Source organism: Acipenser ruthenus, chromosome 4 (genome assembly GCF_902713425.1).
Source record: "Acipenser ruthenus chromosome 4, fAciRut3.2 maternal haplotype, whole genome shotgun sequence".
Lineage (NCBI taxonomy): Eukaryota > Metazoa > Chordata > Actinopteri > Acipenseriformes > Acipenseridae > Acipenser > Acipenser ruthenus.
Window position 1 is genome coordinate 15,692,055 of NC_081192.1, and position 144,179 is coordinate 15,836,233.

Below are 144,179 nucleotides of genomic sequence, written 5' to 3' on the forward strand. Positions count from 1 at the left end.
AAAAAAAAAATGCCTTACCATATCTATCTGTGCGTTACAATGCTTATCTATTATTTACCATGCTTTCATTGTTCTTTTTAGTTTATTACACTTTGCTATGGGAAACTTTAAGGGTAGTGTGTGTGCGTGCGTATTCGCGCGAGCTTTTAATTGTTTTACATTTTTGTAACAATGCTAATGTTTTGTAAGTTATAACAGTAAACGAGAGCACTGCGAATATTTTGAATTTATCTCGACTATATCCATAGGTCTGTTCTGGGAATTATAATCATTGATATCTGACACCCCTCAGATGACACTTTGACGGGGAACAAAAAAAAAAAACACTCCACACACAAGCTGTTTGAAGATAATGTCCTCTTTTCTAAAACATGTTTTTAAGGCGGCTTTGAACCTGAAAAACAGAATTGGATAACGTTACGCTCCTATGCAGGGGCAGTATTGTAATCAGGAGGGGGTGTGCGTGTCTGCATTCATTTTTATAGTTGGTTCTATTAAGCTCTGTGCTGCCTTCAAAACATTCAAGGATTCAAGAAAATGTCAAACATGGCGAGAAGGAAGAGGGGCACGGATTCTACTGCCTTGCTCTTTTCTTTACTTCTCTCAGTTCTCCGTTCGGGATTTACTCAGATCCTCGTAAATGAAGTGACTGGGTTCAGTCTCCATCCCCCTTATTTCAACATCGCCGAGGGAGCACGGATCTCTGCCACAGCGACCTGCGGAGAAGATGAAGCTGCCAGGCCCAAGTCAGAGCTCTACTGTAAGCTCGTTGGAGGACCCACGGCCGGGCTACCTAGCCAAACGATACAGGTAATTATAAATATAATGCGGAATAATTAAAAACTTTCACAATACTAGCGATGTATGTGGAATCACTTTCTACTCGCAAATGCATATTTGAATTCAGATTTATTTAGCGGCTATAATTTTATTTTATTTGATTTAAAACACGTTTTTTAAGGTATGATAATAGGTGGTAAAATAGTATTAAGCGTGTATCTGCTAAACAAAACGCATGCTTTGTTAATGAGAATACAGCATGCTATAAAAACATATTTCTAATTGTTCTACAAGCTGTTGTGTAGGTTATTGTTTGGAAGCAAGTGAAACCAGGAACCAAAACAATAATAATAAAAAAAAAACACATTTGAAATTTAATTTTAAAATTTGTTAGGAAATGTAGCATTTGCCATTCTGAGTTCTACCTGATAGGAAAGGTAACATACTGTTCGCAGTGTATTTAGCCTTGTGTACTGTCATTTTAGTATTATCACACTGACATCATGCTGGTCCAACAGCACATCCTGCAAGTGGAAATTAGAACGCACTTTTGTGATGATAGTGTAATTATCCAGATGTACTGCAAAGATTGATTTATATGGTTAGAGTTTTGTTTTTTTCAGATTGTATGGTAATCTACAGCATGCCTTCATTTTTAAAACTAAAAAAGATTAAAACGATTACACTGGGCAAGAATTTAAATCCAAACTAATTTCCTTGTTGATTTTTTTTTTTCTTTTTCTGGTGAGCAGATTGAGTGTGTTACAATCTGGCCAATTTGTTGGCATTACTTCTATTCCCACTTTCCTAGAATACTTACTTGTGGTCTTGTGGTGCATTGGGAAACAGTGTTGCATTTGTATTGGGTAATTTTAAACTGCATAGATGCCAGCTACAGTATCGGGCCTCTTGAGACACCTCAGTTAAAGGTCTTCAAATACCTTGTGCAGTTATACTGTATGTTTTATCTTCATTCAGGAACATTAGTGGGCAACCAACACTTAAGACCACATGTGTATAAACTAAGGGACCTTAATCCTGTACTCTGTGAGGACTGCAATGCATTTATTAGCCCATTTCTTATAATCCAGAATGCTCACAGCAAGACTGTATTTTGGAATATACCAGTACTGTAATTACTTACATATGTTGCAGCTTTCTGGCTGCACACCTAATCCACCCCTTACTTAGAGGTGGCTCAAACTTTTGTTTTCTAACTGTTTTATTTTAGGTCTTGAGTCACTGTTATGTAAAACTGTTACTCACTTGCCAAATGGTTTGTTCACAAAAGAACAGCCCCTCGAGAGACTGTATTTTTTGTATCACACACGCCAGAATCGTTCACAAGATTGACATTTTGGGGGGTGGTGTATCTCAGTAATCGTCATAGTGACTATTAACTATTTTATTTGCAATTCAGATGCTTTCCTGACATTGATTATCTTTATACAGAGGAACTGGCTCCAGTTGAAGACTAATTATATCTAAAAGTTGAAAGTATTTTGGAATAAAAAAAGATATTTCCAAAACTGGAATGGTTTTGACTGTGCATTTCAGCGAACATTCTCCAAATAACAATGTAAAAAAGTTATTTCTGATATTATTCTGTTGTTCATTCGGTAATTTGTTTTATTTTTACATGAAATTGAAGCCACACACACATATAAATATCGGGAACTAAAATTACACCAATTTAGCTTGAAAATATGTATTTTTTTCCAAACTGAACAAGCAAATGTTCTTTATGTTGAAGAGGTAACTAAGTAAAGGATACATGAAGTGTACAAGGAGATAACAGATAACACATTATAGACTGCTTAGGAACTTTCAGCCAATCAGTGCACATTTCACCTTCTGTAATCCCCCGAGAAACCCTATTTATGACATTAACCGTGTCACTTTTATTTTTTACCGTGGTGTATTCTCCATACTGTATAAGCACTGTTGAAGTCACCAGCTTTAAAAAATCATACCTGAGGCACCTTTTCAAATTCTATTCAACTGCAAAGTCCATTCAAAATGATGACATCACAATCTGCAGAGTACCTTAGCCAATTAACGATCTCTCTTCATCAACATTTCCCTCTTTTCAATGAAATTAAAATTAAATAAAGGTGGTTTATGATTAGAAAACAAATATACTGTCTGTGACAGAAGTTGCCCAGAGAATGAGATGTTCTGCTTCAACAATCAGCAGACTAGTCCAGAGAAACCAGGAAACCAGCTGTGAGGGACAGGCCACGTCATGGAAGGCAGAGGGTCACCACACTGGCCCAGGACCGTCACATCCGACTGATCCATCTGCGTAATCGTTTTCAGACTGCTGTGGTTACAGCACGAGAAATTCCAGGAAGAATGACTGTAGCTCGCCGTCTGCATGAAAATGATTTACATGCTCGGAGGCCGTTCAGGGGTAACACGTTGACAGCTGAGAGACGTAGTGAAATCACCATCTTCTGAGGGTGAGAGAGAGAGAGTGGTGGAGTGTTTTATTCACCGATGAATGCAGTTTTGCCCTTGACAGACCTGACGGAAGACGATGTGTGTAGAGATGTCATGGTGAGCGTTACGCGTCAAACCGAGGCGTTGACTCGGCAGAATCCAGGCTGTAATAGATTTATAGGACTGCGAGCATCTGTGTGCATTATATCAACACTTGCAGCTCGTAAACAGATCTTGGCTAAGTTTCTGCTCGGCCCATTCATTTCTTCTCATGCCGATATTACCCACATACACAGATGTTCGCTGTCCTATAACTAGGGCTTTTGTTTTTCGGTTTTTATCAATTCCATTTTTTGGTGCTTATTTTTAGCTATTTTCAAGTTTTATGTAAATCGTTTTTTCCCCCATAATGCAATGTGACTCGCAAATGTTGGGTGAACGTTCCAGATATACAGTACGAAGCATGGCAGACAGCACAGAAGAAAATCTTTCTCTGTTAAAATGAAACTTGAAGCAGTGGACTGAGTAAGAAAAGGTAAAACTCAAGCAGCAGTTTCAAAAGATATAAATGTTGCAGAATCTACATTGCGTGGATGGATAAAAGACAAAGAAAAACTAAGAGGTTTTCTTTTTTTTTTTTTTTTTAATTTAGTCGTTGCCAATTATTTTTATTATTTTCTCCCAATTTGGAATCGCCAATTATTTTATTATGCTCAGCTCACGCTACCACCCCTGCGCTGACTCGGGAGGGCGAAGACGAACACATGCTGTCCTCTGAAGCGTGTGCCGTCAGCCGACCGCTTTTTTCCACACTGTGGACTCACCATGCAGCCACCCAAGAGCTACAGCGTCGGAGGACAACGCAGCTCTCGGGCAGCTTACAGGCAAGCCCGCAGGCGCCCGGCCAGACTACAGGGGTCGCTGGTGCGCGGTGAGCTGATGACACCCTGGCCGACCTAGCCCTCCCTCCCCCCGGGCGGCCAATTGAGCGCCGCCCCTTGGAGGCTCCCGTCCTCGGTCGGCAAAGGAATAGCCTGGACTCGAACTCGCGACGTCCAGACTATAGAGCGCATCCTGCACTCCATGTGGAGCGCCTTTACTGGATGCGCCACTTGGGAGCCCTCTAAGAGGTTTTCTTGATAAGATTAACTCCAAAGAGGGCTGCTCTAGGGAAAAAAAATGTGCTGCGCTAAAGACAATTAATTACACTGCTTTATTCACTTGGTTTCTGCAGGAACGTCATCAGGGAGGCAGGGACATAAAAGCACGTAAGGGGGTACCCACATGAGCGCGGACAGAGCCGAGTGAGACAAGCTGCTGTGTGAATGTGCTGCTGTGAGAGTGCAAGACAGTTTGTTGTTTTTGATGTGGTCCTGGCTAACAGGAGCCAGGAATAATCATCCCAATAAACCGTGGGTTAGAGTACCTGCAAATTGTGTGTGTCTCCTTCCTTCATTTTTCACCGTACACTTGGCTGTGGGCATGTAAATCATTTTGGGAAACAAAATGCCAATTTTCGTTATAAGGCAAAACACAAATAACGTGGTCTTCTAATTATGGACTCCGACAACTGCATTATAACGGGGTAGTGCTGTATGTATAGTAACTTGACAGTACTTGCACACTAAAGTTGTACCTTTACCTTTACTTTGCTGTCTTCAATAACCAAACCCTTATGGTCACAGGCACATTCTTCTGGGGTTTTTGGGTGTCTAGACATTTTTAAAATTTCGCCACAATTTGCAATGTTGTTTTAAATCCTCCCTATATAACTATAATATAGTTGTAAATTCCGCCAACAAGCCTCCGTTTCTGATTGTAATCTCGTTTTAAATCTCTTAAGCGGAGTCTCCAATAGAAATGTAGGAATTTGCTGCCACTCAGTAGTTGATGTGGGTTTACAGTATTCAGAACAAATCAAGATAGATACACGTCAGGATTCAATTAACAACGTTGAAGAACGTTTCCGTTTCTTTGAAAGGGAAGACAGCTGTCATCGGGCCGTGTAATGTGAATAAAAAAGTATGTTTTCATTTGGGTGCTTGTGAAGTCATTTGACTCGAGTGCGATGAAACGCTTCGCTGTAACTTGTACATTACATTATACTTCACTATATTTTGTTACTATTTCCTTCTATTTTTTATAACCCGCACATTTTATTTTTTATATCGACCTAATAAAGCTTAAGGATGACAAGTCTGGCAGAATTGTTTGTGTTTTTAAACAATAGACAAGTGTAACGTAATTGTCCTTTCTTGTTTTAAGGTCCTGTTTTTTAATAGAAAATGCTGGTGTGACTGACTTTATACAAATCAGTCATTCGTTTTGGCTACAGGCTGAAGTTGCTATGTTGTCAATTGACTATTTATGACATTTGTAATTAAAACTGGGTTTAGAATGAAAAGTCAATTCCATAGAAATTTAATGTCAATAATGTGAGTCTAATTGGTTAAATGTGGCATTCCTAAGGTGTTCAATGTAAACTTCTTAATGTGAATTACACTCACAGTGCTGTTTTAAGTTCAATACAGTATGTGCACTTTTGTTTATGTAAGGATTTAGCCATCTTCAAAGGAAGGAGAATAAAGGCTTGTATTTGACAAGTGTTTGCTAACCCATACTTCTTTTTATGATGCATTTTGAAAAAGAAACATGATTAATGACCTACATGTATTGTGGACTAGAGTTAGGTGGCGAATATAGAGCTGAGAACTGAACAGTTGGTTGTCAGAACAAAGGTGAAAAAGCCAGGATTCAGAAATATGTTGATGACAGCTCTATAAAAAAGACCTGTCAAAAAACATAGAACAGCCTTTTGAATATAGGCCAGTAAGGCCACTGTCAGGGACAGCTCTGCTGAACCTCAGAACAGTCATCACACGCCAACACAAGGTGCAAGTCAGGAATTGTTAGATTTCAACAGTTTGTAATGAAATGCAAACATTGTACCTGTGACAAGAAAATATGAAAGGCAGGCTATGGACCAAGAAGTGCTTTCTTTCTTTAACCCTGAGACTTCATCCTGTTCATAGTATATGGGGGTTAAAGTCCAGGTGTGCTATTCCATGGAGAGGCAAAGCTGTTTTGCTTCTGTACTCACCCATGTTAGTTTTTGTTAATTTTTTTTGTAGATTATCTTAAACTTTTTCCAAACTTTGTAAGTGGATTTGGAGTTTATTTACTGACTTTTAACAAAATAGCCCACACCCATAATAAAGCCACTGGCAACGAATTCCCAGCTATGCTAATTTAATACTTAGGGGTACACAAACGTGACTTTTTTGTCCTTGGTTGGTACCCATTGTAGATACTACTTAAGGCCAGTGTGCAGTGTATTACATCTTATAGCTAAGAGACAGAAAAGTCTAAGCTTAAAGCAGTCGGCTATCCGAACACCAAACACGAAGATAAGCAAAGTGTGAAAGGATGAACAAATGTATCTGTGCTTCGCAAAGGGCTACGTTATTTATTTATTTATGTATTACAAAGGGCTGCATTTTTGTAGTAGCTTCAGTATTTTTTATAACATTGCTTATAAAATAATCAAACTATAAAGCACTATCATTTTATGAGTCAAATGGCATTAATTTGAAATGTTGAATAAATGGTGTCACATAATAAAAAAAAAAAGATACTAAATGAAGAGGTATCTAAACTACTCCTACTGTATGCTCATGTTTTCCTATTTGGTCAAAGAACCTCTCAGATAATAAAGGATTGCTTGGTGGTACGGTTTTTACGTATAGTAGAAAGTTGCGCGAGGTTATGTCACAAACAGGATTTTGAGTGCTTAAGTCTCGTAAGCATAATATATGACTTTCGGACATGTTTCCATGCAAAACAAGCTGAGTTTTTGGTCAATTGTATAGCTGTTTAGTGCAAGAAGATGATTTACCTACCCCTTAAAGTCATATAGCATTTTAGATGCACACTTCCTATAGTGTGTGAAATGTGCGTGGTATGTGCGGCTACGTCACATAAATCATGACTGTGGAGAGAGTGACGACTTTCTAAGCTGCATGGAAACCTGGCCATTGTTAACAAACTTTTCCTATTTGACTTCAAAATTCAAACAGAGAATAAGAATGCCACTGGACAAAAATAATTGCAAAAACTCCACAATCGTTTGCTGAGAACGCTCCAGGCTATGGGATATGGAAAACTGTTCATTCCTCTTTACACTTACACATGGTGTTACTCTAATTTCTACAAAGCAGTCAGATTAACAATTATCCCAGTCTCAACATGAAAAATTGGTGTGTAATGTGAAAATGAAGCTCTTTCTATGTCTTTGATGGATTAGACAGTGTGTTTACCTCATTCAATTGCAAATTGATAACTGTAAGATTTGTTTGCCTTTCAGGGCCAGTACTGTGATTACTGCAATTCAAACGACCCCAATAAAGCTTACCCGATCACTACTGCGATAGATGGGACAGAGCGCTGGTGGCAAAGCCCACCTCTTTCTCGGGGGCTGGAGTACAATAAAGTCAACGTCACCTTGGACTTGGGTCAGGTTAGTAAACAATGACAATTATTTTACACAATATTATGATCCTGTAAGTTGAATTTATGTGATGGCTGATGGTTATTTTTGTTCTGAAAGGAACACTCAGGAAACAGTAAAGAATGCTAAAATTGCTTTGGTTCTGTAATGTCCAAGAAAGTTGTCACAACAAAACCACGTCGCGTGGTTATCATCGCATACCTTTAATAAGTGTGCAGCAGTGTGGAGTAGTGGTTAGGGCTCTGGACACTTGACCGGAGGGTCCTGGGTTCAATCCCAGGTGGGGGACACTGCTGCTGTACCCTTGAGCAAGGTACTTTACCTAGATTGCTCCAGTAAAAACCCAACTGTATAAATGGGTAATTGTATGTAAAAATAATGTGAAATCTTGTAACAATTGTAAGTCGCCCTGGATAAGGGCATCTGCTAAGAAATAAATAATAGTAATAATAATAATAAGTCACGAAAGGGAGCCGTGAGCCTGGGTGGTAATACAGATGGTAAACATGCTGTTTAGAAGGAATCAGCCAGAAATAAGGAGCATGCCTGGGCATCCAGACGAGCTGTGCGACTCGTGCAAAACCAACTCGAGACATATTATTATTCGATTTATATATATATATATATATGTATGTATATTATATATGTAAGCATAGTGCTGCTTTAAGTACAGTATGTGCACTTTTGTTTATGTAAGGATTTAGCCATCTTCAAAGGAATAAAGGCTTGTACTTGGCAAGTAGAGTGAGGTGGCGAATATAGAACAACTTGAGTAATTATGTTCATCTGGCATGTTAACAGTATCCATTGTACTGGGAGATGTCCTGATTATGTGGGTTGCTTCTAAAAATTCACAAAAGAGCAAAGCTGCACAGTGCTTTGAAATACCCCTCATCTTTAATCTGCCATTGCCTTAGGAGGCACTTTTAACACAGCTTCTACAAAGGTTGGAGCTAAAACATGAATGGTTTATCAGCTTTCCTTTCTTATATAATTTTCTTTTTTTTGTTTGACATTCTTGAAAACAGGGATATCTTGGCCCTTGTACATGTTTGGGAGACGGGGCAACCCTCCGTTTGTTAAATACTGTGTCCTCTTATAATAAAAACATGATGCAGAGACACGAAGGAGAGAATAAAGTATTACATATTTGAAACAAATAAAATGATGAATTTATTAAATGTATTAAAATAAAAAGTTGAGATCTGGGGAAATAGCCCTGAGCTAGTGTTAAACAGGGAGTGGGGAGTTAAAAATAAATACTGTAGCTAGACTGAGAGTTGCACTGATGTTGTTGTGTTTGATTTGGTTAACATCCTGGTAACATATATATACAAGTTTAAATCAGGAGCTGAATTTATGCACGAGCTTCAGGTGTCCAGTATATGATTCACTATACATACACCTCCTTTTTCATTTATCTATTGCCAGTGCACTTTAGCAGCCACAACACATGTGAAGTTCCGATAGTTACACCTATTGAATCTACAGTATTTCTGACAGGCACTATTGGTAAGAACACTCACGTTTGAAACTGGGTTCTCTTGTGTTGTGTGTATATATTATAAAAGTCACTAGACAACAACATCAACTTAAATAGCTTTTTATCATGCCATGGCATCTCGAACTAAAAAAAATATATACAAATCCAGCAGTGGATGCATCTTTAATTTCTACTGGCCGGTTCTTATTGCTGAGAGTATTCTCAGATAATGTGCTGGTATTATCAGAATGACAAAGCACAAATATGAATGGATTAAAAATGATTTTTTTACCCAATTCACCAAATATGTTAACCCTAAATATTTATAGTTACAGTGTGTAGCATCCATATGAAAAGCACAGAATTGAAAAGCAGTCATAGAGAGATGTTTTACATATAGAGATAATACTTTAAAATTCACATTCACTCAGTACCAGTGAAACACTGCAAAATAAATCAAATATATTAAATATTAAATACAAGTTTTTTCTTATAACAAATGCACTGGTTTTTTTTTACGGGTTGTTATGGTTTGAAAACATTAAGTTCAAATAATTAAAATCTTTGCTTTGTCAAAAGTGGGAATCAAACCTACACCTTTTAGGGGTACTGAGACTCAGACCGCTAAACCAGATCTCAGCTGCAAAGAAACAAAATGCAGTACCGCTTTTCTTACCGTTCTGCCTTTATCCACTGGCTTCTATTAATTTATCGGTAACTAAAAATTATCAGGATCAGAACTATGAAAACTGAGAGATATGTCAGCTGACAAAGGCAGAATGAATTGGTGATATTTTAATTGTGTATTTAAAGGGGAACTCATCCAATGCATGTCTGTGTATGTTTGTATTTTTGAACTTGCTGGGTATTGCATTTTTAGCAGAGGTTTGTAATGTAAGGTTTACATTATTTCTAGTTTTGTATCATTAGGAAGTTGATTTGCACCTTGGTTTGCATATTTAGTCTGTATTTAGGCCATATTATTCTGCACTTTATTAAACGTTTGGCCATTGCTCTGTTTGATTATAGCACATTGCATTTGGGTCATTATAACTATATAGCTCTGTATAGCTTGTGAAGGAATATGTTATAGTATGTACCATTAAAACTTTTTAGTGTTTGTTGGCTAAATAAATGGTTGAATTTGATGAGACACTGTAATTTGTCTCTGAATTACCTGACCTACCCTATTTTAAAGAGAATGTGTGCTGTAGACAGCTGGTAATTTCTAAAATAACTAACATCTTTTTGGGTGTACTCAGACAATGGCGTAGTCGGACGATAAAATAATTAAACATTGGGTACCAACCCTGTTTTTCCTCCATAATTTAGTTGGCTCCCTGTACTTGGGAGGCGCTACAGTTACATATTGTTAAATGATATGACAATGTGTTTGTGTGCATCTTCTTATAGTATTTAAGAAATTTATCTTCACACAGTTAAGATTCAAGCCTCATTTACATTTATTTATAGATTTATAGTTAATTACCATTTTCCTCTTGAATTTACATTGTTACAGTTGAAGTTTTTGTTAGTATGTTTTAGTATGTGATTTTTATGTCACAGAAGCATTCACCTAGTATGCTGCTGCAATACAAACGTTTACAAATATAGCCACTTTTACATATATGCTTTATATTACAATATACAGGGTATCTTCCTGAACTATATATTCTCAAAAAGAAAGGAAATTCTTGGCATAAAACGTTGTTAATGCATCAGTTAGGGTTGATATTAAAACGACAAAAGTAGGGAAATGTGATGTTAGTGTTTTTAACCCTATCTCCACTCCACCCCCCATAATGGAGAGGGGGAGGGGAGCACTTCAAAAACAGGACACCCCATGCGACAGATGCTTGACACAATGATATCAGTACCAGCAAAATGAAGGTGTATGTGGTCCACTGTTATGAAACTGTGTTTACATGGGTGAGTTTACATGCTGTGTCGTTGTCAGTTTGAGAGGGCAGCACCAATAATATGGCTCAAACAAGTGTTTTCCAGGGTCATACTGGATGAGCAAGAGAACACAGACAGAGATGTTTAATGGGAGGATAGCCTCATCGTCACTATTGGTGTGTATGCACTGTGCTGTCATACCAGTATGTTCTGTGTTCACCATTTCTCCAGTGTCTATGGACTATGTTAGCGGATAGCACACACATGCTTTCTATAAATAGTTATCCTTACACAGTGTGCCTTCTTCCACGACCCTGGCAGCCGCCCGGTAGGTCTCTAGGAAACACTTTGGGGTGTGCTACATACAGCACCACCCCACCATGGTGCCCAGCATGCAGGTATTTCTCTAACACACTGGCAAGGTAGCTGACCTCATACAAATAGTGGACCATGATGATGGATATCTTTTGTATTATCTGCAGAGTTGTATGTTATTTATTTTACCTGATGACGGCTGTCTGTGGTTACTTGTCTTACCTTGATCCTTCCACTGCTCGTAAGGGGGAGGGGGAGGGGGAGGGGGTGGAGTTAGGGTTGAAAATCCTAACATCACATTTCCCTACTTTTGTCGTTCCTTGTTTTTTTTGGGTTCTATAAAGAACCATAGTAATACAGCAACAGAGGGTTCATTGTGGAACCATTGGGAGCTCCGTAATGCAAAACTTCAAATATGAAGCACTGAATTTGGAACACCCTATTTAGAGTTCTGTTGGGTCAAATGCTTCTAGCAATTGAAGGCTACATCTTGATATCTGCTTGTCTGAATTTGGTCAAATATTGCACTGGGAATTGTGCCACCTGATTGGCTGAGACAGGCATATCTTATTTTTTTATTATTATCATTTTTTCTTTACCAAAATCCATAGGTTGCTTAAATTAAAATGTATTTTGAAAACAGTAAAGTGGTTACTTTAAAGGTTGCAATCTTAGCCCCAATAAAGGAGCATGTTGATTCATGTTAGAAAGGAGTGGTGTAGGGAACATATCCAGTTTTTAACCGTAACAAAAATTATTGGGTGTGATTACTTGTACAGTCATATCAAGAGGAACTCCCTGGCCTGTGGTCCTGGTCAGTTGTTTGGACATATCTTTAAAATTGGTGAACTGGTTGTCATATAACTAGCCCTTATTATATAACATTTTATACCACTGTGACAGAGAGTGAATTAATCTGAGTCAACAATCTCCCTCCTGACCTGTGAGGGCATGGTATAACAGGAACAGTGTGCCCCGGACTGGATGGTTTGACAGTTCATTCCAGGGTCAGTTGGAAGTCGGCCATCAAAAAAGGGGGTGAAGCCACAATACTAGAAGTCAGTGCCTTACTGCGGTAGGCGATGTGTCAGTCATGAATTGGAGGAGACATGACTGTACTCGCTACCAAAGGGGGCGTGACTGAAGGTATATCAGGGGATGTGGCCCGAGGGATCTGTTTCTTTGTTATGGTTGAGAAAAGACCTGTAAAGGATGGAGAAAAAAGTAACCGTGAGTGTTTTGTGCTTGTTTGTTTACTGTATTAACAGTGTTTGTTTTGTAATTATTAGCCGGCTAGCACCTGGGAGCTGTCGCTGTTAAGCCATCTGTTAAGCCAGATTACAAACACCAGCACCAGCCACTATAACTGTGCATTCACCACCAGCACGGGAGTGCCGTGAGAAAGGATGCAGAGCTGTGCCTGTACTTATTATTAATTCGGAACTGAAACCCTGCATTGTTTAGTTGTGCAATTACACATTGCACTGTGTAGTTCACCCATAAACTTATTCCTACATTCCTCCTCAACTCACGGCGGTTCGCCACATAGCTCAGGGACCCAAGGCTCAGTGGGCGTCCTCCGATCCCACAGGCAAATCGGAAATTCGAGAAATTCGAGAGCCAATGTCTGCAGGCTACCGGCCTCTGGAGGACAAAGACCAGCCCAGCAAAACTCCGCCCCCAAGCTCACTTGCCGGCCTGTAGGGGTCACCTCAGAGCGGTGAGGAGAAACAGTCTACGCCGGATCCCACCTCCCCAACCCCGGGAGTGCCAAAGCCAATGCGGTGCCCCCACGGAATCCCCAGCAAAGACCGGCTGCATCGCACAATCAAGATTCGAACTTGCGATCTCTGGTTGTATGACTCACCCTGCTTGCACCGCGGCAGTGCTTTTACGAGGTGAGCCATTCAGGGACCTTTGCTTTGATAACGTTTTGAAAATGAACGAATATCAAAATCTTGAACGAATATCCGACCATGCAAATTCCATGTTCGTCCCAGCACTAAAATAAATAAACACAGAAAAGTCAAAACAAAACACAACTAAAACAAAAAAGTTTGCCATCAAATGGCTCAGCACTACTCCCACTAAAAGGGAAGTCCCGCTCCAGGAACCTTCTCCCGAACACAAACCTAAATATTCTTTGGTGGGATTAAAATCCCCCTAAATGAATCCCTATTTATAACACTGGAACCCCCTTTTGTGTTTTTCTTACCCTGGTTAACACACGCAGTCATGAGGATCCTCCATCCAAACTCCCATCCCAGACAAACTGTATCCCTGTTTGTAGAACAAAGAAACTGGCTTTTCATACCTTTTTTAGGCATGCGGCCAGGGTTCAGTTAGTTAGGGAGGGAATTCTAACCTCCCAGCCCTGACAAGTCTAACACACACTTTTATTTTACAAAAAAGCTTTCAAATTAAACACATTTTATTTATAATCAAACAAAACACATTATTTACAGGTGCAGGGCTTCAGCCCCACCACATATGTTATTTACATTGATGTTACCTATTGGATAAATAAACATAATATCCTGAAATCAACAAATCCTAGAGCTATCAAACTTTCCAAATATGAAAATAGTGGCCAGCGAGGAACCAATCAGACATAGCAATCAGACATAGACAAAGCATAGCAATATTTTGTTTTACAGTTTGTAACTCATAAACTAGGTATGTGTAAGAACAGTATCGAAAAAAAGTTTTAAAAGCTCGCTGATTGGTTGAATACTTCTCCATGCTATATTATACCCAGAAACATCAGCTAATGCAGAGCTGTTGATAACATAGCAAATTTGAAATAAAAAAACAAGAGGTACCGCTGCATGTTAACCCTTTGCAGTCCATTTATTCAGCACCTGTCAGGCGCGTCAGGTCCAATTTATTTTCACATGCGCTGTTTATTACATGCGATTTTATTCATAGTAAAACAGGTTTAAAAGGCACTGCATAGCAACAGGACACTCAGTACTGCATCTCCAGCCCCGCCCCACCCCATGTTCGCTGTATTTATCACATACCTCTTCATAGTAGTGCATACAGATAAATCATCTCCTGATCACTCGTTTTATCGCCAAACTCCTCAATAATGAATGCTATCCAAGTCATTATTTTATTACTATAACATGTCAAGATTCTCTCGGCTTCTATTGGTCTCACTCGGCCATTGAAAGGTTTTCTCAGCTTTTTCCAGAGAAAAAACGACTAGATACCTGTGCTTGACGTCTTTTTAATGATGTCGAACAGGGTCCGACATTGGACCACAAAGGGTTAATGTTGCCAGGACAAGGGATTGTCTAAGGGATTATAAATCCCGTTCCCATTGGAACCTATTAGCAGCAACCACACTTATGATCCGCTGAGAGTGTAGATCCCACACTGAGAATGTCAGTGACAAGGAATTCTAAACATTTACCACTCTACATAAATAGACTAAATACGTTAATATCAGCTTTTCGTCTGTTTTTTAGTTAGTTTACTGTAAAGCTACGTCTTAGTTGGTGCTTATCTTAGCGAGAGCGGAGTTCAAATCAGCATGAAGTTTTAACATCTACTCTCGTGTAATGTAAATCTTTTATTTAGATTCAATAATATGTTTTTAAGTGTTCGGTGGCTACCCCTAATCAATATGAGAGTGTGTTCTCTTGCATTCTTTGTATGTCAGACTTGACACAGCAAAGAGCGAGTGAAAAATACACTCTCAACTTCATTAGAGGTAGCCACCGAACACATAAACATACACTTTAATTTAAAGGCTAGTTCAAGTATAGAAATGAGCTCCTCCTCAGTTAAGTGCTCTATTGCGTGTTGAACCAAATTTCATAATGTCTAACAATAGAAGCTCTCATAAAAGGCCTCTATTCAGTACTGTCAAAGATTGAAGTGAAACCATATGTACAGTGATCAAGGAAGTTTTGTCAGCACTGATTCAGAGATCTGATTAGGGAGTAAACATTCAGTAATTTTGTATAAATTCAAAATAAAACAAACTGACCTGCTCTCCATGTCTTGAGGATCTGATGAACTTTTCATGTCGGATTGTTTTGGAATAAAAGCTCAGTTTGGGATTCTTGCATGTTGGATTAAGTTTGGTGCACTTTGAAATGATTCACGTCAGATTGATTTTGAATAAATGTTCAGCTTCAATTCGTGATTTGTGCTTCTTTTTGTACTACATTTTAATTCTTCAACGAATAGGATAAAGCAAAGGCAGAATACTATGAGAAGAACAGGTACATGTAATTCTACTTTTATTCACAATCTCATTAATTTACTCCAACAGTTTATTGTTCATTTTGATTGTCCTTTTGCTATGACAAACCCCTCGATATAATGAACAAAAAGCTTGGACCCCACAGGTTTGTTATAGCAAGGGTGTACTGTCGTGTGCTACTTAATCAGGACCAACTGTGTATTTTTATTCCAAATCCATTGTGTTGCCATTTATGGCAATGCTGTGGCCTGCTAACTCTATAGGCTGCCTTCAGCAGTTGTGTCAGTTACAAATGCTTCAGGCTAGTTAAAATGGCAGCTACTCTAGAAACCTGGGAGAACAGAAAAGCAAGTGTTCAGAAGGTAGCAGGTAGGCCTTTCTTATGGTCTAAAGGGACCACATTTTACCAAAATATAAGGATTAATATAAAATGAATAGTCAAAGAAAGCTCAGGAACCGAACCACACTTAAACACTCAACTTGAGGCAGAGGTACTCCCCCTCTTAAATACTGCCACCTCGGGCTCTCACGGGACACTCTCACACACCCCTCATTTGCAGATTTTCTTAACCAATCCCATACGGCACACAGATAGCACGCACACGTCACCACTCGCACTGACAGCCGGGGAGGGGGGGAGAGAAGAGAAAGATAGAGAACAGAACACGCACACTCACATACACAAGCATGCTCCCATTCAAGAAATAACTATTTACAGAATTTACATTTTCTGACCCCTTTTTCACTTTGTGACGGGAGTAGAAGGAGTCCCTGTTGTAATTCACCCTCCCGACCACCGGCAGCGCTGTGTAGGGTTGACCGTGATTGGGTCAGGAGGCTGAACTCTGACTAGACTGGTAGTTCCGGGTCAGGCGGCCATCTTGGCCCGATGCGGAACCACGCGGCTGCTGAGTCTCGTCATTTCAGTCAGCTGTGCTGTGCTCGCCGATTGGCTGGCGTGGGGCAGCACACTGGTTGCAGGGGCAGGACGCGGCAGTATTTCGTCAGTGCGGTTTTGCCATTCAGGCTCCCTGTCCTGAACTGAAACACGGAAGAGACACGCTGTGCTTTGTTGTTTTGTTTTTATAACCTGCTATAATCCACAGAATCCTGAAGTTTTGTAAAAAAAACCTTGTGGATTATCGTGGTGAAGGAACATAGGACTATCCTTTATTCCTCATATGGGAGCAGAAGGGCAGCGAGAGGAAACCCACTACAGCAGCACCGAGAAACCCTGTGCTTTCTTTGTTGTTGTTTTTATGTAACCGCAACGTTTTTGTTTACCCTTTTTATTTTATACCCGAGTTTACCATTGCTGGTATTCCAGCTATTTTTTTTTCTGCAATACAGGATTATTTATTTTTGTTGTGTGTTTAAATAAAATCCTGCCCAGATACCATTGCTGGTAGTGGGCTCCAGGACTGAATGTCACTTCCGGCTCCTGTGTGCTGTCATTTCTGGTCCTTCCCTAAGCTCTGCTCACTACCCTCCCACACCCTTCCTCACCCACAGTCCAACTGTCCATGTTTCGCCCTGCCGCTACAATACTATCACAATATGTTATGCCTTCCACCGATTTATCAATCAATCAATTAATCAATCTTTATTTTATATAGTGCCTTTTATAGTGGACCACTATCATAAAGCGCTTTACAGTAAAGAAAAAAAACAAAAACAATATAATATAATATTATTGTTATTATTATTATTTATTTCTTAGCAGACGCCCTTATCCAGGGCGACTTACAGTTGTTACAAGATATCACATTATACATTATTTCACATTATACAGATATCACATTATTTTACATACAATTACCCATATATACAGTTGGGTTTTTACTGGAGCAATCTAGGTAAAGTACCTTGCTCCACTGGGGATTGAACCCACAACCCTCCAGTCCAGAGTCCAGAGCCCTAACCACTACTCCACATTGCTGCCCATAATACATTAAATACAGTGAAAAACAATGCAAAATAATACATTAAATACAAGGCTAGGATGTGAAATTCTAAAACATTGTGGATGTGTATGTCATATAGAATCATAAGAAGATACAGTGAAAGATCTGAAGTAGCAGAGACATAACAGTATGCGTATGTCATATAGAATCATGAGAATAAGATCGTGAAAATCAGAAGTAGCAAAGACAGAACAGCTAATAACAGATATCAGGCTTAAAGAGCATGGAAAGCAAGAGAGAACAAGTGGGTCTTGAGAGTTGATTTAAAGCGAGTGACTGTGGGAGCATCACGCACCAAAGCTGGGAGAAAGTTCCAGAGAGTCAGAGCCATGAAGCTAAATGAGCGTTATCCAAGTGTGGTGCAGTTTTGCTTGGGGTTAACAAGCAGGCCAGAGTCGGAGGACCTCAGCTTGCGGGCAGGGACATAGCGGGTCAGCAGGTTGAAGAGGTACTCAGGACCTGTGTGATGAAGGGCATTGTAGGTGAGCAGGAGAATTTTGAAAGTAATCCTGAACTTTACAGGTAGCCAGTGCAGCTGGGCAAGATGGGGGGTGATGTGTTCACGTTTTTTACATCTGATAAGGATCCTGGTGGCGGCATTCTGAACTAGCTGCAGTGGGTTGATGGTGTGTGCTGGAAGACCACCATAGAGAGAGTTGTTGTAGTTGAGTCGAGAGGAGACAAATGCTGACAGAGTATCTCCGCATCCAGGAGGGAAAGGTAAGGACGGACTTTGGAGGTGTTTCGAAAGTGGTAGAAGGAAGATGAGACCACAGAGGAGTTGTGGGCATCAAAGGAGAGGTTGCTGTCCAGAAGTACACCAAGGCTTCGTACAGTGGGGGAAGGCAGCAGCAGACAGTTTCCGAGGTTCAGGGCAGCTATATTGAGATTCTTAAGTTGAGTTTTAGGTCCTACTAGGAGTTCAGATTTGCTAGTGTTCAGCAGATGCAAATTGGCAGACATCCATGCCTCGATGTCTTGAATGCAAGACGAGAGGTGGACCATGGCAGAGGGGCATCCAGGGTCGAGTTTTAAGTTGAGCTGGGTGTCATAAGCATAGGGGTGAAACATGAGGCTATGTTGGCGGATGAGGTGACCCAAGGGAAGCATGTAGATGTTGAAGAGAAGAGGCACAAGAACAGATCTTTGAGGGACACCACAAGTGACTGGATTTGCGACACCACTGCATCCAGCATAGAAAACAGACAGTATGCGTCCAGATAGGTAAGAGAACATCCAGGAGAGACAGGCTCCAGAGATCCCAGCATACTTCTGAAGGCGGTCAAGAAGAATGCTATGATCTATGGTGTCAAAAGCAGCTGTTAGGTCAAGGAGGACAAGCACAGAGGGAGCAGCAGCATCAGCATTAAGCAGGAGATCATTTACAATCCGGAGCAGAGCAGTTTCAGTATTGTGATGTGGCCGGAAGCCAGACTGCAGAAATTCAAGCAGATTGTTATCCGTGAGATGTTTCATCAGCTGACTGGCTACAGCCCTTTCAAGAGTTTTGAAAAGAAAAGGGAGATTGGAGATAGGACGAAAAGTAGATAAGACAGCCAGGTCAAGGGAGGGTTTTTTGAGTACAGTGTAACTCGGGCAAGCTTGAGGGCAGCAGGAACCAAGCCTGAGAGGTTGAGAGCGTGCACAATGGAAGGAGCAAGATCAGAAGCACAGAGACGGACAAGATTAGTCGGCCAGAATCTGCATGACAGTTTCTAAATTACCAAGTGAAAGTGTAAGATTTATAAATATAAAAAAAACAGAAGATCAACACAGCCACACTTGGTCCCCTATTTACTTCTGATCCAAAAAAACATCAGCATTTTAAAGTCCAGACTAGCACGTGCATAGAACACAAACTGCCAAATAGTGATCTCTACCTAAAGTCAGTGATGCCGCTGCAGATTTAGGAAGCAAGTCAATCAGGGTATTTTCTGTCTGCTGTAGAATACAGAATACAGGTATGTTCTCCAACTTGTAAAGAAAATGTTTCATATAGTGATCAATGTTTAGTTTTTCTTTTAGGTTGTGGTCCTAGCTTTTTGTTATGAGTAAATAGTGTTGCTTTTTCATTGTACAACACCCCCTTTTACACAAAATGTCCATGGCCACTTTGTATATTGCGACAACACGACAATGGCAGGAATTATATAAAAAAGAACACAGTAACTACTGTATGGCATCCTTTGTTTTGTAGTTAATTCACTTGGGTAAAGTAAGGCCTTCACAACCTATTTTTACTTCTGGGATAGTTTTCTATGTTTCTTCTTTAATACAGTGTTACATATAATGGCTCGAACATTAGAATAATTATCTGAATTTTAAACGGATATCCGAACATGAAAATTCTATTTTCGTCCCAGCACTGTTAAACACAAGGTTACCAGTTCTTTCTCTTTCTGTTCACTTCAGAATGCAGAAACTTCTTTTTTTTGTTTTGGTAGAACTGCAGTATGTATATCTTTTGTTAAACAGCCCATTTAAGCATGTAGTGTTCATCGTTTCAAGTTCTTTTAGTAACAGCTTATTCAAATGCAGGGTTTTTTTCTGATGTGAAAATGATTGAGATGATTAAAAGCAACTTTGTTTTTCTGTTGCATTGGCTGTGACACAGGATGGAAATAGGGAAAGGGGCTCCAGTTGCTTGCACTCACAGTAGTAGCACTGTAACTTGATGGTCCAGCAACAAAAGCTTGAGCACCATACAGACACTTTTTGAAGTGCTATTGCTCACGTAAAGCCAAGACACAAGTAGATGCATGTGCCCTAAATGAAGATATGTTCTTTTTAGCTGTGGGTTTGGCAGCAGGCACTAGGAATTCAGTGCTGAGTTTTCTGGCACAGGCAGATGTATCAAAGGCAGGACAGAGAGCTGCTGTAACGTGTCTCACATTTTTTATATTGTACTGGTGTGCCCTCCCTCCAACATAAAAACAAACAACAAAACAGGGTGGAGAAATCCTTTATGAATAGGAGTCATTAATTTAAATTTCCCAGGTGCTTGCCTAAAATCCAGTAGCAACTAAGGGGTAGGTGTACTAAGATGGGCCAGTCGCAGCACAAACAACGCAATTTGCATTTTCGTTGCGACACTTAACAAAGTAAACATTTTGTCGTATGTAGTAAGAAAAAATATGTTAATGAAGAGAGCCGCAGTATACTAATTTAAACATTTATTGTGCCTTTTTAGCGAGACCTCTAGCATTATACATTGCGAGAGTCATGCAACATTGTTAATAATAAATAGCGGGAGTTCCCGAAGCATCCAAAGGGCAAGAATCAAAATAACATTGTTTTTGTTAAATGTAGACATCATATATACAATGCATTCTGTTCCATATTCATTTTACCTATGTTTACTATATATATATATATAGTGCCTTGCATAAGTATTCACCTCCCTTGGACTTTTCCACATTTTGCAATGTTACAACCTGGAATTAAAATGGATTTAATTGGGATTTTTACCATTTGATTTACACAACATACTTAACACTTTGAAGGTGCAAAATATTTTTATTGTGACACAAAAGTTAATTAAACAAAAAAAAAAAGACATTTGTTGGTTGCATAAGTATTCACCCCCCTGAGTCAATACTTGGTAGAAGCACCTTTGGCAGCAATTACAGCTGTGAGTTTTGTTGGGTAAGTCTCTACCAGCTTTGCACATCTGGATCCTGCAATTTTTGCCCATTCTTCTTGGCAAAATTGCTCAAGCTCTGTCAAATTGGATGGGGACCATTGGTGAACAGCAATTTTCAAGTCTTGCCACAGAGTCTCAGTCGGATTGAGGTCTGGGCTTTGACTGGGCCATTCTAAGACATTCAGGTTCTTGTTTTTAAACCACTCCAGTGTAGCTTTGGCTGTGTGTTTAGGGTCATTGCCCTGCTGGAAGGTGAACCTCCGCCCCAGTCCCAGGTCTCTTGCAGACTGAAACAGGTTTTCCTCTAGAATTTCCCTGTATTTGGCTCCATCCATCTTGCCCGTAATCCTGACCAGTTTCCCAGTCCCTGCCGATGAAAAGCATCCCCATAACATGATGCTGCCACCACCATGCTTCACCGTGGGGATGGTGTTCTCAGGGTGATGAGCAGTGTTGGCTTTTCACCACACATAGCGTTTTGCGCTAAGGCCAAAAAGTTCAATTTTGGTCTCATCAGACCAGAGAACCTTTTTCCACATGTTTGCTGTATCTCCCACATGCCTTTTGGCAAAATCCAAATGGGATTTGATATAGGTTTTTTTCAGCAATGGCTTTCTTCTCACCACTCTTCCATAAAGCCCAGCTTCATGGAGCGTTTAGGTTATAGTTGTCCCATGGACGGTTTCTCCCATCTCAGCTGTGGATCTCTCCAGCTCCTTCAGAGTTACCATGTGTGTGTTACATATATATAAAAAATGAAAGGCTGTTTAATCCCATTAGATTATGTAGTGGGGCCCCCACCTTCACCCCCAAAAAGCTTTTCATAATCATAAAGTAGCCCCTCGCTAAACTGGACATGTTTGTCCGACATAAGGAGGTGTCAGGTTTAAAAAAAAAGGGCTGCTCAAGTGTGCTGCGAAATTTCAGAGACGGACGGTATAACGCCACGTCATCCAAGGCGGTAGCGAAACTGTGGTGATACTCATACACCAGTTCCCACAGCTGGCAACGCTCTTCTGTGCAAAGCCCTTCGCAGCTCCTGAGCCAGACTGCGTGCACTGCGCTGAGAGCTGGGTCTTCAGTGGAGACTGGTGGCGGAGGGGAGATTGCTGGGGACGCTGAATTACTCCTGGCAGTAGGGCTTGGCATGGCGGTATCCTCCCGCAGCCCTTGTCTGTCCAGTTGTTTACCTTTGCCATCATTTCGAACTGCTTTACAAAGTCTCGCCAATCGGCCTTACCGTTGTACTGCAGACGGCTGTAATAAACCCCCTTGCTGACATTCTGCTGCAGGGTAGGCGTGTCCGATGGTGACGCTGCCTCCTCCTTGATGCGCACTCGTGCTCCTCCTATCTCTGTGGCCGATGACGTCCTTGCGGCGGCCGAAGAACCTCCTTCTCCCTTGATGACGATGGCGCAGTGCCCCTCAGCCTGCGGGGCAGTCTGTCTGTCACCCAGCTCCGCCATCTTGATCCCTCGTTCCTCTTTCGCCCAAGGGTTCTTGCTCCTCCCTTGCTCCATGTTCTCTCCTCCCCACGCGGCGCCCATTCTCGGGTCGCTCCTGACCCTCAGCTCAGCTACCAGCTCCTCCAGTCTGGCTCGCAGCTCATCTCCTCTCATCTCTCTCCTGAAACACCAATGTAGCGTTCTGTGCTATGGGGGTGAGACAGACTCGGGGTGAGACCAGGTGAAGTTCCACGTACTTTTATTCTTCTTTTTAATAAGCACAACGAAACCCTGTTTGGGCCGGGGTTCACACCAAAATAATAAATATCTGTCTCTCTCTTTTACACCGCAGACTCACTGGGGGTTCACACACTGCTTCACCGACAAGCACTCTCTCAGCCGGTACTCTGTCTCTCGCAGTCTCTCTCCAGTCAGACATCCACACGCGTTCTCCCGCTCGCGGCTCCCCCCCCTCCTACTTATAGCCTCCGGGGGAACCGTCCACTGCACACACACACATACGCACTCACGCAGACACACACTAACGGCGTGCCCCGTACCCTCACAATACACGGAACCTTAAACGGGACGTAACAAACAAGACAAATACAACGTCCAGGATGCTGCCATCGCCAGGGTCGTTACAATATCATTGAACATTATCATATAAACATGATTTTAAAAATGCAACTGCAACGTTTTTTATTCATTTTGTTAAAAATTGAATATTTGTTAAAAATTTGTTAAAATATAACAAATGTACACTTTGTTAGACCAAATAAAACGTTTGCTTGATCTTTTGTTTGTCTGCGGTAATAGTGATTTTATTTATCAGGAAATGCTGTGAGTAGCAGGTGCATATATATACAGTGTATATATATATATATATATATATATATATATATATATATATATAGTCTCATATATGGTGTTATTATATCCAGCAATTGTTAGGCTTTGCCTATAAACCAAAAACATTTTGAAGGATTCTTTTTTAGAAAATAAAAGCTTTTTTTGAAGCATCTTTACGTAAGTACTAACAAGTACACATATATTTTATATTCACTCACCCGATAATCCCATCTGGACACTCACAGCTCTCCATGCAGTGGCTTTTCTGTTAATATCTCTGTATTTATAGTTGTATTATACAACTCTCGGAATTCGGAGACTGTTAAAATAAATTTTTCTTCAATTTTTTCTGTTTAATGTCTTCCTAGCAAAGAAGCCTCCTACTTTACCCTGATTGGTTGCTGGTGTTATACGTCATAAAAGTTGAAAATATTTTATCTCCTGTGTACCGCTCTGAGTGCCGCTTCCGGGCCGCAGTCAGTGTGACCGCCTTCATCGAAAACGATGTCTTCAACATTTTTTAAGCTGCACGGCACCGCCACATCACTTTCGGTGTGAACGCCCCTTAACTCTCTTGCGTTTGCTCTGCCGTCTCTGCTTTTACTAGCGAATCCTCTAAATTAATCTTACTGTTTTCACCGGTTCTAACTTTTTTTTTATGAATATTGAGCTTTTTGGCATTTTTTATATACCGTTCTTTTTTACTTAATTAATAACAAACAGTTGAAACTTTCAATGGTAACCTCTTTTGTTCAATGATACCAACTTTTACACAGAAAAATTAGCTTTTTTTGCGGTCTATAATTTATAATACAAAATCTGAAACGCTGGGCCATTGGATTTCTAAACATTTAAAATTTTACATGCAGGATAAATCTGAAAATTGTATTAGACAGGTATCTAGGCAACATTATTATTATTATTATCATTTGTTTATTTAGCAGACGCCTTTATCCAAAATATTACCTATTGCTCCGACTTGTAGCCTGTGGCATTAAACGACTTTCACTGTAAACAGCTTAAACTGATAACTTATGTGCAGACCTTAATTGTTATTCCAATCAGACACAGCATGCCTACATGTTCAGGTGGTCCTTTGTTATGGAGAGTAATGTTATCAAATTAATTTATTTAAGTCGATGTTAATAACAGACATCTGGGCGCTATTTCTAAAAGCCCATTGACCCATTAAAAGCTATTTTAAATTGCTATTTTAATATTTGTATAAAATTCTCAAAGCGACACATTTTTATGTGAATTATAAACTCAGTTTGCCACTCTCAAACAGTCACAGGTTAGGGGAGAGAACTCTAAGGCAAAAACTGGCACATGCAAAAAAAAAATTAAAAAAAAGATTTTGTCTATGCAATGTTGTTTTGTTCTGTTCTGTATTTGGCTTAAGGTGTTCCTTCGTTATGTTGATTGTACAGTAAATATTCCAGTTCTTCTGACAGTTATAAAACATTTGTTTACCCGATCTGTGCCTGTCATTCAAAAAGCTTACTACCATTACCTTGACATCTCCAAACAATGTGAAGCAAAACACTTCTCAGGGTGAGTGTTCGTCCAAACTGATTGCTGCAGTCTCTATGGCTGAGACCCAGACTTGCACTAAACCCTCTCATCACATAGCACCTGTTCTGTCTAACTTGCACTGGCTGCCTGTGGCTTCAGAATTGTTTTTACATTCTTCTTTTGATGTAGAAGATCAGCTCAGGGAATCATAGTGGCTTATGTGGTTGATCTGCTGAAACATACAGTACACATTCTCACTCATCCAGAGGAGCTGCTTGCTCCTTTCTTATGGTTTCTTCTGATTATTGTGCAGTCAGGCTATGGAGCTGCATGTGTCTGATCCTTTTTATCTACTGTAGGATTAACATTATTTGCACAAGGCTGCTCGCATTGCTTGTCTTATCTTGTGGTTTAGTATTGTAAACACCTAAGGTTGCTTGTTCCTTGATGACATCATAGTAATCCAACTGTACTGTATTATTATTATTATTATTATTTATTTCTTAGCAGACACCCTTATCCAGGGCGACTTACAATCGTAAGCATAGATATAGATATTGTGTTATATCTTTATACGAATCCCAGGACTGCCTGATATCTTTTAATGAGTGCTGTCTCATTCTTTGTACACACACACACACACACACACACACACACACACACACACATATATATATATACGGTATTATATTATAGGAGGCTGTGTGGTCCAGTGGTTAAAGAAAGGGGCTTGTAACTAGGAGGTCCCCAGCTGAAATCCCACTTCAGCCACTGACTCATTGTGTGACCCTGAGCAAGTCACTTAAAGACATAAGCCCTCCCTCCCAATTGTGTGCTGACCCCTGGGAGCTCCCATCCACGGTCGGCAATCGAATAGCCTGGACTCGAACCGGCGCCGTCCAGACTATAGGGCGGGTCCTGCACTCCACGTGGAGCGCCTTCACCGGATGTGCCCCTCGGGACCCCCGATTTGCTACCTCTTTGCACTTCTCGGCAACTGTAGTTCTTGACTGAAGAAGCATGAAGATAATTAACTGTTTTTTTAGTTTTATTTGTGCCTGACATATATATTTCTAAGTTTAGTTATTAGTAGATTGTAATGGAAATGTGACTTATAATAGTGTAGTTTATATTGCAGTTATTCAAATTTTGAGTTCAGGAACTGATCTTCTGTTCTAGTTGTCTTCCACAGACATGTGTAACGTAGGCTAGATCAGCCAAAGGTTCTTTATATTAGTAAGAGCCTGCACCACCTAGACTAGAGCACTGCTGTGTATTGTAAGAAAAACAAAAGGAAACATGTGCTAGAGGGGCAGATCACTAGGTGCCCCTGGTTCTTAAAAAAAATATATGAAAATTACATTTTAAGCTACTTCCTTTTTAAGATCAGAGCTTAAAACACTTCTTCAGAAATATATATATATATATATATATATAAAAAAAAAATACCAGTTCCCATTAAGTCTGGTTCTCAACCCAAATATGGAGACAAAAACAGCAAAAAAAGCCCTGCCTTTCAAGGTAGAATTCACTAAATGACTGTATTAGCTTTTACGACCCATGTCAGTGGACTGATAAGAAGTATTGTACAGGAGAAAAACAGAACTCAGTCACTAGTAACAGTACAGTGTTAATGACACATGGCGTGATCGATGTAGAGAGATTGTGTATCAGAAATTACTATCAAGAGTTACCAGAAACACACAGCATTGTTCTTTTTTTTTTTTTTTTTTTAAATAATGACAGATTAACGAAAGCGTTTACTGGGTGAGTGACTGGAAACAAACTTGAGCTTTCATTACCAGCAACCATTGAGGCTTATTATTATATTAGGTGGGGCACGTGTGTGTGCAAAGTATATAATGGAATCAGAAGCAGCCGTGGGTACACACGCATATGTCTAGAACTTCTCACATCTGCCAGGCAGACTTCCACACAGAACTTCACTTACAGTGTGCATGCCCTAAGGAAAGAATGAGGAAAATTATGTCTCGCAATTTAATACCGTCTCACATGTCTGTTACCTTGAGGGCATACTTGCTTTGTAAAGCTTTTGCTTTTTCATTCCTCAGACACAATTTGAAGTACGCAGCAACAAAGTTATTTTAGACATGTTGTGACATCTTGCAGAAGATGTAACTGAAAACTCTAACCATCAGAACTTACTGCTTTGATGTGTAGTTTAATAACAGCAATAATTAGAATAACATACTGTATGTGTGGATTGAGTTAAAGAGAGCTATCTCAGAACTGGAGGTAATTCAGGGGTTGTGTGTCATAGGGAATGTTATGTTTGCAGTGGAACATTCTTTTTCTAGATTTTGGATGTCATCATAACATAATTACTTTTCTAGATTTAGGAGATGCACATTTCAAGCATGGAGCACCTGGAGGGGTAGGGCAATGCCAGTCTGAAATATGAGTTTGTGGAGTTTACAATGGATATTCTGTTATACATCTTCATTATAGGATGCAAAACAGTAAACAATGTGTTTTTTACATTTTTTTATAATGATAACATTTTACAGGAAACACCTGTTAGAGATGGTATTTCCAACATGTAAAATATGTTTTAAAAAATATATATATATATATAATTTGTTGGTTTCTTCACCAACGGTCCAAAAAAAAACCTTGTTGAATACAACACTTTCTGTTACCATCAGCACAGACAAAGCACATTCTAAATCTTTGTGAATAGCATGTATGTGCTTGCCCAAATGTAAGGATGTAGACGTGCATTCATTTTTCATCTGTTCTTGTCAACATCTCCCCAGAGCCATACTGTATGTAAGATCATAACTGAGAGGTGGACTACGACAAGAGTGAGTGTTGAAATTGGAGACTTAATGGATCTCTTTTTAAGATCCATTATAAATTAACAACATTTTCCTTTGAAATTGAAAATAAAGTATCTGGCAACTCTCACTAGACCCAGGTCCGGAAGTTCAACATGTCTGTATTGAACAGCTTCTACTGTTTCTTGTCTATTAAAGTAAATTAGTTTGTCAGTACTACAAACACAAATAAAATATGATGGCTACAAAGACTTCCAAGTAAGCTTATAAAAAGCCATTTTTATTTTAAACATCACACAAGTGGAAATTCCTCATAATTCATCCACTTCGGTGGTCTAGCATAGTATAACCTATCCTGAAATCAACCACACTGATTCGAAGTGCAGTCGGAATAACAGAATATCAGGCATGGTTAATGACTTTACAATACTGTTTTGGTAAAGTACAAAAATAACAACACACACACTCTAGCAGATGGTTTTAACAGCAGAGTTACAACTTAAAGGCTGAGACACTAGGGATGGCTGTCCAGTTGTATTTAACGGTCGTACTTTAAATGAAGCAGGGTTAGCTTGGGGTCATCCTTCTGTTGTTGATATCTAATCAACAGGCGTCTCTTCCAGGGGATGAATAGGTGTGCAAAACATCTTCCAGGCCTTGGCCTACAACTCTTTAACAGAAACAACACATGCTGTTTAGATGTCTGTTTACGACCCATCATTTACTTCAATGCTTTAGGGTCCTGACAGTCATCTTGTGGCCCACATAGAGGATACTCCAGTACTGTAGTTATTCCATGGGCTCGGAGGGTTGTTCATTATCAAGGTGGTATTGTAGCAGTGGGTAACTTGGATTGGGCAATTAAGGATCTCTCACTATGCCTACTGAAGCTAAGGTGTTAGGTGTAAAACTGAGAGCACTGGGGACTCAAGTCCTCTGTTATCATTATTTATTTATTAGCAGACTCCCTTATCCTGGGTGACTTACAATTGATACAAGATATCGCGTTATTTTTACATACAATTACCCATTTATACAGTTGGGTTTTTACTGGATCAATCTAGGTACCTTGCTCAAGGGTACAGCAGCAGTGTCCCCACCTGGGATTGAACCCACGACCCTCCGGTCAAGAGTCCAGAGCCCTAACCACTACTCCACACTGCTGCCCTATCACTCAGTAGACATAACATTCAGCTACAGCTTCAGGATTTTCCACCTACACTGCATCTCAACACTTCATGAGAGGGATGGGCCACCAACTAATGTGGTACAGAAGTGCTTTAGTCTCATACCAGAGACACTGACAGCAAAGAAGCCAGATTGAAAATATTATCAATCACTAGTGCCATCCTGGATGAGTACAGACTGCCAGTTAATGACCTTCAAAACAGTACTCCATTAAGTTTTTATAGAGACAAAAGTGTCTTCAAATTTGCAGCTGTTTTAAGAGTTTATTTGTCTGTGGCATTTCGTGTAAAATACAGTACAAAACAGATTACCCTTCCTGAGAACTCTTTCCAGCAGCATGAAATGGATCTCCTCCAAGCGGCTGATGAGTTAATAATACGGACATCATAAGACACGGACTTACCTCTGTATTACAAATCTTGCCCTTTAGTTGAATGGTATGACATTTGTCTTTGAACCTGATTGGATGAAGGAAGTGAAAGAGTGAGCCTCCTGGCTTCCCCTAACACATACTCAGTACTTAAGGATTGCACTTCCTAACTGCCTCCTCATCGCTCCCTCACAGGGGCTTTAATGTCTGCCAGACCCAACCCCGTGTCAATCAGTGCCATTGACACAACAAGGCAGATCTGCCACAGACGTAATTACAGCTGGAAGCTCCCTGTTACCTCAGTGGCCCTTAAAATTACCTGTGGAGGAGTGGGCAACTCCTCCCAAATCCTCCAAGACCTGCTTATTTATTAACAAGTCAATATAACAAAATGAGGCCTTCTCCCCAGCCAACCAACACTCTGTGTCTGTGATATAGAGAATTAATTGTAAAAATAGAAAAACTGACTACTGAACCTTTTGTATTTTCCATGATTAATCTGACTAACAAATTTGGCATTTTAATGAACAATCCAGTTGGTCTTAATATGTATATCTATTTAACATGGGAGGTGTTCCTTCCCATTTCTCTTGAATACAGGCTGGACTGCACAAGTAGATTCACGTGCTACTGTTTCATACTCATGTTTATGTGTTCTTACTTCCAGCTCTTCCATGTGGCGTATGTCCTTATCAAGTTTGCTAATTCTCCCCGCCCGGACCTTTGGGTTCTTGAAAGGTCAGTAGATTTTGGGAGGACCTACACCCCTTGGCAGTACTTTGCACGTAAGTATAGTATTATTAATTTGTTTTCATACACACCATAACATCTGTGTGTTTCTAACTTAAATTTTAAACATGTGGTTCTTAGACAGTTTCAAACCCCTGATGGGTCATGGACTCTGTCATGTGAGGTTATGACAAGATAATGTTCACCCATACAGCAGCTTGCAGGTTTCAACAGGCCATTTTTCCCCTTGGAAGACGTACATAACTTAAGTCTCAAGATTTTTTCCAATATTGTTTTTTTTTCCCCTACCCCGTTCAACTCTTCAATTTGTTGTAGTTTAAATCTGTGTTGAAATGATATAGTATAATAAATTTGTATGCAAGCGACAAGACTAAAAACTGCATACATGGTGAGGACATTTCATATAGCTCAGTGAATGCAGGTAAGCTTAACTTTCTGGAAACCTTTTTGAAAGCCATGAAAATAAATCATACAACACAGATTTTGCCAAAAGCTTAAAGAGAATAAACGTTAAAAAAGGTCTGAGGCAGTAACGTGAAATGCAGTCTGTTGTTTTATATTAGAATCTGTTATTTCTTCTTGTAGGTACTGTATGATTCTAATGACCTTATCAGTCACTGTCATTGTGATGTTTAATTAGCTCTGTAAAACTGCTGTTATTGCAAAAAAGTACCTCTGGCAAAACCTCAAACAGTGAGACTACTTTTCTTTTATGATGTGCTGCCTTGGACCAAATTTATATCTGAAATGCACAGGAATGTGGAAGTCTTCTGAATCCTAACCGATGTTTGATGATATATTAGGATTTATGTGCCACCTTATTTATAAAACATACGGTAGCTGCTTGTCAAAACATCTTATTGCTTGAAGGCACAGATTTCAAATTTTCACCACTTGTGGGATAATCCAGCTCAGACTGCTTGCACAGCTTTTGCCCAATCATTGATAATATCAAGACAATCGATTAATGTTCCATCCGTCATTGTTCCAACCCCAAGTACTACCATGGTACCTCATGTCCTGGTTTTCCATGGTTAAAGATTTATATCCTTCAAAACAGACAGGAGAAACATATTCCTGATACGGAAGGAATTTGCTTGCCATCTGTATAGTGCTTTATTTTTGGCATGCAGTGTATGTATATGTGTTTCAATTTATTGAAAACAACTGCTTCAGCAGAATAAGAGGAGTGATGTACCTTTAGTAACAATGCCAAAATGTACAGCTGTTCTCCAGTCCTGACCGAAGTTGCCAGACAGTAGACTGATCTAGGACAGCTCAGTTTTTTGCTGAAGTGTATGACATGGAATATCTATCTCCATGCAACATATTTAGAATGACTGTACATTAATTGGGACTCTTGATACTCGGGGATGTGTGGAACACCATGTCATTTGCTTCAAGTAATGATAAAGCATCCCTGTGAAGGATTGTTTCAGCCTTATTAAAGGAAAACTGTATCTGATGTTTCCTTCATCATTTCTCTAATAGTGCAGTATTAATAATCATGCCTAGACATAAAGTAATTTTATCTAGCAAAGTTAGTCCTTAAACTGCACATCCATTCATTGTATAGATGTCAGATGTGCACTTTTGAAAGAAACACATACGATAGCAAACATGTGTTTTCATTTTAAAACATGATATCTGGTACTACAGTAGGTTAAATAAATCTCTGTTTGCAAGCCATGCTTTTGACTGTCTAGGACTTCCTGTTGTTATTTCCCCTGGTGGGTGAAATTGCCTCCAATCCTTCACTGGCTTCTTTTCTGTTAATAGCCAATAAACTGCTTCCCCTATTGACTGACAGCCTTCCAGCCAGTGACATGCTTTGGCCCTAGAGACATTTTTTGTGTGAGACAACTAAGGAAGTAAACAGTAACCAACTGCAGACAAACTGAGAACTTCCTTTTACTCAGTATAGTACCAGATGTCTGTTTTAAAATGAAAATACATGTTAGCTATAACATGTTTTTTTTTTAAAAAAGACCTATGTAGCTAATGGAAGTGCAAGTATTTTGTCGGCTACAATTACAAGGTAACAAGCAGTCAGTTGAGAATACAGTTTTATTCAAATGGCTACTCTCCAGTTTTGTGCTTCTCCAAAAACTCATTTTAATAGGAAATATTAGTTCAGGTTGGGAAACCTAATACAGGCTGCAGTATAAACTATTATTTTAGACTGAATTGCACTACTGAGTTTGCCACTGAAGACACCTTTGCACAGTTTGCTTTTTGCTTTTGAACTGTTGCTATTTCTATTGTTTGCCTTGATTGTTTACTTTCCTCTTCTCAGCTGTACACGGACAGGAACTGGGCTGACACCACTAGAACTCATTCCGTACACATAGGTCCCCCAACAGCCACCAGATCAAAAAAGACTTTGAATTAGCAACTTAGCAATGAAAGCCTTAATATCCTATTACCATTGCTCGACTGGCCTCTTTCTGATTCTGCGGTGCAATTTTTGGGAAATGAAATAGGCGTGGTTGATCTGAATGAAAAGAAGCTCTGTGCATTTATCACGTCTTTTAAAACTTTATGACGCGGGGCATCTATTCTGAATTTTTTAATGGATGAACAAGTAAATCGAAGGATGATAAAAATGGTTCTTTCATAATTTCTGATGAGAAATGAAGTCATGAACAGAGCATCAAACAGACTGCTACTCTATATATAACTACAGCTGCTCAGACAAATGCAAGTGATGGGCTGCGGAGCTAATACATTCGGCATTACTGATGAAGAATAAGAGATCCTTTGTGGTGAAAAAAAAAATGTCTTCCTATTATTACAGTGTGGCAATCTCATCTTATTTTGGTCAAATGTGACCTTTGTACTGTGAATCATTTTTTATTCTGAAACTGAAATACGTGGGCTGAGTTCAGCAGATGGCACTAAAAACAGTATTCAATATTAGATGAAGTTGTATTTTTACCGCTAAAAGTATTTCTGTTGCTTTAGAATATAACACATGAATGAAAGTTTTTCGTCTGTAGATGGAATTTCATCAAGAAATGGGGGAGTCTGGTGTCTGACTATAGTATGTGCTAAGTGCCGACACTGAGTGACTCCTCCTACGTTGGAAGCTCCATCACTGATCTAAAAATAGAACTATTAGATCAGCGAGGTCCATCTATTAAAATGCGACCCGTGTAGTGTTAGAAAGTAGTACATCATCACAATGTGGTACGCGTACCAAAACTTGATTATTGCTGATTACTGCTGCAAATCATTTTCTGCCTAAGAAACTCATCTTCTCTCTCTGATTTCCACTTTCCATCTTGCTCTCTCTCTTTCTCTGTCTCTAGGCTATCCTCCAGAATCTGCAAACCAGGCCCTTCCTGAATGAAAACATTACATATCTCAATAGTTCTATGTATAAAATGGTTACTTCATATAATCTATTTTTTTTCTCCAAAATATTTAATTTCTTGCCATTTAATGTGACATGGTATTTGTTCTGTATATTTTTTTCTGTTGCAGTTTCTGTTTGGATCATTAGTGTGCCGTGATCAATAGATATTAGGATTTTATTCAGCCACTTTCTACTATTAAACTATTACTATTAAAGGTGATGAAATGTGTTAAATATCCTTCTTTTGACTGTGTGCAATAAATGAAGTCCACTGATCAGCTTTTCTGAGGTTTGTTTAGAAGCTGCCCTGATTGCAGAAACAGGAATTTCCTTCTGAAGTTATTAAGTTTGTAAAACTTAGGCAAACCCTTTAAGTTTCTCAGAAGAGTTGTATATTCAAATTCCCCCTTTAACATGCTGTAAGCTACCAGGCATCAAAGGAACCTGTTAAAAACATGTTAATTGCATGATGACATGTCCTGCCTATTCCATTTTTCGGTACCAGTCAATGATCATGAGGAAGTATCTTCTGACAATCTAAATTAACTATGCATTTTACAAAGACTAATTTCTTTGCTGATCTTGGCTGGAGTTTATTTTTTGAGACATCAGTATAGGCTGAGACATGGATCAAGCTGTAATACGATTCAATCGTATTCCTTTTCTGATCAAATTAAATGTTGTCACTTCTTTACTTATGAGAGGAATACTATTTAATCTTCCTTAATATAAGCATAAGCATTAGTAAAATGTGCAGAGTTTTCAGATTGTCAGGAGACGCTTTCTCATTATCATTGATTGGTACTGAAAAACTGAATAGACAAGGCAGGAAATGTCATCATACAATTAACATGTTTTTAACAAGTTCCTTTCTGTTTTAAGTGATACCTGTCAGCTTAAAACATGTTAAAAAAAGAAATATGGAAATAAAACTATTTGGAGAAACTTAGGCCCTGTCAACACTATGCCTTTAAACCGTATTAGTTGCCTTTAAACCGGGTTAAAAGTGCTAAATACGGTTAGCGTCTACACTACACAGCGTTTAATACCGTACTCGAGACCACCTCGGGGTAGTCTCGAGTCCGGTTCTAAATTAGATCGCATCAGGTAGTGCGGTTTGTCAAAAGTGTGGACGCTGTAATACCGAACTACATTTTTTGTGTATCCTCCAATATCCCAAAATGCTTTCTGATGTTTGGCGAAATACTCAGAGCAAGTGCCTGAAGGACTTGCTATCAGTGTACACTCTACAATGGGTATTCAACTATTCATTTTTTTGCTTAAAACAAAGAATCTGTTAGGACATCTCTGTTAAACTAGTGGGGAAAATAATAAAAGCACAACATTAAATTAGGCGACTGCAAAAATGAAATGCAAGTTAAAAGTAGGATCAGGGATGAACAATTCACATAATTAAGGGGACCAGAATTAGGCTTACGCAAGATATGAAGGTAAAAACAAAGCTTGTTTTGTAATGAACAGCTTCCTTTCTGGGTTTAATTATGAAAACAGAATCAGCTAAATTTGTTTAAAGGGACGTCACCTGATTAAAAATAAAACCCCAAAACTTCAAGCCCTACTTCTTAGAGGGTATTTGTGGTGAACTGAAAGTGAATATAGACATTTCAACAGAAAATATGTTTCCAAATACTTTGGTCATGTTTTACAGCCCCACCTATTGTTGTGATTGTCTATTCCGATGCACAAAGAGTTCAAATGATGACAAGCTTTAGTGCACTGCGTTGTAAACATGGCATGGTGATGTGACATGATTTCCGCAATTGTCGCTTATACACATGAAGCAAAGTCCTTTGCACGTCGATATACAAATATCATGGAAAGAGAATAGTTCCAACACAATACAGTGGTACCTGTATGAGCCGTTATTGTTAGACAAGAGTAGTCTAACCTCTTTAGGAGGCAAGAGTGATGATTCAGACAAGGATAGCCGCCAGTTCATTTTAGCAACATTCAGTGGATAAACCCGTCCTCAATTTTCTTTGATTAATTGGTTGCAGATATGAACGTTGACTGTGCAGTAATTCTCCAGGTTTACAAAGCGCTGTGCAGCTGCTTTTTAATGCTACTGGTCATTCAATCTTCCCTTTAGTCACATCAAGTGTCATTGTACTGTAATAAGTGGTAGTAACACAGCAGCCTGCATGAAAATACAATATTCTGATACTGGCGCGACAATGTTCTGGGGAAATAAACGGGACCAAGAAAGGTTCTGGGGACACTGGGCCCAGTGTTCCAAAAGTGGGACTGTCCCGTCCAAAACGGGACGTCTGGTCACCTTGTAAAAGACTGAAAACATCATAACGTACCAGATTTGAATGGGCGCTTCCCTGCTTTCGTAGCGGAAGTTGTTTAGGCATGCGCGAGCAAGAGCTATGCACTGCGTATCACTTTTTACTGCGTACCTGAAAATGACATTACAGAGGTTTATGACACAGGAGCGCTGCTATTTACATCTCAGCTGCACTCGCACTTCCAATAAATAGTCAAATGGCTTATACTGTGATTCGTGCAAGCACCATTTACAACGCGAATGGTTGCAGAAACACGACTTTTGACGAGGACAGCAACAAAATGTTTTGCCAAGTTTATGTTTCTAAATTAAAATTAAAAAAATAAACATTCACAATTGTGTGTCAAAATGAATCTACCTTGGAACGAAATGCTGTTCTTGAGAATGACATCGATACCACAATAACGAAAATGCTCCACCGGGCAATGAAACACAGTAAGACATTGTAAACATTAGCTACAATTGTTTTTTTCTTTAAAAATGTGTAACTTAGTTGTTCTTTGCTGATGTTAATGTTCAGCTTTCATATTGAAACGTGTGCACTTACTAATAATTTAAACTCACATTTGTTTGATAATAAACATATAGGTATGTTATGTCCCTGAAAGACTAAAAGATGTAGAAATAAATGCTGATTGATAAAAAGGGCGACTCAGTATTTACCAATGTAGCTCATTATCACTAGCACAGCTACACTGTGGCCGACTGGGGCTGTTTCCAGTCAGGATGAGTCATGCAATTTTATTATATATTTTATTGGATAGCAGTGATCCCATTGGCTGGATATCCCTGTCTCAGCCAGGGAAACCGTACACTGTAAAATACAGTTCCTTAAAAATAGTTCTACCCGCTTGCCTATTAAGTGACTGCTAATCTGATTGGCTGGCTATACGTGGAATATAGGTTCACCACCGACTCCACACAGTTTAAACATTTTTTTTTTACACAAAGTACAGTATGGATGAGGTTAAATGTGCATGTTTAGAATTTTTTTTTTATGTGATCCGGTGCTAAAAGATCATCTCATTCGAGAGCCTTATAAACATGCACCCATTCAGACAGGTGACCAGAAAAGCAATATTGGTGAGCGTGGCTTCCAGAGTTCCTATAACTTATTTTAAGATAACTCAGAACTACTGTACATCGCAAGGAAAGACGAACTGGTCCCGTTATCAGTGTTGCTTTGCCAGCAGTGCTGTTTACTGGATGCCTGATACTGTGGTCTTCTTTTTTTTCATGTCTTTAGGGCTACATATTTTTAGATCATTATTGTCAAAAAAAAAAAATTGTAATTACAGACTAAATGCCATGTTAGCTTCTTGTTACCCAATACCTATAGGTTTGCCTGCAGCTGTAATACAACTGAATGTTTTGTTTATTATGTGCTTTCAAAATAGTTAATAGTTAAAGAAAATTGTACATTTTGCAAATAACAGGGTAGGATGGGGCAAGATGTAGTTTTTTTCAGTCACTACTGCCTGTCTATGCACAGATGGCAGTAGTTTAAAAATATATTTAATTCCTTTGGAAATCGCATGCATTATCAATGTTTCAATCTCCAACTCGTGAAACTTTGTTCTTGTAACTTGTAAGGTATGAATAGTTGACAAATAGTGTTATTCAACATTGCCACGCTCTAATAAATAAACCTGTTAAGATTTATTTAAACCAGTGATTATAATTTTCAATCTGGATGTTTTCAGGAAAAATAAATAAAAAATACACCTTGGTTAATGAATATGATCTTGTGGCAGGATGACAGAGGTTTGAGGCTCAGAGACAGTGGAAGGGGCAAAATAATGATCTTTATTAAACAAAAAAATAATCAAATAAATAGGCACAAGGGCCAACAAAAAGGTTCAAACAAAATACAGAAATGTAGGCTGGGCATTAGCCCACTACAGTTTCTTTTTCCAAAATTAAACAGCACAGCACAGCACAGCACAGCACACCAACAAACAAAACCCACCCAAAAACTCCTCTCCCTAACAAAGGGTTTCACCTGCCTTTTATAGTCTGTGGCTGGAGCCCAATTAACTAATAATTAACAATTAAACACTTAAGGCTCCAGCCACATTCTCACATGCATTTTTACAGGGAGGAATTTAACCCCCTCACTGCCAATCCAAAACAAACCAAGAATCACAAAAACATAATGAAAACAGTAAAACTAACAATAACAACAAACACATATTTATAGGGGCGAGCTGGCACCCCATCACAGATCTATATTCATGTAAGATATGAAAACATATTTTAATATTAGCTATTTAATAAGCTGATATGGGGACATGCATTTTGGTTACGTTTTATGAACGTTTAAACCTTAGCCATTGACATACAGCAATGGCCAAAAGTTTTGCATCCCGTTATAGAATTAACACATTTTGCTTCATAAAGTCGAATAAAACCTGCTGAATAATGTTACGTTAACATATTAAATTACATACCGCTTTGTAGTTTTCCATATACAGACAAAAATTAAAAAATGTGACATTTCGAAATCTAACATGAAATACTGTACTACTATTATGGCTTCTGGTAGACTTTTGCGATATCATTTTGTAGTTTCTTTGATTACATCCATCCATCCATTATCTGTAACCGCTTAATCATATATTGGGTCGCGGTGAGCCGGAGCCTAACTCGGCAGACACAGGATACAAGGCGGGACTACACCCTGGATGGGATGCCAGTCCATCGCAGGGCAACTAAGGGGCACTTAGAGTGACCAATTCACCTAGCCAGCATGTCTTTGGACTGTGTGAGGAAACCGGAGTACCCAATTCTAAAATTCTAGGTGCTGCAAAACTTTTGGCCATAGCTGTACTTAAAACTGAATCAGAACACGCTTGGCAAAAATTGAAAGTTTCTAAAGATATTTGTATTTTTGCCCAAGTGGCAAAAATGTTCTGGCTACGCCAGTGCTCGTGATATAGGCCTACCGAAATCTCTTAGATTTCAGTGTATCATCCACTCCATTGGTCTGGGGCAGGTACATTTCACATGCTTGGCGCATCAATTTTTATTTATTTATTTATTTATTTTGGTGCTTAAGGATGCGGGAAGATGGTTGATCTGCACTGCCTGTAATATTGTCATGAATCGGCTGTGTGAGGGCTAGCGTTTAGTGTTTCAACCAATTAGCACTAAGCATTGCAATGTGAGGGCGGGTGCTTTTTGTTTCAACGTATCAGCACCAAGCACTGTCCTGCAATAAAGTGTTTACTTTCCGAAAGTCTCGTAGCAGCTGGTTTCGCTGTGATAACTGAGTTCAGCAGTGTCTGATGACAAAATGTGAAAAACATTCTCTAGCATCCAGCACTACATTTAAAACAAAGCTGAGTAAGGGCTATTTTACTGTTAACATACATATGTCAATATAACTATCAATAAACAAGCCATATTATAACATTTTTATTGTTTGTGTTTGTTTAGCACTTCCCTTTAATAAGCTGCATGTTGGAATTATATGTACTGTACAGCATTGTGCAGATATGCCACTGGAACTGGTTCTGCCATTTGGTGCTACTTGTGTTTGTACTTAATAAATGCTCAGTTAGTAAATATTCAATATTTTATGTTGAAACACCTGCACAATTTTGTGGGTTTACTATTACAAAAACCGTAACTTGAAAAAGATTGAACAGTAAAAATGAGGTTTACAAGAGCTTATTAGCAAAAAAAAAAAAAAAAAATTGCCTCACTGCTCGCCATTTCTTCTTTACCTTTGCCCCCCACTATTAAACAAAGGCACCCGTGATGCACGGCATTTTATTTATTTATTTATTTTAGCTATGCTAATTATTTTTCTAATAGCGTTCACATATTAACAATATAGATTGTGTGGTAATTTAGATTTTTTGCATCCTTTTGGAGCATGTAAAACGATAAAAAAATGTAACTTTAAATATTTGTTTTTATTTATTGCATTTCATTTTTACAATGGGGTTCATAATGTAATTTGGAAATATATATGTGTCTCCAAGCCTTGCTGCAGAGGGGCTCAGGGCTCAAAATATGTTGAAGACAGTCTTCAGGAGTAGACTGGCAAGTGACAGTGAATCCCCTCCTTGTCATAAGAGTGGAGGGACCTCACTGGAAGGAGTTTGATTATGAGAAGGCCCTGGCAAAGTTCAGAAATGAAAAGTAAAGAAGGATCTTCTGCACAGCTGCAAAAAACTGACTTGTGAAATGTTGTAGGGACACCTTGTTTTCTTTTTTTCAATCAAGATAATTTCAAAATACGTAATTAAATACATACTGACTGAATACTAAATATAAACTTAAAAAAAAAAAAAAATCCGTTGGCTTGTATAAAAATACTGTGGTTATAAATCATATAACATATTGACCCCCTCACTAAAGAAAATGGCCCTAAAATGTTGGTAGGGGGCCAAATTGACCCTCAATCAGTAAGTCCTGGAGCAAGCACTGCATTTCAAAAACTATGTTTGTTAACTTGCCTCATGTGTAATTTATCAGGTTGGTCCATGTAGTAAAGTGACAAGTTGTAAGTGAAGTCATTTCTGAATTTCTTTTTCGACAAAGTCAAATTCAAATTTGCTTCTGAAAGTGGTCCAAAATGGCTCAGAATGCATCTGAGAACATGTACAACCCCAGAGCTTCAGTCAAAATGATCACTGGCCACCTTCACCCATGATAACAAAAACAGAGGTAGCACTTCTATTCCTGAAAAAATCCACTTGACCCTGTCCTTTTTTATTATGACCCAGGGGGTGTCATTTGATTGTAATTAATCACTCATCATAAGAACCAAACTATGATTAAATGCATATAACATTAAAAAGGTGTTTACAATGATTTTGTAAGATTTTAAAATTTCATAAACCTAATTTACCTAATAGTGATGTTTCGGGTTTACATTAATTGGAGTGTTCTACCTGTCGTCTTTTTTTTTGTTATCCCCGAGGCTGGTTAAATATAATTATTTGTTAAATGATACAGTGGTACAATGTAAACAGAGTAACCTGTTTTGAGATTATTCAAAGACGTTTGTTGTAAATTTACTAACAGTGTACTTATGACAATCGTGGGGGAAGCTCAATTTGTCCCTTGAATTTGATGCATTTTGACCCATGGAACAATGTTGATTGTGGCACTGGCCAACCCCCTCCAGGAGTTCCATGTTTGAAACGTGCATTTCCAAAATCTAGAAAAATGGAGTGATGACATCAGAATTCTGAAAAAGAACATTGCATTCTGGGTGCCAAAAAGCCTTTATAAACATAACCATAGTGACAGCGAGGCCTACTGTTGATTAGCTATTGCTAATTTTGTCAGCCTACAACTCAGACTACAATTTCATAAGCCCTGGTTTTCATTTGCTGCAACACCCTTTTATGCTCTGATAACAGGGCTAGAAGAATTGACACTTTTAGCAGCAATTTCTATGAGAGATAAAAATGCTGTTTTTTTATCACAGATTCCAAAAGAGATTGCATTGAAACTTTTGGAAAGGATCCCAAACATCGTGTTGTAAAAGATGATGACCAAATCTGTACGACCGAATATTCTCGAATAGTGCCTTTGGAAAACGGGGAGGTAAGACCTCTACTTTATTAGCTGCTAAGACTGAATAAGATGACATTTAATGCCTGCCATGAACATACAAGCTAATTTCCATTGAGACGCTCATGCCCATGTTTAAAGATATAAATATTTTGATAAAAGCAAAAAAAACACAATGTACCGGTTCCTGAAATACTGCAAGTGGTATTATATTGGAGCACACATAGATTGAGAAAATTGTTAGTTAAAAAAATAAGTCTTTTTAATGTTGTCTTAAAACAGTGGGCTAAATAAAGGACCAGGTTTAAGTTAATGTAATATTATCTAACTAAAGTAGTTTACAATCCTGCATGTTGGAGTCCTTAGTTTGAATTGTAAACTTCTGATTCTGAAAATGAATAGATTTTCGACACTGTCAAAAAAGGTGCAGTCATTTAACTGAAACAGAAACGTGTGGTTCCTGACTTTCTTTTCTGGTGTGTGGGGGGAAACGACTCTACAACTGTAGACAAGGCAGCAGTTTAGATGTTTTTTTTTTCCTTTCATCTGCTTTTTTCATTAGATTGTTGTGTCTCTGGTGAACGGTCGCCCGGGAGCCAAGAACTTTTCATATTCTCCTGTCCTGAGGGACTTCACCAAGGCCACAAACATTCGCCTGCGATTCCTCCGAACGAACACCCTCCTGGGACACCTGATATCAAAAGAACAGCGTGACCCCACAGTCACAAGAAGGGTGAGTACAAGATCCTGAAAGATGTTTATTACTTCACACAATATAAGTAGTCCTATATCACTTGAACCTTAGAAGCCATTTATTATAAAGTATATATATATATAAAGTATATGGTTGGCAAAATGCCACAGTACAAACAACAAAAAAGATTGCAGTGATTTAAAACATGCACAGGTACTGAACTTGGCTGACAAATGATGAAGCCTTTTAACTCACAAAAATGGTGACCATTTTCACACCAGTTAGCTTTTTGACGTTGTTTAGCAGTCTGATTTTACAGATTAATTTTACTCTTCTCATGTGACAATGAGGGGTTCTGTATCATAGCTCGATCCATATTCTGTCTGGTGTCCAGAAGTATGCCTGTTAAAGGTGTTTAGACAAATAGCCATCAAACCTCAGTTGGCCTTTCCAGGCTCTCAGGGCCGTTTGTGACAATAGACCTTATGGATATCTGCCATCAAGAGTTTACCAATGCAACATATTTTAAAAGCCAGGCTGCCCTGCATGTGCACAAACAAGTGGGTTCTCCAATGACTTAGTAATGTGAGTAGTTGTTATACCACCATTCAAATATTTCCCAAATACAGAATATCAAAGTCTTTCAAAGCAGAGCAATGGTGTTTACTGTGCTGCCCTGTTTACATTTCAATACCGGTCAAAATTCAGGCCTGGATAAATCTCAACCATCTCAGAACAGGGCTACCCTGGCTATGAGATGTTGCATCTTAGTGTTTCTATACTGTAAAAATGTCAATGGCTTTTTTATCATTAGTTTTTTTTATTTCCTTCATTGTGTGCTGACACCGATATGTTGTCTTGAATTCCTGCTTGTGCATTCCTAGCTGTTTGGTTGGCAGCCTTCCAGAAAGCAGCCTGCATCCACCCATGAATAACAGGGAGGGCCTTCGAACTTTTATCTGTAAATCTAAAACTAAAACCTTCTATTACATCTCTGCCTGTACAAGAAATGCACTTATACTAAAACCACAATTCTCAGTGCTTTCTTCATTCTTCTGTGATTTAATAATGCATATTTTTTTATCCCATTTGTCTTTCTTTATTGCTTGTACCCATGCTTTTCTTTAGTAAAAGCATAAAAGTATTTTCCATAATTAACCGTACATATGACTTAGTACCCTTTTCAACAGTTTCTTTCTCCCTGTTGACATTATTATATTATTTACAACATATATTAACTGTACAATACTTCACTGTTTATGTTTGTTCTTTGCGGCGCATTTGCTTTACTCTTGTTCTTTGTTCTGACAGTATTATTACAGCATAAAGGATATAAGCGTGGGTGGGCGTTGTGTTTGCCATGGACATGCACAGGTGTGTGATGCCAGGAATTCTGAAAATCGGTATCAGTAAGTAATAGTTTGGTCTGTTTTGTAATGCTGCCGCCCGAGGGGTTTCTAAACGTCAGTTTATATTGCATTTATCCGTGAGGATATTTCTATAAAATACAATTCTGTTATGTCATATTTTTAAGACTTGTTGCTTTTAACATTGATAATGTATGGCGCAATGCATCTGAAATGAGACTACTAAAAAAACAAAACAAAGTCAGCCAATTGCTCTCCTTCCATAGACATTATAAGGGATAAGTATAGTCAACACATAGATCAATTGCAAATGTGAAGTGTAATTCTCTTTGGAGATAGTTGACTAATTAACATGTTTAAAATGCAAATCTTTAATCCAGATAGTTTATATACATTTTAAAGATTAAGAAATAGTTCAGTTTTCTGAAATAACGTTTTGGGGGTGCAGTCCTTTGTAAAAAATAAAATATTTTTTCTCTTGAGTCAGAGATTAGTTCAGTTAAGTTTTCTCTAGTACAGTACTATTCAATTTAACAGTGGAAGTACACACGACATGAGATGCATTTCTCATTCTCTCATTAAAGGTTAGTCAAAACAGTCCTTTTGAAATTTGTCTAGGTTTTGAAAAAAGCTACAAGATAATTATTTTCCCAGATTTTTTTTACCTTAATGAGGAAATGTGTGTCCTGGCTTTGCCCAATTAGTCATTATAGAAACAGAACATCTTGATAATCCAGCATATGATTACAGCCTTTGTTTAATAAACTTTAATTTAGGAATTCTAAAATAGAAACTCTTAGTAAATTAAGCATCCACAGTGAGGGGTTGTTTTGCTTAGATGAATTGCTCCATGTCCACTGCCAGCACAACAATAATTACTTATAATGATTGCTTTAACAATGCCGTAGGGGATTTGTTGGGCACCCTTGCTGTATACTTTGCGCTAGGCTTCTTGCAGAATTTACTTGGAGTAAGTAAAAATCCAAAACGGCTGAATAGATTACCTTCATACTCAAGTGTGTGACTGCCATACATATAAAGGTGTGTTGATTAGATTTGGGGTGGGTTAGATAAACAAAAAAAATACCACTGGTTTCCCCATTTGAATTTAATTACGATCCTGCAAAACGAATTGGTACAAAAAAGGCATCACCTTCAAATTGTATTAATATTTCCACTTCATATAAGATAATGCTAATTATCCACCCGCTTGAGTCTACCTGACAGGGATATTTTACCTACATCTTGATATGTTTGGACATTCTTTGGGCACTGCTTGTGTCTCCATGAGTGCCACATCACAGAAGAATTTCTAATCCAAAAATATTCTTAAGTGCATAATGTTGCGTGATAGGGTAGTGTCACGGCCCAGGCTGGCTACCGACAGGAAATAAACCCAGAGACAGAAAGCTGCAGTTTTAAAGTGCTGTTGCACTTTATTTAAAAAAATAACACAAAACACAGGAACAAACAAAACACAGCACGAGGGCCAAAATATAGGTTCAAACAAAAGAATAATACTTGTAGGCTGGGCATTAGCCTTCACTACCAAGTTAAAACAGTGCAAAAATCACAGCACAAACACTCATCCCTTCACTCTGTACAATTTACATTTATAACTACATCATTATCTCAACAAAAATGTCTCATACCATCCTAGTTCATATTAACCCATATGTTCCAAAGATAGTAAAATACTTGGAATAAATCAGTCATTGCTAGAAAATATAATTGCTAGCTACCATTTTTGTCAGTAGAATGTTTTGGTACAGTTAAACTCTTTCTATGAGCTTAGTCCCACCCATACTTGTATACTTTTTAGTATCAGTACAGCAGCTTTTTATCGTTTTAGATTTTGTAGTGACCAAATATTTATGTATACATGTATTTAACAATGTTTGTTTTAATATGCTCTGGATTTGACATTTTCTCTGTTAAAAAAATAAACAGTAAAAAATAAAAAGTGCAGTAGTCGCTAGAATCACTATTGAACCCTGCAGTTCATTTTCAAAAACAGATAATAAGGCGTAGAAATAACTGTTTCTTTTCAATCCAGACTGCAGTGTGACTGCCAGCATAACACCTGTGGGGAATCTTGTGAACGGTGCTGCCCAGGATACAACCAGAAACCATGGCGAGCAGCGACCACTGGAAGTGCCAACCAGTGCGAGCGTAAGTTTTGAAGGGAGCTAGAGTATGTCTTGTAAACTCTGTGATGTAGCACCTTATCACACCACTTCAGCATGTTTCTTGAAATGAATCCATTTGTAAGTTGTGGGGGAGAAAAGGGTATTTTGGGGGGAAAAAAATGACTACTACAATGAGAAAAAAGAAGCAGCCCCACTCGTGGACAGTTTTGCATAGTAAATGAATATTTCAAAAGTTTATTTTTTTCATTCACTTGAAACATGGAGCTCTATTTTCAAAAGGTTGAGTTGCTTTTCGAGTTGCATTGTCAGTGGGGTTTAATTTTGTTAAATTTGCATTTGTGTATAAAAAAAAATTGATTATTAAGTTGATGTTCTGGTCGAGTCCCAGTAGGTAATGATGGCCTACAGGGACACATTTATACAGAAGTCTCAGTAAATATGCAGGATTGGTCTAATCTCAATTTAGTCAAAGGCAAACGTTAGAGTAGTGTATACTATAGCTCCAGAAAACTGGAAAAAACATATACCAGTATATAAACTACAATACCAGGGAGGGCCTCTTTATGTGGGTGGTACAGAGAGCTGTTGTGGAGACAGGCACATAACACAGAATACCTTTCATCAGTATCAGTCTGGTAGCAGGAACCAGCATGGCCTTGACCAGACTGCTCCAATAATTAATTTGTATGTTTTTCTCTGAATCTCCCTTTACCTGGCTTGGAGCATCTAACACCTAACAAGGGCCTGCATCTAACACCTTTCCTCATTGAAAGGTCTATTGTCATATAATTTAAATATAATGAGGAAGGTTGTGCAATGTAGGTATTTAGCATCTCCAGTGAATATTACAGCAAACTCCAAGTCATATAAAGAGACATTTAAAGAAAATTTTAAAAAATTGGAGCAAACCAGAACCACTCAGAACACATTGCAAAAAATATTACAAGAAATGTAAAAAGCATCGATTTAAATTACCCTTGAAGCTTCTTGCTCCTTACAAATTACAATTATGAATACAGTAGAACATACCTGATCCTGTAAGATAAAATACCCTCTATTAACCGATGGTCCTCTGGCATGTGTCAGTTATACATGCTGCTACCAACTGAACGATGCAGATGGAAATTGATCAAGGCACATTTTATTATGGGTCTAAAACAGTAAATTCAGCGCTTAGCAGGACAGAATGGATTCAGTTGCAGATAAAACAAAAAAAAGTTTGGGAATTCAGTTTCACTTTTTACATGCTGTTACTTCACGTAAAACAAACTTCCCAGTTTAACCATGTTCAATAAAAGAAAACGAGAAAGCAAGGGAGGGATTCATGCAATTACTACTGTATTTAAAAAACAAGATTTCTTTCGCCAACCTCCAAAGGCAGTATGTGTTTGTGTCCATGCTTTTTTTTTTGGTGGTGGTGTTTTTTAAATACAGTAGTAATTGCATGAATCCATTTAAGTCTCGGATTAACATGCAGTTATGGTGGCTGTCGGATTACTTTGGCATGGACTGACACAGCACGATAAGAAATGTTTTTGGAAAGCTGTTTTATAAATTGCCAATTACTGTATTACAGTGCTTTGTTTTGCATTCTTTTTCTTTGTATAGTATACATGCAGTATCCTATGTATAGTATAAATACGTACATGCCATTTTAAATTTATAATGCCCCAACATTAATAAAGCAAATACAATGCAGTATAATAACTCCTTCTGAGATATGATATTTTTACATATCCAATGGACCCCTGGAACCAATTAAATCAGATGTGACATGTTCTATTGTAGGGTCTGGATTAGCACTGTTAAAACTATACACAAACCCATAAAATACAGTTTTGTCTTAAATCAACTATAGAAAGAAAAATACTCTGCCAAGGGAAGTAATAATAAGGAATTGTATTGTTATGTTTATGCACAAGGAGACAGGCTTTCAAAATCGTTAAGAAAAACGCCTTTTTCTTGTTTAAGTGATTGGCAAGTCAAAACTCGTCAGATAGTTGCAAAGTACTAACATAGATGGCATGTTCATGGTGGATTATATTGAATCAAGTGCACTGTTCTGCTTTTCCAGCCTGTAACTGCCATTCGCATGCCAGTGAATGCTATTATAACCCTGAAGTTGATCGCAGGGGTGCAAGTTTGAACATAAATGGCAAGTATGAAGGTGGTGGAGTGTGCATCAACTGCCAGGTAAAGAGCTTTTAATTCAAGTCAAGACTAATACTATTCTATCCAACAGGGGTCAGATTTCCTGTAGGAAGTTTAAAGTAGATTTCTATTAGAAAGGGGGTTGTATGAAGGTGGTTATTTTCAGTGCATTATAATCAGAATACAAAACCTTATTTATTATAACTTTTAACAATATATCAAGTTTTCAGCAACAGTAAGGTTACAGTTTGCTATCAGTTTGTTCATTTCAGACCAGGAGATACCAAAGTGTGATTGCTGCCACCAATCTTCTCCGTCAACGTCCTCTAAAATGTTAATAAAGCAGTCAAATCTTCATGAATTCAGCAAGTTCACTTGACTTTTATATTCCAACCACACTTGTAACAGAAAATGGTGTTTTTTTTAATATCAGCTAAATCAGAATCTACCCTGGACTTTTCTACTGAGCAATATACATATAATGTACATAAAATACATTTTTGTCTAAGCTCAAGAAGCATTTACTCCAGTGTAAAGTTTGCATTAGTTTTTGTAATAACAAACTTGTAATGTTACAACTCTATGAAAAGGTCGAATGGTACCATCGTGGTTATATTTTCTATAAGGTAATGTCTAGTTAATGTTCTGTATCACTTTTAAGTCCTTTAAAAAAAATACCCATTTTAAAACTGGAGCTTTAAACTTCTTCAGCACAACACAGCTGGCATTAATTGTGAGCGGTGTTCTCAAGGCTACTATCGTCCCTATGGAGCTCCCAAGGAATCACCTTATAGCTGCACCCGTAAGTACTGTACCGCTGTCATATGTCATATTTATACTCTTTAAAGTTATCTATGATAAGAAACATTTAAATCAGTTGAATACATTTTAATCCACTTATTTTAAATACATTTCAATGCATTGAACTGCAGACAGCAGATGAAATTTCTTAAGGCATGAAGGTGTTTTGTTTTAGCTTGCAGATGTGATCCCCAGTACACTGACAGCTGTGAAGAAGGTTCGGGACGCTGCTACTGCAAACCAAATTTCAGTGGAGAAAACTGTGACCAATGTGCAGAAGGACACTTTGGTTTCCCTCAGTGTGTCCGTAGGTATTTCAGGGGCTTGTTTAATTTATGTACTTCAGAACTATAATATTAGGAGCAATTTCCATGGAAAAAGAAAAAAGAAGTCTCACCTTTTTTTCACTCTATTTTGGTAGCACTTTTGGGTTGTGTGTGTTTCCATGTAGTTTTTTTTCGGGAGGGTATATTTAAATGTTTGTGTATGAGTTTCAGTTTGGCCTTGTGTACAGCTTTCTTAAACTGGGTTTCCACTAAGTTTTTAAGTTGTGTTAAAACACTGATATATATTAATATGAATTCTTACATTAAAGCTCATTCCTAAAAAATATTACTTACAATTTAATGTATTAACATTGTTTCGGGTCCTCGAAAGATTGCTACAAGACCAGTTAACTGCATTTATTAAAATAAGTTCAACAGAATTACATTTTTAGAACGATTAAGACAACACCAGACTGTTCTGGCCTTTAAAACCCGTCTGATAAGATAAGGTTAGCATGCATCATGATTTCACCCTTTTTGTTGTTTTGTTTTTTTTTATCAGGAACTCCTATATATCGACCAACCAAAGACCCTTCTGCAGAACATATAGTAGGTAAGAAAGCATACTGCCATATGACAGTATCACAGAGCTACAAACCTTAAAGCATTCTAGAAAATGGTAATGCTAATCCTCAAAGAAAAGCACGTGGACCCTGACAGGGATGAGGTGGATCCATGTATTGATTGGCTGAGCTATTGATTCTTATATCGTCAGAACTGTTTATCCCAGTTTGATAACATGTTGCATGTACATTTCTTACAAGAAGTAACTCAACATACTGTGAATGTGGGTCATGATGACCTTATTTTTCTTTGAAATGGCATGTGCATGTTTATGTGCTATTTATAACCTTGTTGGAGGATAGGCACTGTAATGTACTTAGCATTAACTGATTGTCTGAGCAATTGAAGGCTCTGTCTTGACTGATTATAATGAAACTTTGAAACGCAAATAATTAGATAATAACTGGATAGTGAATAAACAACTGCTCTAAAGTTGTTTTTACGTCCTCCAGTATAGTACCTAAAGTTTGGCAGCACTAAGCGCATATACGTTTTTTTCTTTTAGAAACTAATGATTGCCCTGCAGGCTACTTTGGACCACCGAACTGTCAACGTAAGTAGAACCTTAATAGTGAATTATATCTCAGTATTTTAGTTCGATGCCCAATCTGTTGAAAGCAAAGGATTTGTATACGGTAATTACTGTACCATTGAAAAGCTGAATTTTTTTTTTTGCCAACCTCCAAAGCCAGTTGGTGTGCATGCTTGTTCTTCAGTGGTGTTGGGTTAACACGCACTTTGATGCCCGTCTATTGCAATTTATTTATTTCAGGGACCTCCCACTAGAACACACCCTTGTCTAAGTGTATGTCCCAGTGGGAAGTCCCTAAAATAAACGGTTTGAATGGGACAGCGTTTCTGTACTTTATATTTCAGCTTGCCAGTGCTCTGGACCCGGGGTATTAGAGCAAACCTGCGGATCCCAGACTGGGGAGTGCAGATGTAGACCAGAATTTCAAGGCCGATTCTGTGACCGCTGTGCAGTGCAGCATTTTAATTACCCCTACTGTCAAGGTAACACATAAGTGCTTGTTTTCTCAATAAATAAGCTTGGAACTAGTCTTAACTTTTTTTAAAGGATTGTTTTTCTCTTTTTTGATTGTTCTTTATCATCATTTACTACTGTTACAGCACTCTTTGGATGTTGTCATGTTTTCCTGGGGCAGTCTCAATTACTGTGCACCAGTAATTTCTTGCCCCCCTGAAACACAGTTTGTTAAATATTTTCCACTGCAAAACTTGAACAAAGGCACAGTTTCAGGGGGGGTAGAAATTACTGGTGCAGAAACAGATAAGAAATACAATATTAAGGGGCTCCTTAGTGGCGCATCCAGTAAAAGCACTCGCTAGAGTGCAGGATGCGCTCTATAGCCTGGACGTCGCAAGTTCAAATCCAGGCTATTTCACAGCCGACCGTGGACAGGAGCTCCCAGGGGGCAGCGCTCAATTGGCCGAGCGTCGCCCGGGGGGGGAGGGAGGTTTAGGTCGGCCAGGGTGTCCTCGGCTCACCGCGCACCAGCGACCCCTGTAGTTTGGCCGGGCGCCTGCGGGCTTGCCTGTAAGCTGCCCAGAGCTGCGTTGTCCTCCGACGCTGTAGCTCTGAGGCGGCTGCACGGTGAGTCTGCAGAGTGTAAAGAAGCGGGCGGCTGACGGCACGTGAGGACAGCGTGTGTTCGTCTTCACCCCTCCCAAGTCAGCGCAGGGGTGGTAGCGAGCTGAGCCTAAAAATAATTGGGCATTTCAAATTGGGGAGAAAATAATAAAAACTAATTGGCAATGACTAAATATATATATAAAAAAGAAATACAATATTATACAAATTCAGAGGGTATAAAGCATTCTTTTAACAACTCAACAACAACTCATTGTGGTTTTTATTCAAATCTACGCAATTAAATAATTCTTTAAACAAATCAATCACTAACATACACCATTTTTATTACTATCAGATTACAACCTAGAAATTTATTTTAATTAGGAATATGACAATATAGTTTTAGCAGTATATGATAAGCCAAAAAAATGCTTGGGAGGAAAAAATATAATTGGCAAGGAATTAAGGAATTCCAACCATTTTCAGGTTCTGCAAAAGGTGACAGGTGGCCTGTTTCCTATGTGGGAAAGATGAGTCAGGGTAAATTATAAGATGCATTCAAGTTTATACCTGAAAATGTATTGCTTACAATGGCCTGTTTGAGGCAACCATATTAGATACACATAAAAAACAAACAAACATACAATAGGACCTCAATAAACAATGGGAAACCACAATTATACTCTGCAAGCATAAGCAACAGATTGGCAACTGTGTGGGGAACTCCTGATGAGATGGCAGATAACATGCTAGGATAACCTTCCATTCCTCTTTTAACACATAAGTAATGAGAATGTGCCTCTGTTTCTTCAGTTCAAAGCAAAGCCAAGAAAAGATGCTATCTAACTTTTTTAGTGTATGTTCCCAGTGAGCTCGAGATGTTCCTTTTACAAATGCATTAGCCTTGCCTTTGTAAAGTGAGCCTTGCCTTTGTAAAGTGAGCCTTGCCTTTGTAAAGTGAGTCTTGTCTTTGTAAAGTGAGTAAAGTGAGTCTTGTCTTCGCGATATGGTGTTGCAGCATGTACTTGTAACACTGCGGGGACCCAGCCACAAGTCTGTGACGCAACTGGTCGCTGTCTCTGCCGGCAGGAGGTTGAAGGCTCTCGGTGTGATCAGTGTCGCCCCGGGTACCACTCCTTTCCTAACTGTGATGGTAATACTTTCCCATAAAGTGTGCTAATATTTGAGATTATTGGCCCTACTCTAACAAAAGTTTCCTATAATAAAAGCATAGGAAAGTATACTAAAGTGTTGTAAAGAACAATGAGATATGGTAAAGCATATTAATAAACATGCAAACCATGGTAAACTATGGTAAATGCATAGTATAACCATGGGAAAAGCATGTTAAAACTGCAAAAAAACAGTGCAAAACTTTGTAAGGGTATTCATAAAGTTTATTATGAGTTATTTAAAGACTGATATGAGGAATAAAGTAACGTTTGAGAGTATGATCCATAACTATTAAACACACAATAGTGATGAATTTAAAAATACTAGAAGTATATATATATTTATCTGAGTCATTCACTTGTCGCACAGTTTTAGTGATGCAGCAGTCACAACTGGAATGGAGCTATTTAATCTTTGTACTCTGTATACAGTTTGTTCCTGTGATGGATTTGGAGCAGTGGACAATATCTGTGGCCCTAGAGGTCAGTGTCGCTGTAAAAGCAACTACGTGGGACTGACATGCAGTCAATGTGCCCCAGGACACTACGAGTACCCCAGTTGTTTCCGTGAGTAATTATATATTGTTGTGACTGGGCCAGACTGATATTTAAGTGACAATGTGGAACGGTAGCGTTGTGGTCGAGGCTAACGACAGGAGTAGCAGAGGCAGGAAATGGAGATTGAAGTTCAAAAATGCTTTTTCTGTGCACTTTTATTTTAAGAAAAATAAATAAAAAAACAATTAAACAAAATACAAAATAAATAAATAAAGCCACCAAGTAAAGGCTATCTGGGTGCAGAGCTAGTGAGCACAACGTGCTGCTCCCAGTCCCTTTGCTAAACTAACTCATATGGGAGCTGTCTCCCAGCACTTTTATAGGATGTGGCCAGGTCTAATTGATCATGAATGATTCAATTAGCATCTGGCCACATTCCACATCTTCTAGCAGGGTATTCTAACCCCAGCCTGCCATATTACACTCATACTTTTTGCAAAAACAAACAAAATACACTATTTCCATGTGTAAATAGTGTCACAGACAATTACATGGTTCATCCAGTGTATGTGGTCATAAGAGTCTTCCAAGTGGATTCAATCTGAGACAAAAGTCAAGGACAATATACTAGTGAGGGAGAGTAATCTCCATATTCACTCAATGTGCTCTTTAGTTATGACTATTATATAGTTTAATCTTTTCTTGTTTTAATTTTAAAAAGTCAGGTAAGTGCTGCTTAGGAGTTTTACTTCAGACAAATCCGTCATTTGTCACAATGACAGGCTGCCATGATTTTGCTGTCAGTCGGCTATTTAAGACATTTGTTTATCCAAACTGTACAGTATTGTTTTGTCACAGGATAACCAGACTGGAAATCCCAAATGAATGGCAGAGAGATTTAATTTGTCCCCCTGGTTAGCACCTCCACTTTCATGTCACAGAATACCCTGTGGCAAAGAGGTTTGTAGTGCACAGGTGTAGAGTTGATGCAGTGCTCAGAAACAACAATCCAACAACAGTTCAATGGTGAAAATGAAGCTTTATTTAACTGATAACACTGACTATACACAACGATGTGTAAAGTCAGTAAAACCACGGGGTTCAGTCCCGAAGTGATAGTACTAATAAACAAACACCTACACGATCACCAGTCCAACAGTGAGTGCTCCAGGTGCAAGTGGTTTTTGTGAATGTGAAACCATTGCTTAACAGCGGTACAGTGCAGTCCGGGTTTAATGCTGGTTTAACAGCGACAGCTCCCGGATCTTTAGCCGTCTACAATGACAAACAAGAACAGTTAATAGACAGTACAACACTAAACACTCTTTTTTACTCCTCACGGTCAGTCCATAACCATAACAGAGGAACAGATCGCTTGGCCACATCCCCTGATATACCTTCAGTCCTGCCCCCTTCGGTAGCGAGTGCAATCACTTCTCCTCCAATCCATGACTGACACATCGCCTACCATATTAGGGCGATGACTTCTGGTATTGTGGCTCTGCCCCCTTTCTTCACAGGTCGGGAGGGAGATTGTTGACTCAGATGCATTCGCTCTCTGTCACATACCCACACTAACTTGAGGATAAATATTCCTGCCGAAGGAAATATAGAAGTGCTAGACGGACGTCCATCTGACTGACCGTAACACCCCCACAAATTAGACAGGCCCTCAGTTTAATGTCTCATTAATGTCTAAAAAGAATGTCAGAAACTAGTTTTTGGATCTTTCAATGAGACACCTTGCTTTTTGGGTTACGGTGTTGGTCTGCTTTTGTATTTACAACTGATGTAGGTTGTGATGACTTCTGTCTTTATGCAGCATGCCAGTGCTCACCCGATGGCTCCTATCAGATCTCCTGTGACCAGGTGTCTGGCCAGTGCTCCTGTAGGCCTGGTGTAACTGGACAGCGCTGTGACAGGTGTGCCGCAGGTGGCTTTGACTTCCCTCGTTGCCAAGGTAGAAGTCAACTATTTCTTCTGTGCCTATCTGATCTGTTTATTTAATAACAAAAACAGACTGCCCTTACTGTAAAAGCTTTGTACAGTTCAGTAAATGTTATGAGTTACAATGAGGTTGTCAGAAGCTAGCATTTACTTTAAGTGTATCAGAGAAACATCATTCTGTATTTAATGCAGAACATCTGCCAGTGTATAGCTGCAACTCTTCTTGTAAACTTCACAAGAATAAATTAATTATTATATAAAAAAGCTTAATTTTATAATAAGTTTAAATGACACTGTCTATGTAAAACATATGCAGATAATTTCTGTTTTTTGATTATTTTTATTGAAATAATTTGATTGACCACAAAAAGTACATGGCAATAATATGTTACTTTCTGTATTGTAAAAAAAGTGTGTCAGAGCATATATTAGGGACTGGTACATTCATTTCCATGTGTAGTTCATAAATTAATGTACCAAGAATATATTTATATGACTGTCCTCTTCCGTGAGACCTATCAGTTTCACTGTGCCTTTTAAGTCCCTAAAATTACAGTTACGTGACTTAGTAGTCAAAAGCTTCAGGTAGTTGATGCATTATATATTTTAGTGAATAAAAAGTGTAACCATGATTTACAGATTGAAATAGGATTACCTCTCAACTTCATGTATTTTTTCAGTCAGTCACTGTGATCCAGCAGGCACAGAAATAAATGTTCTTGAACCACAGTTGGTAAGTGATCATTTTACAGATTGTTATGCTGACCTGAAAAAAGTAGCAAACCAGATAATGCTTTTATTGTACCACAGAATTTATTGTAGGGAATATTTTTCTTTATGCAAGATAATAAATTAAATGAAAAACTAATACAAATAAGATGACCATATTGCAGCCATTACCCGGTGCATTACAGGTAATAATGCAACATCCGGACACTGTTTGCTCTCCCATTGTTTTTAATGGAGGTCAGTAGTTCTGTTATTACTCAGTAATGGAACGGGAAATAAAGAATTGCTGAGATGACCCTAATTAATGCCACCTGTTTCCATTGACGCTCAAGCCCTGCTCTCAAAAACTGAACTTATTTAGTAGACTGCAATAAATAACTTTAATTGTAGTGTAGTGTAGTTCCTAGGAAATAATGAAACTTCCTCATTCAAACAATGCCCTTGACCTCTGGTCTCAGGCATTATTGACTTATGAGTTCCATTATTACTTTTTAACATCTACAGCTATGGCCAAAAGTTTTGTATCACTGTATAGAATGAAGTAATTTAGCTTCATAAAGTCGAATGGAACCTGCTGAATAATTAATGAAAAACGGTACTACTATTATGGCCTCCGGTATCATTTTGTATATTATTGTAAAATGGTTTTAGACATCACATAAAACCATTTTAAAAGCCCCTTAAGTGGTTGTAATAGAGGGATTCCACTGTGCACTGCCTAATTCAATGTAATTCGTGCACCGATAGTTGCATGTACTGTACATTACCCTCCATTAAGTATAAGGACAGAATTGGGACACCAAGGAGAGATAAGATGGTGAGCACGTCAACTGGAAATCCAAGATCACTGTATTGTGTTATTGTGTTGTGCGTGCTTTGTTTTTGTTGTACTTTCTAATCTGTCAGAGTAGAAAAAAGGTTTATCATTTGGTTTTTTGGTATGTTGAGAGCATTCTGTACTTGAAATGGTTTTATTTTAAACTGTGAGACTTCTGGTCAGACTGATAACTTTCCTGCACTAAAGTGTATTATTGTGTTTTTTGGTTTTACTCTGGGCCAACTGCCAGTCGTTGTTCATGAGAAAATAAATAATGTATTTTTGTCTTACTGACTGGAAATGAAATTAAATGTGCAATTTAAAAGGAAAAAAAAACCAATATAATTAAGATGTTTTAACTGTGAACATTATTTACTTTTTTGTTTGTATAAGCCGGATGTCTGCCAGTGTCTGCCAGATGTCGAAGGTCCTACTTGTAACAAGTGTAAACCACTTTACTGGAACTTAGCTCCAGAGAACCCCACCGGGTGCATAGGTAAGGGAAAAGTTACTGCCTGAAATGTTTGAAGAATTTTTGGACTTTTGATAATCTGTCCATTGATAACGTTTACCTGTCTAAACCATTAGCATTAAAGGGATAAAAACCTCACCTTATCAGGTTCATTTCTCTGATGAAGAACAACAAGTACAGTAGACGTCAAAATAGGGAACAAAAAGTGTTTGAATCTAAACTGTGAGCTAGAATTAAGCTGTTTCGTGCGGACCATCAAACAGAAACAATTCTCACTCCAAAGAACACCTGCGGGCAAACACATTTAAGAATGAATAATTATTTGATATACAGTATATATATATATATATATATATATATATATATATATATATATATATATATATATATATATATAAATTTCCTATAATTACGTTATTTCTTTCTAATGTGTAAATGATTGTATTCCTGTCAGAAAATGTCTCTTCGCCATTACACTGGCTTTAAACAGGGGTCTGTGTGTATTCAAAGAGGCAAACAAGCACCCTGCTGCTGCATTCCTGGTAACAGTGTATCTGAATACATTTTGTAAAGCAGGTCTGCTACGCTGTTTGATGTCCATATATACTGAGCATCAAAAGAAACTTATCACTTATATTTGGATAAAATTCACTAGATGTGATCGAAAAATGACAAACTCTTAGAGCAGGTGCAGTGACTTTTTATTGTGCTGATTAACAGTTGACATGCTGCAAAATGATCTGTCGATCTTGGGCAGGTGTTGTGACTCTTGGTCTCCCAGTTCGTGGCCTGTCATTGACAGAGTGTGTCAGAGTGTGTCTGGTTATACCGTCTCGCCAGGTTTGAAATTGCTGGCTGTGAGCACCCAAGACAGCATGCCACAGTACCCTGCCCTAGTCCAGTCTCCAACATGCCGATTGCACGAAGGTGCTGCTCTATTGACAGACGTGGCTTTTTTTTTTTTCTGTGATTTTCGTTATTGCTTTTATTCAAGCTTGCAATTCAACAGCTGAAATCACTCCATATCCAGTGTCTAATCAACTGTCTCACTAATTAGGTGATTAAGTGCATATGCTTCAGTCACAGTCACTCAAGCATGTCATGGTCAAGGATGAATGCTCGAGTGATTAAAAATAAACCAAAAACATTTGGTCAATGTCCATCATTTATATAACTTATTTTTTTCGAAAATAAATGTGTTATAATAGTGATAAGTTTCTTTTGATGAAGTTTCGGTATATGATAGCAACACACTCATTGCAAATCAGTGGATAATTGAGGCCTGTCACATAGCCTATCACATGTTGCATTCATTGTTTGCATCCGTTTTATCCCTTTATGATTTTAGATACAATGAAATGGTTTTGCAGTACTGTGAGTTGATGTGAAGAAGTACATGGGTTACATTACACTTAAGTCTAAAGTTTAAAAAAAAAAAAAAAGATCTCATCCTTACGCCTTATTAGGTGGATTTAAAGCAATAACATTCACGGATTATAAAGATATTTACAAGATATAGCAACATATTTTACTTTACCTTTACTGGAGGTCCTCTCTCTAAGGTGGCTCTCTAACTCTAAACCGAATCCAGTTGAAGTATTGTTCTTTCAGCAGTTGTTTTATTTGGGCTGTGTATTGTCCTAACATGTCGCTGTAACATTACATTATATTTCACTATATTTTGTAAATATATGTTTCGCATTTCTTTGTAATCTGCAAATTGTATTGATTATATCAATCTAATAAAGCTTAAGGATGACAAGTCTGGCAGAATTGTATGTTTTTAAACATTAGACTGAATTGTAACATAATCAATACATGACAGCTGACACACTTTTAATACGTACTTGTATGGGGTAGCCCAGCATTTCAAATGCTGGTAGCATTTGCAAGGAGTGTCAGCTCATCAATTGGAGGGAGTAACATGTTATATTATCACAGTAAAGTACTGTCTTTTATATTATAGTTATTACAGAAAGTACCCATTTCAATTTCATTTTCTAAATAAATGTATGGTTTTCTGTGCAGCCTTAGGGATTGGAAGCTTAATTTTGATAAAATGTAGGTTGTTTTATCTCAACTTCTTTGGAAGTATAGAGTTTGGGGCGCCAGTACCCTTGTTCTTATTGTAAGTCACAAAATTACATTCTTGTGACTTACTTGTGGGCTGTGTCCATCCATGCTGTGTTTTGAATTTACATCCATTCAAACCCATAAGAGCCTCTATGTTATTTAATTTGCAACACTATAGTTATACAGTGCAGAGTGTTAATTTAATTTTTGTGCGTTACATTATTGCTGATATGACAAAAATACAGTAATTGATTGAAAGAATGATCAGTTCATAAGTTGAGAGTGGCATGTGTGTGGTTTTTATTAGATGCATTGAGCAGAAATGTATAGAAGGTTGCCTGTGAAAGTTTAAAGACCAGGAGCCCTAACTTTGATCTCTGCTGCTCAGTGTCAGGTTAAACGGTTGTGTCTCACTCAAGAAGAGATGAGTGCTCCTGTAATCATAGTGCATTCACTGCTGCCTTTGGCCTTGCCTGAGCTGAATGAGGGGTTTTGTCTCCTCTCCTTCCTGTTGTTTGCAGAGTGTCAGTGTGACGTGAAGGGAACAATCAGTGGAGTCGGGCAATGTCAGCAAGTGAGTTGAAAAAGTTTAACCATTTAAACACACACTGTGTAATCTGTAAATACAGTGCTTCCTCCATATTTCACCATTTGATAATTCACTGGCCACGTCCACAATACAAGGGTACTTCACTAATTCAATGTTTTTGATATTTATTTCAGGTTTTTCTTTTTATGGATACCGTATAAAAGTGTTGCAATACTTAACAAGCAATACAAGTTTATTACTGTATACACAGGACACGTTATTATAGGTTGATGTTTAAAAGTCACATTAAAGCTTTGTTTCATTTTATAAAGTAATTCTAAGGTTGTATTATAATGCTTACAAAAAATATTTGCTAAAACCTGTGTATTACCTCTTTATTAATAATAAAAAAGACAGGAATGTAGAACTTTGGCACAAAATATGTCCCTCTTGTATTACCATACATTTTAAGTATTGCATTCTTTCAGCTAACTTGTCAAGCTATATGATCTGCAAATGTTTAAATTAACATGTATTTAGAAATGCATGCCTTTTATTCATTTATTACCTGTAAGACTGGTGTTATTTTTTCCTGTTTATAGAAAAATGGTCAATGCTTCTGCAAACCAAACACCTGCAGTCACACCTGCAATACCTGCAAAGCTGGATACTTCTGGTTAGAGAGAAGAAACTATTTTGGTTGCAGAGGTTAGTACATTTTCATGGGATCGAATTATACTTCATATGTACAGTCTTAATTACTAATCCTTTAAGGAACTAAATAGATTTAACACGCTGTTTTGTACAAAAACAGGATGTAAATATGTATCTTAAGTTATGAAACAGCAACACCGGTTATGCAGATACAGTATAAATACTTGTTTGTTTATCATTCATATTTTTGTACAGTCAATTATGAGTTCAGAGATAAACTATAGGCCATACAATTTTCTTAGCATTTTACCTTAGACTTCAAATTAGGTCTTGGAAGAGACTCCCAAACCATTGCTATGTTGTTATGTGGGTAGACCTATCTTAAAGTACCATATCTCAACAAAACCTAAAATATAGTTCTGTGTTACGATGTGTATCTAAAATAATGTTACTGTGATACAGAAACATGTTCTTATAGTATCTGTCCGACAACCTATTAGTCTAATAAGTGTAGTCTTATGGTTTGGATGCTGTGGAGAAATTGCCTTTTTATATGAAATGCAAGTGGATGCCGAGACTTTCCTCAGCTTTCTTCAGCACACTATCTCAGCCATACACACATACTTGTTCACCTCTAGTGTTGTTAGTAAAGCTGTGTCAGGAAATGTTGTGAACTTGTGTATAAACTGTATGCAAACACAATGTAAACAATCATTTACCACCAAGCCAAACAGGAAGAATAGCATCAGACATATGTGAAGCATGTTCACTATGTTATGGCTATGTTATTAAATCGTCTTATCATTCTTATAATTATGAACATTCGTATTATTATTATTATTATTATTATTATTATTATTATTATTATTATTATTATTATTATTATTATTATTATCATGTTTGTGTCAATTACTTTTATATTTGCAGTTTAAGCAATTAACTAATACATTTTAGAAATAATCAAATAGTCTTACATAAGTATCAGAATAATTTCTGTTGGTCAGAAACACAATAACAATAACAGTGTAAAGTCACCCTGCAGCCATGCGTACAGTACAGTGGAAGGCAGGGTGCTGAGTTTGTTATGCTGGTCTAGCAGAATTCTTCTCAAACATGCCTGACATGAGACCTCTGAATGAACAATGCTCCTACTGTTCTTGTTGACAGGCTGCCAGTGTGACATTGGAGGCTCTGCCAGCCTAACATGCGATGAGAGGTCGGGAACGTGCTCCTGCAGAAAAAATGTGGAGGGGCGCACCTGTAACCAGTAAGGATAAACATCAACTAATTAACCTTATTCTGTATCTCTGCTCGCCTTTGTTCTGCCGTTTTGAGTCACTGTTCATCAGCCCTTGAGGCTTTAAAGCGTTTAAGGTGTAATTGCTGTGATTTTACAATTCACTATAATGTATGATAAGAAAATCAGGCCTAGCATTATCAATAGCAAAGATTTTGTGTCCTGTATGGTTTTAAAGATTTTTTTAATATTATTATTTATCTCTTAGCAGACACCCTTATCCAGGCAATATATCACATTATTGTTTACATACAATTACCCATTTATACAGTTGGGTTTTTACTGGAGCAATCTAGGTAAAGCACCCAGTGTCCCCTACCAGGGATTGAACCCACGACCCTCCGGTCAAGAGTCCAGAGCCCTAACCACTACTCCACACTGCTGCCCTCTTGTTAGCTGATAAGCCAATGTTGAAAATATAAGCTCTAAAACTGATTAAAGCATTGTTGCCATTTTTAGGTTACAGGTGCATAACATTCTTAACTCGGCTATAACAGTTTGATCATTTAATTCATAGTAACAACCCGCTGGTTAGCAGTAACATGCCTTTTTGTCTCACAGACTAAACTACAGAAAATACAATAAGAAGACACAGTAAATGTATATTTCTAATGTAAAATTCAATATGGGTGGTAGATTTAGGAGTCAACATCTATGTAAAACCTGAGAAATAAACAATTGGAATTAGTTTTAGTCCAGCTCAAGCAGTATACAGTAGGTGACTAGAAAAACTGGCTGACTCATTTTTAACACTGGTGCTGCAGAGGTTGATAGTGGTATAGATTTCACATTGATAACGGTATAGCAAATAAAAAAAGACTTGGTTCATTTATTTCTAATTCATGTGCCTATGGTGGTAGTGTTTATGCCTAAAATTGTAACATCTTCATTTGCAGTTTCTTCGAATTAATATGCCACAACAATATGGGTAGCTGTTTAATGAATTTTCTGCCTTTGTGCTTTTGAACTAAACAAAATACTTACACAGGCCAGAAAAGGGCTATTACTTCCCTGATCTGCATCATTTGAAGTATGAAATTGAGGATGGCACCACACCTAATGGGAGGACAGTGCGCTTTGGTTATGACCCCCAGGAGTTTCCAGGGTTCAGCTGGAGGGGCTATGCAACCATGTCTCCAGCTCAGGTATGTAATGTTACTGCAATTCTAAGAACTTACAAGATTCCATTGATATCAATTAAACATACAATACACGTCCTTCGGAGGTCAGAACAGTAAATTAGCCTGAAGCTTCCTGTAAACACAGCACCTGCTGCTGCTGAGTCTTTGAATTACAGTACAATGGTTGATGATGTTACAGAACCCCTTGATTGAACGTTCTACCTGGGGGGCACTTTGTGTACACAAAAGTGTGTGCTACATACAGTGTTGCTTCAAATTCCTGTTAAAGTGCTTCTGTTTCCCCTGTTTCCCCGGTACAGTGGCACCAACATTATTCTCACATTACTGTTAGGTTCAATTGTATAAGAAAGTAGTACTTACAGTAACTTTCACTTTAAAAATATTTGGAGAATATTGAAGCATTATAGAGTGAAAACTTTGTTTTATACACAAAACCTACCTAAAAATATGGATATCAATACTTAGGGTGAATGTCAGTACATTTTGGAAGCTATGTTTTCATACTACAGATAACAGTTGGATAAATGTTGGTTTCTGTGGTGTTATTTCCCTGGGTTCTGGTGGTCTTCTCTGGGTGGTAGTAATACTGTATTGTACTCTCTGTTTCTTCCCTTTGCCTAATGCTGCTTCTTCCTAGCCAGAGGTGGTCCTGCCAGTCACTGTGCCTTCTCCTAGCCCCTACCACATAATAGTCCATTACGCGACCCCGACTTCCAAAAGGGCGTTAAGAGGGATGATCTCTGTGGCTGAGGAAGTACATTTTCACTCTTGTTGTAACTGTAAGTCACTCCAGGGTCTCTACACCTGCTTTTCCAATAGCTTTGCTAATGGTACATGTCTGTCTTTTGCATGGCCTCTCGTGTCCTCTTGCCATCTGTAGATGCTAACTTTGCATTATGTTTGTTTCCTCACTGGACAGTTCTGTAATAACTTGCCTTTTCAGAACGAAGTCAGAATAACACTGCATGTGGATGAATCAAACAACTATTTGTTCCGTGTCATCCTGAGATTTCTTAACCCTGGATATGCAACTGTGTATGGTCATGTAACGGCATCCCATGTCCGTTCTAACAAAGGTAAGGCTTGACTGGAAAGTAGGCCCAAGCACTTTTTCATGGTAAAATCGTGTGTAAGTATGCATCAGCTGTAAATTAGAAGTAACTGCAAATGTCATTTTAAAAGCCTTTTCACATTTCTTGTCTGGAGAAGTGCAAAGACTGAACAGGTTTCTTCATTCCATTCAAATCATGTGACAAAGTGATCTTTCAACTCTGCCACCTACTCTGTCTGTCTTTTTTAATTTGTAGAATAGATGGGGTCTGGTGGAGTTGAAAGGTCATATTGTCTTTCGATTTGAATGGAATAAGAAAGGCTCTTCAGTCCAGACTTAAGCGTCTCAAAATTAGAGAACAATGAGAATAACTCAGTATCAGAGGAGCAGAAGCCATAACAACATAGAGTGATCGCAAACACCATAAAATAGTAATGGAAAAAGCTGATATGGGCGTGGGGTTACACTGAATTTCCTATCTACAGTACATTATCCACACCCAAAGTTGTGAAAGTCGTGTTAGCATGACATTTTATTGTTTTATTTATAACACTGGTTCTGTTCAGATGGCCTGAGATCCCTTTTGTCTGAGATCATCCTTTGGGACTAAAATTCCTCTGAATATATTTCAAGAATTGCAAGAAATACACATTTTGTTGGCCTCAATAAGTTACATAACACAAAACAGCAGTCAAAGGAGTGTTGTGCAAACTGTTAACAAATAATCGCTGTCATTCATTCAATAACACAACAATCAAAGTAAAATGGATTGACTGATCACCTAGACATATTTACTAGTGATTATATAGCAAGCAAATCTACAATTGTATGTTATCTAAGTTCTAATCTTTATATATGTTTTATATATTTGATTTAATCTTTATGCATGTTAACTGGAGATTTTGAGTTACCTTGTTTACTCCTGCTAACTTCTTTACCATTTAGTAATGCTGTCTGCATGAAACATACAGCTTACTGTTTTATGTTCTAGTTGCCATACCACTAACAACTTAACATAACAATTGAAATATATGAAGGTTACATTACTGTTATTTTTACAGCATTTGCATTTGCATTTGAACCCTTCAAGTATAAAAGTGTTGTGAATATTATAATCTTTCATTTCTATTATGCCTTTTTCTAAGATGAGACTGTATTAACTTTAGAATTTTTATAATGAAAATGGAAAAAAAAAAATCTGGTTTAGACTGAATTATAAAGTGTAACAAAAAGGCTATGTATGGTTATTGAGCAAAGTTAGAAAACAAGGTTTTTAGTTTGGGTAATAAAATGAAATACAGAAATACCAGGAGTAATTGAAAGGCTGATTCATACTTCAACGGTGCGACCGTCACTGAAGGTGACGGTCGCGTTCCAAGGGAGACTGGTTGTTAGAGTTGAATTTCTCTTAACTCTAGCTGGTCGTGTCACACTAGAAACCAGCCTTTACTCTTGAAATAATACAGTGAGATTGATTTCATTCTTAGGGCCAGTGCAAAGGAAGGAGATCCTTTTCCCATCGAGTCCTGAGCCGGCATTCATCACTGTTCCAGGGAGCGGTTTTGCTCAGTCGTTTCCACTCACCCCTGGAAAGTGGATTGTCAGCATTAAGGCTGAAGGAGTGCTCCTGGTAAGAGTAACTGACATTGTAGGGTGAGAGTGCTTCCTCAGAAGACACTAGAGGCTGTCCTGAAAGACAATGCATTAGATCATACTTACAGTAAATCCTGTTATACAACGATTTGAAACGTGATGGATACAGTTTCTCGACATGTCTTTAAAAAAAAACACACAAAACAAAAACTAAAAGGATGCGTTATTGATGACAAGTTGACAGGTCCCCCTTAGAAAAGAGTCCCACTCAAAAGGCCATGTATAACAGTAACATGAGACACTGTATCGGTATTTTTACTGTATACCTTGGTGGCTTTTACCTTCATCCATTTGTAATGTTTTGCCGTTTAACTCTTGTGTCCAGGACTACTTGGTGCTACTGCCTAGCAATTATTTCGAAGCTCCTATCCTGCAGTTGAAGGTGACTGAGCCCTGCAGTTATGAGACCACCCAGGAGAACAATCATAAAAAGTATGTTTTATCTAGAAGATTCCTAAGGACCTTTGTGTGTGTGTATGTGTGTGTGTGTGTGTGTGTGTGTGAAGATGGCTTTGTGGAAAAACTAATGCAGCAGAAAGTGTAAGAATCTTAAAGAGCAACTTGGAGCGGGTATGAAATATCCGTTAGCTAAGCTTATGTATTCTGTATATATAATTTGTTGTTTCAGTCATCCCATCCTGGTGACTATTTAAAACTTAGAGGTTTCAAAATCTAAATTAATTTGGTGTATCAATGAACCTGTACCCCTCCAACAAAGAAGAAATATGGTATTCCTTATATCCACAACGGGCAGAGTATTGCAGGTTGACAGGTTCATGATTACACTTTGGTAGGAGTCCAGTCAATGCCTTCTGTGTGTGCTAGAGTAATTTATTTAGGGTTGGGATTTGGGATGAATTATCTACACATTTGAGCCAGGATTATATACTGATGGTATTGTACGTACAGTTTGTTTCCTATGGTTGGGCGATATCCTGGTATTGATGTTGTTACCGGTGACTTTTTCATGAAGTTAAAAATATTGTCGCAAATAAATTATATTGTTCCTTTTTTCTTTCTTTTTTTTTTTTGGTCAACCCTTATCTTGTGCGTAACTGAAAGTATTAAGCTTTGGACTGATCCATTTGAACTTCATAGGAAGGTCAATAGATAGTACAGACTAATATTTGTATTACAGTATATAATTTAAATGTTTTATTTTTAATTACAAGTCAACCATTTAATCAATCAGGTGTCACGTTAAACTTTTAAAAAGGTTCATTTAAATTATGTTCGATGTACCTGAATATATAGACCAGTGTTTTGGACACAGGCTTCACCTTGCTATCGGTAAGTCATTTACCTTATTTTATTAACAATGTGAACGTACCTGTCTTTGTGTTATTGAGTGTTTAATTAGTGTTACTATCCTGTTATAGTAAAGCAGCCTACAGACCAAGTGCCTTGTGCTGTTTTGCTGTCACTTGCCCTAAGGTGCACCGCATTACACTAGCTATATTAAAAATGACTTTCTTTTAGTATTAAACTATATTTACTTGCCCAAAGTTTCTGTTGTTACATGTTAATAAACATACTTTGTGCATATACATACAATCCATGGCGAAAGAGTAAGTAACTTACTATGACAAAATATATGTATTTTCTTATTTTTTCCGTCATGGCCTTAATGCGTGAAAAACCTTAGAAAGGAAAGCATGTTATGTTTTGCAAATGAAACATACAGTATTAGAAGCTTTTTAGGCCTGTAGTATTATATAAAAGCAGTTTTTAAAAGTACTTCTAGTTCTATATTTTAATGTACAAATGCAAAAAAAAAGAAAACTTGTTCAGAATGTTAAATATATTGTGATATATGTCGTCTCGAACATCTAAAATATCATGATATAGTTGAGGTATATCGCCCACCCCTATCGTTTCCATAACAAAACTTAATTAAAACTTTTTCTTTTTGGATGCTTTTTGCAGCTGCCTGCTGTATAAACATATCCCGATGGACAGGTTTCCCAGTGTACTGGGCACAGAGGGTTTGTATTCGGTTCGAGGCAGGCGCAAGAGGCAAGCTCGTGTCCGGCAGCCCACGCCAGAACATCCAGAGATGGCCGTATTCAATGGCAGACAGGTAGGACACAGTGGCTCCTATTCAGGTCACCCGTCAGGTGAGATTAAGGGTCAGTGGGTTGTAATTGGAGTTGCTTCAGATACTATATCCAGAACTACACCTGGGGCCTGGTTGCTATGAGAACTGTTCTGTCACTGCATGTCTAAGTGTAAGGAGGTTCATTTTAGGCCTTGTGGGGAAGTGTATAAAATACCAGAGTTCGGTCACCATTTCAAAAGAAACAATATTAATTTATTGGCAGGATCAAGTTTTACCCAAATCAATAAGAAAGATTAAACAAAAAGGCATGCTATCTTCCTTACACCTTTGTCAGCAAGACCAGGGAAACACAACCAAAATGAACCAATTCCTCCATATCACCAGTACATTCTTTGGAATACTTCCCCCTTGTCTCTCTCTTCTCTCTCTCTCTCTCTCTCTCTCTCTCTCTCTCTCTCTCTCTCTCTCTCTCTCTCTCTCTCTCTCTCTCTCTCTCTCTCTCTCTCTCATACTATGACTAATCCGTCCAACTAGTTACTCCCTAATGCAAGGGGGCCCAAAGCATGGCCTGTCAACCCCTGTAATGAACCTTATGTGTGGCCCACAATGAACGGGGCAGCTGCCAAGCAGTTGATTTACAGCAGAGGTGCCCAAAGCAGTTTGTTGATATTAAGCAGCATGTAGGCAGGCAGGAGAGCAGGATTACATAGCAACAGAAATGAACACTATACATACAAACGGTATGAATATGGACCAAGTCAGGGGACAGGATCCTTTACCCTATCACGATAAGGTGAAAAGAAAACTGTGTAGTCATCTGTAATGAACTGTTGACTTATTTTTACAGTATACCTTTTTTTTTCTTCTCAGGCTAAAGTACAACTAAGACTAAGAGTGCCCCGGCCTGGCAAATATGTGGTGGTTCTAGAGTATTCCAACGAAGAGGACACTGTTCAAAACGTGAACGTACTGTTAAACAATCTGCCAGGTGCAGTCACACAGGGACGAGCAAATATCTACAGCTGCAAATACAGGTGTGAATGTCAAGCGTGGCATTGCCTCTTAATGTCATTGCAGTTAGTGTAAAAAGTTACCTTTTTTATATCATTATTTAGCAGGCTTACTAACAGGGTTCCTTTTCAACTACACAAGCAGCTGAATTTCTTGTGGTTGTTTTGGAGAACTTTTCAGAACACATTTTCAGAGGACGTTTGTGCATGAAGGGTTAATAAATAATATAGAATAATGATCTAAGTAGGGAGAGTGATGGAGAACACGATTCAAAGGATATTAAACACATGAGAGATTATATATTATAAAAATGTATGTTATGTAAAGTTGATACGCCTTTAATGATTTCATGTACACTGTATAAAGTGAGTATTAAATCTACACTTAATATGATTATACGATATCTGGCAATAAAGCCACATTAAATTACAATTAGTTTGTGGGCATGTATCAAATACAAGAGCATTTAGAGATGACATAAAAACTACATTTTATTAAAAATAAAAACAAAAATCTCTGCCTTAAGTTAAGCAGATGTTCAGTTTATAAAGTTATCCAGAAATCCACTTTTTTAAAATACTAAAGTGGTCTCATAGTATTTCTATTGTTTTGTAGTTTCCTGTGTCGTAGTGTTGTTGTCGATGGAAAGAATCGCATTGCTGTGTATGACTTGCCAAATAATGCAGAGCTGCTTCTACAGGCGTCAACAGCCAATTTTCTTCTGGTAAGTTCTCTCCATATTAATAAGCTTGTCTCTGCACATAAAATATCAGCACACCCCCCCTCCCATCGACATGCCTTAACATTAGGATGGTGCAGCAAACCAAGGTGACCACTTTTAACAATTTGGGAGTGGTTTAAACTTCCGATTATTGCAGTTATTCTGTGGAATTTGACATGATTGTGTTGACTTCCATTTAGTTTCCTGAACAGGGGAACACTATTTTAGGAACACAATTATTTGCCTTAATCTCAGTATCACATTTGGCAATGCTTAGCTGACTGCTTGGCACGGTACTTGGCGGATCTGTTAAATACAGCTTTAAAAATGAGTTTACACATTAGTGCAGCTGAAAGGGATATGTTGGTAGATAAAATTCCTTCCAGTTACAGGCATGCAGAACACATAAGTGAGAAAAACTGGACACCCTTATTGCTTTAGTATTCACAAAGAATTTACCTCAGAGTGAAGTTTACAGCATTTTGTTCCCTAAAAAACTAAACATAACATTGTTTAAGTTTTAAACTGGGGAGACTGCGGCTAGTTGTGTGCTTACTTTTTTGTATGTTATTGTATATTTATTTCACAGTACAAAGTATATGTTGCACCTGCTGAGGATTTCTCCACAGAGTATGTCAATCCGAAGGTCCACTGCATTGCAACTCATGGACATTTTACAGAAAAAAGGTATCTGTAATATACACTGTTGAATAACTAATAATAATAAGAGAGAGTGTAACACCCCATTACTATACAGTATAATAGGGTATTACAATCAAACTACTGACTAAACATTACATATAGAAAAACAGAGCAGTACACAATCGGGTTATAACAGGACTGGATAAGCCACTTCATGCAGGAAAAGATAAAACAAAAATACAATTTTGAATAAATGTAGACAAAGGCAGCTGTGATAGTGTTGGAAATTAACTTGGAGGTATTTTTATGGTTCAGAGAATTTGAATAATGAATAAGGAAGTCAAGATCATATCTGACAGGCTAGTGGAGGGGAAAGGGATTAGAGCAAACTGGGCAATTAGAACATATCAGGTTAATGAGCAGAGCACAAGGTACAGAATAAATAGAGGACAATAGCAGGCTGTCCAAGCAATAAAACAGCGATAACATCATTAATTCAGGCTCTTAACAAGCATGACAATGCAAACAAATTACAGTATTTCAGTGATAAAGCTGCTTTGAAATTTGTAAATAAACACATTAGAAAATAGGATTATATTAATAGGTCTAAATACAATATGAAATTGGGGGTAATATGAAAGGGAGAAATGCTGCAGAGATAAGTACCTACATGTAGAATGTGATTTGACCAGAGCTGAAAGCACTGGGTCCTCATATTAGCATCTCCAGGTATTGTTCTATTTCAGTTAACAAAACATACAAACCAGACCGAGAAAAGAAAGCTAGACAGCTCAGGGGTTACTTTAGTGAACAGTGACATTGCTAGAATGATACCCTGAAGGTTTGTCAATGTGCTGAAACAAAGGAATATCCTGTAAAAGGGCCTAAATGTTTGGGTATTGTGGAAGTTTTTTTTTATTATTTAAAAAGGCAGCATATCCCAGTACTGTGAGTTTTTTTTTTAGGTTCTAAGACTTTTCTCCATACAACTGTAAATAGTGTCTCAGAAAAGTGCACTTGTTTTATTTGCCTTGCACAGTTAAGTGTGTGATGTAGCGGTTTAGCATGTCAAGGACTAAACTGAATGAACAGAAACGTATAGTGTAAAGTGTTGTTCTAAACATTTTATTAGAAATGTATTACTCACAAATCCAATCAGCACCTAATCTGCAGGATAACAATATGCTCCTCTTTGAATTTTGATTGCAGTAGCTTGTGTGTGACATCCCAGTTTGAAGTACCGCCAACAGCAATACTTCTGGATGCAGTTAAAGATGGCCGGCTTTCATATGGATCAGAGGCGTCACAATCAAACGTGCTGCATCGTAACATAGGGGACACTGGTGCATTGTCTCCCCTCAATCCCAGAGGGGAGGGTGTGCTGTTAAAATCCCCACAGGTACAAAGGGTTTTGCCTAAGCAATAAAAGATAAAAGCTATGTTTGGTTGTGACAGAATGTATGACAGTATACTTTCAAAGTATAATTGTTTTTCAGTGACAGGGACTGTACAAATATGGGTACCAGTTTAAAAAATGGCAGTAAATTCATATTCTTTTCGGTAGGATTTCATATGAGCAACATCTGTTTTTTTGTGTAATGCATTCTCTAGTTACGAGGATAATTTAATATGACTTTGTAAATACATCGTTATTAGAATCACTTCTTTGGGATTCATATGAATTTGCAGCCGTTATTTTAAAGTTTAACAAAAAATGTATTCTAGCAGCCTTGCTGCTCCACATACTGTACAAGTGAACAAAATTGTTGTTTTTTGTATTTCTTGTTATACCTTTTTAATGATCTGAATACATGAAATACTAATTTACAAAATGGAAACTCATGCACATAAGTGTGACAACCCAAGTATCCATGTAACAAAAGAATGCACGGTTTAAATGCAATGTTTTATTTTCATGAACAGAATCAAATTACCTTCAAGACACGGGTCCCCAGTGTGGATCGTTATGTATTTGTCGTGCATTTTCGTCAACCAGAGCATCCCTCATTTCCTGTGGAAGTGCTGGTGGATGGTGGGAGACCCTGGGTGGGTGAGTTCCACTTTGCTTTTATTTTAGATGTCAGAACAGTCCTCACAAATGTTAAGCAGGGCATACTGTAAGTCAATGGCAGTGTGCATTCCTGAACCCAAATGGAAACAACAGCACCACATTTTTGCAAGACTCCAAAAATACTTCCATTTACTTCCCACTGGATTAGCACAGTTGCTTTTCTGTTACTATAGAGGTCAGTCTCATGCCTGCATTTTTAGACAATGTATTTATTAATCTAGAAAAAAAAAAAAAAAACATTCTAAATGTTTGCCATTTATTTTATTTGAAAGAACTAAAACTTTGCTTTACAGAATGGTCAGAATACAATCATTTTAGTATAGCCCCACCTCAATTAATATACAATGAAGGCCACCTCAGGCCACAGGCATGTTTGTTATAAACCCTTGTAAAAAAAGCAGGTCAATCGAAAGTTTGCCAAATCTGTTTTTTTCCGTAGTAAACATAGTCTAACACAGGCTTGAACTCTTGTAGACTAAGCGATCAAAGGGCTGTAAATAAAGAAGTCCTATGTAAAGCGTTATGTTGATGACAATTAACACGCTCATGTTGTTAACACTGCTAGGCTCCTTCAATGCCTCTTTCTGCCCTCATACCTCTGGTTGCCGTGATCAAGTCATTGCAGAAAACCGCATTGCCCTGGATGTCACTGACCAAGAACTCTTAGTTAACCTGAAAGTTCCAAACGGGAAGACACTGACAGTGGTAAGTTACTAATTAGAGTAGGGTGTACACACAAACATTTTTTGGGTATCTAACGTTATGGTTGAATCTTTCTTGACAGATTAACGGATCATTTGGAATGAACACTTTTGAAACTGAGAGTATATAAGGCCTAATGATTTGAGGTTTTAGCCACACTCAGTTTATATATTTTTCATTTTATCTATTTATTTTTACTTTGACTTAAACAGCACTGTTCATGGGTAATTGTTTCCTATTTCATTAGCTGATCGAACACTGCGGGTGTCAGATAGCTTGCTGATTGAACACAGCGGGTGTCAGATAGCTTGCTGATCGAACACTGCGGGTGTCAGATAGCTTGCTGATCGAACACAGGGGGTGTCAGATAGCTTGCTGATCGAACACAGCGGGTGTCAGATAGCTTGCTGATCGAACACAGCGGGTGTCAGATAGCTTGCTGATCGAACACAGCGGGTGTCAGATAGCTTGCTGATCGAACACAGCGGGTGTCAGATAGCTTGCAAGCCTTGCTTGTCATCGCTGTTTTGCTCATTGTTCAGCGAGCCTGTACATGTCTGATTTTAATCTCTTATAAACATACACACAGTTCAAATGGTTTGTTTCAGGGTTACATCTTGGTCATTCCTGAGAATAATTATAGCCCAGATCAACTTGATGAAAATTCTTTGGATCAGTCTTCTGATTTCATCAACAACTGTGGCGGGAACAGCTTTTACATTGAGTAAGTTTATAAAAGGGGAATGCAAATAATGCTTTATTAATAACTAAGCAAAAAGTTTTCAAAAGATACAATAATATTATAAACATATAATATAAGCATGCCCCATGTATACTGCTACTACTACTACGACTACTACTACTACTACTACTAATAATAATAATAATAATAATAATAATAATAATAATAATAATAGCATTTTTTTCATTTGGCCTAGAAAGTTCAAATTCAACTTTGTGCAAAGTTCTTAATTCATTCCATTTGCCAACACAACAGCACTAAATGCTTGACATTCTGCTGTTAGTGGTGCCATCTAGTGGTGGAGTTCTATTTTTTTTAAAAAAAACTAGTTTTGCTGAATGCTTTTGAAAGAATCATTAAAGAAATAACAGGGGAATACAGTAAATATTACCTCTGAGAAACCCTGCCAAGAGGATTGACCGTACTAGCAATAGGCATTCAGGCTTGGTTGAATGACTTCCAAAACATTAGTCTTTAAAATTCTATGTTTTCAATTCCACTTACTCAGCTGCCTTCTTATGTTTGTTTGAATAGCCCACTTACATCAACACAGTTCTGTAAGGATTCTGCTAAGTCACTGGTTGCGTTCTTCAATGATGGAGCTCTCCCGTGTTACTGTGACATGTCTGGAGCCACGAGCCCTAACTGTAACCCTGCAGGGGGCCAGTGCTCATGCAGGTCCAATGTAATCGGACGGCAGTGCAGTCGCTGTGCAACTGGCTTTTATGGGTTTCCGTACTGTAAACGTGAGTATGTATACTTCATTTTAATTGCAGTCTTTTTGCTATTCTTGGTTCAAGGTTACATCCTCAACTTCCTCTTCATTAACTGCCAAGCCCTATAGCTTAAACCATGCCAGCAATATCTCCTTTCAAGGGTTGTTTTGTTTTTCATTTTGTAACATGAACATGATTGGTTCTCCTTTCAAAAATAGAATGGAGGAAACCCTTTGAAAATGTGGACCAGTGTGTTAATTGGCCTTTCTTTTGTTAGCTTGCAGCTGTGGCAGGCGACTGTGTGATGAAGTCACTGGCCAGTGTATCTGTCCGCCCCAGACGGTCAAGCCCTTGTGTGACGTCTGTGAGACGCAGGCATTCAGCTACCATCCTCTAGTGGGATGTGAGGGCTGCAACTGCTCTAGAACCGGGATCATCAACACTGGAAACACAGACTGTGACAGGGGCAGCGGGCAGTGCAAGTACGCTATGCCACACTTCAGCAGACCAGGGGTCAATTACAAGTGGATTTGCATAATTTGTAATTGGAATTGGAATGGTAGTTGAACCTTGGCACAACTGCGTAATTGTAACTATTATCAATTGCAGTTCAGTTATACTTTTATTTGTCATACTTATTTTTTTCAGAATTTCATAATTTGATAAACATATGATCCACTGCATGTCAGGATAATTTTGCTGAATGAAAATGACAATTACAGCAACATTGTTAACTTGATATTAGAAGCAGCTTAAGCAAATCAACTCTAACTACATTTAGCAAACAACACAGGAAGAACTATACCTTGATCAGAGACCAACGGTCCAAAGCAGTTACGCTTGAATTCAAATATATGTGAACTGCTAATTATGAGCGTTATATAAGGACACACCTTTCCAAGCGTAACCATTCGCAGTTCCATGTTGTTTTACATTGAGCGATCATTATCCTCATATTTTCAACCACTTTTACTGTCCCGATTTGTTTGAAAAAATAAAAGATAAACGACATTCGTACTGTTGATTTGATGGACAATGGCACCTGTGCCTTTTGCCAGTTCTGTTTTCAATTCAACGCTTGTCTTCTTTCTATTCCTTAAGGATATTACTGTATCTTCAAGTATTGCTCATCCTTGTTAGACAGCTTTTTGGGTCTTCCAGTCCTGGGTTTGTCAATTACAGATGATGTTTATCTGTACTTGTTGATTATGCTTCGGATACCACAACCTGCAATTCAAGTGCTGCAAGCTATTTCACTCAATGTTTTTCCTTCTTTATGCAAGTCAAGGTTGTTATAATAGTGGAAAACACTAGTGGAGACTTTGAGTATTTTGTTGATGCATCAGAGTAGAAACATTGAACATGTCTAAGACGTTTGCACAGCAGTGTATATATGTAGTATGTTTCTGTATAATTGTAATTATAATTGCAATTACTGCAGCATAATTGTAACTAATTCTTTTACTAAAGGTGTAAACCAAGAATAGCTGGGCGTCAGTGCAACCGCTGTGTTGTTGGTTCTTATGGATTCCCTAACTGTAACCCTTGTGACTGCAACCAAGGTGGGACTCAGCCTGACGTGTGTGATCCTCACACCGGACAGTGTCTCTGCAAGGTAAATTCAGTGGCAAGCTCACTCTGTATCCCTGCCTTTGTCCCAATACTGTCCCCATACGTGTAGGAGGATAGTGTATAAAAGGCTGGCGATACATTTACAGTATATTTAGCTGAAAACCGTAGGTCTGGTGAGTGAACAAGGCCAGAATGTGGCACCTGGAATTGTTTCTGAAGTGTATATTATAATGTACCTTTATCTTACGTTTTATGTTTTATTGTACTAGGAAAATGTTCAAGGTACAAGATGTGATACTTGTCGCCCAGGATCCTTTTACTTTGATCCAGCCAACCCCAAAGGGTGTACTAGCTGTTTCTGCTTCGGAGCATCTGATCAGTGTGAGGGAACAGATCAGCGCAGAAGTAAGGTAGGCTTAGAGACTTAAGGTTCCTTGGGTGCCTATTGTTACCATTCAAGTATACAGCATTATAGCATTATAAGTAGAGCCCCATGTAATTCTTTTTATTTTTTATAATGTTCTCGTTTTATTTTTCACAAATTTGGTTTCATTTTGTTTTGTTACAGATACACATTAATAAAACAAATAAAATGGATGTATATCAAAAATGGATGTATATCAATAACATTATAAAATGGGTCTTTTAAATACTCGGTCACATGGCGGGGTGAATATTACAGCATATCCCCAAGGGTTGGCACTTCTTTTCAAAAAGTGGCAAATCACTTGTAGATACCCACACACCACTATAATGTAGGAAAAAAAGCCTTATTTAAATTTATATTAATAAACATGACTAACCGCATTTAATATTGAATTTTGAAGAAATTAATTTAAAAAGCAGTAGCTATATTTAAATTTGCAATAAAGATGACTGACGAGATTTATGTCAATTTTGGTCTTTTGGGAAATCAAACTCTAGATGAGATTTTGGATGAGTCTGAATCGGACACCAACACTAATTCAAGTGGTAAAAATATAAAAAATAAGTAAGTACTACCGCCTTGGCATCGGGTGTCCTATTTGACTGGCTAAAACAAAAATCATTAAATATTGATTTCAAAGCAATTCCTCTGCTTGATCTAAATAATTTGCTAGGGGGGATTTATGCCACTGTCCGTAGCTCAGAGGGACGGGAGTATTAAGTCTCAGGCTATGTGACCCTACGAGCCGGTCTTAACCGTTTTTTAAGCAGTCCAGCAGTAAACCACAAAGTGCATTTGACAACCGAGTATTTCAAAATGCAAACAACATCTTTGTTGCCACTATGAAGTGGTACCTCAAATCTGGCATGGATAGCTCCTGTCACTAACCCCGGATCACAAAGGACGATTTAAAAAAATGAAAAACCTCCCCAGCACTGTCACCTGACTCTGCCGCAGGTCTGGTGAGAGAGGTTTGGTTTGATGTGCAACTAAATATGGCCAGATTTGGTAAAGAAGGTCGGGGTGATTTAAAAGCAGACTTGTTTGTGTTTTGCCATGATGAAAACAGCCAGGAATATTTCACTTTAAAACTGAATGAACAAACAAAGAATCACAAGAATTGTAATGGATCAAATAAAGAAAAACTCAGAGGTTTCATGTACCGTATAAACCGCTGTATGTCATTCTATGTTTGCTTTATAATGAGTTTTCATTTTATATTTGCATTTAGTTTTATTTTGTTTTATATGTTGCATTTCGTTTAATTTTGTGCGATTTAATATTTGCAGAAAACACCGGACTGTAATTTCTTTAAAAACACACACACACACACACATGAACAATAATTTAATATAAACTATTTCTACATTCCTGTTTTACAACTCTTATGTTGGGTGAGATGCACTAAGTAGTTGCTCATGTGCAATGTAGCATTTTCTGTGAAAGCGAAATAAAACTTGATTTGCACTCATCTTGGACTACCTAATGGTACCTCATTGGGGTCTATGAAACAGCCGCTAGTGTATATATATATATTATATTATATATATATATATACCTTAATAAATGTGGCCTGTTGTTTCTTATGCACTTGATTTTCAGTTTGTAGATATGAAAATGTGGAGGCTTGAGAAACTGAATAAAGAAGGAATCCCTGTAGTCTTTAACCCTGGAAGTAGCACAGTAGTGGCTGATGTTCAGGAACTTCCTGTCTCTGTACATGACCTGTACTGGGTGGCTCCGCCCTCCTACTTCGGGGATAGGGTGAGTGCAAGAGGAATGAGGAATGCCATGTTCTGTTACCTTCTTAGCTGGGAAGAAAGTGTTGACATATTGAAACTTTATGCAATAAATCAGGAGCTTTTTGAAATGCTGCTTTGATGTAGTTTGATAGGGGTGTTCTAGACTGATATTGGTTTATTTAATCATTGTTCAGAACATGTTCATGAATATCAAACTGTATTTAATACATCGAAACAGACTATGATGAAAGAGTTACTTTCTTGGAAGGTTTTCCTTTGTAAAAGCATAGCAAAGGTAATAAACCATAGTGAAAGATGGTAAAGCAATATTTATTTTGATTACATAAATATTGCTTCTCGTTGACTTTGTTTATTGCAAGTATTAAGGTGACCAGTTGACTGATCAAAAAGAAAAGTGACTGTAGAGCTCAGAAACTGGTAACTGACTAATCACACATGATTGGGAGTAATTGAGACACTTGGTTTCAGGCAGATGGAAGTACAGTTGCAGTTGCAGGCCATTAACACTATCCATGACTGATAAAAAGGAGAATTGTATATTTGTTAAACAGTCATTCTCTACTGTAACTTCTTACTCTGGTTTAGAACATTAGACTGATAGGTCTTTCGAATAATCTGGAAGTCTTTCTGAATACTTTTTTTTATATGTGAGTTCCAGTATGTTTATCAATTTGCATGACATAGCCCATATATTTACTGTATACATATATATTTTGTTTTATGTAGGTTTCCTCCTATGGTGGCTATCTTACCTACCAGGTGAAATCCTTTGGATTACCAAGTGAAGGCATGGTTCTGTTGGAGAAGAGGCCAGATGTTCAGCTTAGTGTATGTTCTCTTTTTTGTTCCCCTTTTATTTAAAAAAAGATGACTTCATATTTGAAACAGTTGTACACAGCATGGTAAGACATATACAGTATCAGGAAACACACATTCCTGTCAGCTACTATGATTGTAGTGTTTAAGGAAAACATCCTGCTGTTGGAAGATCTGTAACATGCTACTTCTCACAGTACAACTGTATGAGAAGTAACATGTTTAATAACTATATTTCGTTTTTTTCCTTCACTTATCTTAATTGCTTTAGTTATGTATGAAGACTGATTTTATACAGTATATGCCACAATCTTGTTTTTATTGGCTGTAAACTTTATTTATTTATTTTTTTAACAGGGGCAGCATATGACATTACTATATCTGGACCCACAGAACCCTTCTCCAGACAGGCTGTACCAGGGGAGAGTTCAGTTGGTGGAGGTAAGAGGATATTTTTGATCTTACAGTATGTTTAGTTGTTGTATTTTTCCTCATCAACAACATACACTGTTGAGCCCGGTAAAGGAAAGCCTCCATAACAAAGTGAATTCCGATTGACATAATGTACTTAATTAGACATTTCACTAATCAGCCACCAGGGGGAGGCTATTGCCAATTTTTCTGCAAATACAGTAAGTAGGCAAACACCTGGTACATTACTTTATTTCAATATGTCAGTTATAGTGGTGAAAAAATAAAAATAAATTTTTCATAATTTTCTGATCGATTTACATTTTACCAGGGGTGACATGTTATAACTAGGGCTTCTGATTTTCTGCTTTAACCGATAAAAAACAATAAAAATCCCTTGGCACAAAACAAAATGAAATCACTGTATATCTAATAAACACTGGAAAAACACTAGAAATGGTTACTCAGTTCACGTTGACTTGACCCCTTACCCCGTGAAAAAAATAAATAGGGCAATGTCCCTTCTTCCTGACTTGTATCTCGCATTTGTTCATTCTGAATACTTTAAACCCGCCCCAACTACTGAGTGACAGCAAATTCCTACATTTCTATTGGAGGATTGTAACACGCTTGCAAGATTTAAAATGAGATGTTCTTGCTCGCGAGATTAAAAGCTATATTGTAGTACGCTGGAGAGTATTTAAACGTTCGTGGAATTTAAAATTGTGGCAATGTAAAAAAATGCATAAACACACAAAAACTCATATATACATGTATACTGTAGCAAAGCAGGACGCTAAAAGCACCATTGTCGGGTTATACCCAGGAATGAGACAGACACACTGGATTTAAGCTCTGAATGCTGTTTATTCACAAGCAGACCACACAAAACACAACGCACAACACACAACACATAAAACACAACACACTGCAGGAGTGAGCCACTCCACCACTCCTGCAGACCCTACCACTGCTGACTGTGACATCACATAAATCCAGGAACAACACTCAATAACACACAACACTTCCCAATGAATAACACTCGACGTAACAACAACAATAACACAATAATTAACAGCAATTTAACAGACAATAGACATTTTCCCCATAACCCTGCAGTCCCAGCGTCCTTTGTGCCTCTATATACAAATGAGCTACTTGCTGCTGATGCTGATAAATGAAGCAAAGCGGTAGTTCAGGCAGTTAACTCTTTTAGTCAGTCAATCAAATCAAGCTTATTAAGCGTTGATAACCAGGCAATTGTCAATCGAAATAGCAGTACCTTATCGCTAACAACGTAATTACTTGTCCAATGATCGTCAGGGAAAGGATTCAAATCTTACCTGATCCATTACCTCCCTGCTGCGAGTTAGAGTTTGCCTCCTTCTCCCCAGAGTCCACCTGTTTTTTGGCTTCGTCTAAGGGGGAGGGCAGCTATCTGCCCCCTGCCCATGGCTTCCTACAGTCAGCCTCTCCACTTATCAGGGGTTTCCCGAGGCAAGGCCAAAGGCCAAAGATGTATTATATGTTAAATGTGTTATCCAAGAACGTATAATATGCATAAATGTGTTATCATGTCTAATCTGTAATAAATATTTTATCTATCGCATGAGTTTCCTGACTGAACTGTTTTTGTTTTCATCATATATTTTAATCTGTCAGCCAAGAAGAACATGCAAAGGGGAATTAAGGCATATGAATTTGGATAAGACATGAAACCGAGGTCCTATTGTAAGTGACTCTGCAGCAGCAGTTGTTGATGCATAGTTCATCCCCTCTGTAAGTCGCTTTGGATAAAAGCGTCTGCTAAATGACTCATTAATAATATTAATAATAATAATAATAATAATAATAATAATAATAATAATAATAATAATAATAATAATAATAATACATTGAAGGTAAGAAATGAAATTCTTTATATATATACAGTTGAAATAGAAGTTGGAATATATGTTAAGGGCAAAACCCGGTGGTCTGGTGAGTCTAGTTTTGCCCGGGCCAATCTAGTTTCTTCAAGGGCTTCTGGGTTAATCCCGATGTTACCACTTTTTTCCGGCACTCGCCCGCATCCAATTGGGCAAATCTAGATTGGCCCAGAACTTGAAATAGACGACTGGGTGAAACCCGTTTTTTTCAACAGTTTTCACTGAATTTCGTGGCTTGCCCAGGCGAGTCTAGTTTTGTCCAACGCTTCAACATCGATGCTGGGCCAATCTAGTTTTGCCTATGCTGATTTATTTGGATTTATTTGCATTTCTACACTCTCCCCTGCCAGCTTCCAAGTGCGTGTCGGGGTATCTGCCTCGCCTCCACTTCTGACAACAATGTAGCGACTGTGTGTTGGGTTTCCAGCGGTGGTGCTGAAAAGGCAGGACACCAGGGCTGGTTTTAATAGAGGTTTATTAACTCTCTCTCCCAAAAAGTTAAAAGTCAAAAAGTCTCACTCCTCCATACGCGCAGGCAAACTCGCCACACACAGGTGGGTAAAACTATCAATAACTCAATTAGTCAGTACCCAATAAGGCATTAGAAAGGAGACTGAATGGAGAAGCTACTAGAAAGTGATAAATCAATTACAAAGTGCTTGTCGACAATATATAAAAAACGTGCACTAATCAAATCAAAGTGTACAATTATAACTATAAAACATACAAGTTACAAATAAATACGTGAATATTAACTTTTTGGGAGAGAGAGCTAATAAAAAGAGTTTTTAACCTCTATTAAAACCAGCCCTGGTGTCCTGCCTTTTCTGCACCGCCGCTGGAAACCCAGAACACAGTCGCTACATTGTTGTCAGAAGTGGAGGCGAGGCAGATACCCCGACACGCAATAGGAAGCTGGCAGGAGAGAGTGTAGAAATGCAAAACTAGACTCGTCAGACCACCGGGTTTCGCCCTTAACATATATATATATATATATATATATATATATATATATATATATATATATATATATACAGTACTGTGCAAATGTTTTAGGCAGGTGTGAAAAAATGCTGTAAAGTAAGAATTCTTTCAAAAATAGACATGTTAATAGATTATATTTATCAATTAACTAAATGCAAAGTGAGTGAACAGAAGAAAAATCTAAATCAAATCCATATTTGGTGTGACCACCCTTTGCCTTCAAAACAGCATCAATTCTTCTAGGTACACTTGCACAAAGTCAGGGATTTTGTAGGCATATAGTCAGGTGTATGATTAAACAATTATACCAAACAGGTGCTAATGATCATCAATTCAATATGTAGGTTGAAACACAATCATTAACTGAAACAGAAACAGCTGTGTAGGATGAATAAAACTGGGTGAGGAACAGCCAAACTCAGCTAACAAGTTGAGGTTGCTGAAGACAGTTTACTGTCAAAAGTCATACACCATGGCAAGACTGAGCACAGCAACAAGACACAAGGTAGTTATACTGCATCAGTAAGGTCTCTCCAAGGCAGAAATTTCAAGGCAGACAGGGGTTTCCAGATGTGCTGTCCAAGCTCTTTTGAAGAAGCACAAAGAAACGGGCAACGTTGAGGACCGTAGACGCAGTGGCCGGCCAAGGAAACTTACTGCAGCAGATGAAAGACACATCATGCTTACTTCCCTTCGCAATCGGAAGATGTCCAGCAGTGCCATCAGCTCAGAATTGGCAGAATTACAGTGGGACCCTGGTACACCCATCTACTGTCTGGAGAAGTCTGGTCAGAAGTGGCCTTCATGGAAGACTTGCGGCCAAAAAGCCATACCTCCGACGTGGAAACAAGGCCAAGCGACTCAACTATGCACGAAAACACAGGAACTGGGGTGCAGAAAAATGGCAGCAGGTGTTCTGGACTGATGAGTCAAAATTTGAAATATTTGGCTGTAGCAGAAGGCAGTTTGTTCGCCGAAGGGCTGGAGAGCGGTACACGAATGAGTGTCTGCAGGCAACAGTGAAGCATAGTGGAGGTTCCTTGCAAGTTTGGGGCTGCATTTCTGCAAATGGAGTTGGGGATTTGGTCAGAATTAATGGTCTCCTCAATGCTGAGAAGTACAGGCAGATACTTATCCATCATGCAATACCATCAGGGAGGCATCTGATTGGCCCCAAATTTATTCTGCAGCATGACAACGACCTCAAACATACAGCGAAAGTCATTAAGAACTATCTTCAGCGTAAAGAAGAACAAGGAGTCCTGGAAGTGATGGTATGGCCCCCACAGAGCCCCGATCTCAACATCATCGAGTCTGTCTGGGATTACATGAAGAGAGAGAAGCAACTGAGGCTGCCTAAATCCACAGAAGAACTGTGGTTAGTTCTCCAAGATGTTTGGGCCAACCTACCTGCCGAGTTCCTTCAAAAACTGTGTGCAAGTGTACCTAGAAGAATTGATGCTGTTTTGAAGGCAAAGGGTGGTCACACCAAATATTGATTTGATGTAGATTTTTCTTCTGTTCACTCACTTTGCATTTTGTTAATTGATAAATATAAACTATTAACATGTCTATTTTTGAAAGCATTCTTACTTTACAGCATTTTTTCACACCTGCCTAAAACTTTTGCACAGTACTGTATATATATATATATATATATATATATATAGCTCAAAGAGCCAGCTGCCCAGAATATATATATATATATATATATATATATATATATATATATATATATATATCCTGTATATAAAATATCTGTTTCTGTGTCATATTTTTAACATTTAAAATATATTTCAACATTTGTTTCAGCTCATTTATATATTTTGGGATGAGTATTACATATATGTTAAGTCAGGTAATATATTTTATATATTTTGCAATATATTTTACGGTACAAAATATATTTAAAATATGTTGAATATATTTCATTTTCATAAGGGATACTATACTTCTAACAATAATTTAATTCCTCCTTCTTGCACATGATTCTTGCTAGTTTTAAATACTGTTCCAATTGTTTTATTTATTTGTTTAATTATAGGATCTTGGTTTTCTGTAAGGTCCACACACATTGATAATTAATTATATAAAACCCTGAAGCGTTTTGGACAACAATATATTCATTTGACAGACTGGGAGAAAAAAAATAAAGAATATGTAGTTATTCAGGTCAACTTATCACATATTGTCAAACCTGCAAATTGGATATTAGCATTTCATATGCTGATATTTATGGCGTTACACAGCATGTTGGTGATGAAACATAAGTAGCTATCATTTTATTATTTGTTTATTTAGCAGATGCCTTTATCCAAGGCGACTTACAGAGACTAGGGTGTGTGAACTATGCATCAGCTGCAGAGTCACTTACAATTACGTTTCACCTGAAAGACGGAGCACAAGGAGGTTAAGTGACTTGCTCAAGATCACACAGTGAGTCAGTGGCTGAGGTGGGATTTGAACTGGGGACCTCCTGGTTATAAGCCCTTTTCTTTAACCACTGGACCACACAGCCTCCTATTTCTCAAATGCTCAGATACATCTGGTAATCGGTTATACAGTAGGAGAAGAGCAGGGCAAAACTGATGCCAGTGCACTAGTTAAATAAATATTTCCAGATTCCAAAACTACTTTTCAAGAAAAGTTTCCATACAAAGGCTAACGTGTGGAGACTTGCAGGCATGAATGATGAGAGAGTCACAACCCTATCAAAATCTGGCCTGTATGCTCACTAGAGATGACTGGACAGATAGGAAGGTTATTAATCTTTACCCACATTTGCAAAACATGACAGGTAATATGTCTGATCTGTACTGAAGCTTCTTTCAACATTTTCTACAGTATAGTGCCTTTACATACACCATTTACACATGCAGAGGGGCTGGGCACTACAACTATTGTACTTGATTTCACACAAATCAGTTCAGTTCTGTTTATTTGACACCAGTCCAAATGGGTAATTGCTCTTAAAAGCAAGCACCTGAATCTTGTTTGTACAACAGAAGTATTATGTTACAGCTGGCATGTAATTATATGTTAAAGACAAGTTCATATCATGGTTTACTATCTACACAACATGGCAACATGATATGAGTTTCTGAGGGACCCGAGTCGTTTCTTCTCAGCTGTGAAAAAATATTTTCAAGCTTGTACTTTACTCCGTTTTCTCACTCTAAGTGGTTTATGAAAATGTGAAATGACTAAGTTTTTTTTTTATTGTATTCTTTCTCTGTAAGTTTATATTTTGAAATTAATTAATTTATTTTTTTGTAGACAGTCAGAAATATGTTTTTATCAGCCTTTTATTTTTTTGTACTATCCAAAAAGTTATTTGACTTACACTTTCTGCTATAGTCCAAAGCCAAATAGGAAGCTTATCACTTTTGCTCTGAATGCAGGCCAATAACCAGAACATATTGTATTGTAAAGCTTTTTGGGTCAGTGTCTCAAATTAAAATCTGTCAGATACAAACATAATATATACAGCTGAGGTTTCTGTATTTTCTAGCCAAATATTATTAACTTAAATTCATAATGGATTTCCAAATGGCTTTCCACAAAAGTACTCTATTATTTCAACTTCTATGCTCTTGTCTAGGCGGGGTGAGTTGAGGATTCTGCAATCAGAAATAAGAGCATTCGTATTCCAAAGACAGTTGGGGTAATCAGTGCATTGTTTTCAGAGCAAAATCTGCCGGAGATACCTCTGTGCAGGTCAGGGGTTCCAAACTTAGTAGTCCTGACTGAGGATCCAAAGCAAATTAATCCATTGAAATGGGAAATATTGCTTTGTGAGGTAATATCTGTGTATGTGCTGCGGCCCCCACAGCCGCCCAGTTTGGGAACTACTGCAGTAGATGGTATTTTCCTTCAACATGGTGTTTTTTTCTTGGTCACTGCAGGTATCCTTATCTGTATAGATGATGATGACGATGTGTGCAAAGCTAGAAATAAATAAAGTAACTCAAAAGTTAATTTATGGATTATAAATATTATGTACTAGACTGGCACATGCTTGTTAATTTCAAATTGGTGCCTTGTTTTATTTCAGGGAAAAAAAATGCTTCACATTTTGCACACTAACAAAGTTTTTTGTGAACAAAGGTAAATGTTTCTGGGAAGTTCAAGTCCAAACAGTGTAATTAACTGTCCAAATGACTTTGCTTGTATTTTGACAGGGTAATTTCAGACATGCCACCACCAACAGCCCAGTATCAAGGGAAGAGCTGATGATGGTTTTAGCTGGCTTGGATGGTTTGCGTATCAGAGCCCTTTACTTCACAGAAAGCCAGCGTCTCGCCTTGGGCGAGGTCGGCCTTGAGGGAGTCAGTCCCACAGGAAGTGGAGTCACTGCCAGCAATGTCGAGGTCTGCACATGCCCAGCTGAAGACAGGGGGGATTCATGCCAGGTAGGAAACTCACAGCACATCATCAACTGAGAGGCCGAGAAAGCCATTCTCTTTGTGTACCAATAAACCACACAGTTATGTTATCACCGCAAGGGTGCTGCATTTAAGTTTTAATAAACATATGAACGTATCAAAATTGATCCTGTACACAAACAGTATTTGTAATACAAAGACCTGTTCACTTTAACTGATGTGTTAATACAGGGCTGTTCAATGCATTTCTCTTGGGCCATATATGGTATGGCTCATTTAGAAAAGTAAAGGTAGTGGATACAAGGGAGAATAGTTGTCTTTGGTAGAAGGTACATGCAAAATGAGACAAATCTAACATATTTAGCACAATAATATTGAAGCAGTGCCCATGTTCAATCTTGCCAGATGTCGACATAGCTCTTTTGGCTAAAAAGTTTGTCCGACTAAATGGATTGAATATGGTTGATATTCATGAAACAGTTATCGGCCGTTGTTGACTTTTTTGTCAACAGTCTAGAAAAGTTTGATGCATGCAAAACTTTGTGTAATCCTTCAAAACCAAAATACTTCAAAGAACATTTATTTAAAGCTTCAGGGTTTGGACCCACAGTACCGCAGCTATGAGAAAATTAGTGTTATGGGAGTTTATTAATAATTAGTACCATTTAGTTTTTAAACTGACCATTAAATTGCAGTACTAAATATTTAAAATGTTCATAAAATACTGTATATATTTTTACATGTGTATTACATTTTAGGCATTGAGTTCAACTGATGGACTAGTTATACCTGTATACAACATTGATTAGTCTGTGTGTTTTCTTGCTTTAGAATTGTACATACTGTATATTTCTGTAAACCAACAGGCTGAAGCTCGATTTCTCCAGTGGAGTTCTGCATGTTATTTAATTAACATGATACACAAGACAAATATGCATAGCCTGGAGGGAAGTGGTACACCGCTCCCTAGTCTTTCTCACGTAGGCTACAAGTTTGTGCAGTGTGATTCAGAATGAACACTGTGCAGTAACTGTCTGGTTATGTCTGACTTACCTTTGGGTGGAGACAGTGAGTGGTTGCCGCACCCAATACCACCTTTGGCTTATGCGCGTTCTGATTTGTTAACTTCAGTGTTTTTGTGTTTTGTGTTTTACCACTGAGGTGTTGCTAGCTCTGACTCACAGGCAGTTTAAAGGTGGAGCTAATAACATTTTACAGAGCTGTGACTAGTCAGCCTTGGCACTAAGGGATTTATAAGAGGAAATATTTGGCTTTAGGGATAATAATTTGCTCGCCAGTGTGTTCAGGTGAAGAAGACAGATACCTGAACGATGTGGGGAGATACATTTTGGTTGAGAAACATGAGATGGCTTGCTGTTTGGTTGGTTGTTGTAGGACATTGTTTGGGACAGAAGCAGCAACAGAGACTTTCATTCTCTCATTTAGATGGCATTGCATCAAACTCAGGAAATAAGGTAACTTAAAAATGAATCAAGTATCTTGCAGTTACTTTTTTCTGATATTGTTGCATTTACCTATTAAGCAGGTTTAATGCTTTGACTGTTAAGACATTATTCTGGCATAAAGAACTTGCTTTTTTACTCTCTCTTTCGGTTTCTATCTAGCCTCTTAAATAAGAATGGTATGCTGCAGTATATTGTACTTTATGTATTTCTGTGTTTGGATTAGAGTGAACGCACCTCGAACTCTAGCCCTTTGAACCGACACACTTGGCCTGCCACTGCCTTCTTATATAGCACCTAGAAAATAGGGGTTGGCAGTTTTTAAGACTTGATTTCTGAATAGAGATTGTAAATGACAGGATTCAAGTTTTATCTAATTAACCCCAAACTGCCTGTGGCTTTGTTGGTAAACTTAAAGTTAAATCTAAAAAATTGAGACAATACAATCAGATGGTTTGTAAAGATACAATGAAGTCATGATATATGAAGGTCGCAGTGCAATATGTACAGTATAACATTGCGTGTTGTTGCCTACTTTGTATAATTTGTAATAAGATGATAGTACCTTAATAACTGGCTATTTTTTAAAAGACAATGGGGGAGGGAGCTTGAGTTCATACAAACCACATTTGATCATCACTAAAGAACCATTTGGTGGACTGCAGTTAGCTATGTCCAGTGTAGTGCTACACTAAAAAACGATTCTGTTTCATAGCAGGGAAATACTCTTTGCGTAAGGACACTTTATTGAGTTGTAAAAAATAAACGTATGTCAATGAGCTGTTGGTGAGCAATGTATTGAGACTGGGGCAATATAGCATAACCTTAGTTGTACAACATGGAGCTTATGTGAAATGCTGGGTCGATATTTGCTTTGCAAAATTGGTTTCCATTAATCATACATTCCTTCCCCTTGTCTGAATGTATATAGAAATGTGCTCCTGGCTACTACAGAGACAATAAGGGCCTGTACCTGGGTCGCTGTGTGCCGTGCTTCTGTAATGGACATTCTAACACCTGTGAGGACGGGTCTGGAAAGTGCTTGGTAAGTGAGCAAGTCAGTATTGTACAAAGTAAAACTTCTGGAAGTATTCTGTCACGTATCTCAACATGGGCTTTCAAAGCTATCCTCGTGTTTATGGACGATGAAATTGCTGGTTTATGACCTCATTATTAATTTATTTATTTGAGAAACAATTTCATTATTTTAATTGCTGTATGCTACAGTAGCTTCAGTAGTAGTTCATTCTAAGTTCTCCCAGTGAATGGCAGTATCAGAAAAAATACAGTAGACCAATGAATTTATAATGTACAGATAGATGTACTTACTGGTAAAACCTTGAATACAAAATAGCCATCCTCAAAATGCTGGTGCAGTATAGGCACAGCTATATTATTATTTGATCATACCTGTTGTAACACAGATCTAGTACTTAAGCTTTAACAGTATTGACAAATGACAGGGACGTAATATAATTAAACCATTTTATCACCAATAAGCAATACATATCACGAAACATTTGCCAGCACTGTTAATAATGGCTCAAGCACAGTATGCTGGACAGAAAGGAAAAGGCAACACTTAGAGTAAATAAAGTGGAATAGGAAGAACACACTCTGTTTTTCAGACAATATGAATAGGACACTGGCTGATGTTTAAACCTTCTGTCTGTCAGTGTTGCTTGGGTGATTTTGAAAGAGTAAATTTGGACATATAAAGGACAGCTTATCAGTTGGTGTTATTTTTGTCAGCTGTGATCAAATTACTGGTTATAGACTGACGTATCCTCTGCCATGCTAGTGCTGTACAATAATTCACACCCCTGTTTAGACAGCTTGCCACTATTTATAATCATGGCGTTATATTTACAAATCATGTGCATTATTTAGGTCAGTCTTAAATTTATCAGATTAATCTACACACAAAATGTTTCAAAGAAGAATACTTCAGACAAATGTATTCAGCTTGTTTGTAGAAGTTTCTTTTTATAGTAGGCTATACTTAAAATAGATATTTAAAGCATTCACCGTCACGATAATAATCCTTAAAAGGATGTATTACATACTGTATTCTCTTCCTTTTTCTGTATATTCAGTCACACAGAGCTCATTTATGTAGAAAGAACCCATAGCCTCAGGCTTCTATATCACTTAATCTAATCCACTTTGCTGCCGGTAGTTTTAATCAAGCGATAACTATAGTTGTAACTTTCCCCTTAGGACATCAGTTAAGATACATTCCATGCCACAACAGAGTATCTGATAACTGTGTCAATTACACAACAGAAATGAGAGAAGTGTTGGCTGTTTTCCCTATCAATGTTCATTCTTTGTTTATGTTACATGAAACTTTACAAACACATTTTTTGACAATGAAAACATATTTGCTGTTTGCTTTTTTTTTTATCCTGAACAGATTAGCAAAAGGTAACATTCAAAACAAAAAGAAAACATACAAGATGGAGTGATTTTCCTGTTCAGTATACCACTAACTTTCCAGCACAACATTCCAGAAATGTTTTGATAGTATATTTATTTGTTAATCATGAATAACTAGATTTGACTAAAAATGTGACTAGTTAGGCTTTGCTTGGAACTGAAGTTGTTATAAGGGTGTGCCGGCTAAGTCCTCACACTGATGGTTATTGTATGAGACGGGACAGGTATAAGCAAGAATATCTCTAAGCAGCATGGGTATAAACAAGGTTGAGGACACATTCACTAAGCATTTACTCGTAAAGTTTACGACAGTCTTTTGTTGTAAAACTGAGAGACAAAAATGTTAACTATTCCTGATCTACTTTGTACTGTGATATTTTGTAACAATTGTAAGTTGCCCTGGATAAGGGCATCTGCTAAGAAACAAATAAATAAATAAATAAATAAATAAATAAATAAATAAATAAATAAATAATAATAATCTGCTTCTTGATCGTTATTTAACTTTGCCAAGTTGTATTCCATCTACGGAAAACAAATGTTACAAACTAGAGTAAATGCTACAGTAAGTTAATTTGGCATTGCAGCCATAACTTCAAACACTCTGAGGTTCAATGGCTTTTAATCTGACATAAAAGCTGTATACAGTAGGTCAAGCAACCTGATTGGTGATTAAAGTGCCTTATTGCTATATACCATTAAGCAGTTATTATTTATTATACAATTAATGCAACTATTATAATAACTCTTAGCTAAAAGCGAATGCTAGCAGCATATACATAAAGAGGCATTATGCTCACTTCTAAATACTTAACCAGTGTTCCACTGAAATCTCAGATTTCATCCATGATACGTCTCCATGCATCATTTAGTTTGTTTTGCGGATCTCATGGAACCTGAAGAGCGAGGCTGTATAAGCTGTCATGCAGATTCAGCCTATTCTTAAAAGTTTTCTTTTCAAGACCTGACCTGTTGTACTGAATGTTTTTCATATATTTGTTAGTATGATAAAAGAATGCACGAAGACATGACTCAGTCGGAGTCGACAGGGAGGGAATTGTGGTAAAGCATTATGTAAGAATACATCACCTGTGTAGAAATAGAAGGCAATGATTAACATGTTGCATTTTGTGTTTAGAACTGTCTGAGGAACACTGCGGGAGACAACTGTGAACGTTGTATGGAGGGTTACTATGGAAACGCAACCCAAGGGACCTGTCAAGTCTGCCCATGTCCTCTTGCTATAACATACAACAGGTGGAGTTTCTTTCCAGCAAAGGCTACAAGCTCATAAATGAATAAATGTTACCAGGTTGTTCCTGAAAATGGGGCCTGTTGTAGTTCCATTCATCTCACCCGGTTAACCTTTCATTAGTTTCATTTGCTGTGAAATTAACAAAGTGTTTTTATAAGTACTTCTAAGATGAAGACAGTACCTGAAATGTTAGATTGCTTGACTTAAGGGTGGATTTGATCAACATAATATCCTGCACTTTACGGCACTGGTGAATCATATTGGATTACATAAACAACCACATTCTGCTAAGAAATAAATATATAAATCATAATAATAATAATAATAATAATAATAACAATAATAATAATAATAATCCCAGGATAACCACAGATAGGTGATGTAATTCAAGGGGATTCCTCCGAGTGGTAAAATTCTGTAATAAAATCCATGTGTTGTATTTTTGATTACTACAATACACACAAATGCCTGTTTCCCAATTGTAACATTCAATTCCAAAGCTGTTGATGTTTTAATGTAAACTTGTATGTGGTAATGAGAAACAAGCTACAATCAATTTTAATGTACAGCGCTCACTCATTACTGTATAAGAACTTATCACCCTTATACTGTGGAACTCGCATAAAGTGGTATAGTTTGGCTCCCATCTGCCACATAATGCCATTACACTTCCACAAATTTCTCCAAATGAAAAAAGAAACAAGTAGGTGGATATGTTAATTACAGCAAACAACACGTATTGTATCTCTGACTAATATTCAACTTTTCTTATTGTTGCAGCTTTGCCACTAGCTGTAAGGAAGTTGGAGGACGCTTTGAGTGTTTGTGCAAGCCTGGCTACACTGGATCCAAGTGCCAATGGTTAATATTTTACTGTAATCTCTTCAAAACAATGTGGTCTCAGTTTAATAATTATTTAATTAGTAACCGACAACATGTTTGCCAAGCAGCAATGAACATAATGTACCAGGAGGTTGATTTCTTTTTTGCAGTTTTGTAACAAAATGAGAACTGTTTTAAATTTAAGTGAGCTTTCAAAAATGTTCTTTGAAATTTGTGAATTATATCAACAGCAATTTACATGTTCCATCCATTTGAGTTTGAACTGTGTGTTAGAAGGTTAAGTTAGCAAAAAAAATAAATAGAAGATGTATTTTAATATGCAACTTCTGTACACAAAGCCCGTTCACTTGATGGCGCTGGCTCTTACAACTATACAGGCACTTGGCTGATCTACACATATATAATATGAACAAGGTTTTTGTTTTTAACTTTTTTTTTTAATAACATCATATATATATATACAAAAATGTCTTCTTCAGGTGAGGTGCAAATTAAAAAAAACAAAAAAAACTTGTCTATAAATTTTGTATGTGGACCAGCATTTCATTTCACATGTGATTGATAGTGAAAGGCAGTCGGGAAACTCCACACATTAGATCAAAAAATCCATTGAACACAATATCTGAGGAATTGCTTAAGAATGATGGGAAAGAAGTAAGAGGACAGAAAAAAAATTATGAAAATGTAATTTGAATCAACTTTAAATACACATTAGAACATGGTTTTGTGCAGAAGAGAACATATTTGAGAACAAGATAAATTTAAGAAAACATTATAGCACATGTTCCTTACAGATCATAATTTTGTTGCAAGACACGAATGGGCTTATTAGTGTATCTCATGTAATGTATTATGTGTTTGCTCTGTGCAGGTGCGCTCCAGGCTACTATGGTGACCCAATAGCATTGAACGGAAAATGCAGTCCCTGTAACTGTGGCAATAATGGAAACCCTGGAAACTGTGATTCCCTGACTGGAGGTGAGTGAAGAATACAGAGGTGCCATTTTGAAAGTGATGTGCAAAACTCCCTTTTGCTATTGGACTGTGTTAAACTAGATTATCAGAGATATCTTCTCATGTGAGTTTGTCAGTGTGTGAGGGAACAATGTCCTCAGTTCTACTTGCAGGGACCCTAAATATACCTGACACACCTATTCATCCACCGGAGATGTGTACAGCATAAAATAGTCAATATGTGTGCTGTATTTAAATTTCTCTGCTGATAAGTTTCAGTCTATCACTTTTTGATTTATGTTAATGCACATCGTTTGCAAGTGGCATGTGGCTGGAGGATAAATTAGCTCATCTGTGCTAATGATACAAAAATGAAAGGCCTGGTTATTGCCTCATTAACACCCTTTGATTCCTCGCCACCAAATTGCTCAGATAACGAATAAAAGCATGCATGCCTGTTGGCCTTTGTGCGATCATAGGAGAAATATGTTTTGTGAGTTTTTAGGTTTTATTACTCACAAGCTTAGAGAAAACATTTTATGTAAAGATATTAATCACTTTTTTCTTTTATTATTGCATTACATTTATTTATTGTCGATATAGGGGAAAGTTGTATATATACTGTATATACAGGAAATCCACAACTTGATATACTGTATAATTGGATATTTTAAGTAAAACCATTTTCTCTCTAATTCAGTGTGCAGAAATATGGAGCCAAAGGATACCAGCACAGATGAAATGTGTGATGGTAGGTCATTTCAGTGCCTTAAATTGCAATTACAGATCTGGGAAATGCATTAAAAAACAAAATAAATAAACTAAAAACTGAGTACAATCCATTATTGCTAAACAGCAAAGTAAGTAATTAACAATGGCTTTTATAAAAGGAAATTAGGCAGACATGCTTCATTTGTTCACAGTGCAATTGCATTTTCTTTCATTGTTCCCAGAATGCGATAGCTGTGTTCAAACCCTCACAGATGACCTGGAAAGAATGGATCGGGATCTTGCAGATTTAAAAGCACAGCTCCAAAATGTTAATGCAAGTGCTTTTGCCCAGGAAAGAATGAAGAAATTGGAAAAAAATATTGAGGAGACAAAGGTAAAACATTTTTCGTTGAGGTCTTCACAATATAGTACATGCACACACATTACGAGAAAAAATCATTTGCTTTGGGAATGTAGTTTGTTGCAGAATGGCGTCTAGTTCTGATTTGGATTAGATATATTGCTGTATAATAATTATGAATTTGATGTGGCACGTGTTTGATTTGTTATTGTATGTTATTTTTCAATATCTTCTGACATCTCTAAAAATCAAGTTAACTTTATTGGGAAATGCTTTCTTCTTTATTGTTTCAGAACCTGCTAAACAGATACCGTTCCAATGTGACGAGCCAGAGATTGAAGGTTAACGAGTTAGAGTCTGGCACCATTGATCTTACTCAAGATATAACCATACTGGGGGAAAAGGTAATTGCCCGATACACTATGCCAAACCTGTACTTTTAGCACATTTTAGTGCTAGGAAGGTCAGGAAATGACTGCTAAAATTGCGACTAAATATTAAACATGCACTTACTGTGGACCAAAATATAAAACAGTAACATGGGAATAGTAGTTACAGGTGATGTTGTTTAAGGATCCTAATTTGAAGTCCAAAGGCAAATTAAGGAATAAAACAGGGAGGAATACTGTAGAACAATTGTAACAGTGTAAAAACATCAAAAACTACCCACTCCACTGGAGATTGTTTCAGGCGTTACATCTCCACAGACTCTCACCATAATGAACCCTTGTTCTGTGTTCTTTCCACCCAGGCGGACAAGAATTCCAAAAATACACAGACTGTGTTTAACAATATTGAGCAGACAAACCAGCGAGCCCGAGACCTGGTGTCTGAAGTCCAGGGTGTTTGGAAGAGAATTCAAGGTAAGAATTGTACTTACTGTATAATTATTCTTAAACTCATATGAAATAAGTTAATACTGTTACAAGCCCCCCTTTTTTTCGTTTCTGAAATAAAATAAAAATATATCGTGATAATGTAAATTTGGAGTAAAAATCTTTGATAATCTAGACCTCAGTTTATCAACTTTGTGTACATTGAATGGTTTTGTTTGCTTCCAGAGTTGCTCGCACAGCTGAAGGACACAAATTCAGGTGGTTCCGGGCTGCCGTCAGGGGACATTGGGAAGAAGCTGGCTGAGGCTGAGCGCATGGTGAGGGAGATGGAGCAACGTGACTTCAACACACAGAAGATGCGGGCAGAGAGAGAAAGAGAGGAGGCTCAGAAATGTAAGCAATTTTAAAATACAGATTACAGATAACACCTTTGGTTCATTATAACTAATTCCTAATTCACTAGTCCTCCAAGCTTCTTGTTGTTGACTGTGTTCAATATCCATATGTGACCAAAGGCCACATAATGTGATATCTTGTAACAATTGTAAGTCGCCCTGGATAAGGCGTCTGCTAAGAAATAAATAATAATAATAATAATACTTCAATTCTGTAGAAAAGGAGATAGGAAACCCTACTCTCTGTTTGTAGACATATGTTATAGTAATTTAACCATTTTTATAGAGATCAAATATTTATGAAAGACTGAAATAACAGTTTAGCGCTGGAGGTGTCCTGCCATTTTAGGTACTTTCTGTGGAAATTGAAAAACTGGAAGACAGGTGGCCGACAACTAATACTCCTCTATCAATATTTCAGTGCTGAACCGTGTTAAGAATAACTTGGTTAAACAACTTGAGGAAAACCAGAGAAAGTCTGAAAAGGTCTCTGACTTGCTGAAACAGTACGATACGAAGCTGAATGACCTCCGGGATGCACTGAAAGAAGCTTCTGGAGCTGTTGACAAAGCCAATCAATTAAACAGGGGAAATCTCCTTGCATTATCAGATATCAAGGTAATTGCATTTACAGTGTACACATATACAAAAGCAAGCATTCTGGACTGAAAAAAGACGGTGTAGGACCCTATGTGATGTTGACCGATGCTTTTTATACACATGAATCGGTTTACTGCCCTGCATATATATTGTAAGTGGTGGACATGCAATAATTTACTGTATATATATATATATATATATATATATATATATATATATATAGTAAATAATGTATGCACTATCAAAATGAGGAACGCTCCCGCTACTTTGCTGTAATGTTTCATTGTCATCTTCTTTCAAGGCAAATTATCATTAATAAAGGCTGACCATAGTGAAAGCACAGCAAAGTTCAATATGTTTTACTGCAGTCTACATTATCACTTTTTTCTTCCAGACGAGGATGCAAGAATTGAAGCAAGAGAAAGAAAAAGTTGAAGATCAGGTTAAACTGGCCAAAGTTCAACTTGACCAGACCAATGACCTTCTCAGGAAGCTGGACGAGAGCCGTGTGGTAAGAAAAAAACCTTCCAGGGAGAAAACACCCTTATAAAAGTTTAATAAAGTGTAATAAAACATAGTGAAAGCACGGGTAAGCATTCTAAAGAATAGCAAGGTATGGTGAAGCATATTAATAAACATGGCAAACCAAGATAAACTATGGTAAATACATAGTATAACAATGGGAAAAACATTGCAAAACTACAAAAATACTGTGGTAAACTTGCATAAGGGCACACTCTCTACTTTATATATAAGTCTGTTTGTGTTTGTTTAATTTATGACAAAGCAACACTTCTGAAAAGCATGTTACAAGCGTGTGTGTGGCACACTGTTTATTTGATTTCCAGCATTGAGCAGAGCGCCTAGTCAAATACGGTACAAGAGACGGTACCAAAGAGTAGTTATTAAAAAAAAAAAAGTTGTTCTTGGGCCATCATCCTTAAAATTAAACTCAATTTATTTAGAAAAAAAATGAGGGCTGCAAGTTTGGTTTGGTTTTGTAAGCCCTTGAATGTCCAGTGCTTGAGTGTCACAAACTTCTGTGGTACTGTTATAAAGCAATATGCAGACACTTTACTGATACGTGTAACAAGGGATTACTAACGTTTTTAAACATTTATTTGTACAATACTGAATTACATTTTGATGCAATTTGTATCATAGCTGATAGGGTTACCAACAACTTTTATATAAATTACTGTTATGAGAAATACAGGGTTTCTAAATTATTTTTAAATACAAAACATTACATTGACTTAATAGTAGTAGGGTCAAACTAGTTCATATTTTGCATTTAACTTTTTGAAGTTTGCGCACCCCTAGAAAAAGTAGCCACATCCTATGAAAGCTTACTGTAATGTATTTAACTACTCCTCCTTCTGATCACAAAAAATGAACTAGTGACTACAGAAGGCAGCTTAGTGTCTTTCCTTTGTTGATTAAACGATAATTAAATTATGTGATGAGTGCTTTTGACTCTCTTTTTAAATGCCTGGATTTTAATAAAAAGTCAGTTAGGCTTTTTCCACTCTGTCTCACTTCATTGGAATCAGTCATTCAGCTGAAGACTGTGCATGGGAGCCTGTGTGACGTTTGTTTATTGAAACTACCATGTCCACATATCGGGATATCGGGATTTGGAATCTGAATGAAAAGGAATTACAGAGATTCCACTTGTCATTAAATGAATCAGAATGTATTTAATGCATGATGTGCAACTCATTCTAACTAGGTGTTTCTCTTTATCCTCAGGAGTATGAAAGGCTCGCAGCTCAGCTCGATGGAGCAAAATCAGAACTCGGTGATAAAGTAAAGGAGCTTTCTCAAGTTGGAAGCAAAGAAGACATTGTTTTGAAGGCAGAGGAGCATGCACGGAACCTAGATCGGCAGGCAAAGGAGTTGCAAGAGTAAGCAGCATTATTATCCACAATATTGGGGAAGCACTTGCGGTATGCGCAGAATTGTCTAAGCTACTGGTATTTATTATGGGATATTTATTACAATAAACAATTCCACAAGTTGTGAGGATAGTGAGCATGTACTTTTTTATACGGTTCAAGAACAAGTGACTTTATATGTGTCCTTGGTATGGATATGTGAACCATTGTTTTTTTTTTTTCTCTCTCGTCTTGTAGGGCTGTGAAAAATGCAAGCAGTAATTCCGCTGTGCGCTGTGCTGTTGACGGTATTGAGGCTTATAAGAATATCACTGATGCAATCAAAGCTGCTGAGGATGCAGCTAACAGAGCCAAAGAGGCTGCCGACAATGCCCTAAATGTAAGCTTTACGACAGGGCTTTGGTACTCGCTATGCAGTTAATTAGTCTATTGTAAGTCTGGTTTATAATTTAGGTTCTAAAGGTCAAACTCTTTTTTATTTCTTTGTGAAGAATACAGTACACCAGCTGGTGGTGTTTTCATATCTGTATGTATGTATGTATGTATGTATGTATGTATCATCCATAACTAAGAAAAAAGACACTTAACAAATTCAATGACAAACATTTGACTCTCACTGGATGATGTGGACTGCACCACTAAGACATTGATACAGATCACTATTCGAAATATTTGTCATTGCATGTGTGTATAGAACAAAAGATACAAGCTGAAAAATAAGAATCTGGGGTGCAGGACATAATGACAGACTTTTTCATGATACTCTAATGCTGTATTTAAAGCTCTGTCTGTGTGTGTATTTATTTATTTTCTTATGTTCGTCTCTGTTAATTCATTCATTCATTCATTCATTCATTCATTCATTCATTCATTCATTTGTTTATGCATTATTTTTGTAGACCGTGCAACAAGAGGACTTGAATAGCAAAGGCAAAAAGCTAAGAGACGATGGTGACAAACTGTTAAACGATGCAAAAAATACAGAGGCAAAGTTGAAAGGTAATCTGTTGTGTTTATTTATTATGTTTAATTGGGTCATTTCTTGTCAAATAAATCCAAGTGGGTTGCCAAACTCTTACAGAACTGGAAAAAAAAGTCAGAAAGAAACAACCATACAAGTATTTAGAACAATAATTCTCTTTATTATTTGAACTCTGTGGTAAACTCCTAAAAGTTCGAAATGGGTGAGAATATTTACAACTTTTTACTCGCAGTGCTTTACATTTCTACATATGTAAGAGAGGAGACAACAAACTACACATGCAAACTATACATATTAAAATGCACGAAACAAAATACTTTCACACACTGGGTTCTGAATTTGAAGAGCTCCAGCTTACCAGGAATGCAGCTCATGCTTATGTTTTGATGTGGTTTACGCTGTGACTTCACTCTACTTCCACATTTTAATCGTTGTTGATACACCAGCTGTAGTAGCCATGAGCAACAGTTTCAAGAAACTCACCTCTTTATCTAAACTATTAATATATCAGTAACAGCTGTATATTAGCACTACCACAAGGAAAGCGCTTTCGGTGGTTCAGTTTTCTCTTATTACACAGCGTTTGAGGGAGTAAAGAGCATCTGCAGCAGTGTCATAAATACCCTTTCTGTCATTCTTGATTTTACAGAGGCTATCCCCGAACTTAACAATTTAAACAAACGTTTTGAGGTTGCAAAAAACAAGGAGAAAACCCTGCAGAACGACCTGCGATCAGCACAAGATGAACTCGGCAATATTAAAAGAGGTAAATAATACAGGTTTGAGTCCTCTGAGAAGTAAGGTTTTTTTCCCACCAGGTGTCAAATTTTTGTTGCATGACCTGTTTTATGAAAAATCTCTTTGGTCCTTGAGGATATTCCCTACTCAACTGTTTGTTTTAAAACAATGGGGGTCTATTTTAATGATCTAAACTGTGGTGCATCTAAATACTGTTGTCCTAAAACTAAAACCTTTTCCCAGTGTAATTTTATTGTGTTAAGTGATATTAATCAGGGGTGGTCAGTAAATCCACCCATAGGGGTAAGCACAGGAGTTATACAGTTATACACAGGAGTTATACAGTTAAATGCTGGCAGTATTTAGTTCTGCCACAGTTAAGGCTGTTAAAACAGGCCCAGTATTTACAAATGTTAACTTTCTAAAATCATAAATGTGGAAACAAATGTCAACAACAAGCAAAGTGCATACAAAATGTGTTGAATCATGGAAGTAAAATATCTTTTCTGTGTGTTTTTATTTCAGATGATATTTCAGACACTATCAACCGTGCAAAGGATATGGCTGGCAGGGCCCAAGACAAAGTAGGGGATGTTATGAACAAGTTGAACCCAATCAAAACTGAAGTGGACAAGATTAAAAACAGTAATGGGGCCAGTCCCGTTGATCCCAATTTAAACAAGGTTTTAGATGAAGTTGATCAATCAGGTAAGTTTATGAAATGGTCTGATTTCAAATTCACATTCAGTAGTTCAATAGCACCCTGTGCTATCATATCAATCCCTGTTAATCTGAAATTCTAAAGATTGATCTATGTTGATCTAGTTGACCACACACATACATACATACATACATACATATATATATATATATATATATATATATATATATATATATATATATATATATATATAGTAATGGCAAATGGCGTTTATGGGATAGAAAGGATGATGCTACTAGTGATACAGTTGAAGTTACTCACATAGGCTGCTGCAATACATATATATATATATAACTTGACTGGTGGATAACTTGACACCTTCACTTAACTCGACAGGCAGTCTTGCTCCTGGATTTTCTCCATATAAAATATATGCATCCTGCCTCTTTTAATATTTGAATTCGACACCACGCTTTACTCATAACATGACACTTTTAAAAAGACTAGTGGATAACTCAACGCTGTCGTTTAATGTGACTGAACTCTACGTGACACTATACTGTAATTGATTCATTCACTGCAGTTCTTTCAACTTTTCATAAGGACATTTCACTAAAAATGAACTTGTAAATACTGTAATACTGTAAATGTGTGCATTCTGTTACTTATATATGCATGTTAATGCCATGGCTCATGTGCACCCGTGGTTAACTAGACACCTTGGATAACCGATGTTGACTGTATGTGTGTGTATATATATATATATATATATATATATGTTTAACATTTTGGACCATCTTTCTCTGCTCTGCCTTATTTGATGTTTCTTTCAGTGAAAAACTTAAGCAGTGCCATCCCAACACTCTTGGACAAGATGGACAAGGTTGAGGAGATGAGCCGGCAACTAACCCCTAGCAGTAACATCTCTGACAATGTAGAGCGCATCAAGGAACTGATTAAGCAGGCCAGGGATGCTGCCAACAAGGTGTGTTTTTATAGTCTGTTATTTGTGCCGAGTTTCTATCTGTCACTGGGAGTTTAAAGTGATTGGAAAACCATCCTTTTTCAATTCCAATTATAAGAAGCATGTCTTGACAGGTCAATTAAACAGAAAATGGTACAAAACTAGTTACAGTAATTTAAGGTCTGTTCGTTACTAAATCTGTTACATAAACTGTTAGATTTTCCGTAATAAATGTATTTTGGCCTGAAAACCTTAATGAACTGTGTTCAAGCTGACATGTGGATCAAACAAATCATGTACAGTTTATATATATATATATATATATATATATATATATATATATATATATATATATATATATGTATATGTTTAACATATTGTTTCTATTATGTGTTCACAGATTGTTGTGCCCATGATTTTCAATGGCAATTCTCATGTAGAGGTACAGCCTCCCCGTAACCTTGAAGACTTGAAGGCCTATACTTCCCTGTCACTGTACCTCCATAGACCTGTAGTCAGAGGAGACCGCCGTCGCCAGACGGACAGTGGAAATATGTTTGTGATGTACCTGGGCAAAAAAGATGTGAGTTGTTGTAAAATGACTGTATCACAAAAGATAAAGGATATATATAGATAGATAGATAGATAGATAGTGTATATGTATATCACTGTATTACAATTAACTATGTGAGTAACTTCAACAGGGCTATTACTGGTGATTTCGCCTTTCTATGCCATTAATGCTGTTTGCTTTCACTAGTTAGAAACCTCAGAACATTAGCACACATTGCAGAGAATCTGACAGGATGTCTATTCTTTTATTTTGGTCGTTGGATAAATAAATAATAAATGATAATTTAAAAAAATCATGTCGGAATGATTCTTGACATGGTCAATTATCAAATGGTAATGCCCTTTAAGGGTTCAGTAAAAACCGCAACCAATCCATTTCTGAATACTGCAGAGTGTTCATTATCACAGGACGGTAGATGTCCTCTTTGGCAAATGTGACAATATTGAAACTCACTTTAAACTGCTTAAATTTCAAGCAGCTTTGAGTGATCCAGTATAAAATACCGTCTTGTTTCACAAACCTTTAAACTCTCTTTTTTTTTTTTTTTTTTTTATAATTCATATTTGTTTAATAATGTAACTAATTTACGTTTTTGCAGAGGAAGAGAAAGTTTTATTATAGAAACCATCTCTAAAGCGTATCTTTAGGCGTCGACCATTATATAAGGGGCGCATTTAGAACATGTATTTTTTTTTCTTTTCAGGCTTCGACAGACTATATAGGCATGGCTCTGAGAGACAATACGCTTTTTTGTGTTTACAACTTGCGAGGTAAAGAGCTTGAGATTCAGATGGACACAGAGGTCGCAAAAAGTCCTCAAGACCAATCTATTCTGGACAAGGTCAAGTTTGAGAGGTAATATAGTGTTTTAATTGTTAATTTATTAATGCTGATTTTCTAAAACCGTTCATGATGTGTGTGATATCCCTGACTTCTTGTTATTTTGAAATGGTATCATGCCATATATTTACTGTACTATTATTATTACAGTATTGTTATTTCCCCATCAATCAACTAAGCTTAAACATATGTTTAGAATCTCATCTTGTGCACAAAGTAGTAATTATTATTCTAAAGATTCCTTACTTAGAACATGAAAACACTTCGCTTCAAGTTGGAAAAAATGTTTATGTGACTTTAGTTAAGAACAGCTTTGGTAGAAAAATAATAAACATAAAGGCAAGCTTTAAAGATTTAGCAATTAGGGGAAAGAAAACTCTTAAAACGATATGAGGTAGCCCTGCAATATTTTATGTATTTACTACTGTATGTATTCATGTTTGCAGGATTTACCAAAATGCAAAACTCCTTTACACTAAATCATCCACTTCTACCTCACCGGAAAACCAACCACCAATAACCAAAGACGGGGATTACACTGATAACCTCCTAAATCTTGATCCCAATGATGTTGTGTTTTATGTTGGAGGATTTCCCGCTGAGTTTAAGGTAACATTTTAAATACTTATCAAACAAAAAAGACCATTAACCGGTTTCTTTCTTTTGAAACAAACTTATTCCAAACAATGCCTTAACAGTGTCCTCAAGCCAATCAATCTCAACGGGTAAAGCAAAAAAAACGATGTGGTAATTTATAGGGAGGAAGGACACAGAGTACAACTGCTGTATAGCTTGTTAGACAAAACAGCGCAATTAGCAATCATGTAAGTTAGCAAGGAAATGACAAAATGAATGAAACTAATAACAGAGAGTTATAAAGTATTTAGATCTGCCACCATTTAGATCAGTTGAATTGAGTTAATTGGGGGAGTCTATTGTAATGACCAATCCAGGTTCAAACCGGTTCTCACTATTACTTCAGCTGGGCACACACTTATTAACAATGTTTTTTTTTTTGTATTTTTTTTTGCTGACAGCCACCACGTACCCTTAATTTACCAAAATACAAGGGCTGCATTGAATTAGATGCCTTAAATGACGAAGTCATCAGCCTGTATAACTTCAAGAAAGTTTACAACGTGAACGTGGATTCACCCTGCAAAAGGTAAAACAGTGATTTTTCTACTTTATTTATCGCAGAATGAATTTATTTTGAGTGCTGCTTTATGTCTTTTTATTAACATTTAGAAGTGAAATGTCAGCCAGTTAACAAAGAATAAAATGTGCTATTGAATAAAATGATTTATACTTTCATTAAAGGCACCTTTTAATTGTGCTAGTCTTTATTTACTGTCTTATTATAACTTGATTTGTACTGTAATATAATTGTAGGGTTAATCCATTGCCCTGTTTACAGCTGAGGTTATGACACTGGTAATATTGTAGTTGATTTAATAAAAATCTTTGTGTGTAAACATTACTTTTGTGTTACAGATACAAAGAAGGATCTGACCAGTATTTCTTTGAAGGCACTGGTTTTGCACGTATAGACCTAAAAGACAAGTTTATCGGCCAATATGAGTTTACTATTCAAACAAACTCAGATAATGCATTACTGTTCTACATTGAAAATGAGGTAAATAAAAACAGCCTTGAATATACCACTGGGGGAGCAACAGGGATATAGTGGAGACGTCTTGCAAATGTATTTGTCTGAGAGTATCAACCTGAAATAAGAATAGTATCAAATATAGTAAATAAAATAAAAACTACTAGCTTCAGAAGAGGCTAGTAAGCATGGTTTCTAATCTGGGTTACAGTTAAACTTGGGCCGTGATGTACACACTGCATACAGACCAAACATTGACTCTACTATTACACATGCCAACATTCTCTTGTATTATTTTATCATTGTTACAACATACCCTGTTACTGTTGGTACATCCTGCCACCGTCTCATCAGGAATCTTTAATTAAACTTAACTGCTAATTTTAAAGGGCAGTATAACCTATAGCTAATACCTACTGTGTGAGAGAATTGTTTATAAAGCAAAAAAAAAAAAGCTTAGTTTAGCTTAGCTTAAATCACAAAACACATGCATCTGTTGAAGGAACGTCCCTCTTCAATCTGCATGGTCTGTAAACAGCTGGGCACTTCTGAGTCGTCATTCCCGATACGATGATGATGGTTGCAGTCTCCCCAGATATACAGTATTAATGACGTAACAATTCAAGTGACAGTGTCATACAGTGTATGTACTGTATGTAACTAGTTTAGGTTGTTTGAATATGGAAGTCAGGTCATATATAATGCTAAACGTGTTTTTTTGTTGTTGTTGTTTTTTTGCAGAAGAACCACTTCATTGTAACCTTAGAGCAAGGTAAAGTTGTATGGCGTGGCAAAGTTGAAAACATGCAAGTAAAAGAAACAAGAACATCAGAGAAGATCTTTAATGGAAATGACGCCGTGGTAACCACTTCTTTATAATCACAACCGCAGCTTCAGCATCTTTTTGTCTGTTGTCTTTGATGCTTTATCTTTTGTGATACAGTCATCTCAAACTTAGAGATAACACAATACTGCCGTAAATCTGACCTGCTGTGCAATTCCAGTCATTTATATAGGTTTAGAAAGACACACATGATATAGCAAACATGTATTTTAGTTTTAAAATGTAACCTATGATACTACACTAGGTAGAAGAAAGGTCTCAGTTTGCTTGTCTTCCTTTCTAGGAAATCTGTTACATTTTCATCTCAGCAGTGTCCTTAGAGTTAAAAACTGACTGCAAAGTCGGTCAGCTGGTTGGTTACTGACAGGACAGAAGGTCCTGAAGGAGTGTGGGCAATTTCACTCTCCAGGTGAAATGACCATGAAAGTGCAAGACTATCCAAAAGCAAGGCCTGCAAACAGAGATTTCTTAGACTGTATATTTTATTTCTGTATATTTTATTTATTAATATCTAATGTTTTTTTCTTTTTTTTCTTTTAGAGGATGGTTATATATTTAAGGGATAAACAATTCATTATATCTATGGGTAGCAACCTTATCAGAGAAAGTATTGATATACAAGGCCCCTTTAGTGAATATTACATTGGTGGAGTAACAACATCGATAAGAAAGAGGTAAACTCAACTGATTTTCATTTTATCACTTTTCCAAATGGTTCTCTCCATAAAGTTCTGCAGAGAAGTCGCCAAGTTACAAATGTTTGTTATAGCTTTTTATTTCTGTGGGCAGCAGTGTGGAGTAGTGGTTAGGGCTCTGTACTCTTGAACGGAGGGTCGTGGGTTCAGTCCCAGGTGGGGGACACTGCTGCTGTACACTTGAGCAAGGTACTTTACCTAGATTGCTCCAGTAAAAACCCAGCTGTATAAATGGGTAATTGTATTTACAAATAATGTGTAAAAAAAAAAAATTTAATTGTATGTAAAAATAATGTGATATCTTGTAACAATTGTAAGTCACCCTGGATAAGGGCATCTGCTAAGAAATAAATAATAATAATAATAATTTCTCTAAGTATTTTAGTCATAATATATTTTTTTCTCTTTTCTCCAGTAAAAATATAAACATCCCACCACTAAGAGGCTGTGTTAAAAACATGAAACATCCTAGTGGTAACGCAGAACTCAGAGACACAGTTGGCATTAGTAGAGGATGCTCAAGTGACTCATTGGTATGTATAAATTACAGTTGTGTTGTCAGATAGAAGGAATCATGAGCTATACTTAATTTGGGACTTGGTACCAAACTATATATATATATATATATATATATATATATATATATATATATATATATATATATATATATATATATATATATATATATATATACACAGATGAACCTGTTTCATATCATGATTGCTGTGCAACTGAGCTATCTGTCTATCTATCTATCTATCTATCTATCTATCTATCTATCTATCTATCTATCTATAGTGTTGCAATATTAAATTACTTTCAGTGAAATGGGTAAAATAACATTTAGAAAGTTATTACATTGCTGTATGTTTTAAAGTGTACATTTGTATTATGTAATCATGGACCACCAGTTGGCCAGAGCGGATACTGTCTAAAATGTTAATGTGTCTACTGTGCTTTGTTTTGTTTTTCTTTCTTTTTTATAATCCCATTCTTTCTTCCACTATAGCTTGCTCGTTTCGCAAGTGTCGGACTCGGAGGGTATCTGGACGTTGCCCCAAATGGTTTTGAACTTACCAACGACGTAGTGGTAGGACTGGGTTTCAGAACAACACAGACTAATGTCCCTCTTCTGCAGAACAGCCAGGCGGTAAGGAGGTTTTCTCAGAAGGCCGGTAAAAAATGATCTTGCTAAATTGTAAAGGGATGCACCAAAAAATGACTGTGTTATTTTTTTTTATTTTTTTTTACTATTAGACTGAAGAGAGCCTTTTGGTACAAAAAAATGATTCACTTCTTGCGAAACACCTGCATGTTCTCAAAGCCCAGTCCCAAATTATTTGAGTTCCAAAACAACACATACTGTATTTGCTAGAGACAAGTTGAAAATACAGCAACTTGTATTCAGCTACACTGAATTGCTTTTTTCTTGTAAGCCCCATTTTAAGAGGCATTAGAAAATGATTACCATCAGCCAATCTGCTTCAAGCTCTTGCAAGATTCTATCAGACAGTAGTCAGCATACCCATCAGCTGTGATTCAAATCAATCATTTTACATCCCCAACTTCGGGGCAGTGTGAACTACTCTTTCTTGCAGTGTGGATCACTAGTTAGCACCTGATTCACTGCTGTTGGTGTAAAATCTGAGCTACAGTAGACTCAGAATATGCTCTGCCAGCAACCTATATTTCCTGTTACAACAACTACAGCAATACAGACTCTGTTTGATTTGTTTCAGTTCACTGACAATGTTTATTCTTTTTTAGCATTTTGAATTTTTTATTTTTTTTATAAACATGATGGGACTATGAATATTTCTCGCCCATTGGTGCACAATCAGAGACAACAAAATTAATCTGGGTTTATATGTTGTATTTTGTTTTTGTTGACTTTCGTTAGCTCCCTCGGCTTAGGAAATATACCTACCTCCTGAAACATATTGCTAAAAAAGTCAGTTGCATGAGTCAAAAGTTTAAATATAGGGCCAAAAGTCGTAATGGAAGAAGCATATAGAAAAAAGTAAGAAATGAGAAAAGAAATTGATGGCTAGTAAACACCTTAATAAATATGGTCCTAAATCCTTTACTGTTTAAGTATTAAGTATTGAACATATAGTAAATATTTTCTTTTCTACCTTTAGGGCAGCAAACTAGATCTGAGATTGAATGAGAATGGCTTTGTCACATTTAACCTAGACGGTAAAATATTGAAGACAGATAAGAACTATGGGGATGGTAAATGGCACTATTTGGTTGCTACAAAAAATTCAGAGGGGTAAGTATATAATATATATATATATATATTTTTATTTACAATAGTTTTAGCTGCTGGTGTCATGTGGAGATTCTGATCAATATGAGCGACACTGGTCTGTTTAAAGGGGTTATAGCAGATTAAATAATTCCATAAAATATCACCTGTGCACCTACTTGCACTATGCAGGCCTAGCATGTGTTTTGAGAGGTACACTTAAGCCACACACTCAGTCTAGGATTCTAGGGGGCTCATGTGGGATCATAATACAAGAAATGCATTACGCTAGCTTTTCTGTTCCCATGTTGTCCATATCACAGCGGTATATTCTGAAACATATTGCCTCTTTTGAAATTGTTAATCACACATTGTGGTTTGTAATTCAACTGGGCAATACATTTTTCAACATTTTTCAACAATGTATCTAGATCAGGGGTGGGCAATTCCAGTCCTGGAGGGCCGCTGTCCCTCCTGGCTTTTATTCTTCTAAATTACTTAATCAGACCAATAATTGGTAATAATTGGTCCAATTAAGTAATTTAAGTTGGTTTAGAGGAGGAATGTACCAACAACGTCGCTTTTGATTTGTTTTAACCTCTTGTTTAAGAGGTACAAACTCAACACATCTCCTAAAATGTTAATTCTTCCAATTATGCGAACGCCTGACGTATCACATTCATCCGCAACAGAAGTATGAACCAACCCTTAGGGTCTTATTCATAAGCATTAGCTGTACTGTATTTATGCATGTGAAATTGAATAGAGTTTCTTATTTTATAATCTCAGCTGTTCTTTCTCTTATTGCACAGTAATGTTGGTAATACACCTATTATAATAGCTGCATATCTTTAATAAAGTCTATAGGATAAGGGTCTTAAAGATCAACATGCTAAGAATCTAAAATATCAGTTATACCTTTACCACTGTATTCTTTTTGTTGTTTTCTATTTCAGTCATTATACAAGGCTCTCAAACATTGACTAACATGTAACCATTCACTGCAACTGTCTGGCCCCAGTGGATATATGAAACATCACATTTGTTCGATGTAGTATTTATTACTATGTATTACTTGTATATTCTTACAAGAGGCAAGGGGATTAATTGCTTGTCTAACTGCTGTACTTAGAAAGAAATACAAGTTGTAGAGTCTTCCAGTATGTACTTATGAATGAGACAGAAAATGATTTATAAAGTGCATCTAAACAGGATGAAAAATGCAGTCAAGATAACTTGTGAAATGTCATACCCATGCCAATTTGCTTTTTAACAGTAAGCATTTGCAAGCATAAGATGCTACGGTACATTGCCAATGGTAAGTACTAAATGTTAAATGTCTTAACAACTTGCTCCCTTTTTAGGACCAAACTCATAGTTGATGAAACAGAAGAAGGGAAAGTTGGACCCCGTTCAACCTCAGATGTCCAAAACAATAAAAGCAACATATATCTTGGAAAAGACCAATTTGATGGTTGCATCACAGATGTTTATTTAAAAAGGTAATTTCAATCAAAACATTTTCACTATTTGTTTTTAATACTAATTAAATATGTTCCACTGGGTATATGCTTCCCTGCAGATCTGAAGCTGGGAACCATGCATTTCATTTTCTGATTACATTTCAGGTCAACTGCTCCTTATGATGTTGAGGACTTAAGGACATACTCGAAAACAGAGAATGTATCGCTGGGTGTCTGCAACACTGAAGAGCCACCTCAATCAATAATGCTCAAGAAAAACTGGAGCCGCACAAATTTAAACAGGGATAAACCAGTCAAGGTTAGTATCGGTTCTTCTATACCAGCATTAACCTTCAGGGCATAGGGTAACAAATACAATAGGAAGACACATTGAAATGACAAAGAAATCTTGCAGGTTGACAAAAAAAAAGCTACCATAATAGACGCACCCTTTGGGTCCTAGAGCTTTGCGTAATCAATACAAATTTTGCTTTTCAACTAACTTGGAAGTTTGACCCAGCTCCAACCTTGTTGCCAGTTGGCAAAATGAGTACATTTTAAATAACAGGTGGATCATTTGCTATACATAATTTATCGGTGCTTGACACACCACTCCAGACAGAAAGGACTGTGACGTACAGTACAGCATAGAACCCACAACATTACTAATCTGAGGGAGTCCGTAGGTCAGGCTTGTAATGCTTTCTTACATAGTAGTGGCACACAATCAATAAGTGTACAGAAACAGTTAGTTCCTTACTGCAAAGTAACACCCAGTGTTAAATAAGAACTGCTAATCTTAAATAAACTTACCTAAAGAATAATTTGTTAACATTGCCTAATAATAAGGGACAATTGTGGCCATTGTGCCTTTGATGTGTTTTAAAGATAAATGGTTATGTTTTTGTTTTAATATAACTACCCCTTCCTCTGTCAATAAATGAAAGTCCAACAAAATGTTTATAAAGTTTAACATAATAAAATAGGGTCAAGTCTGTGTGTCACACCCATCTGCACAAATAATTTCCCTGAGGCTGACAATCTGATCACAACAAAAAAAACATCTGAAAGGAGGCTAGCACTATACTCCCCATGTAAAACACGATGGGGTACTGGGTATTATGCAGCTGAATATCATGCCTCTGAGTGTTAAGGGGCTTGGATATAAAAGGCACGGCAAGTTTAAAAGCACAACTCTGCAAATGATCTGACACACTGGTTTGAAAGCCCAAAGGATACCGTGTTGAATTAATACATACAGTACATACCAATCACTGACACAAGATGCAAATAAATAATTGCAAAATTAAAAAAAGAAAAATGGAATGCAAAGAAATACTGATAGAAACACTTCTGCAGTGAAGACAACAGATTAACTCTTGAGTCTAAAGGATCTGTTCCGATAATAAATATACTGTGATTTTTATTGTCAATCTTTAAGACTTGACTTAATAGTGTTTCATTCTTCAGAGTATGCTTCACAGTGCAAGACATATTTGAAACATTTTTTTTTTTAATGAATTTGAATTCCCTTTTCATCACCTTAACACATATGTAACCATTATTATAAAAAATGATTTAAAAAGAAAAGAAAAGTTTTACTATTGCTTCATTGTTTAGTTGACTGAATGTGACATGCAACAATTTTACATTTGCAAGGTGTAACTTGGCACTTATTTAGGTGTACACTAAAGAAGTAATGTGCCTACAGTACAGGTGTGTTTCCATATTTACATGATTTATACTGCTTTGTTTTCAGAGGTGAAGAAAAGGATATGGATATTCAGAGCCTTCCCCAAAGGTTCTGTACAAGTGAACAATAACACAGACCGGGGGGGGGGGGGGTTGACTACTCTATTTAGCTTGTAAAAAATAAACCTTCCACATCCACATTACTTTCTTAAGGGGAAAAAAAATGTTTTGATATGAAATGGTTCATTTTATTTTATTTCTTAAATCTGGAACATTTACTAAATAAACACTTTTAAAAAACTGTATTTCAGTTGTATGTATGGTAGCCAATGGGAATGCATTACTGTACATCAAAAATGGGTACATATGTGCTTTAATGTGCACTTCTTCATTTCATTTGCCATAAGAGACCTCTATTTTTATATGAAATAGAGAAATACATTTCACTGATGTAGGTGGTGGTCGTCTATTTTGCATGAACAACTCTGTATCCATTGCATAAATACAAACAATACATAAATTAAATATATCTGAATGGTGTGTTTGTTTGTTTCTTTGTTTGTACAGTATCAAAGACACAAATGGGACTACTAGTTAAGTTATAACTACAAGAGCTCTGATTGTCTGAGGAAGTGACTGTCTTCCAAGTGTATTAAGTCCAGGTTGAGATTTGTATACTAGTGAGGGAGATGACTGTCTCCAGGTGTGCTCTGTGCAATCTTCTCTTGTAGCTTTTATACAACAGGTTTCTGGTCGTTCTTGTTCTATGGTTGCGGTCAGTAAGACTGTTCATTAAGGCTTTTTATCCAGGCTTTACTGTGTTGTTTTATCACAGGACAACATGGTTTAATATTCCCACTGAAACTGAATGGCATGATAGTAGGGCTACATATAATTAGACTTCACTATAAAGTAAATCACTTGGGTTAACATACGTATCCCCAGTCTTCATTCAGTGGTATTATAATGAGATACTTATTTGGGATACATGTGTTTCTTTTGTGTTTTTTTTTTTTTTTTTCACAGGGTCACATAAGCTATTTGAATGAGATACTGTAATATCAATAGGCAAATGCATAGATAATTCTAATGTTCAGATTTCATGTAATGGACTGTAGATAATAACTAAGCATGAAAAATAAATAAAATAAGGTACAAAATAAGCTAAGCCAATGAATAGAATACAGAATAATCAATATTTTAACATACTGTAACATGTTGTTAAAAAAAATAACCCCCCTCCCACCATGGTGCAGGGGCCCACCTTAAATATCATGCCATTCGTGTCCTTTCCACCCTCAACCCTCCACCCCCAAAAAAATAAATAAATAAAACAAAAACACAGTAACACAAGGACCATAATCCCCCATTTTGCCACTCACTCATTTGCATTAAGAGCTTATAGCATGCAGAGGTACAGTATTACCGTGTGTTGATATTTCTTAGTGTACAGTACACTGTTTTGAACATGGAAATTATACACTAAATAACCTTTTATTTATATTTTTATTTTTTTATTTCATTGGCAGCCAAGTCAGTAACCATGGACCTGAGATACAGAGCCGTGCGCTTAGGGTTAATTAGTGTAAAGTATCTGTGACTAAAGCATTCAATTTAATATCCATTTGGTGTGTTTCATTCATCCTTAACAACATAACAACGCATTTGAAAATTGAAAACTTATATCCTAATCCGGGCACTACCCCTTTACAGTCAGACTTATATTTGATATCTTTGTTGTCACTTGTCAGTCTATGGGAAGCACAACTGTCAGTATATGTATGATTTAATGTCAGGTCCTGGTAAGCCAAATCATGAAATGAAAAACAAAAAACAAAACAAAGCTACAGAAATAAGTATGTGATACAAAAAACACATTACATAGAACATTTCCAGACACCTCAAAAATCAACATTATCAAGGAGACAGGCTATACCAGGTCCTCCATAACACACTCCTATACTCTTAGGGCAGGGGCTCCCAAACTGGGGTCCGAGGACCTGGGAGACCGCAGGATGTTTTTCAGGGGACAGTAGCACATACAACAATGTTATCTCCCAAACGACCCCGACAAAGCAATGTGCCCCAGACCAGGGGATTAATTAATTTACATGAATGGGGTTGACTGTAAAGAGAACAAAATAGGCAATTATATTAATGCTCGTTACCTGTCTGATTTTGGATGGGGGACCTGATGCCTAATGTCATGGGGGGGCCTAATGCCCAGTGCACTAGAGCGGTCATTTTTAAAACAGAAATAAAGTTATATGTACAAAGTTGTCAGGATATTTAAACAATTGTAGCATCACATGGGGACATATAATGCTATATTTTTCAGAACCCTGCTACTTCCTCTTTAAATACACATGTCAAAACTGCATAAAAGTTCTTGCTTGTGATCAGTCCAGGTCATTAGAATTTCATTAAACTTTGTATGTTCATTTGTTACAAGTTACTCAACATACTGTAGCAGGCCTTTGTGCACAGTATGCATGTATTACATTGAAATTCAGATCATCCATTACTATTTAACTCTCAACAGTGCTGAATTTAGAAATATATAAATAAATTCAAGGACAAACGTTTCAACTGTAGGGGTTTTTCATTTGATGGCATTGAAAAAGACTTCTAGTCAAAACATTTGTCAAGGACTTTTAAGTTTATTTTAGTATTTCTGAATTATAATGAAACCTTGTAAAAGCATTCTTTACCAGAGAAGTATGAGTAGAGCCCTGTGTTTTTCGCAAATACAAAATAACACGAAATGTAACATATAAAATGAAATGCAAATATAAAAAGAAATAAAACGAAAAAACATTATAAAGCAAACATAGAATGACATTTTTAAATTGGGAGGTTTATACAGAAAATACTTTAAATAAATACTTGCAATCGTAGTTGTCAAGGCTCAACCATTACCAAAGACATGGTCTGAAGGGAAACGGAAGCTCTAACTAGCACTTGCGCAAATGTATAATTTGAAGCGAGTCATTTGGGAATTAACATTGTGATGGAAGAGAAGAGACATTTGTTTCTAAAATGGCTGAACCGCACATAACAATTAAATAACGCTTCAAAGAGGGGATATGCAGCTGACAGTGACAAAATAATAATGTGCAGATTTTGCAATTGTCGGCTGGAATGGGTGTCGAAAGATACAGTTGTTAAGCATCATTAGCTGCTTATTCCTTTGGGGAAAATATGGTTTGTTTGCTTATAGTGTTTAAATACTGAGAAACCCCAAGCTTGTTGTATACAGCTCTAGTGCAAGGGGACTGAAATGCAAATCCTATCTTCTTTTTTTTTTTTTTAATGAGTAGATTGTTGTATGTGCAATTATGACAACCTCACAATAGTAGGGCAGTGATTGATATATATATATATATATATATATATATATATATACTGTATATGTATTTTATCTTACCGTATTTGTATAGAGGGCATGGGCTGTATTTATTATTATTATTATTATTTGTTTATTTAGCCGACACCTTTATCCAAGACGACTTACAGAGACTAGAGTGTGTGAACTATGCATCAACTAAGTCTCACCCGAAAGACGGAGCACAAGGAGATTAAGTGACTTACTCAGGGTCACACAATGAGTCAATGGCTGAGATGGGATTTGAACCAGGGACCTCCTGGTTACAAGCCCTTTTCTTTAACCACTGGACCACACAGCCTCCTATTTACTGTAAATAGGCATTTAATTAAAAAGAGTGGGGGACTGTACATTACTGTTACTGCCGCTAATGAGAAATTATGATAACTATTTTTTTTTTCTGTGCGAGGTCTGTTTGTCAAAATGTTTAAAAAAAAAAAAAAAGCTGACAATGTTTAATAAAAAATATGTATGTAGTTAAAACATTATGTATACTATGCTATTATTGATATACATCTATTTTAGTTGTTTTATTAATGTTCATCTGTAATAAAATGACATTTGTGAAAAATAAAATGAAAAATTATAAAAAATGAAAACAATTCCATGGGGCTGTATACAAGGTTCATTGAATCTAGCTCATGGTACCTTAGTTAAGACAGATCTGTTTCTTTATACAAATTTAACACATGAAATAATCATGCAAAAAAAAAAAACATGTACACTGCTTAATGTACCTTGTACAACAAGTCTATAATTGGGTAATGAGATTTTTGGAATGAAAATCATTTCAAGTCAAATTAAAGCTAACATTTATATTTATTGAGACACCAGGCCTTCATACAGTAGTATAGATGTTTGCTAACGTATCTGGTTTGCATTTATGGAGTGTGCAGTGATTTTTACACATTTTTTGTTCTTTAAAGGTGTGCCGCTTGCCAAAAACTACCAGTGGTGCCTATCATCTCTCTTTACTCAGTGGCTTGGTATACGATTTCAATCCTAAATCTCTTCAAGAAGGGTAAATCCATCGAGAATTGATTTTACTTACCTACGTGTATTTTTCTAATTGGGGGCCTATCTTAAGTAATGGATTCTTGTTTAGAATCACATTCCTCAAGAACACCTGAGTTCTCAATCAGCTGGTACACAAGAGTGTAACCATTAACTTGTCCCCCTGCAACGCACTGCCCCCAGCGGATGTACAAATTAAGAAATTATATCAAATGTGGTATTTCTTATAGCTACTGGGGGTAGTGTGCTGTTAATGGTTTTTATTATGGTTCTAATTTCTCATTTTAAACTATTGAAGTGCAATTAATTGACTTATATAAATACTTTGAAAGGAAATGCATAACCCAAAATTAGAAATTATGGTTTAAATTTAGAAATGTGGGTTTATTTATTTATTTATTTATTTTACTATATACTATATTTTGAGGCATTTAAGATAATGAAATAACCCATCTTTTTTTTTTTAGGTCCCATTTCTCTGTAGACATCCGCACAAATTCAGAAGAAGGCTTGATCTTTTTTATCGGCAGTGAGCATGGGGCTTCACATTTAGCCCTTTATATTTCCAATGGGCGTATAGTGTTTTCATTGAGCTCATCTGAAAAGAAACGCAGAATATCCATCAAAGAAAAATATAATGATGGCCAATGGCATACAGTGAGTACAAATAAAAAATGTATGACACAATTTTTTATTTAGTAAAACAACAACACTTTTTATAAGATAACATCTCTTACCAACTGAAAAAATAATATACTTAAATAAGCCAGTGCATGCTCATACAGAGTCCTTATAATCACATAATAATAGCACAGTACCTGAAAGGTTAGATATTTGTAGAAAATCTGAGTTTTTTGTATTATTGCCAAATGCATCAACATGCACAATCCAAAATGTGTACATGAGGCTAGGAGTGTATGATTCAAGTTTGGTAAGGACTGGAGCAACATTAATACAGTTTTCATGCAGAGTGTAACAGACGGACACGATCAATGCATAAGGGTCCACATTTTTGGAATAAGGACCTCAAACAAAACAATGTGTATATGTGTCTCTTGTAGGTCTGGGATTAGTGTTGGTGTAAAAAATGTCTCATGGTCAGTTTAATGATATGGCTCCTTTACATGCATATCATGAGGATTTATTCACCTACTTCCACAGTCCTCACCTTGTAACTGAGTACAATTTTGAGTTACATCACTAATGTACTGAGTGACTTAAAGCCTAAAGTTTGTAGCTGTTTTACACAGCTCTGTATTCAGTATACATGCGACCACCTAAGTCTGATTCAAATTCAGTCCTCCATTGGTGAAAGACAAGTGCTTAATGTACGGTAACCTTTTGAATTGCTAACAGAACTTTTTTTGATGTTTTTGTAGGTTATGTTTGGAAGGGTGGGAAATAGCAGTCGCCTTGTTATTGATGGACTCAAAGCACAAAATGGCTCCTTCCCACAAGGCTCTTCTATTGAGCTGCGGTCACCAATGTATCTTGGTTCACTTCCAGCTTCGTATAGTGGGACCTCAGGACTCAAGGTGAGGTCTTATGGGCCTAACTTTGATCTACCATTTTAGATAGTATTCCATTCACAAATACTTCAAGAAAGTTGGTTCATATTATGTTATCTGTATCCCAGGGCCTAGGAATGTAAACTGTATAATCTATGTATAATTTGTATGTATAATAAATCCACACTACGTTTTAGTTAATTTTTATTTATTAAAAATGTATTATATTGAAGTTTATCAATTAACTACTTCTTCTTTCCAGTCTCTATTTAAATCAATGTTGGAGTTTTCATTATCAGTTATACACAAACACTACCCTATTTAATAATTCTCAAAACGGAATATACTGTACCAAAACCATATATGAGAAATTATGTGGCTGTGCATAGCCTGTAGCCTTAATATGTACAGTACTTGCAAAGTCAAAGACTACAATATTTAAATGCTCTTTGAAAAATAGCGTCTGTTTGTTATGTTCTGTTGCTTTTTGCTTTAATACTGAATGTTAATTGTCTGCCCTGTACAAAGGGTTACATTAAATCCAAATAACTTAAATACTTTTTTATCATTCTTTTCAGAACATTCCCAATCACAGTATTGTTGGATGTGTTAGGAATTTAAAAGTTAATGGTCAAAAGATGTCAGCACCTACTGGGAATAGAAGAGTTGCTCCTTGTTTTGTTGGAAGAACTGAAAGTGGGGTTTACTTCTCAGGAAACCACGGTTATGTTGATTTTGGTAATGAAACCAGTGCTTTAATATTATCTTGATGGCACTAGATTTTTAAACATATTTCTTGCTAAGCTTATGAATAGAAACTATATCCATCTGTAAGCAACACTGTAAGCCCCAGCAAAGCCAATATAATAGAGTGAAAAAGGTTGGAGTTTGATTTCAATTCACATGCTTACATCTTTTCCTCACTTTATTCTGCAGGTAACACTAATGATGTGGGCATGGATTTTCAGCTTGTGTTTGAGGTCCACCCTAGAAGCCTGACTGGGGTTTTATTTCACTTCCGTGGACAAAGCGGTGACCACCTCAGCCTCTTTCTGAATAATGGACAGGTAAGAAGGGTTGCTGCAGTGGAGCTGTTATATTTTAGTACCACAGGCTAGCGTTTCTTATTCCTGATGTTTTCTAATATACTTTGTGAAGACTTTGACAAGAAAGTATTTTTTAGCGCTCTATCTAATTATTAGGTGTTTTAACGCTGAAGTTACAGATGTAAGAGGAACATTTATTTTACTGGTCTTAGGACACAGTTTTCCACTGTGCAGTACTGTTTAAGACAAGGCACAATTGAGATGCATTGCTTTGTCTGCTGTGATATTATGCAGTGTGACAATGGTACCCACAGCTGTGCGCACGGCACAGGCTATTGTTCACTGTTTAGAAATGGGTGCCATGTACTGACACAGCATGATTTCTGAATCACATACAGGCACAAAGTCATTTGCGTCAGATATGGGGTGCAAAGTGGGCACATACATGTGCAAATCGATGGTTGGGCACATAACTTGGCTGGTAAAGCACAAGGTCAACTATGGGAAGCAGCAATGAGCCAAAGCTGGTATGGGAAATGCAGTAAGGTTTGCTTCCTTTTTTGCTTAATAGGGCCTATCGCTCCATCTTGTTATGTCGCCTTGTCCTGCTTTAATATCCTCAGAAACCAGAACCCCATTCCAGTTCTGATTTGTCAGACTTTGCGCTCACCCTAATGTGAACAGAAAACAGCACAAATGTCCCAGATCAACTATTTCCTCTTGCTAAACTGTCCTTCGCTGTGATATACAGTACATATACCCTCATGCTTGCTGCAATCTGTATGATGTACATTGTTTAGTGTAGTTGGTTTATATATATATATATATATTTGTTTTTACTTAGTTCACAATGGCATACAACCATCCAGTTATACTTTATGTTCCTGGGTTTGCTCAGAAACAGTAAATAAATCAAATTGCCCTCTCAGGGTTTAACACACATGGTATTATAACTTGAGGTCCAGAAACGGGTAAAGCATGCTGCTTTCTTTTATGAGTATGAACAGCCTGTAATGAGTTGAAGCTACCAGGAAGATTGATAACAGGAAAATGATTACCTGAGTGCGGTGGATATGCAGTCTGTGTAAGTGGTACGAATATAGTAAATCATTTGATTCTTACTTTTTAATGTTAGTACATAAACTGCTACTGGTACGACTCCACTCTATAACCCGGTCCTGCGAAGGATTATTGCAGTGGAATGGCTTTTTCAAATGACTAATCTTCTGGAAATGTTTATTTTCCAGGTAACTGCTATGGTGAAAAACGGAATGGGTAACTTCAGCACATCGGTCACACCTCAGCAGTCACTTTGTGATGGAATGTTTCACAGAATTGCAGGTACTGGGATACCTACTGTGTTTATATTGATAGTAAACTTGTTTCCTTAATTCCACAAGATTTCATAGTTTCATAACTGGTTATAGTGCAAAAACCTGCTTACGTTGTTTCAAGCTACGTTTCAGACTAATGAAGCATAACAACTCATTTACACTATAATAATGTAGACGAAACTTAATGGCAAAATGTTAATATCTTGCAGGGTAATTGTCAGTACATATTATAGGCATTCTGAAACAGTTTTTAGGTTTAATACTGAACACATAGACAGGTTGATTGCATTGCTTATTGAAGTATTTTCTGTTTAAATTTCTACAGTAAATAAAGGAAGAAACGTAATCCAGGTGGATGTGGATACGAAGCACAATTACACAGTGGGAACATTGCATTCACAGTCTACAGATACGGAACATCTTTACATTGGGGGCATTCCAGGTAAAATTCTTATGGAAAATAATTGAACAGCTGTGGACATATCTTTTAAGGCAAGGTGACAGCTTTTTAAAACAAAATCATACTTTTTTCATCTCTGCAGATACAGTACCCAGTCCAATACTTCCTGTCAGCACTTCATTTGTCGGCTGTTTACAGAATCTGCAAATCAATGGGAGCCCTGTGTCATTCAACAGAGCAGAAGTCCATGGTCCTGTGATTCTCAGCGGGTGTCCATTGGCTTAAGATGGTGTTCTTCAACACAAGACCACTATGTGCAATGTTTTATGGATGTGTGAATGCTGAATTTATTGCTGGCCTGTAGTCGTATTTTTGCTTCACTGTATCATGCTAATTCTATGTGCCTCTAGTAACTTTTTAAAAGTTTTTTAAGTTATACATTTGTTACTCCTATGTACATATTTCTGTTAAGATTAGCAGTGTATTGGGGGGTACCGCTTACAACATGCTCAAGTAAATGTGTATTTAATTCTGGTAAACACTGGTTTAGAAAAAAAAGCATTTAAAAATTAGACATTACAGTATCGCCATTTACAGTGCAATTGGTATTAAAAGCTGTACAATATAACAAGCATGCAAGGAATATCTGCATTTTTGTACAAATTATGTGGGGCCTAATAAAATATATTCTTTACCACTTCCTTAAAATTAGTTTTTTATTAATTTACTGTCTGTTAGAATTGGTAGTATGATACAATCCACATGAATTTGCCACAATTCTAAAAACTGTTTTTAAATACAATTTACTGTGGATATTAGGCTACACCTTTTAAATTGTGTCAGTAATTAAAATGTGGTTTTGTATGAACTATTTCATATTGAATGTTTCTAGTCAAGACCTAAAATGCTTGCCCTTTTTGTAGAATTGTAACAGCACCTCTTGTAGCTTTCTTATTATAGCAGCTCCTACAGCCTCCTGTCCTCAACGAGTGTCCTGCTTACTGTACATGTTTGGAGCTATCTGTAATTTAGCACTTTGGGGGGGTCAATAAACAGCCATCCCCAACTGATGTATGCACAAAGATTTCCATCTATAGTCCATATAGGCCGCTCCAGATACTGATGAGACTGGGCACTTCCTAACAAAGAAAAAACTATTTAAAAAATGTTTAACTGTTTAAATGTTTAACTGCCTGGGGAACATACTGCCCACAGTATGGACTTGCCACATGCCACCTTTATACCAGACTGGGGCCACTCACCATGTGACACTGTTTAAACATCACCTGTTGATCGCCATTATTCTTGTACTGTAAAAACGGCAGTTTATTGTGGCAAATTAATTGTTCCACATTAGGCCCCTAGGGCGCGCTGTAGGCAAACCGGGAGACTTAACAAGTGTACAGGCAGTCATTTTTGAAACACAGTTTACCATCCTGGGTACAGTCATTAAAAAGCAAGGGTGATGCCAACTAACAATATATATATATATATATATATATATATATATATATATATATATATATATATATTGTATTTTACATTATGAAAAAAACTAAATTGTAAAAAAGAATATAAAGTGACAAAAACAGACACAGAAATGATTTTTAAAAAGTGAATCTATTCAAAAGTCCTCAATGAAAGTGCATTTGTAGTTTATTTCCTGCAGTCGGTGGAAAAATGAAGCAACCTGCTGAAAATGAAAGAGAACCAGCATGGTAATGTAGATTATTCCATTGCACCAGGGAATTCAGCATATGTGCCTTGAAATGGAAAGTTAAAACTGTGTATTTGTGTCACATAAATGTTGACCATTGCATGTAAACTTTGACTTCAGTGCAATTACTTGCTTGAAATCCTTCGTTTTCACACATTTTAGCTAGCAAGGTTTCAAAGACCGGTCTAGTAAAAGCCATACTGCATTAACCTCCTGCATTTTAATTGCAAAATCCATCTGGCTCCTTGACAACGCATTTTGGCAACGTAATCTATTCATTCCAAAAACCGAATTACGTATGTGCTGGTACCTTCAATTATGTAGCCAGTTTATATCCCATTCTGTAGGACTGTAAGAGTGATAAAGGGTTACATTTTCTAGGTGTTGGCGCCCCAATTATTTTTGTTTCTGAAGCAACGAGATACTAACATGTGTAAGTTGTAAACACCCTCAAGGTCACTAGTGAAATTAATGAAATTGACTTAGTCAGAAAAACGAGAAGAGAAAAGCAGCAAATAACAACTGAAAATACCAGCTGCCAGTAACATCCAGCAAACACCCTAAATAATTCAATACATTTGGAAGAAAACTCAAATGTTGCTTAATGGACTTTAACAGACTAGTTTAAAATAACTATAGTAACTGTGATCACCACTGAATGAATTCATTAACGAACAGGGTTATCTGACCGGTAAAGGACAGCTCTACATGAAGATGATTTTTCTTATTGAATAAAGCATGAATGACAGACTGATTCTGGTAAACTAATTAAACTAAAGAATAGAAAAGGTTTACAGAAACTATATTAGGGGAATGTAATAAATATGTATTTGCAGAAAGGTTGATGTTGATGAAATGTACAAGGGTGTGGTCATAAGTGAGCTTCATAACAAAATGGGCCAATTTAATATTTCATGAAAGTAAATTAACTAAACAGAGTGAGAATAATATAGTGATCTCAGAAATTGAGTAAAAGGTGCCTGAATTAAAATAGACACATGAAATGGGTGTTAAGTTAGTGTACCATGGGTTCAGTTTTTACAGAGGTATATTTTTAACATCTGTTTGATAAAGAATGAATTATGAGTTTTTAATTCAAGGTTTTAATACAAGATTTTATTTTGATATTTACTGACTCATATTTACTCAAATAGTTATCCCGGTTGCATATTCATATTCTTATATTTGCTGTTTTAAGAGTGGTTAATACCAATTATAGACAATTGATAAATACTTGCTTTTACAGGTTATTGATATTTACACTGAAGCTGAGATACTATCTGAATATTATTGCTTGCTGAGATTAATATACTGACTTGTGCTATTTTAATGCTAGTCTTCTTTTCTGTTTTTTTGTAAGGTATTATTTGACTAACATTTTGATAACATTCAACAAGATATAATGGTGTTGCGTGTTTTGTTGTTCAGTTGTTTTTTTTCTACGGCCTTGAACTGGTCTGGGAGAAATGTCTAACTTGAGAGTGCTAATTAAAGTACACCCTTACAAGTATTAATTAATCATCTTTAATTGGGTATTTAAACACCACTTCTCCCTACAATTCAGTGTAGTAAAATTCAATCCACCTATGGAGAAAAACATGTACACATGCCAGAATACACCCTTGAAATGTAACATCCTGTTTTCAAGAGTAACACAGCTAATTCAGTAGTTTCAGTAATCTGAAAGGAAGTGCAGACAAAACATCAGTTTCTGTATGTCACAGTCCCATGACCTGCTGTGAGTAAATGTGTCCTTTTGCATGCAAGGCCTCCAGTGAATTGTACTGCAACAGTCTGTTGAATTATTTAATCATCTGCCCTGGACAGCACTATTGTCTGTTTAATCGAATTTGAATGATTATGTCTCTGCTGAAGGAATTAGTGATAATTAAATGATAGAATACAATGGAATTAACAGTTGATAGCAGGCATGATTGACTTTCTGACACAATTCTAAAGTAGTGCAGATAAGCAATGTTCAATCTCATGCATTTTAACTACACCCCATCAGGCCCACCCAGAGGGCGGGGAGGATGGGGAAATTTCCCCGGGGCCCTGATGAAGGGGGAACTTTTTTTTATATATATATATATATATATAAAATATTTTAAAACAACTAGCCCTGCACAAGACCATTTGCGTTCCCACCACCACATTAAAAAGAAAAACTCCCGTACTGCACACCGAGCCGATGTGATTGTGTATCCAGGCACTGTCAAACACTTCCTTTCATACAATGATTTGAACTTTCGCATTTCATATTTTACTACACCAAAAAGCTGAAAAAAAGGCATAGCAATTTTATGTATTTTTTAAAGACTTTTAACAACTTTAAAAAAAAACTAAAGTTGCACAATATATACCACAGTATGAATTATTCTATTATTAAGATTTATAATTTGCTCAAAACAACGTGGTGCAGCAGTTTGTTAGAAAAATTGTATTGTGTAAAATAAATAAAGTACTTTCTTCAGCTGGTGGTAAACACAATTAGAGAGAATGATCAGTTATATTGCTTAAAATACAAATATATTTACCAAGATAGGCTATTAGTTAAGAGCAGAGATGAGTGGTTTATTTCTGGCACGGGATAAATAAAATAGTGTATAGCAACACCATTAAAATGTAGTTTATGCTAAAAACATGTTATTTGATGTTAAGTAAGCTTGTGATTAATGACTATTACACGTGGAGTTTGTACAAAAAAAATATTTATTCACTTACCTAAAAAAAAAAGTTTGAATACTGTAAATAACTTAAACATAACTACTTTGAGAAAAAGTAAACTATCCTGCTGCAGATTTTAATTGAGATATTGAAACTTCTAGGCGTTGTTTACAGTTTCCTTCAAACCCATTATCAAAATACTGTATCGGTTGAAATGATCTTCCTCAGACACTGCTAAATTGCAAGTATCATTGCTTGGTTTAGACTACAGTATACTACAAAGTCGGATGAATGTAGTACCATGGGGGGGCAGCAGTGGGACATACCAATTATTACACTATGTAACACAATTTCTGTTCCTGGGTAGTAAGTGTTATTTCCTAATTGCTTATGCCTCAAAAGTATAGAAAATGGCTATTATTCCCCACAAACTTTGCTTTTGTGACCAGGACAGTGATATTTTAAAATTTACCTATTTCCAATGAGAAAACGGGCGAATTTGTGTCTTTTCGTTCACATAAAGTCAGAAAAAAACAACATATGAATCCAAATTAACATGTATTTATACTAAAGTAATACAAAAATGACTACAAAAGATTTAGAAGTGAGTAGTTTTTCGAGATTTACGATTATACTGTAAATCACTTTCACAAATCAGCCCCCAAATGTAGTCTCCCATCATGTTCTCGTTATACTGTCCTTCATTGACAGCTCATCCATGAGCCTCAAAGCCGTGCTGCTCCATAATGGTAACAAGTACCCGTCTCTTCCCCTGGCTCACTCGGTGCACCTCAAAGAGGATTACAACAGCATCAGGACCTTGCTGGACGCCTTGAAGTATGATGAGTACGGCTGGGACCCCCGGAAGGTGCTGATGCCACCACTGCACATCAAATTGGGCCTTATGAAACAATTTGTCAGAGCTCTAGATAAGGAGTCGGCAGCCTTCAAGTACCTTCAAGACTTCTTCCCTAAGCTGTCTGAGGCAGAAGGTCAAAGCCGGTGTCTTCGTCGGACCACAGATAAAGAAGATCCTGGAGTGCAATGAATTAAGGAGAAAGCGGCTTGGAACAGCTTTGTCGCAGTGGTTCGGGGCTTCCTGGGCAATCACAAGGCCAAAAACTATGTGGAGCTGGTTGAGACTCTGGTGAAGAACTACGGCACAGTGGGCTGTAGGATGTCCCTCAAAGTCCATATCCTTGATGCTCATCTTGATAAATTCAAGGAGAACATGGGAGCGTACTCGGAGGAGCAAGGCATGCGCTTCCACCAGGATATACTGGACTTTGAACGCCGCTACCAAGGACAGTATAACGAGAACATGATGGGAGACTACATTTGGGAGCTGATTCGTGAAAGTGATTTACAGTATAATCGTAAATCTCGAAAAACTACTCACTTCTAAATCTTTTGTAGTCATTTTTGTATTACTTTAGTATAAATACATGTTAATTTGGATTCATATGTTGTTTTTTTCTGACTTTATGTGAACGAAAAGACACAAATTCGCCCGTTTTCTCATTGGAAATAGGTAAATTTCAAAATATCACTGTCCTGGTCACAAAAGCAAAGTTTGTGGGGAATAATAGCCATTTTCTACACTTTTGAGGCATAAGCAATTAGGAAATAACACTTACTACCCAGGAACCAAAAAAAAAAAAAAAAAATTGTTACATGGTGTTATTATTTATTACTTAGCAGACACGCTTATCCAGGGCGACTTATAATTGTTAGAAGATATCACATTATTTTTACATACAATTACCCATTTATACAGTTGGGTTTTTACTGGCGCAATCTAGGTAAAGTACCTTGCTCACCGGTAAAGCAGCAGTGTCCCCCACAAGGGATTGAACCCACGACCCTCCGGTCAGGAGTCCAGAGCCCTAACCACTACTCCACACTGCTGCAGACAGACTTTTAAACGAAATCAAAACGTTTTATTTGGTGTACATATATTTTAACAGTTTTTAACAAAATTAATAAAAAAGAATGGGGGGTGTGAAGGTTACAATTAGGTTTTATAAAAAAATATTTATAATGTTTCGCTCCTCAGTTTTGTCTTTTGCCAGTGTCTTCAGTTCTGTCAAAAGAGTTTGATTTTCCCGCTGGCATTTATCGTACCTGCAGCCGTGATGTAACAACGGACCGCCCACTGACTTTACCCTGCCGCGTTTGGTGTGAACAGTACTGCAGCGCGGCGCGCAAGCAGGTGGCATTCTCGCCGCGTCCGGTGTAAACGCCCCTTTAGCACTTCGAGAAGCTAAAATGTTAGACTGCTAAAAAAAAAAAAAAAGATTTTTTTCAAAAATAGTGAGAATGAATGCAAGGTTTTCATAATAAGCCGGCGATCGGCGCAATCCACCGCCTATAATTGCGCTGGCAACTTTATCAAAAATATTAAGATTTTCAGGTATTATCATTCAGTCCATTTTGTCGTATTAATGTACTGTAAGTTGATACAGTACATAGCTATACAAATGCACCAAGAAAAAAAAAAAAAGCATATTCCTTTTGTTGTGAGATCGTAAAAATATATGTACCCAGGTGCTTGTGAGATATTGGGGGTTCATGTATGAGGCTGTATGCCTTTAAGAAGAAAGGCGTGATGGGATATCAGCAGAACACTTGTCAGATGATATACAATTACAAATGCTTAAGTGCAGAGGTGCTGGATTATTACAGTCTGGTTTCATGCAACAGTTATGATGGTGACCAAACATGTGTGAGTACTGTTGTGTTAAATGGTTAAAATGAACAGATGCTTTAAAAAAATATAGAAAAGCAAAAAACAAAAATAGACATGCAGTAACATGTGAAAAGGTTACCTCCTTCCCCGGGTCCATGACGGCTCTCGATGGCCCTGCACCCCATACATATCATATTCTGTTTGGGTGGACACTGACAGCATTTAAATGTTAATTCAGTAAGCACTAGATAACATTTTGTTATGTAACTACCAACCTGTATCTTCTAAAGCGGCATGGAAATAAGACTCCTTACTCCATAGCAGTTTTGACCATTTCAGGTTTTAATACAAGCTTGATTAGCCACAATGTGTATCTAACAAGCTCAAGTGTGTTTTAAACTCATATTAAAACCAGGAATGGATCAAACTGCTAAGCAATGAAAGTCTTATTCCCATCCCTGTAAAGCCAAGCCTGCAGGCACCTATAAAATATTTGAATGTAAAGATATGTGTGGAGAAAATACATGTTTGTATTTAAATTTACAAAAAATAATCAATAGATTTTCCTTCAAACACAAACCATTTCCATTTAAAATAATTATGTCTGAAGCACACCCACATAAAACCCATATCAAGGTCAAACTGCTAAAGAAAGCAAAGACATGCTGTGCACAGATAATTCTACAGTAAAGAACTCTGTGGTGTAATAGCATCCTGCCCCTTTATCTGACAGTTGTAATTGTATGAGTGATTGTTGGGAGAACATTTTAAGAAAAGCTTGACTAGTTTGACTGCAGTTTTCAATCTTTTCAATACATTTTCCTGGATCGTTGCTCCTGCTGCTTTGTTTGTCAGAATTAGTTAAAACTGTGAGAAATCAACGTATTGGATGTATTGGTGTGGTGTTATGTAAATATTTATTTTAAATACAGATTCAAAATGTGCCTATATGGAGAAGGCATCAGGAAGCAGGAATCCCATCTCTTCAGTTGAATTCAGCTGGAATTTGATTGTTGGTAAAAAATAATGTTTTAGACACGGAATTGTATAATGATAAAAGGTACTCTCTGAGACAATTTAAAAATGCTGTTTTCTGAAAGTGTTTCTGCGTTTATTATCCACAGATTGTTATATACTGGTACAGTATATGAAAAACATAACTACACACACACAATTGCAGTTAACAATCTAACAGTGACCCCTACATCTGACCCCAAATGTGAGTGTTAAAGAAGCATCTATATATGACCTGAATGCAAACTTTTTTTGGTAGTAGTAAGTGTAATTTAAAATTATTACTGCTTATTAAACAAAAATGCAGATATCCATTGAATCTATTATTCATGGCAATCACTGAGTCTGTGTGCAGCGATGCCAAGGTCAAAATATCCAAATGAGTGAGATCTGAAACATTTTGGAGTGAGACTTAAAGGGTACTCCAAAATAATTTCCTGATTTTTAGGAGTGTGCCTGCTAACATTGACGTCAAAAGAGTACTTAAAATGAGTCCATCTCACCCCAAATGACTGAGACTGTTTGCGTATGCGTTTCAAATCTCTTGTCTTGTGATTTAAATTGACTTTATTGAATTAGGTTCTGTGAGGGAAAGCCTGTTTATTCAGTGTGTGTGTGTTTATGAAACGTATCATGTGTTTGTGTGTGTGTCTAGTGAACTACACGAAGAAAATACAGGAAACAATATCAAGGCACTTAATGATAATATGGTGCGCTAATATATCGTTTTTGTATCTGAGTGTCGCTAAATAATGCTACACAAACAAACGACTATCTACACAATTCAATCATCTTTGCATGCACATAATTTCGGCAGGTGCTCCTCAGCTGTGATTGGCTGACACCTGCGTCGTTGGGGTGAAAGGTTGTGGCTGTCACTATGGGTGCGTTCACGGAGATCATTCTGCGCAGATTGTGTGCAGAATCTGACCAATTTAGCCAATAATCTTCTAAGGTTGATCTCCGTGAACGCACCCATTGGCTAAAATTGTCAGATTCTGCACAGAATCTGCGCAGAATGATCTCCGTGAACGCACGCTATGAGCAGATTTCCTTTTTAGATCCAGGACAGGGAAGAGAAACCGAGGGGAGGAGGACTCGTCACCTGGGGCGGATCATAAATGGTGTTCTCATGTTTTATTTGAGATAGAGCACAGCAAATTTAATATATTTACAGTATATATATGTACATATATATTTGTTTTCCTGAATGCAAAATCCCAGAGGAAGAGAAAGAGAAGGTGAAAGAAATCGGGTATGAATGATAAAAAAAGAAAGAAAACGTAGAGAATTCGAATCCAGCTCAGATTAGAAATCCATTCGGTGTCGTGTGCAGGGGGAAGGCGGCGTTAAGAAAGGATAGCAATACAACAAACGCAATTATTGTATTGATATATCTTGTGAATTGGGTTGGGTCTTAAATCCAGGGCGATAATTCTGACAATTGCAGTGCAGTTGCATTGCAGTAGCCGGTGCTTGCTGAGTAATTGTAAAAGAAAATAGGGGCCGGCGAGTAATTTGCTCCTGCAAAGGTACAGTACTTACATGAAAGCGCCCCACATCCTTCTCCGCATGTTTTACTGTTTTTTGGCGTATGTGTTGTTAGCTTCGGTTAAAATGGGGGTGCTGAAAAAAAATCTTTTTTTTGTTTGAATTTAGATTTTGTTTTTGTTATCCCGGTTAAGTTTGATAAGACATGGCAGGGCCAGAGCAGATACAGCAGCAGGTAGACGAAAGCTCTCAGAGCATAGACGATGCGGAACTGGCACTCCAAGGAATCAACATGCTCCTTAACAACGGATTTAGAGAGAGCGACGAGCTCTTCAAAAAATACAGGTAAGAGGACAGTGTCGTTATTTATTATTGTGTAGCAGCACTTACAATTATTACAAGATATCACATTATTTTTACATACAATCACCCATTTATACAGTTGGGTTTTTAATGCAGCAATCTAGGTAAGGTACCACTTGGGATTGAACCCACGACTCTCCGGTCAGGAGTCCAGAGCCCTAACCACTACTCCACACTGCTGCCCTAACCACTCCACCCTCAGATAACTGTGTGTGATCCTACTGGCACCTTGTGTTCCTTGACTCGTATATTAAAGTACAAGATTTTCAATTTTAATGTGCATACATAGTGGACATAATGCTGTAAGTATGCATGTGTGCTAGCTTGTAGTTCTTTTGTTACGTTTCATATTACACTTATTAATGTTTACTGCGTGTAAACACCTACCTTACATGTCAAGAAAAACATCAACACCGCACTTAATGCACTGAATGATAATAAACGTAAGGGCATGTGTCTGCTTGCATCCCAGACATGGTCAGCAGATATAATACTATGACCTGTAAACATATAGCATTACCCTACATAGACGCATTCTAAATTGATAGTGTATATATACTGTGTGTGTGTATATATATATATAATGTAGCAGTTAAGCTTATTAGTCAAAAATAGACCTTTTTTAATCTGTATTGTGCTGTATATTTAGACATCAGCAGATGCTCTAGTGTTGTTCACAGTGTGTATGTTTTAGCCCACATATTACTTATATTTATCGCTGCCTTTAGGTTATTAATGGCTATATTTTCTACCATGATATATATAGTAGTATTTACAGATTTCACTCTCTCTAGAAAGGCTCCAAGAAAGTACAGCCATGCTTGTCTTTGGAACTGCAGTTAACCAGTGCTAATTTATATAAATAACACATGATGCTAATTTTGCATCCAGGGGTCAAATAATATACACAACTGCAGTTTGTCTAACACAGCAACAAAACAACATTTTTTTTGTTTGTGTTACAGTACTTATCTGCATCTTCTTATTCCGATAATACATATTTTGTAATATAAACCACCATATGTACAGGTATGGCCAAACGTTTTGCATCACCTAGAATTTTAGGATTGAGATATAATTAAATTCAATTAAATAATAAAAAAAAGTATATGAACCTAATTTAGATCCTTACATTATGTAATCAAAGAAACGACACAATGATATCGCAAAAGTCTGCCGGAAGCCATAATAGAATTATGGTATTTCATGTTAGATTTCGAAATGTCGCATTTTTTAACTGTCAGTTTTTTATTAAGTAAATGGAAAACTGCAAAGCAGTATGCAATTCAATTTGTTAATGTAACATTATTCAGCTGGTTTCCTTCGATTTTATGATGCAAAATTTGTTAATTATATAGGGTGATGCAAAACCTTTGGTCATAGCTGTATTTTAGCACATAGCAACCTGGCATATGACATATATTAGAATTTGCAACTGGACTGGTACCCTAATCTCTGTGATGAATATATATAAAATATGCACAAGAACACAGAAATTGGACTATGGGACAATGGTCAAAGGTGCTTTGGACGGTTGATGATGAGGAGGTTGTGTGGTCCAGTGGTTAAAGAAACAGGCTTGTAACCAGTAGGTCCCCGGTTCAAATCCCACCTCAGCCACTGACTCATTGTGTGACCCCGAGCAAGTCACTTAACCTCCTTGTGCTCCGTCTTTCGGGTGAGACGTAGTTGTAAGTGACTCTGCAGCTGATGCATAGTTCACACGCCCGAGTCTCTGTAAGTCGCCTTGGATAAAGGCGTCTGCTAAATAAACTAAACTAATAATTGATGGGTGGAAAATGAACTTGTGCCTTCTGCCAGTTCTGTTGTCAATTCAACACTTGTCTTCTTTCTATTCCTTAAGGATCTGAAAGCTGCCTATTACAGGACTGCACACACTTTTAGATTTGGGTTGTCAAAGACAGCGCGTCCTTAGCAAGAACATTAACACTTGTCACATGGGAGGCATGATTTAAAGTCCTCTGAAAATTGCTTACTCATTTCCTTGTCTTTTCCTCTTTTTGTTCATTTGTGTCGAGTCATTGAACAGTCGGTTTTCTTTGGAGATATTTTTGTGGTTATATTTTTTCGCTTGCTTGCACAGAAATGTAGTCAAGCATAATGTACTGTAGCCTTACAGTAAAAAGCACATACAGTCTGGTTACATAATTGATATACAGTGTTAGTATGAAAGCAAATAAATAGTCATACGTAAGCTTTTTGGAAATCTATCTTAATTACCAGAGAAATACATTATATGCAATACTTTTCTTTCTAATCCTGCAATTTTATTTATATTTAAATTAGTGCTGGGACAGATGTCCCAATATTCGAACGAATATTTTTTGGCATGTATCCGGATACAAAAATGAGATGTTCGTTCGCTAGAAATGACATAAATACCTTGCATTTATTTACCTCCTCACTAGAAGTTGCGCAACAGTTTAAAAAATGGCAAATGAAAACGAGCTCCGTGTGATGACTCACCATGCAGCCACCCAAGAGCTACAGCGTCGGAGGACAACGCAGCTCTCGAGCAGCTTATAGGCAAGCCCGCAGGCGCCCGGCCAGACTACAGGGGTCGCTGGTGCGCGGTGAGCCGAGGACACCCTGGACGACCTAAACCCCCCCCTCCCCGGGCAACGCTTGGCCAATTGTACGTCGCCCCCTGGGAGCTCCCTTCTACTGTCGGCTGTGGAATAGCCTGGACTCGAACCGGCGACGTCCAAACTATAGAGCGCATCCTGCCCTCCACGCGGAGTGCCTTTACCAGATGCGCCACTCGGGAGCCAGTGTATATTATTTTTACCTGTAAATGTGTGCTATAAAAGTCTGTGTAATACACTTTTATATGCTGCGGTTTCTGCGGTTTATTTGAGACAATTTCTAAATGTGTGTAGGGTCTTTATCTATAGGTATAGCTCTGCTGTGACCAAACGTTATTTCAATTAGAATGTTGTTAACCATGGTTTTGTTGCATGTTGAATATTAGAAATCACATATGAGAAATCAGCCAATCACAGAGCAGCATTTCCAAACATTCCTATACCTCTTGTGTATTATTATTTATTTCTTAGCAGACGCCCTTATCCAGGGCGACTTACAATCGTAAGCAAATACATTAAGTGTTACAATTACAAGTAATACAATAAGAGCAAGATAAATACAATAACTTTTGTTCGAGCAAAGTACAAGTGTGACAAACCACAATTCAATAATACAGCTGATAATAGTGATAGTTACATCAGGATATGATTAAATACAAAATACTACAGGTTAAACACTTGGCAGATTACAGTATTCTGAAGTACAGGATTAAATGCAGTAAAATAGGGGGCAGATAAGAGCAAAATAAAGCACATTTAAATGAAGGGTGATAGTGTCCCAGGATACAAACAGAGGAGTTCTACAGGTGCTGTTTGAAGAGGTGAGTCTTAAGGAGGCGCCGGAATGTGGTCAGGGACTGGGCAGTCCTGACATCTGTAGGAAGGTCATTCCACCACTGCGGAGCAAGGGTGGAGAAGGAGCGGGCTCTGGAGGCAGGGGAGCGTAGCGGAGGTAGAGCCAGTCTTCTAGTGCAGGCGGAGCGGAGAGGTCGAGTGGGGGTGTAGGGAGAGGTGAGGGTCTGGAGGTAGCTGGGTGCAGTCTGGTCAAGGCATCTGTAGGCTAGTACAAGAGTCTTGAACTGGATGCGAGCGGTGATCGGGAGCCAGTGGAGCGAGCGGAGTAGTGGAGTAGCGTGGGCGAAGCGAGGCAGAGAGAACACCAGGCGGGCAGCAGAGTTCTGGATGAATATAAATGTCGTACCGTGCATAGAATGATCGGTATTTTAAAAATAAAACGCACTAAATAAGAACATAGCAAAATAGAAAATCCTGTTAGTAACTTCGACCTTTGTTTGAATTTGGATACGTAATTGGGATATTACATGCAGATCGGCTTCTGTCAGTCAGTTACGGTCGATCGTGGACCAAACATTTTTTAGACGGGGAGAAGGGGGGTTGACTGTTTTTTTTTTCACTGTAAAGTTATGTGTGTGTGTGTGTCTAATCCATATGTGTGTGATTTATAATAAGTTAACACGTTATGTGAAGCGTGTCTTAGTCTTAGACATTTCGCGGTCCTCTCGCCCAAACTGCGCGAGATGACTCGTATTAACTTATATGATAAAGGGGTTTCTCAGTGGCATAAAAAGTAATTTTTTAAAGCATAAAGGTCGATTTCACCCATTCTCTGCTTGAATGGAAAAATAAAGATCGACTGGTAAATTCTGTAATCAAAGTTAATCAAACAAACGAGTGCTATATTTCATGTATGGAATGAAAATGTATCTTTTGACAAAGCTGTTATCTGAATATGGAATGGTAATGTATTGTAAGCCTATAGAACATGTACATTTGAATATTAGTTTTTGTTTCAATATGGTCCATATTCATAAAGCATTTTCAACCAAAATCAAAAATAAACATCTGAACTGCCGATAGGGACTGTTAATTAGCACATGAAAGATTTATCTGACACTGCAACTTGTTTGTGTTGGTTTCTAATAAGAAAAAAAGGTAAATGCTTTATAAATATGGCCTTTGAATGCTAGTAAATGGTAATCTCTGATCAGTGCATGTTTGTGGCTGGCTATCCTAAGGAGTGTAGAGCCTGGCTTATCCAAGTTATTTTTACCTCGACAGATTTCAAGGTCATCACCACTCTGTTAACTGTAATAATAACTAAGTAATAACTACAATTATATTTAGTTAACTGTAATACTAAAATTAAACTAATAACTATAATAAGAAAAATCATAACTATAACTGAAAAAAAAACATAACTAAAAGAACACTGCGTGTTAGACATTGTAACATCTTGCTGTAAAATAAAGGCACACATGGGCCACGCCCCCCTGCCCTGCTGCTATGCTGTCTCTGCCTGCGTTCTGAGCAGTATAATGACTTATTACTTTTTGAAAACGAATGAATATTTAAATTATGAGCAAATATCCAAACATGAAAATCCTGTGTTCTTCCCCGCACTAATTTAGATATAAACATGTATTATTTTAGCCAGCATAACAAGGAGACTATAAGCTCTAATGTTGTGGCAGCGAAATGTAAATCATTTGATCTCCCAAAAATATTTATAATTTTCCAAAGCAGTGTAATTGTATTGAAGCTTTCAGCACTTGCAGTGCTGTGGTTATATAAAAGCCCAGATAACTGGTAACTATACAGCTGTCTTTTATTCATCATTTCTAAAAAGGCATTCACATTTTTCAATTTTCAGTGCATGACATGAACATTACTGTATATAGTATGTGATCACTCATTAATCTTGTTGATTTAGATATCATGTTTGTTGCAAAATATGTATTTTATAAATGTGTGTGTGTAGCTAATTATTTCATATAAAGAATTACACAATAAATACATACCAGTTCTCATCAGAAAATGTTTCTTTAATATCAAGTTCCCATAATTGTAGCTTATTATTCATTATGGTGAATTTAGTATTATGGAAGTCTGTAATTAGTTACACATTTGTTTTGATTAAGAGCATAACACATAATTCAATTTAAGTGAAGCATTTACTGTTAGATAATATAAACCCAGAAGACATCACCTTTTCTTTAAATAACAAACTTGATCATTTTTTTAAACATATGGTATAAAGCATCAGCTCATCTTACTAATATTTACATTTATGGAAGGAGGAAACGTGTATCTGCAGCTGAATCTACATTAGGGAATGTAAACTAAATTTAAATGAAGTGTAAATCAGAATGGTAAAGGGTGTATGTGTGAGATAAGTAGACCAGCTTTAGTGTCCCTGTTAATTATAATGTGTGGGACACTGCAGCTTCAGTTATACAACAAAGAATTAAGTAAGATGAAATGTTTTTTCCAGGCGCACAGATGGAAATGCCCAAGGCATATTGATGATGTGTTGACAGAAACAGACTCCAACTTGCAGTGGGAGAACATGAATCAGTGCCATTTTGAAAATCAAATATCAATTGAACCAGCCTTGGCACAGTCTGACATTAGTCTAGTCTGTCTTCTTAAACAGATAGCTGAATATGAATCCACTAATATACTTTCACTTTCTTATCTGCTTCTTACAGAAATCATAGCCCGTTAATGAGCTTTGGAGCCAGTTTTGTCAGTTTCTTGGTAAGTATATAAAATATATTAATAGTTTGCCTTATTTGTTTTAAGATTGAGGTTCATTACAGAATATTGTAAATTGGATTATATGCTGTAGGGCATCATAAGATATGTAATTAGGTCAAGGACGTTTTCACAGTTTAAAAGAATATATATATATATATATATTGTAAAAGGTTCACCCTCACTCGGGTTCGTTGCCCCTTTAAGAACTTGACCCAGCACACAGAAGTGGATTTTTTCAAGCGCGTTTGCGCTATTTTTTTAATAAACAGGAAACAAACAAATACAAAAATCAAAATAAACACCTAGCTCCTCTTGGAGCACTAACTCAACTTTCAGGAATCCCCTTCCTAACACGGGACAGCTACGCTGTTTTCCCGTCTTCACAAAACACGCCGGTTTCACACAGCACTTACTTTTTCCTCTCTTCCTTTGGCTACTCGGAGACAGCGCACCTCTCTGCCTCCTTCCACTCAGCAGCCCCGAGCAGACTGCTTGCTCTCCTTTTAAACTTCCGCACCTGGATCTAATTTTTAATAATGCCCAGGTGCGGATAATAATTAATAATAAAACAATTAAACTAAACAATAAGCAAATTAAATGAAACAATAAAGCAATCCAAATCAAACAAAAAGGTGCATTTTCACAAGTTTTTCTTTGCAGGGAGGTTTTAACCCCCTCCCTGCCGTCTCTCACAACCCGCTATATTACATATCCCCCCCCTTGTCTTTCCAAGACACAGGCCACGAGACGGCCACCTCCTCCCCTAAACCACAACCACCCACCCTCGAGTCCATAAATGTCAATTTTCGCCCTCCTCCACGGGCGAACTTGAGGGTGGATCGGTCCACGTCCTGGGTCAGCCAGGTAGGGACCGCGCACCGGCGACGAGGGACCCCACCGGTTTGTCAGGGGCGACCGGCACGACAACCGGGGCACTGGAGGCTGCAGTAGCGGGCAGAGGTCTGCAGCTGGGACCCAGTGCAGCGACGTCCGGTCAGCAAGGGGGAGCGAAGTAGCGGCCAGGGGGAGCGTACGCGACGTCTGGGAGCAGCACAGCGACGTCTTAATGTCCGGGAGGAGCGGAGCAGGGGACCAGGTGGAGAACTGTGCCCGATCCTGCCGACTCCTGGGCTCCAGGTCAAGTGAAGGGAGGTCCAGGCTAACCGACAGGGTGTCCAGGAGCAAGGGGTAAGGGACTGGACGCAGCGACGCCGGACTGGACCGTAGGGGTGGTGGTCGGGGCTGTGGTGGAGGTACGCTTTTCACCTCCTCCCTAGGCTCCGGAAGCGGCAGCTCCTCCCCTCTGGGCTGTGGCAGCGGCAGCTCCTCCCCTCTGGGCTCCGGCAGCGGCAGCTCCTCCCCTCTGGGCTCCGGCAGCGGCAGCTCCTCCCCTCTGGGCTCTGGCAGCGGCAGCTCCTCCCCTCTGGGCTCCGGCAGCGGCAGCTCCTCCCCTCTGGGCTCCGGCAGCGGCAGCTCCTCCCCTCTGGGCTCTGGCAGCGGCAGCTCCTCCCCTCTGGGCTCTGGCAGCGGCAGCTCCTCCCCTCTGGGCTCCGGCAGCGGCAGCTCCTCCCCTCTGGGCTCTGGCAGCGGCAGCTCCTCCCTTTCTGGCTCGGGAGACTGCGGAGCTGCGCTAGCCTGCTCCCATTTCTGGAGCAACAGCTCCAACTCTGTTGGCTCCCTTCTCTTCACTGGGGCCAACCCCATCTCTCTCTCCCATCTCTTAAGTTGCTCTCCATGAGCAACGGCATTCTTCGTGATCTGCTCAAACATCTGTAGCAAATCCATCTTCTCTGGGTCTTAGGGGCGCCCACACTTTCTGCCACCAAATGTAAAACGATTTGCACTCACTCGGGTTCGTTGCCCCTTTAAGAACTTGACCCAGCACACAGAAGTGGATTTTTTCAAGCGCGTTTGCGCTATTTTTTTAATAAACAGGAAACAAACAAATACAAAAATCAAAATAAACACCTAGCTCCTCTTGGAGCACTAACTCAACTTTCAGGAATCCCCTTCCTAACACGGGACAGCTACGCTGTTTTCCCGTCTTCACAAAACACGCCGGTTTCACACAGCACTTACTTTTTCCTCTCTTCCTTTGGCTACTCGGAGACAGCGCACCTCTCTGCCTCCTTCCACTCAGCAGCCCCGAGCAGACTGCTTGCTCTCCTTTTAAACTTCCGCACCTGGATCTAATTTTTAATAATGCCCAGGTGCGGATAATAATTAATAATAAAACAATTAAACTAAACAATAAGCAAATTAAATGAAACAATAAAGCAATCCAAATCAAACAAAAAGGTGCATTTTCACAAGTTTTTCTTTGCAGGGAGGTTTTAACCCCCTCCCTGCCGTCTCTCACAACCCGCTATATTACAATATATATATATATATATATATATATATTGTAAACAGAACTCACCCACTCGGGTTCGTTGCCCCTTTAAGAACTTGACCAAGAGACAGAAATTGGATTTTCAGCGCGGTTGCGCAATTTTTTTTAATAACACACAAAAGTAAAACAAAACACACAAAATAAACACCTAGCTCTTCTGAGCACTAACTACACACGCAGGAACCTAACTATCACAGGACGGCTAAGCCATTTCCCTGTTCCATCAAAACTTAACCACACGGGTTTGCACTATACCTTTTCTCGGGACTGCCAGGAAGCAGAGCACTCCTTTCTGCCTCCTTCCATTCAGCCGCCCTGAGCAGACTGCCTGTTCTCCTTTTAAACCCCGCACCTGGGCCTAATTTCCAATAACGCCCAGGTGCGGATGATGATTAATAATAAAACAATTAAACAATTAAACAAAACAATAAAGCAACACAAACGTAAACAGTGCATTTCTATAGCAGGGAGGTTTTAACCCCCTCCCTGCTGTTTCTCATAACCCGCTACTTTACAATATATATATATATATATATATATATATATATATATATATATATATATATATGTATGTATGTATGTGTGTGTGTGTGTGTGTATTTAGGCCTATATACAGTATTTATGAATCAAAATCCATTACACTAATGTAGAAATTCACGGTAGTACTGTATGTCTGTAATAGTAAAGCGCACAGCATAGTGATTGACAAGTGTGGTAAAGCATTTTCGTAACTATGGCAAAGTATGGTAAGTACATTGGTAAAAGCATTGTTAACTGCAGAATTACTATGGTAAAATTGTATAAGGGTTGTTGCTGACCAACAAAAGTAACACATACTGTGGGGTATAATTTGGTCATGAGCTTTTACTTTAGTATACCTTGATCAGACAACTGGAATACTTTAAGAATTGCCATGTACTGTATAGCTAAATAAAAATACATTTATGTTCTGACCTCTAAGGCAACTTAAAGGATATAAATAGGTTTGCTTTATCAGGATAAAATCATTTGGGTCAATTTAAATGCCATAAATAGTGTCAGATCTGTTAATAAGGCTCAATAGCAAAACACCTGTGCTATTACACAAAGATTTGGTTCACTTTTGACAGATTGATGTGGCAGTTGCACATTTTTTTTAATATGAATGCACTAATACAACAGTTTATTAAGAAAAAAGGGAATTTACATTTAATACCTATATATTAAACAACATAATAATAATGTAGTGGTTTGCAACATTTTTGCAGCCCTAAAGTGTGTCATTAAGTGTATTATCTTTATACATTCCTGAATGATACTTATAAGGGGAAGGGGGGAGTTACTTTGGTACATTTAAATTTACAGTGTGATCTAGAGCTGTACCCAAATGTGAAACATCTGCATAACTTACGAATATATTTTCTCTTTCCAAAACGGTGAATGAAAGCCTTCATTAAGTGCCTTCTTGCTAACATAAAATCTGTAAGACAATTTTATCCAGATGCGTTATCTTTCTTTATGGTCCTGTGCCACCCAAGGGTGTAGGGGGGAGTAAGTGCATTTACACACTGAATTACAATGGTTTGTCTTACAGCGGAGGCATTACTATCCACAGCAATGATTCTGTGGTAGCAGGATGCTGCCCCTTTAAGAGTGTTCATGTATTTCAGCTCCGTCCTTTTGAACCTTTTCTGATGGGTGAAGGAATTAATTACTGATATAATGTATTATTCTAACAGGAACCGTACCCTGTACACATAAATAAAAATAACAAAGCTGCTTCAATTAAGCTTTCAGCTGATGTTAATCATCCACTTACCATCCTTTCTAGCTCCCTAGCCGGCCTGTTGTCTTCAAGGACCCCTGCTCTCAAGTGTGATAGATAGACCCTGTTATGCTTACCGATAGTGACCCCCATTTTTCTCTAAAAAGGCTTTCCATGTTGCAATTGTACGCCATCTGGCCACTTTGTGCAAACCAGGGTCTTTGAGTTACTTTACCCTTTAAACTTCAAAATCACTAACAATGTAAAGCCTACATTGGGACACAGCCCACATAGAACAAGTATTGGTAAAATATAAAAATGGTACTGTAAATATTTTATGCATTAAAAGTACTTTTAATAATAATAAAAACAAAACCTGTTGGATGTAGTCTGTTTTTTATTTCATTTTTTGCAGACTGCAAGTTTCAGTATTCAAATGACTTTGGAGAGAGAGAAAGAGAAAGATAAACTTTGTTCTTGGAGGGTGTTTTAGTTTTGTGAAGATATGCTTCCTTGCTTTTGGCCGTCATGATGCTCATCTTGTTGATAAACAACAAGTGCTGCTGGGAGTCAAGGCAATATTCAGTAAGCGAATACTGATTTAATACCACTTGTATATTTCCATGCGGTATTGAAATCGGGTATTGTGCTCTGTGGATTCTGAAAACTCTGCTTCAGAATTGACCTCCTAGATTCTGCAAATGCCCCATTTACATGCCTGGAACTGTAATTTGGAGTACTATGTATTCTGAATCCAGATTGGTATTGACCTGCTTGTAAACATAGTCAATTGTTGACAATATACAGTGAGGAAAAAAAAGAAATACTGTGCATTCGATCGTGTAGCTTTTATAATAAACATCCAGGGCGTTAATGAGATTGACCCTTGCTTTTCACAGCTATAATCCACGAAGAAGTCAAAAAGGTCACAGAAACCCTCGACCTGTGTCGTTTGGAAGCAAGCCTATTTAGCATTATAATTGTTTGTCATGACAATAAGTCCAAATGAAGAAGCTTTGTTTGCAGTTGCTTGTTTCATCTTTGAATTGAATTTCTTAAAACTGTTATCCAGTCTTATGTTAATGGTGGAATATATAGAAGATATATACAGGTGCACTCCACTTGTAACGGATCCAAGTTCAGTTTACAATGTATTGAGGAGGAATGTCCCTGCCAAACAACATGGGTTTTAATGGGGAATTACTCTGGTTAAAACTGAGTCGTTTATAACATACCGTTTAATACGTACAGTTTTCCTGTTCCACAGGTAGATATTTGTATGTTTTTGTTGGCACAATTGTTGTACAGTTTAAACATATAACGTATACACTTTTAATTACATTTAGCGAAAATATAAATTCTTAAAATGGTACTACTTATTACATTGTACGGCCCACAGGGGTGTGTTTTGTAAAACATAATAAACTTCCGTTATTTGGAAGTTAAGCTTTCTTGTATTGTTTATATTTAAGGTACTTATGTTCGCAGTTACAGACAGCATTTCAAATTGTGTTTACTGCATACTTCGTTTATAAAGTACTGATTTCCATTGTCCCTTGGAGTCTGTTATTAGTGGAGTGCACCTGTATGTATGGCAACAGCATCCCTGGCTGTCTGTCAGTCCATCCCTCTGTACAGTATGTCATATCAAGACATCTCTTGTGATGAAACATGTTGTAAGACATGTTTAGCACAATCTATTGAGAGTATACAAATCTGGCGATACATGGAAGTGCCCTGTCTGTTGGTCTTTATGTCACACTTCTATTTTTACATAATGTTCAGAAAATTGCTTATAACAAAAAAAACAGTATTTGGTAGAATTCTAGATGGTATGTTGCAGATGTAGTGTTGATGTGCGTGTTGAAGAGAGTGACTCAGACCTGTAGCTCTGGTTACTATCTCCTTCACCCAGTCAGGTTCAATATATACAGTGCCTTGCAAAAGTATTCAGACCCCTGAGCAATTTTCTCATATTATTGAATTACAAATGGTACATTGAAATTTCGTTCTGTTTGATATTTTATTTTAAAACAGTGAAACTCAAAATAAATTATTGTAAGGTGACATTGGTTTTATGTTGGGAAATATTTTTAAGAAAAATAAAAAACTGAAATATCTTGCTTGCATAAGTATTCAACCCCCACACATTAATATTTGGTAGAGCCACCTTTCGCTGCAATAACAGCTTTAAGTATTTTGGGGCAAGTATGTACCAGGTTTGCACACAGTGTCGAAGTGATTTTGGCCCATTCTTCTCGGCAGATTTGCTCCAGGTTGTTCAGGTTGGTTGGACGATGCTTGTGGACCGCAATTTTCAAATAGTGCCACAGATTCTCAGTGGGATTGAGATCAGCACTTTGACTGGGCCACTGTAGGACATTCACCTTTTTGTTCTTGAGCCACTCCAATGTTGCTTTGGCCTTGTGCTTGGGATCATTGTCCTGCTGAAAGATGAATTTCCTCCCAAGCTTCAGTTTTTTAGCGGACTGAAGCAGGTTCTCTTGCAGTAGTTCCCTGTATTTTGCTCCATCCATTCTTCCTTCAGTTTTAACAAGATGCCCAGTCTCTGCTGATGAGATCCATCCCCACAGCATGATGCTGCCACCACCATACTTCACTGTAGGGATGGTGTGTCTTGAGGCATGGGCAGTGTTAGGTTTGCGCCACACATAGCACTTTGAGTTTTGGACAAAAAGCTCTATTTTGGTCTCATCTGACCACAAAACCTTTTCCCACATCGCAGCTGGGTCACTCTCATGCTTGCTGGCAAACTCCAGACGTGCTTTCAGATGGTACTTTTTGAGTAACGGCTTCTTTCTAGCCACCCTCCCATACAGGCCAGTGTTATGCAGAGCTCTTGATATGGTTGCCTGGTGCACCATTACTCCAGTACCAGCCACTGAACTCTGTAGCTCCTTCAAAGTGATTGTTGGCCTCTCTGTGGCTTCTCTCACAAGTCTCCTTCTTGTTTGAGCACTGAGTTTTGAGGGACGGCCTTTTCTTGGCAGTGCCTGGGTGGTGTGATGCAGCTTCCACTTCCTGATTATTGATCCAACTGTGCTCACTGGGATATCCAAACACTTGGATATTATTTTGTACCCTTTCCTTAATCTATGCATTTGTATTACTTTATCTCTAACTTCTGTAGAATGCTCTTTGGTCTTCATTTTCCTTCAGATTCACAGCCTGACCAATGATCCTTCAACAGTGGGGTTTTTATCCAGAAAATGTGACAGCAACTTTAATGGTTCACAGGTGGAGGCCAATGGTAAGGTAATTGTGTCCTCGTTAGGGCAATTTCTTTCATCGGTGTAAACTGGGAGCTTCCACAGCACAGGGGTTGAATACTTATGCAAGCAAGATATTTCAGTTTTTTATTTTTCTTAAAAATATTTCCCAACATAAAACCAATGTCACCTTACAATAATTGATTTTGAGTTTCAGTGTTTTAAAATAAAATATCAAACAGAACGAAATTTCAATGTACCATTTGTAATTCAGTAATATGAGAATTGGTCAGGGGTCTGAATACTTTTGCAAGGCACTGTATATATACAATACTACAGTGTATGGCATTTTTAACACCACGAAACAGAATACAGCTGGAAACAGACCCCCTTATGTTTAAGATTTTACATAGCATGTGTCTTATCCACAATTCTTAAATAACTTATTCATATTCCACATTTTTCTGCAACCTCAGCTGATAACATCATAGAATAAAATCAAAGCCAAAAATGTTTTTTGGCCAAAATGTTGTTGGATGTACTGTACAGAATGCTTTCAATGTAATGACTCGATATGCTAATTATATAGAAAAGGGGGGGGGGGGGGGGGGTAGGAGGTGCAGTAGCTCTTCTCTTCTCCTTGAGGGTTGGTTTAAATGTGTCTCAGGTCACAAGTAATATTAGTATAGTGGTGGTTTTTTTTTACCCAGCCCCTAGTAGGCATTACAGTAGTCCACATCACAAGACCAGCACATAATTCAGCAGATCAACTGCCTTAACCGTATCCAATTGTAGCCAGTGCCACTATATGGAAGTGCCCTGTATGTCGGTCTTTATGTCACACTTGTATTTTTACATAATGTTCTGAAAATGGCTTATTCAATTGTGATTAAACTTGGCTAGGATTCTAAGAATCTGGGAGGTATAATGAGGTAACGATACATGCACAAATCT

The 144,179-nt window shown here is 37.5% G+C and overlaps 2 protein-coding genes across 14 annotated transcripts in view; both read left to right on the plus strand.

Moving 5' to 3' along the window:
• Positions 1-315: 315 nt before the first annotated feature.
• On the plus strand, positions 316-120,622 carry LOC117399383 (laminin subunit alpha-3-like). Of its 4 annotated transcripts, none has more exons than XM_033998488.3 (78): positions 318-810; positions 7,586-7,738; positions 30,085-30,202; positions 41,283-41,401; positions 41,931-42,101; positions 43,374-43,471; positions 45,486-45,601; positions 47,654-47,772; positions 48,442-48,532; positions 48,707-48,838; positions 49,360-49,410; positions 49,927-49,974; positions 50,298-50,435; positions 52,034-52,168; positions 52,620-52,754; positions 54,508-54,645; positions 55,313-55,365; positions 56,572-56,674; positions 59,245-59,297; positions 59,855-59,960; positions 61,074-61,173; positions 62,192-62,348; positions 62,983-63,124; positions 64,884-65,026; positions 65,375-65,481; positions 66,976-67,129; positions 67,979-68,142; positions 68,735-68,843; positions 69,430-69,527; positions 70,692-70,881; positions 71,406-71,532; positions 72,119-72,258; positions 72,864-72,979; positions 73,532-73,743; positions 73,991-74,195; positions 75,184-75,328; positions 75,555-75,695; positions 77,315-77,476; positions 78,202-78,303; positions 78,649-78,732; positions 85,796-86,026; positions 88,394-88,507; positions 91,040-91,158; positions 91,937-92,017; positions 92,871-92,977; positions 93,654-93,704; positions 93,907-94,058; positions 94,319-94,429; positions 94,777-94,888; positions 95,087-95,254; positions 95,678-95,874; positions 96,251-96,367; positions 97,609-97,763; positions 97,992-98,133; positions 98,654-98,753; positions 99,386-99,502; positions 100,000-100,182; positions 100,969-101,120; positions 101,500-101,682; positions 102,377-102,528; positions 102,960-103,122; positions 103,551-103,678; positions 104,008-104,149; positions 104,864-104,983; positions 105,507-105,640; positions 106,077-106,194; positions 106,671-106,811; positions 107,803-107,936; positions 109,277-109,414; positions 109,541-109,694; positions 115,379-115,473; positions 115,934-116,123; positions 116,846-117,001; positions 117,553-117,712; positions 117,911-118,041; positions 119,268-119,361; positions 119,680-119,796; positions 119,897-120,622. In XM_033998488.3, the coding sequence occupies exons 1-78, from the start codon at positions 538-540 to the stop codon at positions 120,037-120,039; spliced, it is 10,350 nt and encodes a 3,449-aa protein (XP_033854379.3). In that variant the 5' UTR covers positions 318-537; the 3' UTR covers positions 120,040-120,622. The 4 variants fall into 4 exon arrangements, with proteins under 4 accessions (XP_033854381.3, XP_033854379.3, XP_033854380.3 ...); XM_033998489.3 differs by lacking the exon at positions 62,983-63,124 and adding an exon at positions 63,289-63,421; XM_059022077.1 differs by lacking the exon at positions 52,034-52,168.
• Positions 120,623-128,744: 8,122 nt separating this feature from the next.
• LOC117399251 (tetratricopeptide repeat protein 39C) overlaps positions 128,745-144,179 on the plus strand; it is a 35,759-nt gene continuing 20,324 nt past the window's right edge. For 2 of the 10 annotated variants that reach the window (XR_009328411.1, XM_059022079.1), the window contains exons 1-3: positions 128,745-129,096; positions 129,527-129,677; positions 135,811-135,859. Coding sequence is in view for 8 of the 10 variants with exons in the window: in XM_059022079.1 (XP_058878062.1) it covers positions 129,538-129,677; positions 135,811-135,859 (189 nt within the window). In the remaining 2 variants the exon portion in view is untranslated. The other 8 variants (XR_009328412.1, XM_059022080.1, XM_033998321.3 and 5 more) reach the window with 7 other exon arrangements.

What these genes read in the sequence shown, in the direction of transcription:
- LOC117399383 (XM_033998488.3), top strand. Translation starts at nt 538, where the DNA reads ATGTCAAACATGGCGAGAAGGAAGAGGGGCACGGATTCTACTGCCTTG. An exon ending in TGTACCTGGGCAAAAAAGAT is followed by an intron (nt 101,683 to 102,376) that starts GTGAGTTGTTGT and finishes TTTTCTTTTCAG; the next exon opens with GCTTCGACAGACTATATAGG. An exon ending in AATGTTTCACAGAATTGCAG is followed by an intron (nt 119,362 to 119,679) that starts GTACTGGGATAC and finishes AAATTTCTACAG; the next exon opens with TAAATAAAGGAAGAAACGTA.